General features: G+C 38.0%; 5 protein-coding genes across 5 annotated transcripts; 1 reads left to right on the forward strand and 4 right to left on the reverse strand.

The window, feature by feature from the left end:
* Nucleotides 1-5155: 5155 nt before the first annotated feature.
* Nucleotides 5156-51765, forward strand: LOC140152572 (N-acetylgalactosaminyltransferase 7-like). Its single transcript, XM_072174963.1, has 11 exons — nt 5156-5559; nt 8437-8711; nt 9728-9894; nt 14317-14539; nt 15033-15209; nt 15783-15900; nt 30005-30127; nt 48607-48831; nt 49668-49775; nt 50074-50208; nt 50857-51765. The coding sequence occupies exons 1-11, from the start codon at nt 5419-5421 to the stop codon at nt 50989-50991; spliced, it is 1827 nt and encodes a 608-aa protein (XP_072031064.1). The 5' UTR covers nt 5156-5418; the 3' UTR covers nt 50992-51765.
* On the reverse strand, nt 14990-20494 carry LOC140152575 (protein unc-93 homolog A-like). Its single transcript, XM_072174965.1, has 3 exons — nt 19356-20494; nt 16718-16991; nt 14990-16516 (listed from the first exon to the last, which is right to left on the reverse strand). The coding sequence occupies exons 1-3, from the start codon at nt 20223-20225 to the stop codon at nt 16176-16178; spliced, it is 1485 nt and encodes a 494-aa protein (XP_072031066.1). The 5' UTR covers nt 20226-20494; the 3' UTR covers nt 14990-16175.
* A 13682-nt stretch (nt 51766-65447) lies between the features above and the next one.
* LOC140151773 (uncharacterized) lies at nt 65448-96008 on the reverse strand. The gene is made up of 10 exons (XM_072174110.1): nt 95881-96008; nt 89178-89600; nt 86712-86801; nt 82203-82296; nt 80332-80441; nt 77359-77772; nt 75827-76081; nt 67365-67840; nt 66492-66726; nt 65448-66086 (listed from the first exon to the last, which is right to left on the reverse strand). The coding sequence occupies exons 1-10, from the start codon at nt 95926-95928 to the stop codon at nt 65448-65450; spliced, it is 2784 nt and encodes a 927-aa protein (XP_072030211.1). The 5' UTR covers nt 95929-96008.
* A 1523-nt stretch (nt 96009-97531) lies between these two features.
* Nucleotides 97532-120358, reverse strand: LOC140151774 (uncharacterized). The gene is made up of 9 exons (XM_072174111.1): nt 120247-120358; nt 117272-118527; nt 115964-116386; nt 110371-110460; nt 108700-108793; nt 107182-107291; nt 100278-100691; nt 97819-97960; nt 97532-97557 (listed from the first exon to the last, which is right to left on the reverse strand). Exons 1-9 carry the CDS (start codon nt 120356-120358, stop codon nt 97532-97534), a joined length of 2667 nt encoding a protein of 888 aa, XP_072030212.1.
* Nucleotides 120359-123023: 2665 nt separating this feature from the next.
* LOC140151776 (uncharacterized) lies at nt 123024-123479 on the reverse strand. Its single transcript, XM_072174112.1, has one exon. It carries the CDS (start codon nt 123477-123479, stop codon nt 123024-123026), a length of 456 nt encoding a protein of 151 aa, XP_072030213.1.
* Between the last annotated feature and the right edge of the window lie 7190 nt (nt 123480-130669).

The raw sequence follows: 130669 nt of genomic DNA on the forward strand, positions 1-130669 counted from the left end.
GATAAACAACAAAGGAAATATCGACTATTTCTGTTGGTTGCTCTCGAGATAAAAGTACTGAGTTAGACATTTTGGAGTATGAAGGGAAAAAGGGTAAAATAAAAACGGAAATTCTAACAAAACTATAATATATAGACCCACACGATGTGCTTTACTAACTATATTAGTTTGAGACGCTAAAAATGAATTCCGTAAAAAGCTCGCGTGCGAACTGAAGGCCTATAAAAATCAAAAATATCACACTAAAAGACACAATTTGATGCTTAATTTTAACACCAAGATTTGTAAAAAAAATGTATATCCAAGCACCAAGTTTTTAACTGACATTAAAAAAAAAAAAAAAAATATTGCTTTATATTTGACCGAGAAAATTAATTTCATAGCAAAAAGGTGTATCTCTGAACTGTGCTGATTTTAACATGTATCGATCGACTTTCAGCGCGACTAAGCATTTCTAAAGAATCGGTTGTCCAGGCTGCTAACGTCACAATCTGCAAGAATGTTTTTGTACATAAACATTATGTAGCCAGAGGTTTCCAGTGATATTAAAATCTCAACTTTTTTTGAGAAAAGTGGGGGATGATGCTGTGGATCACGAAAAGTACCTGGGATGGGATGAAAAGCCATGCATCAAATGAAAATGTTAACCTTTCGTATTGAAGAAATAGATTTTTTTCTCCAAAACACCAACAATATTTAGCTCTTTTTAGGAAAAAAAATGTATATCTTCAATATCAATTAATGTTCGACTTTTCATCCCAACTACGCATACTATAAGTGCATATCTGCCTATGCATGTTATGTTTTTATTTGTAAATTCATGTTTAAATGTGCTTGTGTGCGATGCGTAATTCTTCTTTCCCCTGTATATTGATATATTAAGAATAACGATTAAGCATCATTAATTTGATCTCGTGCACTAGTTGTAATGTTTGAATGTTTCCATGTTCCAGTGTATGATGCGTAAGCCTCTTCCTCTGTTTGTATGATTATATTAGGCTGGCGGGTAAGCATCATTAATTGATCTAGTACACTGGTATGTAATGTGTTGTTTGTACTGTTCACCCTTGACTGCTCATATCCATAAGTACCAGACTTGAGTCCTGTTTATCAGGGACAGTCTGTGTAGCTCAGTGGTAGAGCGCTCGCCCGACAAGCGAGAGGTCTGGGGTTCAAGTCCCCGCACAGGCAGGTATGTCCGGACTTTTTTCTCTGGTATATTTGCCTATGCATGTTATGTTTTTGTAAATTCATGTTTAAATGTGCTTGTGTGCGATGTGTAATAATATTCTTCTTTCCCCTGTATATTGATATATTAAGAATAACGATTAAGCATCATTAATTTGATCTCGTGCACTAGTTGTAATGTTTGAATGTTTCCATGTTCCAGTGTATGATGCGTAAGCCTCTTCCTCTGTTAATTGTATGATTATATTAGGCTGGCGGGTAAGCATCATTAATTGATCTCGTACACTGGTATGTAATGTGTTGTTTGTACTGTTCACCCTTGACTGCTCATATCCATAAGTACCAGACTTGAGTCCTGTTTATCAGGGACAGTCTGTGTAGCTCAGTGGTAGAGCGCTCGCCCGACAAGCGAGAGGTCTGGGGTTCAAGTCCCCGCACAGGCAGGTATGTCCGGACTTTTTTCTCTGGTATATCTGCCTATGCATGTTATGTTTTTATTTGTAAATTCATGTTTAAATGTGCTTGTGTGCGATGTGTAATTCTTCTTTCCCCTGTATATCATTAGATTTATAAAATTTACTTTGACATATTTTACTTGCCATAAAATTTGTATTGTATCCCGAATTTAAAAAAATTATTTGATATCAGAAGGACATTCCTCGTATTCAGAATGGAATTCGATATGTCTGATGTGCTCTCATGTCTCACAAAAAATACTGCGCAAACTTTGTTATCCGATTCCTATGTCAAAAATGTGCTGCTACTGAAAATGAAATGATCTGGGCCTACATTCATCATGTTCATGCATGGAAATGATTCATGCTTGGATGAATTTCATTGCAATCTGACAAAATTAAACCTGTGTGACATGATTGATAGGGTATGATATGTCACATACATTGGTAATTCGACATAATGTTTGCACAAGTTTCCATGGATAATATGAGGAATAACACTAATAATTTCCGTTGTACTTGTACATCTTTCAAAATATTATAGGCAGCAAATGAAATATACTTTCAGATCAGTAATACTGTAGTGTTGGTTTTGATACACGGTGTTAAGCAATAAAACTTGTTTCTGTAGTATAACATTTGACATTCAACTTCTAAATCAGACTGACCAGCTAGGGCAGGCATGGTAGGAGGCATACTGCGTGCCTGTTATGTTGCCTGATAGTAATTTAGTTATAGGGCCATCCACAGCAAAATTCACACTATGGTGCTTTGCGTGAATTCCGTTAGATCATATTACATATTATGTTAGAACCTTTCTATACATTGGTAATACTATATATTATGTCGGGTATTATGTGCACTGCTCATAGGGTCTCCCGCGCGAAGTAGAGACATTATATTGTCTTTAATTTTTGTCCAAATAAGTGCTGTCCTATAGCCCTATATTTGTTTACAGACCTACTTCGGATTTCTGGTTGTTGTTTCCCAATATCATTTTATATATATATATATATAACAAGTATACTTTACAAGTGACTAACTTTGGAATTTAGAGTGCTCAAACCCATTACAGGTGAGCTAGAGAAACAAATTCAAAGTATAGACCTCTGGCAAGGCAACCGTTACTTAAAGTTTCACGGAATACCCTCACTTACGATCATTGGGTAAACCGATCATCAGACGGATAATTTGTCATAATTTTGAGATATATTACATTGACCTCTCGGTCCTCTAGCAGACTTATTGCCGGGTTATGAAAAGTTTAACCTTACTTTTTGGATAAAGGTCTCATTGTCCAACAACTGTGAAGGGGACATTTCATGCACACGAGATTCGCCTCAGGGAATGGATCATCAGGGAGTTTTTAGGTATAAAAATCCGAAATAAACTTCCTTAGGTCAATCAAGACCCATTTCATCGTTTCAAATTCAAGAAATTGAAGAAGCCAGATTTATGTTGGTTTTTGCTATCTTCAGTAGATAGCAAGCATCGTAAATATGACATTTTCCCCATATCACTTACGAAAATACCAAAATATTTTTTTTTTTTGGTTCATCAAAACCAACTTTATCATCTCCTATTCAAACAATAGCGCAAAATATCAGAAAATAGAAAATATCTCCCAATTTGACCTCACAGATGAATTTATCATGTCTTTGCCATTCTAAATATGAATACTTATAAGTAGGTCTAAAGTATATACTTTAGACCAACAATTTAGCAGTTATGAGGCGCGAAAGTTTCCAAAAGGTTAAGACTAACCTTAGGGGTACTACACCCCTGCCGATTGTGCCTATTTTTGCATTTTTCTCAAAAATTATAGCACATTGGTGACAAGTAAGATATGTATATTATAGGGGCAAGGACTACAACTACTGTACTGAAAATTCAGCAACTCAAAGCAAGTAGTTATTGATTTATTGATCAAATATTGGTTTTCCCTCATTTTTGACTGTAACTCCACAACTGTTGTCTGTGCTGAAATAAAATTTCCATTGCAGCAGTTGTAGTCCTTGCCCCTATAATATACACATCTTACTTGTCCCCAATGCGCTATAATTTTTGAGAAAAATGCAAAAATAGGCACAAAATTGGGCAGGGGTGTAGTACCCCCTTAAATAGCATGAATAGGAAGCGCGTGTTTGTTGTTGTTGTTGTTGTTGTTTAGGTTTGGGTTTTTTGGGTTTTTTTTTTGGGGGGGGTCATTTTGGAGAATCTTGAATGACAAAAGACAAAAAAAAATGTTTTGTTAAATTATCGATATCTTGATATCGATATCTTGATTATTTTCATTCCAAATTATTTGTTCATTTCTTTCTTTCTTTTTTATTTTATTGATTCGCTGACTGCAGTAATTGATTGTTTTGTCACATTATACAATACATGTATAATTCAGAAAGTTGCATTGATTTATTTCACCAAAGATATCAAGGATGAGTTAACATCAACACATTTTGCAGACACGGTGGCCTAGTATAACGGTCTGTGCGCCCCCCCCCCGATGACTCACGAGCTATGCCAATTTTCATATATTCGAGGTCTTGTGCATGTGGATCGATATTTTATTATAAGGATGCATGGGGCCATTCTTTTCTGCATGTCTGTTTCTGTTATTAACTTCACAGCAAACACAAAACGTTTTACAGAAAACATCTGAATGCCGGTTATAAAAAGGTGCAAAAATGTGATGCAATGCATCCTAACAAAAGGGATCGGATAGTAACGTTGGCACAGTAATTTTGTGGGACTCGAGAGCACACTCAGACACATCCAATTACATTATGAATACGATCCGAGGCGAGGGATGTCCTTCTGAAATCATTTCGATTTTTAGAAATTCGCGATATAATGCAAATTTTATGGCAAATTATTAATAATCTATATTGACATTTTGTCCTTGAAGTAAACTTTTATAAATCTAATTGTATGTGCTTAAAGTTTATGTAGCTGGGAGGAAATCGCCAAAACGCGCTTGTAACACGTTTATAACGTTTTAAACGCATTCGTTTTGGTTACGCCTCTCTGGAATCAAGCAAACAAGCATCACAAGTAAAACCCATGAAATAACCTTATAAACATTAAACAACTAGCTTGCAGTGTATACAGTGTACCCTATATCTTCCAGACAACATTTGAACATGGAAAATGGTAAAGGAAGGGGAAATTAAGTATTTGCGTTTGATCTTGGATTGAATTGCAGCAAGCAAACCACCACGGTGCAGCGATCATTGGAGGGGGGGTATCTCATCAAAGTATTCTAGCGTGTTGGTAGAACCCATGTTGTATTTTACATGATTTCCCCTCTCAGATATTATTTGTCTATGCAGAAATTGTCAGCTATTGGCTGGAAAAAAAAAAAACACGCATTTTTTTTTTTCATTATAAATGTCGCGTCGGGTTGAAATCATACCGACCAACTGCTTTGAATTTAGAGGTCATGTATCGATTTTGATTGCATAATCAGGGCTATAATCGTTTTGCTGTCATTTCATGTATGTAAATAATGATTTGTTAGACCATGCCAGGTTATGGTTCGCGTACACAATGATATGAACGGGGGAAATATTAAAGCTTATATATTGTACCCACTATATTTCTGGAGATTCTGACGGGAAAATAATTGTACGGGCTATCCGAGGTTTTTGCCGACATTATCATGTCTTTATTGGAAACTAGAAGATTTGGTGGACGCCTATGATCAAAGTTACAAGCTTTGGAAATGGAGATGTACGAGTCATATATGTGACATGCACCGTATTATTACATCTTAAGAATGATGTATCTGACAAGACGTATGAGAAGCAGGTTCATCTTATTTGGAGTCATATGTTGCGGAGTTGTTTACTTGGGAAGGACTTTAGGGTATTACGTAGGTGATGACGGTGGATTACATCGACGCAAAAGAAATCACGAGGTAGGCCTTTATTTTGTCTAAATTTCTCTTTATTTGTAAGATCGCAGATCGCAGCTCAACCTGTGTATCAACCTGTGTATGGAGGTTTCAAACTGAAATGGCGTGGAAGTTTTATATTATAGTTGGATATTTCATTTGTTTTTATACAAACATTGTTGCCATGGTGACTCTTTGAGTGAACTAAATTGTGTAGATTCAAAACTCCAATCCAAATCAATGAGATAATATGATCTGCATGAGTGGTTATAGTTATTAAATTAGTAAGGGACGCAGCATTAGACTTCAAGGGGGGGGTTAAAAACTTTCCCCACTAACACTAAAAAAAACTTTCCCCACCTCTGTGTATAAATGCTTGAAATTAAAAAACCTTTCTCCCAACCCCAACTTCCTACCCCCCCCCCCCCCGTGATGTCTAATGGTGCGTCCCTAAATGAAACGGTCTGATGATTTTGTCACTGGTTCAGGGCTAAGCATTCCCTTGTCATCACTGGACATGCATGATCGTTGATAGGATATCTGGCCGAGTGCTTGTTTGTTTAAACCGTCGCTCCATGTGGAGAAGCTTGGAGACACACATCGGTCCTGATGGGACCAGGCTCAAACAAAATGCTATAAAGAAGAATGTCTTGTGTGTCTAGTTAAACCCATGAGTTTGAAACCATAACGTCAGCCTGCTACCCTAATTGCCCAAGTAATTTTTTGTAATTTTGAGAACAAAGTTCAAAATATGGTTCAAGCATAGCCTACATTTAAACATATTTATTCACCTATCTTTGCACAAGAACTAATGATAATGATACAAATGAAAGGGAATAATCCAAAATAATTAGGGTGATTACGTTTAAACTGATGCATGCTTGAACCATATAGACCCTGGATATGCTTGAACCACATTTTGTTCTTTGTTCTCAAAATTACAAAAAATGACTTAGGCAATTAGCGTAGCAGGCTGACGATAAGGGGCTTTGCAATAATTATGAGACCTGGTGCTGGGAGGGTAAAATTGGGCGCCTTTTAATAAAACGCTCTAAAAAGGCTTAGGAAAACAGTACAGAAACGCTTAAGGGATCTAAAATGAGCGTTTATTGCGTTTCGACAGTATTTTTTGTGAGACATGAGAGCACCTCAGACCTATCGAATTGCATTCTGAATACGAAGCATGTCTTTCTGATATCAAATAATTTTCATTTTTGAAAATCACAATATAATACAAATTTTATGACAAATTATAAAAATTTGATATTTTTCAAATTTTGATATATAACAGTCCTCGAAGTAAATTATATACATCTAATGACTTATTCTTAAAGTGTATGTAGCAGGGAGGAAAAGCCGACGGTCAATTGAAAATTTTGACCTTTCATATTGAAGATATGGATTTTTTCCCAAAAAGACCTAATTTTTTTTTGGTGTTTTGGGGAAAAATCCATATCTTCAATACGAAAGGTCAACATTTTAAATTGATCGTCGGCTTTTCATCCCACCTACATACACTTTAAGTATAAATCATCAGATTTATAAAGTTTACTTCAAGTACTGTTAAATATCAAAAATATCAATTTTAATGATTTGCCATAAAATGTGTATTAAATTGCGAATTTCAAAAAATCAAAATTATTTGATATCAGAATGACATTCTTTGTATTCAGAATGCAATTCGATATGTCTGATGTGCTCTAATGTCCCACAATAAATACTGTCCAAACGTTCATACCCCAGCCCTTAAATATGCAAATTTTCCTGCACGCTTCGCTCGCAACATGTATCCAGACCATTTAAAGCGCATTTTGTGATCCACAGCATCATCCCCCAGCGGCGTAGCTGGGATTTTTTCCAGTGGGGGCAAGCCTGTATTGGGCGGGGGCCCAAATCCACCAAACCTTTCTCTTTTCCCCCTGCACTAGGGGGGGGGGGCCGGAGGCCCAAATAGACCACTTTTGCCAGGCTTATTGATAATAATCGTATGGTATTGCATATCGTATGGATTCCCCATCTCTCTTCCCCTCCTCTCCCTCTCTCCCCTCCTTTTTCCTCTTTTTTCCTTGCACTAGGGGGCGGGGGCCCAAATAGGCAATTTTTGCCAGGGGGAAATTGCCCCCTGCCCCCCCCGGCAGCTACGCCACTGTCATCCCCCCCCCCACTTTTCTCAAAAAAGTTGAGATTTTTATATCACCGTAAACCTCTGGCTATATAATGTTTATGTACAAAAAAATTCTTGCAGATTCATTCGTTTAGCAAAAATATCGTGAAATTTGAATTTCGTTCTGTACCAGAACGAAATTACAACACATTGTCTATGGAGCAGTGTAATACACATAATCATGCATAACTCGCAAACGCAAAATCGGAATCAACTGAAATTTTGGGAATAGCCTAAGCTTTTTTCGTGGATATCTACTGAAAATGTCATAAAAAGAGGATACTAGGATCACGAAATACTCCTTATAGGTTTGCAATTGGGATCCCAAAAATTAGCATGTACAAAGGGGGGGGGGGAGGCGCAAAGATTTGTTGGCGGACCGAGAGGGGAAGCAGTTTTTGGCGGGCCGAGACGGGGGTGGGAAACGATTTTTGGCGAGTCGTTTGGGGCTCATGATTATATAGCACAGCCCCTGAGCAAATAGGCTATACAACATCCTCGTCATAATAAAGTTAAATACATTTTAACCTGGAAATGCGACGGGTTGCGTTGAGTTGCGGCAAAAGGTAATCGACATAATTTTGGCAACGCACCGCACCGCAAGTCATTCCGATCTTTAGTCTGGTGTGACACCACTACCTCCTCTGCCAGGTTGCTCGAGTTGTACGTAGGCCTACGCCTGGTGTCAATGAACATACAATCTCTTGAGAATGTTTTTTGTCTCCATTTCTTTTTAGTCCAGTGCTTTCCGTACATTTGTGGATTTTCTCATGCCTGACACCCACTCGGAATCTGCATTTGAAGCCGTGTTCAAAAGAGACATCATTGGCAACTATGAACCCTCGCTCAGTGAGCCTCGTGGAACGGGACCAGGCGCATATGGTGAGCCAGTAACATATGAAGAATGGGAGACACAGGCAGTACGAGGAGGCATAAAACAGTACTCATTTAACCAGTATGTCAGTGATAAAATACCCTTTGACAGGCCAATTCCTGACTTGAGACCAAATCAGTAAGTATTAAACGTGAAAATGATCTATCAAACATATAATCGGAGTAATCTTCCATTGTCACAGCAGTAAACATGGTAAAGGAAATGCATGGGCTTTACCTGTATATTTTACATAGCTATCTACTGAAGATAACATCTCATACATTGTTTCATAGGACAAGAGCGAATGTATAATTCATAATATTATTATGCTATTTTGAGATGTAGAAACGATTCACGGCGTGGCTTTATGGAAGAATAGAGGGATACTTAAGGGAAGGGGTATGAACATTTGGACAGTATTTATTGTGGGACATTAGAGCACATCAGATATATCGAATTGCATTCTAAATACGAAGAATGGCCTTCTGATATCAAATAATTTTGATTTTTGAAATTCGCAATGTAATACACATTTTATGGCAAATCATTAAAATCGATATTTTGATATTTAACAGTACTCGAAGTAAACTTTATAAATCTGATGATTTCTACCTAAAGTGTATGTAGGTGGGATGAAAAGCCGACGATCAATTGAAAATGTTGACCTTTCGTATTGAAGATACGGATTTTTTCCCAAAACACCAAAAAAAAAAATTAGGTCTTTGGGGAAAAAAGTCCATATCTTCAATAGGAAAGGTCAAAATTTTCAATTGATCGTCGGCCTTTCCTCCCAGCTACATACACTTTAAGAATATATCATTAAATTTATAAAAATTTACTTCGAGGACTGTTATATCTCCAAAATGTGAAAAATATATCAGAAAGACATTCTTCGTATTCAGAATGCAATTCGATAGGTCTGATGTGCTCTCATGTCCCACAAAAAATGCTGTCGAAACGCTCAAAACGCTCATTCCAGTTCCCTTAAATTTCCCTCTGAATATGGACCCAGGGTAAAGAAAAAACAAGTAAACAAACAAACGAAGACTGATTTTTTCAGTCATATCTTTCCTTCAAGCATTTTTTTAAATAAAATGCTCCATAAAATCAACCTGATTATTAATTACCACCATTTATTCACTTGTATGTTGCAGGTGCAGCAGTTGGCATTACTCCACATTCTTGCCTTCAGCATCCATTATCATCACCTTCCACAACGAAGGATGGTCGACATTACTCAGGACTGTTACTAGTGTAGTGAATAGGACTCCAACAGAACTACTTAAAGAAATCATCCTGGTAGATGACTTCAGTACAAAAAGTAACTTTAATCAGTCTTACTAGGTTATATTTATTTGTTTCAATAATCATTAAGGTTGGGCCTAAGAAAAGAGATGAAAGCAAATTCATGACCATGTGGTCATTGGAGTGAGACATAGTTATATTAAAGGCGTGATTAAATGCCGTAGAATTCCATGCACGTTTACTGATACAGGCGGCTTTACAAACAAGTATTATTGTCAGTGCCGCCGACCGAGGGGGGGTTAAGGGGTGCGTTACCCCGGGCCCGGGGTTCTAGGGGGCCCGTAAAAATAAAGGAAGCAAAGAAAAAGAGACCTCAGGGGCCCCGTAAAAAGGGGGGGGCCTGTGCGATCATTTTACCCCCGGGCCCGGAATGGCTCTCAGCGGCACTGATTATTGTAAGAACAATCTATTGTTATGTTTCTGTGGAGGGTGTCTGTCTTTTTCGTCAACAATAACACTCATTTAGAGGCATATATTATGTAGGCCTATGTTTGTAGACGGAATTCTATGGTATTCATTTAAAATAATATTACAGCAGATAATATTTTAAAAATTTAACGCCTCTTTCATATTTACTTGACCGCTCTTTACGAGGACATAATTATGTTCTTTTGTGGTATATTTAAAGGCGCCAGTCTCAGCGACGAAAGAGGAGACAATTTGCACCTGACATTCTATTTTACGCATAAAGGAAACACACAAATGACTTTAAAACGTATCGTCATAAATAAAAGTTCTTTAATGTTATTGTAAAAATTTTCTTTCTTTTTTTTACGACATGGCATACCTGGACATAACAGCAGAGACAAAAACAAATCATTCAGAAGTTGCAGACGAGGAAGCACCCAGAAAACGATTAACCTCCCTGCTGAAGCTGGTCCTTGATCTACTGGCTGGAATTTGGGCAGGAAGAGAATTCCATAATTGGACTGTAGATGGTAAAAATGATCTTTCATGGCTTGATGGTTTGATCTTGGGACTTCCACTGCTAGGTCATGAGATCTCACAGATCATCGCAACCTGGGGTCATGGACATGGATGTCTGGCATCAACTGACATAACAACTCAGGGGCCTCCTTGTACAACATACGATAGAAGAGGGTGGCTGCTCCAACTGCCCTGCGGTAGCTCAATGGCTGAATACGATGATCTTCATACTCATTCCTTGGCAGGCCAATGACACGCTTAGCTCTATTTTGAATGGAGTCAAGCTGAACTAGTGAGGTGGGGATTGCACCAATCCAAGCACTACTAGCATATTCCAATTTGACCGTATCATGGCCTTGTAGATGATGGCTCTCTGGGGAGGTAGAATATAAGGCGAAGCTCTTCTGTGGAGTTTCAGTCGCTGACCGACTGTCTCAGACATTTTGGTGACTACTTGTTTCCTGGACAAGTTGTTATTCAATGTAAGACATAGAAGGTCCACGCTGTCAGCTTCTTCAAGAGTAACACCGAAAAAGTGAAGTTGTGGATGGTTGCCACCAACATCTCTCCGGTTGAAGATGGTAGTGGTTTTACATTTGGCAGTACCAAACAGGACATTCCATGTCTTAACCCATGTCTCTATCTTGGCTAAATCCCGATTGAGAGATGCAGCAGCAGGAAGTCTATCCTCACTGGATTTGACGAAGGACATAATGGTGGCATCGTCTGCCTACAAGATGGACTGATTCTTCAGATCTTGTGAGAAGTCGTCAATGAAGATGATAAATAGGAGGGGACCTAGTATGGGGACTTGAGGAAGCCGGTACCCCTGCATTGATTCTTTTCAATCCAGACTCTCTCCCATTCAGGACGACCTTCAGTTATCTATCTTTGAGATAATCCGTCAGCCAAGCATGAAGAGTACCTGAAAACCCTAGCCCAGAACATTTCTCAAGCAGACCAGGGTGCCACACACAGTCAAAAGCTCTGATGATGTCAAGGCAGACGACCCGTGCTTCTTTTCTGTTGTTTAGTGAGTTGGCAAGACATTGCGAGACATACGTCAAAGCATCTGATGTATATAGAGTGCCCAACCTTGAAACCAAACTGCCGAGGGGAGATCATGTGATGTTGATCCACATTTTCTTGCTGACAAGCTTCTTCATCACTTTTGGCATAATACACAGCAGAGTGACGGGCATGTAGTTTCCAGGTGTGTGTTTATCACCCTTCTTTTATGACATGCGCCCATTTCCACTGGGCTGGCATGTAACCTTTGTCAAAACATAAGAAGCTTTGTTGATATCTTCTTCTCCTTCCTTATTAGTGCATCCCTCATATGTACGAGTATTATCGCTCTGCGTACAGACAAGCTGTACTTATTTTTACTCTGGAACCTAGAGTAGATGAATGTATTTTTGAAGTACAGTCAACAATACCGGGATGATCCCATGCTTTTTACGAATAGCCTGTGACGTCCTTTAACGTACACACTACATTAATGTCAGCAATACATGTGCACGGGACCGACGGCTTTAAGTGCCCTCCAAAGCACTAAGCAAGTAGAGTGAAGTGCCTTGCTCAAGGACACAAAGAGCCAGCCGAGCTCAAGCGGACCTACACAGATTTCGAACCCGCGACCCTTGGATTCACAGTCCAACGCCTTAACCGCTTGGCCACGCTCTCGGCCACGATCTAGCTTCAACAACTCTTTCTTACATGCTGGGCCAGAACACGACCTTCGAGCAGATGGAGGAAGCCCTATTGCCTAGACTTCTCGGTAGTCCACTTGCCAATTGTGCATACTCTGGCTATTGCATTTAAGCTTGAAACTCTGATTCAATTAATTTGTGCACAATTATTGATAGATTTTCACATCTGATCTTTTCAGTCACCGTACTCCCTCTTTTGTTAGCTTCCCAAGTGGACTACTGACTTTGGATCGCGGTTTGCATGCGTAACACGGCTGTCTATGGATGAGATTGTCGGATTTCTGGCCTACTAAAATTGGCCATGATGTAATGCATCTTTTTAAATGGATCTGACTTGTGATTGGTCGCCCAGATCTCGTTATGGTTTAAATCCTCCGGGCACATGCCATTACCATTAATAACTACATGGTACACAACTATACCCCCTTTGTGTTGGCGGGAACATTAAACTCTCTGTAGGTGCATGAGCGTCTTGTACTTGCTTGCGGTTTAATTTGATTGATAAACAAGTATGATTGACAGTGTGTGTTAGGGACTTTGCCCGTTCAAAGTCCCGTTTAAAATTCAAAGTACACAGTCGATTTTTAACTCGGGCTTTCGCGAATAATAAACTGGCAGATTCTAAAATTATAATTGTTCAGTATTGAAGTGCCATTATAGTTATGCCATTATGATATGTTGCATTCAATAATATAAGCCTATACGTATACTTTACTTTTACTGTCACAAATATAATTATATAAACTTTGTCATAACCATACTAGTATTTTGATTTAATAAATATCAGTATAATTTCGAGTTCAACTGAATGCGTTCATCATGATTAATAACATATTTTTATTTATCAAAAATCGACTATGGCATAGTCTACCTATTGCCCAGCTCTGGGACCCGTTTATTGTTGTCTACTTCAGGGATGGTATTTTTTTCACAGAAAAGAGATGATAAACATTTCTGCTTTGTCTTCTGAAGAGATGTGTGTATTTCCATTGACCTTCAGTACTGGTATTTCAGACTTTCCACCCTTCACAGCTAGTCTACGTGCTGTCCTCCACCATCTCTTTGACCCTGTTTTAAGTTTTGTGGTCATCTTTTCTCGCACCCGTATTTTATGGGAGGATATAGCCTTTCGGGAAATAGAGGTGTAGGTGTTTCGTGCCTGATTATATTCATGGCGAGACTCAGGTGTTTGAAGCGCCTTCCATCTTCTCCATTTGCTAGTTTTCTTCTTCAAAGCCTCATCATAGTTACTCCTCATTCCACCACTCAGGATGGTTGACAAAAGAACGGACAGTCTTTCGTGGGATGTTGCTGTGCATCGCTGTCTGGATGGCATTTGTATTTTAGAGCAAGTTGTCTTGGGGTCGTCCTTTGTCAAAAGCTCATTCCACGGGACGGCAGCCAGGTCGTTTCTTAAGTTGTTCCAATCAGCCTTTTTGTACATCCATACATGTCTTGGAGGGGATAGTTCAGAGAGAGAAGAAACCTCTAAGGCAGTTTTGACAAGGAAGTGGTCTGAAGTACCCATGTTGCACTCAATCTCAGTTGGTGTGAATAGGTTTGGTGCGTTGGTCATGATGAGGTCAAGACGATTACCCAGTTGGTGGGTTGGTCCATTGACAATTTGAGTCAGTCCATGAGAATTACACAGATTCAGTTCAATCCTGCCTACTTCATCTACTTTGGAAAATATTTTGTCAACACTTGATAACATTACATCAGAATATTTAATATAAAATATTCAAAAATATTTTCTGAATGTTATTAAAACGTTTTGTACCCATCTTAATCTCTTACAGGCCTAGCTCACCTTCACAAGGAACTCGGTAACTACATCGCAACTTCGACTAAATTCAAAGACATTGTTTACATTGTGCGTAATCGTCGTCGCCTGGGTGTAATGGCATCTCGAATGGAAGGTACCCATCATGCATCAGGGCAAGTCTTGGTATTTATGGATGCACATTGTGAGGTAGGCATCAATTGGTTACCGCCATTACTGACTGTTGTGGCACGGAACAGGTGAGGTCATATCGTCTTTCATTATGTCCAATAATTCAAACCTCAGGAAAATTTAGAATTAGCTTACTGATTCCATAGTTGAAGTTAGGTTTGTAGTTTTGAGGTTTGGGGTTATGCCTGTGTTGGTGATTTTACGTGCGCTCTACTTGAGACCCAACACACTTCAACAATTAGGATAGGTCAGAATCATTTCCGCTACACCAAGTCTGCAAATAATGCGCAGGTACCCTAAGTCGACTGTGATTTCCCCCTAACAGATCCCCATTTTGCATCTGGGTGGAATGAAGTAATTGGTGGTTAAGCCGTCTTGCCCAAGGACACAACACACTGGCAGTGGCGGGGCTCGAACCCGCAACCTTCTTTCTGAGACGGTTGGTTTATCTGAGTTGTTATATACAAAGTGTTAAAATGGCTTCTTTGATCAAAAAACACTGTGCTGTTTATTTAATGACTTTTCCATTCAACTTATTGTTTGTTTTTGTCTTTTAAACAGCTCCACAATAGCCATACCGATAATCGATATGATAGACAACATGAAATTTAGCGTTTACCCCCAAGATGGGGGTGAATTGACCCGTGGGTTATTTGATTGGAATTTAGATTTCAAACGTATCCCAAATTTACCCGAAAAGGAGATGCTATTGAGAAAACATTCAACGGAACCGTACCGGTAAGTGTATTTTGAGATTCACCAAGCGAGATGAGTTGAAGAATAATACATAGACTGTTTACAATGCGCATTCAACTTGCATGCAACAGTGCGTCAAAAACTCGCTAGATAACATGATAAATGGTTCATAAGTTCTTAGTCAAGGCGACCCCAACAGAATTGATGTCTTAGGATAACAAATTACGGTATTATGTGAGGTGTTATGCCGCAAAATAATCGGCATTTTGGCAAAACTGCTTGCCACAATATCGGCACTTGAGCAACAGACTCGGTTATAAACGTCAATTTGAAATTACATATTTCATAGATCACACATCAAGCACACCAGTCATGCGGTTTTAATATTTCCATGAATTAACTAAATTTCAGTTACATCGCAGACGGCGGAATGAAGGTCTTACATTAAGTGACCGTTCTAAATATGTAAATGGGATAAATAATGGTGTATGAAGTTAAGTAGCGAAGTGATACCAAAAATGGACGAAGCGGCAAGCATCCATGTCAGAGACATTTTTAAGAAAGAGTACGCTATAATAAGACGAAACTACCTTCTGACCCGTCTTTCTGTTTTAGGTCACCAGTGATGGCAGGAAATGTATTTGCAGTAAACAAGGCTTATTTCTTAGAGATCGGAAGTTACGATACAGGACTTCAAATGGGTGGAGCCGAAAACTTTGAGCTTTCTTTCAAGGTAAGGGAAAATGCACACCATTTGTTCGTCGCGTCAGTCTTTGTAAGCCTTTACCACTTTCATAGTTAAGGAGGTTAAGAACCAATTTGTTGTTTGTTTTTTCTATGACATCATTGACCTAGACATTGACTTATGAGGTAGAACATCAGATTAATCAATTCTCACAAGGTCCAATGTTCATAATATTCGTGATAGTTAGTAGATCTTGCTTTCACACTAGCTACATCATTTTGTGAGATTTGGTGAAACATTTCTTAGATACAAATTACGTTTTACTATAACCGAGCCTCGGCACTTTTACTGATGTAACCGCCATACTCTGGTATAGTCGTCATTAGATCTCCCTCCTTCATGTCCTTTATGTGTAAAATCTTTGTAGGCTTATATTCACTTTTCTCCCCTCTACGTTTAGCATGCTTTTTGACTCTCCACTCTAACAAATAATAGCCCAACGTGGCAAGTATGAGTAAAACTAGTTGAGTGAATAAAATGTGGCTAGTGCACACTTGGTTTGGTATACGTAATGCAGTTGGTAGTGCATAACAGAGGAAATGGAAAAATAACTGAGCACCATACGCAGCTTCTTGATCACGTGGGTAAAGTATACCAAGCAACGCTGTAGAGAAAAAGAGAAAAAAAGAGAAATAATTCAAATAATCAGTGCATCTCCCAAAATACCGTTTTCACTTTCAAATGGCCAATTAATAATGAAATTGCCATCAATTACTTGGCTAGACACTACCATAAACTCTCGATTAAACATGTGGCGTCGCTACGTAGACGACACAGTCAAGGTATCCATGAGTTCAGTACTAACCTGTTACATGGGTTGATCTTAGTATTGCTCCTCCACTCAACATAAATCCCATAACGAACAGATGCCACTTATTATCATAAGCTACAAATGGTTTCCATAGTAACATACATATAACGAGAACACCGTGACTCAGAAACCCGAAGGTAGCGATCGGAATCCAGCCAGTATATTTGGCGAGGGTGCCGCCGGATATAGAAAATAACGCGCCACCACATCCACTCACGGTCATCACTAAACCAATGGTTTGAACTCCAAGAGTACAGCTCACAAACGACTGCCAAACAAAAAGAAAGAAGTTAATGTCGAGATCGTATTACGTGCCACCAAAGTCGATTGAAAACTGAATTTTAAACTTAAAAACTTAGAAACATACAATAGTGTTATAATATAATTATGTGACCTGCTACCACGAAATGAGCATAAAGTCACAAGTTGGTAGTTTCGAGACATCCGGACTGGTGAGTTGATGTTCTTTGTGCCGCGCACATGTCCTTCGTGAATGGCCCATTGTGCCCCCCCCCCCTCATTCACAAAGGACATACAGACATGCTATTGGCTTGAACAGGACGGTGAGGCAAAGAACACCAATGCACCAGCCATGATGTCTCGAAACTACCCCTTGAGACTTGACGCTCATTTCATTACTCGGTGGTTACTCGATAGTGGGCCAAACAAATGACTTAGAAAATATTCTTGATCCTTAACACAGCTCAAAGAGTTATCCATGATTTGCTATCTCTTTATTGGGTGTATTATCGTACGTACGCCAACCAGTAATGGAATGTACGAAGTCAATTTCAAGTGTGTATTGTTAAAGTATGTACTATTGTACATAAGGATTTAGGGAGTGGCTTAGTGCAGTACAATAAAATTATGATACCTGAAAAAAAACACCATATTGATATCATTTCTGTTTCAAATTTGGTGTCAAGATGGAACATTTCGTACGAGAGGAGAGGCACATATGACCCGTGGCGTGGTAGAAAATTGACGTGAAATGTGACGCTAAACAGCTGCCTCAACGCGTTGACGTCACTGCCGTATCAGTGTGAAAATATTAGTAGTTGAGCCTTGCGGAGGTCTTGTGGGGGTCTATTTCCACTCCAATCACTACCTTTACCCTTCCTTAATTCTTTCTTAACCCCTTCTAAACCCTCAGCGATCCGAGAAGCAGCTTCGGCATCATACTTGCCAGTCACATCCCTCTCTTTTCCCCAAGACTCCCACGTGCCTACTACTTATGGCAATATAAAGACACTCGTACACCAGACACCTTAGCTCCAATTCTGATGCAAGTTTTAGCATATTATAGCCTATTGTTTATACACAAAATATCATTGCAAAAACTAAAATTGTTTTTGATCGACAGGTGACTTGGTTTGCTTGATCACGTCACAAATGATTTGTAAAGTTCATGATAATATCCGTACTTCTTTCCTACCCTGCTGGTATATTACTTAGTGGAACTTTAATGTCTCGTTGTGCTTCCTGTCAGGGCTTACTGCCAGAGCTTCCTCAAAGGGCTTCCTGCTACAGACTCACTGCCTCGCTTGCTATATATATTGTATGGTATTGTGTGCGCAGTTCACGGCTCAAAGCAGAAATAATGTATAATTCCCTAACATTTGACTAAAGTAACTCTTAAGCTGGAAAGTATTTTTGTTTGTAAAACTTGTCTAAAGCATTTTCCAGCGGCCCGAACAAAATGAAGGAGATATTGTTTTGCTATGAGGGACAATTAATTATGAAGCAAAATATTATTGATAAGCCTGAAATTCAATTCAGGTGGGGTAGAACGCCCCCCCCTCACAAAAAAATGAAAGAAAAAGTGCCCCTCTGACAACAAATGAAAGAGAAAATCAGGAGGGAAAAGGAAAAGAAAAGGGCAAGGAGCCCCTTTTCTAGCATAATTCAGGGCCAAAATAGTGTAAAAAGGTCAAAGGTTCGAATCCTGGGATGCCAAGTGACTTCTTTGTTCATCTTCTCTCTTTTTGACGTATCTTCTTTAACGTCCGATATCAAAAGGCAGGGTTAAGTGTTAGGGTTAAATGGTCTACCTACGTTTCAAGTTGGAAAATCCCGCACCTCCCTCCCACAGAACAATGTATTCTGGCTCCGGGCTGCATGGATGCCAGGAATTATTTTCCCTAAGTGTTGGGCAAGAAAAATTGAAATTACCCACCAAGTAAATTATTCTTGCTACTTCCCTAGAAAGAGCCAAGACTGGATCACCACTATCCCCAAGTGGGAAACTTTTGCCATTTTGAAGCTAAACTGATTAATTATTGTGCAAAAGCGGAATAAAATGGGCTTTGGGGGTTAAAATGGCCAAATATGAGGTTAATTTGGTCAGAAACCCACATACAGGCGTCAACATTGGTGGTTGTATGCACCATTCCCCTGGCAAAATATTGGGGATTTATCCCCCATCCCCCCCATCCCCCACCCTGATATACGTCTATGCTTTTATCCAGAAAAACACTGTGTTTGCCAGGTTGCGCCAAAATAGGGTAAAATTGCATTGAAATTTGTGGATTCTTTTGTGCGATTTGCGCACAAATGTCCCAGTAAAACCAACACAAAATATGCACCGCCCCCCTTAAATGCTTTCGCCACCACTTAGAGAACTTCGTCTTACCTTCGTAAACACTCCATAGAGAAAGCCAAGCTCGAAACCATTGAGTGCAATAAGAGGTAGTGCTAGAAGGAAGGTTGTTGAGGTCATGATTCTTGTGGTCATCTTAAAAGTAGCTTTGAAATCACTTTGTTGCGGTAAATCATCACAGTATGTTTGCAAGAAATCTGTGGTAACAATGACGACAAAGAGTCCAACTACGCAACATGTTAATAGGGAACAGAATAAAATCATCTCTGTCCTCGGATCTATATGATTTTGAGCTTCAATTGTGGAATTGTTACTTTCATCGTAGTGTTTAGAATTGCCGCAGTCTTGAGAAGCACAGAATTCAGTACTATGATTGGCAACAATGCTAGATGTTCCTTGGAATAGCACTAACGAGGAGACTAAATTTCCTGGAATTGTAGAAAATAATTGAGCCAAATAGTAAACACCAATAAAGCGACTGATGAGTGATTGAGTGGTGAACTCTGTTGATGATTTTGCCATCTGGATTGCAGAAGATGTCAAATGCGTTGCAGCTGCTATCCAAAGTGGAGTCGAACCTAGACCAACTAGTATCGAGACTGGTAACAATACATACCATTTTGGATACAGATGACAGCCGATATAAATGACCCAACATAGCATACCAACTACCAAAGAGTACTTGGTTCCGAATTTGGCGACCAGAACTGGTGCAAAGAGACACACTATGGCATGGCCAACGAAGAGTAAGCTAAATGATGCCAGACCAAGGCCATGTGCTGCATGAATGGTACTGGACAGGCTATATACTGCAGTCCATGCTCCACAAGAAAGGAACAGCGAGATTGAAACGCCAAAGAGATTTTTTAATTCGATCCGCATATTAATTGATTTTGGCCTCATTGAACGAAAAACATGTGTGGCAAGAAGATAAATATCGCATGGCTAAATGAATACATGTAGTATGTCATCTTTGACCAAAGGCCGATATAAGAGCATAGCAGCATGATATCGCGAATAGTACAGGGTGTCTCACATAACAACAATCACATTTGGCGGAGCACTATAGTTGCTCGTACCAGCTGACTTCTGCCAATGTTTCACATTTACGTTAAGTTACGATATCACATAAACTGTACCAAGAGGCTCTTTATAATCATGATAATAACTGTACCGTTTACATGAACGAAATTAAACTATTCTCATTTAGCAAATCATGTGATACTTTTACCTGAGACGAATTCGTCTCAGACTCTTACACAATAGGAATGGTTCAATCCGGTTCATTGACCCGTTCATTGAACGCCGTGTATAGAGTCTAGATACAAGTTTGCGTTGGAAGTGACAATGTGTATTATCTTATTGGTGGCAACATTTGACACATTAAAAATAAACAAACACGTGAAATATGCAAGCATTTGCAAAGCTACATTTTGCAGCAAAATCCCACTGAAATTGAACATTTAGTTCCAAAGATATGAACAGTTAAAGTGTTTCCAAAAACAATATGCTACAAAAGAAATTATTGTCTTTGTTTGGCTATATCTCAGTAAAAATCAATTTATCCGACTTGTGTTGGCAAAATATGTTTGCAAAATATATTTTACAATAACATTTTGAAAACATTTTAAAAACATTGTTGCAGTGTATTTTCATACAAAACGTTTTCAAACGTTTTCATGACCTTTATATAACCCGACATTTAATGTTATTAAAGGAAATCTCCGGCAATCACAACATTATTCCTTATATGTTAGAAAAATAATTATCAAGCACGAATCACGTGGTTTTATTTAAAACAAACTCATATAGTGACCATAAAAACGAATAAAAACATCCGTTTCTCAACACGCGATATTCAAAATTCCCGGGCGCCGAGTGCAATGACGTCACAGTAATACAATGAAGGCTGACGACAATTGAACACAAATAACCAATACGTCATTGTACTTAGACAATTTCGGCGCGGGAATTCATATCGCGTGTTGAGAGCCGACTGTTTTTATTCGTTTTATGGTCAATATGAGTTTGTTTTAAATAAAACAATGTGATTCGTGCTTGATAATTATTTTTCTAACATATAAGGCATAATGTTATGATTGCCGGAGTCCCCCTATAACATGTTTTAATATAAAACAAAACCCAAAATACAACCTGTTTAAAACGTTTTGAAAACGTTTCTGTGTATACTGGGAAGTTGGTATTCATTGGTATTCGGCTGACTCAGCAGAGTCCTGGGTCTACTGGTTGTTGCTCCGGGTTGCTGCTTCACGATACTGGTTCCCTTGGGAGTTCAGTGTGCGTTGATTGGTTGGTCGTTGAACAGGGTTTTTTTTTTTTTTTTTTCTTTTTTCTTTCCCACTGACTGAGGCGTGCATTCTAAGCACAAATCCAGTTAGTGTATAACCTTGCTTCATGATTATGATATTGGCCCTGTTATACTCCTTTAGTATGCTATTCAGGCTTCAAGACTCTTCACTCTTCATTTATCCATCAATTAGTGGAAGTCCTTTCCTGCATGTTTGTTGTAGTTTTGTTTCATCTTACTCCTTCCTTCAGCTTTTCGTTCGATCCATTTCCATCCTATCCTAATCTGATTAAGTCATGTGAAATGGAAGCTTAGTATTAACGCGATTGCAAGATTGTGTTCGGTGTTGTTGTGGGCAAGATGGCCGAGCGGTTAAGGCGTTGCGCGGCCGGCCGGGAGATACGATCGACGCGAGAGTTCGAGCCTTGGGCTTGACTTAGGTGAAAAATCTCTTCCCTCCCAAAAAGTTCCTATATGGTCGGGAATCCTCACAGAATTTAATTGTAGAATTTCTTCTCACCCTCATACATTGCTTAGCACGTACAGATAGGTAGTGTGTGTGTGCGACGTCCCGTGGTTCGGAAGTCACGTAAAGCCCGTCCGCAGTGTACAGGAGGATTCATCCCTGTGCACGTAAAATGTCAGAGCTATCCCCGGTTCTGATATCTGCAATCAATCCTCCAGGATCAGTACATAGGTAACTTTGCACAACAGTACGGTACTCTAGGGTGATGCAGAAGAATCTGCTTATTAAATTGGAGTATAAATTGATCCAGATCCAGAAGCTGATTCCCCTCTCTTGGTTCAAATAAAAAATTCAGACTCCCTTCAAGACTAACTCCCCGAAAAAAAATCGGACCCCCTCCGAACTCCCATCCTTCGGCGTATATTTAATGGTCCTTCAGGGATGGGGTATGAACGTTTGGCCAGTATTTATTGTGGGACATTAGAGCACATCAGACATGTCGAATTGCATTCTGAATACGAAGAATGTCCTTCTGATGTCAAATAATTTTGATTTTTTGAAATTCGCAATGTAATACATATTTTATGGCAAATGATTAAAAATTGATATTTAACAGTACTCGAAGTAAACTTTATAAATCTGATGATTTGTACTTAAAGTGTATGTTGGTGGGATGAAAAGCCGACGATCAACTGAAAATTTTGACCTTTCGTATTGAAGATATGGATTTTTTCCCAAAACACCAAAAAAAATTAGGTCTTTTGGGAAAAAAATCCATATCTTCAAAATGAAAGGTCAAAATTGTCCATTGCTCGTCGGCTTTTCCTCCCAGCTACATACACTTTAAGAATATCTCATTAGATTTATGAAACTTACTTCGAGGACTGTTATATATCAAAAATGTGAAAAATATCAAACTTTAATAATTTGTCATAAAATTTGTATTGTATCGTGAATTTCAAAAATGAAAATTATTTGATATCAGAAAGACATTCTTCGTATTCAGAATGCAATTCGATATGTCTGATGTGCTCTCATGTCCCACAAAAATACTGTCGAAACGCTCATCCTGGGGTACCGCTTAAAGTTTTTGACAATTAATTTCCATTGGTAGAGACACTTCATTACACATGTCATGTATTATGCTGTATTCGTAAGTAACATTTCAGTATTTGTAGGTAAGAATTAGACTTTTGGTGGATATCGCAATCAAAATTTCATTTGTGACCCGGCAGCACAAATGAGCCGTAAATTCCCTAAATTGTATTCTGAGCTACGGTGTAAAATGTGTACGAAGGTCATATTCATCGGTAACTTAAGCTGGCCCGACATCCGTCTCATTTCGATAGTCAAAAACTAATCAATAATCCTATTGTTGAAGTGGATAATAAGCTTCTATCTTAGATGGCTATAGAACTTTTAATAGCTCTGGTCTTTGTTTGCTTATATTGCTAAATCCTGTTCAAGTGGTGGGTTACCAGGCATTGTATTTTGTACAGGTATGCATAACCAACAATTAACAATGAGAGACCTTTTGATAAACCTCGTTGACTTGGGGATGATTTGAAATGACCGCCAATTATGACTGTTTGATATTTATTGCCAACAATGTGGAAAAAGAGACACATGTAAAAACGTAAAAAGTTATAATTTTGTTGAAGGAGCAAAGTTTAACAAACCATAACCCAGCTTCTATATCGTTTGAAGTCAAATGATATACCATTTTTAAGTTTATGATGTTTATTTTTTAAACACGAAATAAAACAAAATTGACCGGGGGAGGAATTTACGGCTCATTCGCCGTGGACGGTCACATTTATAAAGTACTGAATGTATTATTTTCTTTATGTGCGTTTATAGATACTTTAGACCCTATCATGTATGTCGGTTCACAGCGGTTGAAAGAGGATTGAAGTAAGAAACAAAGGCACTAAAGTGAATTTAATTTGCTTAATTGCACACAAATCGCTTAAAACCGTTATTGCAGACTTGTGAAGTCCATCTTGGAGTCAGTTACGTCTTGTGGCCTTTCGTTTGAGGGCAACTACAATTAGCTTTATACCAGGGTCCATCAATGTGTTGTCTAGATCATGAGACAATGAGAACAGTCATTTTTTCCATGGTATTCGTAGGTAACCTTAGCGAAAACGTCAAAAGTTACCTTCGAATAAATCAATTTGGACACAAATTACTCAGAAACCAGAAGGTCGGTAAACATTTAAAATGAAGCACACATGACAGTTGACAAATCCAAGTATTTATCCCTTCTAATCTTCTTTGAATCTGATTTTTCTTTCAAATGAGCAGACCGTCGTCTATTTCAGTACATATTTTTCACCAATTAAGCCGTATTCAGTTTTGCATGGTGGGCATGTATGTGAATTCGCAACTTTCATTGACATATGATTTGATAGCAAACATACAGGCCTTTGTTATGTACCAATATGGGCAATGGCATGAATGGAGGTGTTTCACAATACTGTCATGATGTCAAATTGTATTCGTAGGTAACATTCGGTTACCGGAAATTTACCTACGAATACTGGCTTTTATTGTTGACATCTCAGAATATTTAAACGCAGGCTATTGAAACTTGGTAGAAATAAAGAGTGTATTACCCTGCACCTATTGCTTAACTATTGTTTACTATTCTCTCACTTTGTGGAAATGGCACAGCTTTTAACATGTATTCGGAGGTAATGCATATTTGTTACCAAACCTACCTTTCTGCCATTTAGAATTTCTGGCAGCTAAACACAATAATAAAGATGTCCGAATGCAATGCATTTCAGTATTGGACAAATCAAAGCTTGTATCAATTGCGCGTTTATTAGTGATTTCCATTTTTGAAAGATATATCTAGTGCTATGAAAAATTGTATTCGTAGGTAATGTAAAAAATACCACTCAAAAAATTATCACAAAAAAATCATAATTATGTACAAATATGTGAAAAATTGAACAGGCAATCTTTGAATACACACCTTTCAGGAAATCAATTTAGATTCAATCCAATGACTTCTTTTCATAACTGGTTTAGATGTTTTTAAAAATACTTTAAGAAATATTTTGAAAAAATGGGTAAAAAAAGCATGTTTTGGGGTCTCTGTGTCTAAGTTGTTCACAGAAGGGGGTCTTATTATATATGGCGTGAAGCGTATGATCAAGGCGAATAAACACAATACAAAAACAAATGCCAATTGATTAATACTTTTAAGTTATGGCCCTGAACATGCCGTGTACACTTTTCGTTGGATTCGACCATATATCTATGTACGGGCTATATCCTCGAAATTTAAAATAAAGCTCGAGAGCTCTGTTGCTGATTTTAGTTTTGGGTCACCCTGTACTATCAAACAGCAAACAACAGCTTAACAGTCACGAAGTTGAAAAAGATAATGAACTTTGCATTGTTCTATTGTTTATGGCAATATTAACTGCGCACTATCTATCTATTTCGAGGTCATTTCGAGAAATCGGAGGGGTTTGTTTTGGGCCGAGGTAATTTTCCGAGGGAGCACTAACTATACATATATCTTTGCTTTAAAAAATCCAACAGCCTGGATAACCAAACTTTTTATCTATAGAGAGCAGTATTATTGTTTCTCACATAGGTTCATGCATGGAGTAAAAACTTAAAATTGATTTTCCTCAGTTTAGTGTCTGTGTGGGGCCACAGATTTGAAAAATGTATAATTGCGAATTAGAATTCAAAATTGCGCTAATTTCAAAACACAGGCGGGACACCCGTGCTTCGCGCGGGTCCCCGCTAGATGAGTAAATGGGAGTATGAACGTTTGGACAGTATTTATTGTGGGACATTGGAGAACATCAGACATATCGAATTGCATTCTGAATACGAAGAATGTCCTTCTGATATCAAATAATTTTGATTTTTTGAAATTCGCAAAGTAATACACATTTTATGGCAAATGAAAAATTGATATAACAGCACTCGAAGTAAACTTTATAAATCTGAAGATTCATACTTAAAGTGTATGTAGGTGGGATGAAAGCCGACGATCAATTGAAAATTTTGACCTTTCGTATTGAAGATATGGATGTTTTTCCCAAAACACCAGAAAAACATTAGGTCTTTTGGGGGAAAAAATCCATATCTTCAATATGAAAGGTAAAAATTTTCAATTGATCGTCGTCTTTTCCTCCCAGCTATACACACTTTAAGAATATATCATTAGATTTATAAAATTTACTTCGAGAACTGTTATATATCAAAAATGTGAAAAATATCAAATTTTAATAATTTGTCATAAAATTTGTATCATATCGTGAATTTCAAAAAATGAAAATTATTTGATATCAGAAAGATATTCTTCGTGCAATTCGATATGTCTGATGTGCTCTCATGTCCCACAAAAAATACTGTCGAAACGCTAATTCCAGATCCCTTAAGAAACATTTTAATACTTTCTTTTCCCCGTATTTTTATTTCCGTTTTCATTTAGTTGCTGTAACCTGGATCTACTATTTTCATGCTGTAACCATAACCCGTATTACCCGTACCCTTTTTGTCCTCCTTTTCTTTTCTTTTTTATTTATAGTACCCCTTCATGATGTTGCTTATAGACGCATTCCTACACCTCAATGGCAGCCATATTTGGGTCCCCGTCGGCTCCATCTCACCTAAAATGTGAAATGATGCGGCCTTGGAGGGTATTTTAAACTGTATTCTATCACCCGTGTTACACGTAGACAAAAGAATGATGACAGTTTAATACAACACAAAAGAATCTAACATCGAATTTTAAGCGGCTTTAATCCACCCAATTGGGCAGTCACAACACCATCTCACCTAAAATGTGAAATGATGCGGCCTTGGAGGGTATTTTAAACTGTATTCTATCACCCGTGTTACACGTAGACAAAAGAATGATGACAGTTTACAACACAAAAGAATCTAACATCGAATTTTAAGCGGCTTTAATCCACCCAATTGGGCAGTCACAACCCCAGTTAGGTGATGCGGGGACCCAAAAATGGCCGACCAAATCCTGACCATGACTTGGCTCGTTGGATTCGTCTATTGATAGATCTACTTTCTTTCCCGTATTTATTATGTCCTTTCATAGCGTGTCATGCCTGATGTGTTACCATGCGCGTCCTGCACTAGTCTCGGTACCAGCCGGTTTGTGCTCCTCCGACCGTCCATCATCATTCAGAAAGCACTCACTTACACACCCCTAACATAACCTAACCCCGTCATAAAAAAAAAACCGCACGCGTTTACGCCCAAATGACCTAAGCTAATCGTAGACATGGTAAATGCATCCTTTTTATTTCGTTCTTGTGAAATTATTTCAATTTCGCATTTTGAAGAAAGTTTTAGCCGAAAATCAATTTTGCGACATTATGTGGTGAATGTTTGTACTTATTTTGGAATCACTGGATAGAGAAGACCCCGGGGAGAAGACCCATAGCTATAGTACCAAATATAACGTTATATGGCGTTTATGGGGGGGGTGCAACAACAACCCTCTTCGTAGTTCGTGTTACAAAATGTGGCTCAATAGTTCTAGCCCGAGTTCTAGGGTTAACCATGTTAACGCATTCACCTTCCTTGTACTTTGCTAGACAACATGTACATGCGAGAGAAATTACGAGGTTCACAAGTTGTAGGTCCCCTCTAAAACATTTTGGTACAATCCAAAAACTACTTTTTAAAATTTGACCAACAGGCTGATCCAACTAAGAAATACAAGACCAAGTTGGTTAAGACTCTGCAATCCATCAAGCAAAGTGGTGCGATCACTGAGGTTCAATACAGAAAATCTATCCCACCAGTGAGGAGGTGCCTAAGTTCTATGGATTTCCGAAAATTCATAAGCCCAACCACCCTCTTCGTCCGATTGTTGCTTGTAGTGGCTCCATTACGTACGCATCTGCTAAATTTATGGCGGACATAATATCTCCTCTAATGGGTCAATCACAACATCATATCAAGAACAGTAAGGACCTAGTGACCAAACTTGAAGACTTTACTATTAGTGAGGATGAAGAATTGGTCAGTTATGATGTCACGGCTCTGTTCACATGTATACCCGTAAGTGAAACTATTGATATCATTGAGTCACGCCTTAAGAACGATCCTACTCTGGGTAACCGTACATGTTTGTCGGTTGATCAAATCACTGAACTGCTCCGGTTTCAGCTGACCACCACATATTTTCAGTACGGTGGTGAATTCTACAACCAGCTTGAAGGTGCGGCAATGGGTTCCCCCGTATCCCCTCTAACTGCAAATATCTTCATGGAGGACTTTGAAATCAAGGCCTTGTCTTCTTATCCCAACCCCCCACGGTTCTGGGGTCGTTATGTTGATGACACTATGGTCATCATCAAGAAGAGTGCTATTGAGAGCTTCACTGATCACTTAAACACCTGCCATCCATCCATAAAGTTCACCATGGAACGTGAATCCAATGGACAACTTCCCACGCTTGACGTCATGGTCAAACGCGAAGAGAACGGCTCATTGTCTTTTCAGATTTATCGCAAGCCTACCCACACAAATCAATACCTGAACGACGTTGCCTCCCATCACCCTTTGCAGCACAAACTGGGTGTGGTTCGTACCCTCGTTGATAGAGCTTCCTTGATTGTCACCAAGAAGGAGGACCTTGACCATGAACTCAACAGCATTCACAAATCTTTAGCGGTATGTGGGTACGATAAATGGACATTGGACACAGCTACCAACAAAACCAATGCCAAACGGCACGTTCGCAATAGTGACTCTGAACAACAAGTCAAAGGTTGGGTTACCATCCCATATCTGGCCGGTGTTTCGGAAAGTCTGAGGCGTGTATTAAGATCCCATGGCATTGTAACCCATGTTAAGCCCCAGAACACTATACGTTCCTTCTTGTAGCTCCCAAAGACAAGACCGACAAGCTGGACAAAATCGGGGCCGTCTATGGCCTCAAATGTCTAGACTGTTCTTCATCATATGTAGGGGAAAGTGCCAGACCATTAAGGACACGTATTAGCGAACATGAACGCCCCACTTCCCCAGTTGGTGAGCACATCACTAAGGATCACCATAGCATCGACTGGGATGGCGTACGCATTCTCGACCGTGAAGAAGACTGGTTTAGGAGAGGGGTCAGAGAAGCGATCCAAATAAGGAGAACTGGCAGCGACCTCAACAGAGACCGGGGCGCCATGATCTTCCAGTTGTTTACAACAAGATTTTGTCACTAGGCAAGTCAAGTGGAATAATCTCTTCAGTGGCTAAAGAAGACATGTAGATGCAGGTCGCAAGCTACCACAGCTCTGCAAATAGTAAGTCTTGTGACTGTTGTTTTAAATCAACTACTGTACTACAGGCTGATTATTTATGCTTAGTTGCTACCTTTGTCGTCTTCACTGAGAAATACTGCCATTTGTGAAATTTTCGGTATAAATTTTTCTACATAGCATTATTGCATCAATTCATGTCCCATTCAGTGATCCCAGCGAAAGTGTATAAAAATTAAAATTGTTTATGAATTGAATACATGAATTCAAAACCCACCAAAGTCCATGGGAAGCGATTTTGAGAAAAAAACCTGTGTATCATTTTAATTCCTTCAGTTAGATTTACCTGGTCAATATGGTCTATGGTCAGTTTTACCTGCAAATGAGTGGGTTAAACTGTATTAGGTATGACGATTATCATTTCAGGGACTTCGTGAGGGTTCCCGGGGGGGGGGGGTCATTTTAAATGCTGGACTTGAGTGTTTTTTTGAATCATATACAAAGACAACAATGTTGGAATGAGATTACCACTATAAGGTAATACAATATAAAGCACACAGGTATGTATAATGTTGATAAGCATACTACCATGTAATATATGGTACATATGACCACAGATTCTTTTATTTTTCTCTCATTTTTGTGTGTGCAGGTTTGGATGTGTGGCGGTTGTTTGCTTTGGGTACCATGTTCCCGTGTTGGTCATCTTGACAGAATCAACAACATACCACCGTATACCTTCCCCGGCGATACGCCTAATAACTACAGAGACAAGGTAAAGAAATAATATGAGACCAACAAAGCAGATAGAAAAAGAGTGAGAGAGACGAAGAATGTGAAATAGTGAACGCGAGAAAGACAGGGAGCGAGTAGGAGAGGGAAGAGAGTACAGGGAGAGATGAGACAGAGGCACAGAATTCTGTGGGAAGAGGGAGAGAGAAAAGAGAGAGGCCCGAGAGAGGGAGAAAGGGGAGCGTGTAATCTCATCATGGTAATGGTAAATACTGTGAGTTATATAACCCATGATCCAGATTTTCACGCAGAAGAAACCTATCAATTAAATCAGGGGCGGACAACCTACATCTCGCGGGCAACCGTGTTGCGCCGTGCGCGCGAATCTTGTGTGGCCAAAACTACTAAAGTTAAAATAAAAGAAGGAGATAAATTTTTGGCACTTCCAAAGAGGAGAGGGCAGACAATTTCGAGAATTCACCACCCCAGGGTACACATAATATTAAGACCGTGGGTGCATGCTTTGTCATGATGGAATAAGAAACATTTTAGACAAACCACACAAAAGAGTTGTTGTTCTGGGCAACATATTTCTACACCACTCGACCAACAACAAAATAAATGGGTTAAAATAAGTCAAAGAGCCCAGTCACTTATTACAGAAATATGTATTCCTTTATTTTTCTTAAAAAAGCAATGAACATAACCGTTACAAAACAGCTAACATCAAATGGGTACTGGTCCGTAATGTCTTAGTTCGAGATGATTTTGGAAAATTTCTCGAAGAACAGAAATATCCGCCATTTTGATCAAGAACGACGAAAATGGCGACCTCTGACATTGCGTTGTTAAAGACGCTATCAGGAACAGTAGCAGCAGTATAATTAAAAACAGTTTAATACAAACGCATATAAGGCTTCCAATACACCGTATGGATTTGTCGCAGCATGTTGCATTGTAAGCGTCGTATTTGTTTTCACTGCTCATTTGCTTACTTTGAAAAACATGTACGGAATCACTTTCATAGCTTTCATCATCGTCACTTTCTTTAGGTAAACCATTCAAATACTCCAAGCTTTCCGAAAATTGGTCTTCATCTTCACTACTAGAGTTTCTACCATGTTCATTTTCCTCAAAATTTGTTACAGTTTCGTTCTTTTCTTTGAGCACCCTGACAATCTCATTTGTGTCCTCAAATATACTGTCATTAGCCGAGTCGTCACTATCTGAACTAATATGGCTTGTAGCCATTTGATTTGAATCAATCTCCTCCGTCCCTGCCTCATGTCTTGTTTCTTGCACCTGTTGAACACTCACTCCCTCGTCTTCGTTACTGATTTGATCACGGGGAGAATCATCCACTTGCTCTTCAATGTCCACATATTTGCCGCTCATTATGCTGACGATTTTATCATCAGACTTGAGAGGAATCGCATAACTGTCATCAAGAGGTTCATTTTCTGTGTTTTTGTAATCTAGATCTTTTTTAGCATCAATTCTTTCAACTGCGTCATCATTGTTGATAATGTCAGTGTCAGATGATTGTTTTTGAGGTATTATTTGAGGTTTATTTGTAATATTGTTACCGTTTCCATGAAGCTGTGTATCGACACTATCATTTTGTTCGCTGTATTTATTTTCTAAGTTGACTTTGGCATCAACCTCTGGCAAGCATTCTGGTAGCCCAAAGGCTTCCCTGAAAGCAGTTTCTAGCAATGTTTGGTTTCCAACTGATGTATCGCTGAGTTTGTTATCATCATCCAATGTTTGGTCCCCAACTGGTGTATCACTGTGTTTGTTATTATCATCCAATGTTTGGTCCCCTACTGGAGTATCACTGTGTTTGTTATCATCATCCAATGTTTGGTCCTCAACTGGTGTATCACTGGGTTTGTTATCATCATCCAATGTTTGGTCCCCAACTGGAGTATCACTGTGTTTGTTATCATCATCCAATGTTTGGTCCCCAACTGGAGTATCACTGTGTTTGCTATCATCATCCAATGTTTGGTTCCCAACTGGTGTATCGCTGTGTTTGTTATCATCATCCAATGTTTGGTCCCCAACTGGAGTATCACTGTGTTTGTTATCATCATCCCATGTTTGGTCCCCAACTGGAGTATCACTGTGTTTGTTATCATCATCCCATGTTTGGTCCCCAACTGGAGTATCACTGTGTTTGTTATCATCATCCAATGTTTGGTCCCCAACTGGTGTATCACTGTGTTTGTTATCATCATCCAATGTTTGGTCCCCAACTGGAGTATCAATGTGTTTGTTATCATCATCCAATGTTTGGTCCCCAACTGGAGTATCAATGTGTTTGTTATCATCATCCAATGTTTGGTCCCCAACTGGAGTATCACTGTGTTTGTTATCATCATCCAATGTTTGGTCCCCAACTGGAGTATCACTGTGTTTGCTATCATCATCCAATGTTTGGTTCCCAACTGGTGTATCGCTGTGTTTGTTATCATCATCCAATGTTTGGTCCCCAACTGGAGTATCAATGTGTTTGTTATCATCATCCCATGTTTGGTCCCCAACTGGAGTATCACTGTGTTTGTTATCATCATCCAATGTTTGGTCCCCAACTGGTGTATCACTGTGTTTGTTATCATCATCCAATGTTTGGTCCCCAACTGGAGTATCAATGTGTTTGTTATCATCATCCAATGTTTGGTCCCCAACTGGAGTATCACTGTGTTTGTTATCATCATCCAATGTTTGGTCCCCAACTGGGATATCACTGTGTTTGTTATCATCATCCAATGTTTGGTCCCCAACTGGTGTATCGCTGTGTTTGTTATCATCATCCAATGTTTGGTCCCCAACTGGAGTATCACTGTGTTTGTTATCATCATCCAATGTTTGGTCCCCAGCTGGAGTATCACTGTGTTTGTTATCATCATCCAATGTTTGGCCCCCAACTCGAGTATCACTTTGTTTGTTATCATCATCCAATGTTTGGTCCCCAGCTGGAGTATCACTGTGTTTGTTATCATCATCCAATGTTTGGTCCCCAACAGGAGTATTACTGTGTTTGTTATCATCATCAAAACCTTGAGAGATTACACTATTTTCTCGTTTCTTTTCTTGCATTTTGACCATTTCATGTCCGTCAGTGATAACCACTTTGCTACTTTGTAGATCTTCTTGAACCTTCCCACGGGAGGCATGCTTGTCAACAAGAACATGCTGACATCGTGCGTCTTTCCTTCTTTGATCTTCTTTATACTGATCCAGCTCATCTCCGTTGAGGATATCGTGTTCTTTTCTATTTTCCATTTCATCCAAAATAGATATAGAAAACGTTGAAAGGGTATCTTTTTCGTCGTTCATATCCTTTTTATGCTGGAGGTTTTTCTGTGTCCATTTCTTTCCCTCTATTTCTCCTTGTTCAGCCATGGTTAACGCAATCCCTATGGTATCTTTTTCCGCTGATTCAGGTAATGCCAACTCATATCCGCTTCCAAGTGTAGTCTCAGGTGCAGTAAATCTGCGGTGTTCCATGTCATCTAGTGGTGCTTCATGAGACCCGGCCTCATCAGCTAAATCTGTCGAAGAAACTTTGTCACCCAAGTCAAAGCGTTGATTACCAAATAGAGATTCATCATCCGATTGTGCTAAATGCGTTGTATGGCTAACAGGTGGTGCAGTTTGTTTCCTTACGTGGTTCTTCTTCAAGGTTTGCACTCTTAAGTTATCTTCAGGATTAGGACAATGATGAACACGAAATGATTCAAACGTGTGGTCTTTCAACTTATTGTTTAATGTGCAAAACCTTTTGTCGCAGCCTCTGGCTAGTGGAGATAACCATTTGTCGAAGATCTTTCTTTGCAAGATGCCACTCTCCAGAAATGAAAGCTGGTCTGAGTTTGGATCTATTAGGTAATCATCAGGGTAAGGTTGATGCGAAGAAGGTGATTTGAAGTCAAATCTTGCACCAAGCCGGATAATGGATGAAAAATTATCAAAATCGACGGCGTCTGTTAAAACTGAGCATGAATCAACATCTCGTATGTCTATGACGCCTTCTATTTCTCTGTCACAGCATATGTTACCATCTATTAAATCTATGGAGATCTCACGACTCTCAGATCCTGGAACAATAAATAAAGAACGAAAACACATATATCTCGTCTTTTTTTCTAATACGATTAAGGACTTTCGAGATTGTCATTTTTAACTAGAGAGCAACATTTGAAAAGAACTTGATATTATAGTTCGTTAAATGTCACAATGCTTTCTCTATTTCGGGTCATTATTATGCATTATGCTTTCCATTTAATTAATCAGTTACTTAATTCAATGTTGTTGAACAATTCATGGCCTTAGAAAATGTGCCAAGTTCATGGTAAGCACATATACACGAATGTTTGTTTGCTTTAAATGTTAAATGATCTTCCCTTATGACTCGGCAACGACCCATATGAGAGGGTTTTGACCCGCACTGCCCCCATCCCTGGTCTACGCTAAGCTGACACAACTAGGCCAATTTCTACAAATTTTACGTTTTTCAGGAAATGCCATTTTGTAAGACCTGCATCTTGACCATCCTTTTTGGACGGTATTAGTTGCTCTAGCCTTTTGGGTAACGAGAAAATTAACTGATTCCAATCTGTAACACCACTAAGGCGTATGTTTTCATTCGATGACCGTGGCGATCATTCTAAATCTATTCTAAAATTGTGGTGTTTCCTTCCTCGAGTAAATGACGTCATTGACTCTCATTTGATGAGTCAACACACCTGCGCATACACGCATAGACAAAGGCGGCATATTGACATGCATAAATATCTATTAGAACTATGATATCATTGACTCGTGGAAGCCAAATGAAGTATAATTATTGAATACATACCGATGAAATCATCAAAACTTGCGGAAGTTGACAGTTGGTCTGTGGACTTCAGATTGTCCTCCGGTAATATGGCTGTAGAATTGGAAATAATAGAGCAAACGCTGGAGACGTGATCATGGCAGTCATTGAATATCTCACTAGCAGGTTGGCGCGTCTTTATATCGTCATCTCGTTCAGTAACAGGAATATCTTGAAGTTGCTGCTCCGCGTTCTGTTCTTCATGACCAAACCTCGAAACATTTATTTGTCTATCATCTCGAATTTCATCGACTACGTCCTTCTCGTCACTGGGCACTGTAGAATATGAAGCTTGACGTGCAATATCTTTGGTACAAGTGGAACTTTCAAACTCATCAGTTCCGACTAAAGCACCGTTAACATGACTGGAATCTTCAAACTCTTTAGTTGCGACTGACACATCTTTAGATGGAATGGAAAATTCCAACTCTTCAGTCCCCACTGAAAATTCTTTAACTGAAGCATCTTTAACTAGAGTAGAATTTCCAAACTGTTCAGTTTCGACTGCAGCATCTTTAACAGGAGTGGAACATTCTAACTCTTCAGTTCCAACTGAAGCATCTTTAACAGAAGCAGAGCATTTCAACTCTTCAGTTCCAACTAAAGCATCTTTAACAGGAGTAGAACCTTTCAACTCTTCAGTTCCAACTGAAGCATCTTTAACAGAAGTGGAAAATTCGAACTCTTCCGTTCCGACTGAAGCATTTTTAACAGAAGTGGAACATTCTAACTCGCAACATTCTAACTCGGAATATTCTAACTCGTCAGTTTCAACTGAAGCATCTTTTACAGGAGTAGAACCTTTCAACTCTTCAGTTCCAACTGAAGCATCTTTAACAGAAGTGGAAAATTCGAACTCTTCCGTTCCGACTGAAGCATTTTTAACAGAAGTGGAACATTCTAACTCGCAACATTCTACCTCGGAACATTCTAACGCGTCAGTTTCAACTGAAGCATCTTTTACAGGAGTAGAACCTTTACATTTTTCAGTTCCAACTGAAGCATCTTTAACAAGAGTGGAACATTCGAACTCTTCAGTTCCAACTGCCGCATCTTTAACAGGAGTAGAACATTCGAACTCTTCAGTTCCAACTGCAGCATCTTTAACAGCAGTGGAACATTCTAACTCCTCAGTTCCGACTGAAGCATCTTTAACAGGTGTGGAACATTCTAACTCTTCAGTTCCAACTGCAGCATCTTTAACAGGAGTGGAACATTCTAACTCTTCAGTTCCAACTGCAGCATCTTTAACAGCAGTGGAACATTCTAACTCTTCAGTTCCAACTGCAGCATCTTTAACAGGAGTGGAACATTCTAACTCTTCGGTTCCAACTGCAGCATCTTTAACAGAAGTGGAACATTCTATCTCTTCAGTGCCGATTGAAGCATCTTTAACAGGTGTGGAACATTCTAACTCGTCAGTTCCAACTGAAGCATCTTTAACAGGAGTAGAACATTGGAACTCTTCAGTTCCAACTGCCGCATCTTTAACAGGAGTTGAGCATTCTAACTCTTCGGTTCCAACTGCAGCATCTTTAACAGAAGTGGAACATTCTATCTCTTCAGTGCCGCCTGAAGCATCTTTAACAGGTGTGGAACATTCTAACTCGTCAGTTCCAACTGAAGCATCTTTAACAGGAGTAGAACATTCGAACTCTTCGGTTCCAACTACAGCATCTTTAACAGGAGTGGCATCTCGGTTCCAACTGCAGCATCTTTAACAGAAGTGGAACATTCTATCTCTTCAGTGCCGACTGAAGCATCTTTAACAGGTGTGGAACATTCTAACTCGTCAGTTCCAACTGAAGCATCTTTAACAGGAGTAGAACATTCGAACTCTTCAGTTCCAACTGCAGCATCTTTAACAGGAGTGGAACATTCTAACTCTTCAGTTCCAACTGCAGCATCTTTAACAGCAGTGGAACATTCTAACTCTTCAGTTCTGACTGAAGCATCTTTAACAGGTGTGGAACATTCTAACTCTTCAGTTCCAACTGCAGCATCTTTAACAGGAGTGGAATATTCTAACTCTTCGGTTCCAACTGCAGCATCTTTAACAGAAGTGGAATATTCTATCTCTTCAGTGCCGACTGAAGCATCTTTAACAGGTGTGGAACATTCTAACTCGCCAGTTCCAACTGAAGCATCTTTAACAGAAGTAGAACATTCTAACTCTTCAGTTCCAACTGCAGCATCTTTAACAGAAGTTGAACATTCTAATTCTTCAGTTCCAACTGCAGCATCTTTAACAGGAGTAGAACTTTCTAACTCTTCAGTTCCAACTGAAGCATCTTTAACAGAAGTAGAACATTCTAATTCTTCAGTTCCAACTGCAGCATCTTTAACAGAAGTGGAACATTCTAACTCTTCAGTTCCAACTGCAGCATCTTTAACAGGAGTACAACCTTTCAACTGTTTTGTTCCGACTGAAGCATCTTCAACTGAAGTAGAACATTCAAACTGTTCATTTCCAACTGCAGCATCTTTAACAAGAGTGGAACATTCTAACTCTTCAGTTTCGACTGCAGCATCTATAACAGGAGTTGAACCTTCAAACTCTTCAGTTCCAACTGAAGCATCTTTAACAGGAGTAGCACCGTTCAATTCTTCAGTTCCAACTGAAGCATCTTTAACAAGAGTGGAACATTCGAACTCTTCAGTTCGGAGTGAAGCATCTTTAATAGGAGTGGACCATTCCAACTTTTCAGTTCCGACTGAAGCATCTTTAACAGAAGTGGAACATTCGCACTCTTCAGCTTCGACTGCAGCATCGTTAACAGAAGTGGACCATTCCAACTCTTCAGTTCCAACTGCAGCATCGTTAACAGAAGTGGACCATTCCAACTCTTTAGTTCCGACTGAAGCATCTTTAACAGAAGTGGAACATTCGCACTCTTTAGTTCCGACTGAAGCATCGTTAACAGAAGTGGACCATTCCAACTCTTCAGTTCCGACTGAAGCATCTTTAACAGAAGTGGAACATTGTAACTCTTCAGTTCCATCTTTAACAGAAGTGGAACCTTCAAACTCTTCATTTCCAACCGAAGCATCTTTAACTGGATTTGAACATTCAAACTCTTCGGCTCCAATTGAAGCATCTTTAACAGAAGGGAAACATGTGTACTCTTCAGTTCCGACTGATACATCTTTAACAGGATTGGAACCTTCATATTCATCAGTTCCGGCTGAGGCATCTTTAATTGGAGAGAAACCTCCAAATTCTTTAGTTCCGACTGATGAATCATTAACTGGAATGTAACTTTTCAACTCTTCAGTTCTCACTAAAACATTTTTAAATGGAGTGGAATATTCCGTTCCATGTGAAGCATTTGCTGCTAAATACTCTGTTCCCATTCCAGTATCTGCCGTGGAATACGATGTTCCCATGGTGACATTTGTACCTTGAGTGCAATATTCTGGTCCAACTGAAGCATTTGCTGTTGAATATTCTGTTGCGATTGCAGTACTTGCCGTAGAATATGTTTTTCCGTTTGCAGCAACTCTCGTGGAATATTCTGCCGTGGAATATTCTATTCCTGTAGCGATATTTTTACCTCGAGTGCAATATTCTAGTCCAACTGAAGAATTTGCAGTCGAATACTCCGTTCCGATTGCAGCATCTGTCGTGGAATATTCTGTTCCTATAGCAACATCTTTACACTGCGTAGAAAATTCTGGTCCAATTGAAAAATTTGCTGTTGAATACTCTGTTCCCATTGCAGTATCTACCGTAGAGCACTCTGTTCCTATTGCTACATCTTTACCTTGAGTGCAATATTCCGGTCCAACTGAAGCATCTGCTGTAGAATACTTTGTTCCGATTGCAGCATTTGCTGTTGAATGCTCTGTTCCCATTTCAGCATCTTTTCCAATAGCCATATCTTTACCTTGAGTGCAATATTCCGGTCTGACTGAAGCATTTTCTGTTGAATACACTGTTTCGATTGCAGCATCTGCTGTGACATACTCTGATCCGGTTGCAGCATCTGCCGCGGAATACTCTTTTCCTGTAGCTTCATCTTTACCTTGAGTGCAATATTCCGGTCCAACTGAAGCATCTGCCGTTAAATACTTTGTTCCGATTGCAGCATCTGCTGTAGAAAACTCTGTTCCGATTGCAGCATTTGCTGTTGAATATTCTGTTCCCATTGCAGCATTTGCTGTAGAATACTCTGTTCTCATTGCAGCATTTGCCGTGGAATACTCTGTTCCTATTGCGGCATCTTTACCTTGAGAACAATATTCTGGTCCAACTGAAGCATCTGCCGTGGAATATTGTGTTCCTGTGGTGACATTTTTACCTCGAGTGCAATATTCTTGTCCAACTGAAGAATCTGCTGTTGAATATGCTGTTCCCATTGCAGCATCTACTGTGGAATTCTGTGTTTCTATAACAACATATTTATCTTGAGAAGAAAATTCTAGTCCAAATGAAAAATCTGCTGTTGAATACTCTGTTCCCATTGCAGCATCTACCGTGAAGTACTCTGTTCCTATAGCGATATCTTTACCTTTAGTGCAATATTCTAATCCAACTGAAGCATCTGCCTTGGAATACTCTGTTCCCATTCCAACATCTGCTGTGGAATACCCTGTTTCTATAGCGACATCTTTAGCTTGAGTGCAATACTCTGGTCCAACTGAAGCATTTGCTGTTAAATGCTCTGTTCCCATTGCAGTATCTGCCATGGAATACTCTGTTCCTATAGCTACATCTTTATCTTGAGTGCAATATTCTGGTCCAACTGAAGCATTTGCTATTGAATATGCTGTTCCGATTGCAGCATCTACTTTGGAATGATGTGTTCCTATAGCAACATCTTTACCTTGAGTAGAAAATTCTGGTTCAACATCTACCGTGAAGTACTCTGTTCCTATAGCGACATCTTTACCTTGAGCGCAATATTCCGGTCCAATTGAAGCATTTGCTGTTGAATACTCTGTTCCGATTCCAACATCTGCTGTGGAATACTCTGCTCCTATAGCGACATCTTTACCTTGAGTGCAATATTCTGGTTCAACTGAAGTATTTGCCGTGGAAATCTCTGTTTCCATTGCAGCATCTGCCGTGGAATATTCTGTTCCTGAAGCAACATCTTTACCTTGAGTACAATATTTTGGTCCAACTGAAGCATTCGCTGTTAATTGCTCTGTTCCTATAGCGATATCTTTACCTTGAGTGCAATATTCCGGTCCAACTGTAGCATCTCCCGTGGAATATTCTGTTCCGATTCCAACAGATGCTGTGGAATATTCTGTTCCTATAGCGACATCTTTACTTTGAGTGCAATATTCTGGTCCAACTGAGGCATTTGCTGTTAAATGCTCTGTTCCTATAGCGACATCTTTAACTTGAGTTGAAAATTCTGGTCCAACTGAAGCATTTGCTATTGAAAACGCTGTTCCGATTGCAGCATCTACTGTGGAAAGCTGTGTTCCTATAGCAACATCTTTACCTTGAGTAGAAAATTCTGGTTCAAATGAAAAATCTGCTGTTGAATACTCTGTTCCCATTGCAGTATCTACCGTGGAGTACTCTGTTCCTATAGCGACATTTTTACCTCGAGTGCAATATTTTGGTCCAACTGAAGCATTTGCTGTTGAATACTTTGTTCCTATTGCAGCATCTGCTGTGGAATACTCTGTTTCTATAGCGACATCTTTACCTTGAGTTGAATACTCCGGTCCAACTGAAGCATTTACTGTTGAATACTCTGTTCCTATTGCAGCATCTACCGTGTAATACTCTGTTCCTATAGCAACATCTTTACGTTGAGTGCAAAAATCCTTTCCATCTGAAGCATTTTCTATTGAAAATTCTGTTCCAATTGCAACATCTGCCGTAGAATACTCTGTTCCTATAGCGACATCTTTTCCTTGAGTGCAATATTTTGGTCCTACAGAAGCATTTGCTGTTGAATACTCTGTTCCGATTGCAGCATCAGCCGTGTAATACTCTGTTCCGATTGCAACATCTGCTGTGGAATACTCTGTTCCTATTGCAGCATCTACCGTGTAATACTCTGTTCCTATAGCAACATCTTTATTTTGAGTGCAAAAATCCTTTCCAACTGAAGCATTTGCTGTTGAATACTTTGTTCCTATTGCAGCATCTGTTGTGGAATACTCTGTTCCTATAGCGACATCTTTTCCTTGATTGCAATATTCTGGTCCTACAGAAGCATTTGCTGTTGAATACTCTTTTCCGATTGCAGCATCTGCCGTGTAATACTCTGTTCCAATTGCAACATCTGCCGTGGAATACTCTGTTCCTATAGCGACATCTTTACTTTGAGTGCAATATTCCTTTCCAACTGAAGCATTTACCGTTGAATATTCTGTTCCAATTGCAACATCTGCCGTGGAATTCTCTGTTCCTATAGCGACATCTTTTCCTTGAGTGCAACATTCTGGTCCAACTGAAGCATTTGCTGTTAAATACTCTGTTCCTATTGCAGCATCTACCGTGTAATACTCTGTTCCTATAGCAACATCTTTACTTTGAGTGCAAAAATCCTTTCCAACTGAAGCATTTGCTGTTGAATACTTTGTTCCTATTGCAGCATCTGTTGTGGAATACTCTGTTCCTATAGCGACATCGTTTCCTTGATTGCAATATTCTGGTCCTACAGAAGCATTTGCTGTTGAATACTCTGTTCTTATTGCAGCATCTACCGTGTAAAACTCTGTTCCTATAGCAACATCTTTACTTTGAGTGCAATATTCCTTTCCAACTGAAGCATTTACCGTTGAATATTCTGTTCCAATTGCAACATCTGCCGTAGAATACTCTGTTCCTATAGCGATATCTTTTCCTTGAGTGCAATATTCTGGTCCAACTGAAGCATTTGCTGTTGAATACTCTGTTCCGATTGCAGCATCTGCCGTGGAATTCTCTGTTCCTATAGCGACATCTTTTCCTTGAGTGCAACATTCTGGTCCAACTGAAGCATTTGCTGTTAAATACTCTGTTCCTATTGCAGCATCTACCGTGTAATACTCTGTTCCTATAGCAACATCTTTACTTTGAGTGCAAAAATCCTTTCCAACTGAAGCATTTGCTGTTGAATACTTTGTTCCTATTGCAGCATCTGTTGTGGAATACTCTGTTCCTATAGCGACATCGTTTCCTTGATTGCAATATTCTGGTCCTACAGAAGCATTTGCTGTTGAATACTCTGTTCTTATTGCAGCATCTACCGTGTAAAACTCTGTTCCTATAGCAACATCTTTACTTTGAGTGCAATATTCCTTTCCAACTGAAGCATTTACCGTTGAATATTCTGTTCCAATTGCAACATCTGCCGTAGAATACTCTGTTCCTATAGCGATATCTTTTCCTTGAGTGCAATATTCTGGTCCAACTGAAGCATTTGCTGTTGAATACTCTGTTCCGATTACAGCATCTGTCGTGAAAAAGCCTGTTTCTATAGCCACATCTTTACCGTGGGTGCAAAATTCCGGTCCAACTGAAGCATCTACCATGGAATACTCTGTTCCCATTGCAGCATCTGCCTTGGAATAGTCTGTTCCTATAGCGACATCTTTACCTTGGGTGCAATATTCCGGTCCAACTGAAGCATCTACCATGGAATACTCTGTTCCCATTGCAGTATCTGCCGTGGAATACTCTGTTCCTATAGCGACATCTTTACCTTGTTTGCAATATTCTGGTCCAACTGAAGCATTTGCTGTTGAAGATTTTGCTCCAATTGCAACATCTGCTGTAGAATACTCTGTTCCTATAGCGACATCTTTTCCTTGAGTGCAATATTCTGGTCCAATTGAAGCATTTGCTGTTAAGGACTCTGTTCCTATTGCAACATCATTACTTTGAGTGCAATATTCCGGTCCAACTGAAGCATTTGCTGTTGAATATTCTGTTCCAATTACAACATCTGCCGTAGAATACTCTGTCCCTATAGCGACATCTTTTCCTTGAGTGCAATATTCTGGTCCAATTGAAGCATTAGCTGTTGAATACTCTGTTCCGATTGCAACATCTGTCGTGAAAAAAACTGTTTCTATAGCCACATCTTTACCTTGGGTGCAAAATTCCGGTCCAACTGAAGCATCTACCATGGAATACTCTGTTCCCATTGCAGCATCTGCCGTGGAATAGTCTGTTCCTATAGCGACATCTTTACCTTGAGTGCAATATTCTGGTCCAACCGAAGCATTTGCTGTTGAATACTCTGTTCCCATTGCAGCATCTGCCGTGGAATAGTCTGTTCCTATAGCGACATCTTTACCTTGAGTGCAATATTCTGGTCCAACTGAAGCATTTGCTGTTGAATACTCTGTTCCCATTGCAGCATCTGCCGTGGAATAGTCTGGTCCTATAGCGACATCTTTACCTTGAGTGCAATATTCTGGTGCAACTGAAGCATTAGCTGTTGAATACTCTGTTCCGATTGCAGCATCTGTCGTGAAAAAGCCTGTTTCTATAGCCACATCTTTACCGTGGGTGCAAAATTCCGGTCCAACTGAAGCATCTACCATGGAATACTCTGTTCCCATTGCAGCATCTGCCTTGGAATAGTCTGTTCCTATAGCGACATCTTTACCTTGTGTGCAATATTCTGGTCCAACTGAAGCATTTGCTGTTGAAGATTTTGCTCCAATTGCAACATCTGCTGTAGAATACTCTGTTCCTATAGCGACATCTTTTCCTTGAGTGCAATATTCTGGTCCAATTGAAGCATTTGCTGTTAAGGACTCTGTTCCTATTGCAACATCATTACTTTGAGTGCAATATTCCGGTACAACTGAAGCATTTGCTGTTGAATATTCTGTTCCAATTACAACATCTGCCGTAGAATACTCTGTCCCTATAGCGACATCTTTTCCTTGAGTGCAATATTCTGGTCCAATTGAAGCATTAGCTGTTGAATACTCTGTTCCGATTGCAACATCTGTCGTGAAAAAACTGTTTCTATAGCCACATCTTTACCTTGGGTGCAAAATTCCGGTCCAACTGAAGCATCTACCATGGAATACTCTGTTCCCATTGCAGCATCTGCCGTGGAATAGTCTGTTCCTATAGCGACATCTTTACCTTGAGTGCAATATTCTGGTCCAACCGAAGCATTTGCTGTTGAATACTCTGTTCCCATTGCAACATCTGCCGTGGAATAGTCTGTTCCTATAGCGACATCTTTACCTTGAGTGCAATATTCTGGTCCAACTGAAGCATTTGCTGTTGAATACTCTGTTCCCATTGCAGCATCTGCCGTGGAATAGTCTGTTCCTATAGCGACATCTTTACCTTGAGTGCAATATTCTGGTCCAACTGAAGCATTAGCTGTTGAATACTCTGTTCCGATTGCAACATCTGTCGTGAAAAAAACTGTTTCTATAGCCATATCTTTACCTTGGGTGCAAAATTCCGGTCCAACTGAAGCATCTACCATGGAATACTCTGTTCCCATTGCAGCATCTGCCGTGGAATACTCTGTTCCTATAGCGACATCTTTACCTTGAGTGCAATATTCTGGCCCAACTGAAGCATTCGCTGTTGAGTACTCTGTTCCAATTGCATCATCTGCCGTAGAATACTCTGTCCCTATAGCGACATCTTTATCTTGAGTGCAATATTCTGGTCCAATTGAAGCATTTGCCATGGAATACTCTGTTCCCATTGCAGCATCTGCCGTGGAATTATCTGTTTCTATAGCCACATCTTTTCCTTGGGTGCAAAATTCCGGTCCAACTGAAGCATCTGCCGTGGAATACTCTCTCCTTATTACAGCATCTGCCGTGGAATACTCTGTTCCTATAGCGACATCCTTGCCTTGAGTGCAATATTCTGCCCCAACTGAAGCATTTGCTGTTGAATACTCTGTACCTATAGCGACATCTGTACCTTTAGTGCAATATTCCGGTCCAACTAAAGCATCTGCCGTGGAATACTCTGTGCCCATTGCAGCATCTGCCGTGGAATACTCTGTTCCTATAGCGACATCTTTACCTTGAGTGAAATATACCGGTCCAACTGAAGCATCTGTTACCATTGCAACATCTGCCGTGGAAAACTTTGTTCCTATAGCAACATCTATACCTTGAGTGGAACATTCCGGTCCAACTGCAGTGGAATATACTCTTCCTATCGCAGCATCTGCAGTAGAATACTCTTTGCCTATATTTGCTGTATGTGCGGTATAATTTTCTGTTTCCATTGCAACATCTGCTGTGGCATACTTGTTTCTTATTGTGGAATCTTTGCTTGTAGTGCAGTACTCTACTCCAATACTGGCAGCAATCTGTGCTTCACATGTTAACTTCTCAAGTGTATCACTCACAAAATACATGGCTGAGATATCTTCCATACTTTTCTCGGTTTCTGCTTTTTTTACTTCACTTGCAAAAAATATGTCCATGGCACTTAAATGTTCCTCAGAATGACGCTGGAGTGGACCAAACCCATCCGGGGACAAAGTGGGCCATTGGAATATTTCTTCACGATCGGGCACCTTGTCTGTTGTTAATATTAGCTGATCTTGAGTGGTATCATCATGATCATATTTCGGATCATGTCCAATACTTCTTTCACTCAACATTTTTTCGATTGTATCATTTACTAATGGCGTAATAGGCTCATCCTGCAAACGGTTTGATCGTTTTGTCTTCGTGCCAAAAATGGTCTCTTTACTATTGTTCATTACCTTTGAGATTGCACCGGCTTCTTCCAACTTCTCACTAATCGACGCCTTGTGTATTGGATCGGTGTGGTCTTTTTCGTCAGGAACATGTTCTCCAACTTGACACACAGTAGATGTTTGTCTTGATGACATTGTATGTGCGTTTGTTATCTGCTTAAAAGGTAATACACCTCTACCTACATTATCTCTACGATCTTGAAATGACTCAGAAACACTGGGGAACCTTTCAAGATGGTCTTGACTTCCATTTTCGTCAGCTGTCATCTCATTGGTTGTTTGTATGGCCGAAACCTGTTTTGCTTCATAGTCCAACTTCATAGCAACATCCGCATAACTTATTAGCTTCTCTAATGTATCATTAACTAAGGACATCACGGACAGATCTTCAGAACTTACTGGGCTTTTCACATTGTCATCGGCTTTAAATTCAGATCCAGCACTCTCAATATCATTTAGTTGCTCGGTCAGTTCGATGGCTTCTGAAGGCCACTGAACTGCAGCTGCGTCACTTGTAATATCTGCAAAACTAAGTAACTTTCCTAGTGTATCATTAACTACAGACATTGCAGAAAGATCGTCAGCACTCAATGCGGGGTTCTTGTGATCTTGGCAAACAGAATCATCCTGAATTTCCCTAATGCTACGTGTGGTGCTAAGGTCTGGAATTGGACTGACCTCTACTGCGTCAGCATCGTGCAGAGTCCTATTCATAGTGGGTGAAGTACTACCATCTGGAACTCCATTCATTTCTAATGAAGAGCTATTGTAGACAAGTCTGTACTTTTCTCGATCTGTTAATGTGATTTTAATCTCTGGGATATCGTAAGTCCTGGGACCCATTATAAAATCAGGGCAACTTGTCGACTTCTCTAGTGTGGAATCGACAAATGACCTACTATTTTCTTGACTAGCATACACCTTTGGAGTGCCTAAAGTCTTGAAACTTGCATCTTTCGAGTTTGCATCGACTTTACATTGCCTCGGCAGTTGATATTCTGGGGTTTCCTGACGCATGACGTTATCCCGGGAGATATCGTCAGTTTGGTTCACGTCACGCAAAATGATAGCTGGTTCTTCAGTGGCATTCAAGTCGAGTCTGTCTGTTAGATTGGAGATTTGTATATCGTGATCATAACTGATAGTTTGCAATTGTTTAATTATGTCTGTGGCATTTTCGTAGCTTGCTTGTTTTTCAATGAAACCTTTTTCCCAAGATTGATCTTGAAAGATACCTTCTCCAGATGTCAAAACACCATCAAAGTCTGCGATGCTTTCGGGTGAACTTTCAAATCTGTTTTTGCTTTCTTGATGTTCAATGAAAACGTTTTCCCACGATAGTTCTGTAGTTTGGTTTGTGTCACGCGATCCAGAATCTGCGTCATTCCCTGTCACGTTGTTAAGTTTATTTTGGTCAACGAAGTCTAGATCCGGATATTGATATTCTACATTAGTGACATTGTCAAATGTGTCCCTGCTTTCTTGGTGCTTGATAAAAAGGTGTTCCCAGGACATGTCGCGAGTTTCCTTTGCGTCATATGGGGCTGAATCATCTCTTTCTTTTATAATGTTTTCTTGAAAGCCGCCTTTCTCCTGTTTATCTGATGTTGGTGTAGATGTGTCCTTCACGCGCATTACAAAGTCATCGTATCCAAAGCGCTCTGAAGAAATGTTTACGTTCTCTATTTCACTGGTACTTTCGTCTGTAACAAACATACGAGAATGAAACAAAACAGAGATAGTAACCGTACACGGTTTGATAATGCTTAGCCTATGCCAAAGCAATTTGATTTGTGTAATGTTAGCTTTGAAAGGGAGACATTAATGGCTGAAACAGGATTTGAACAGCGGCGAACTCTGGTTTATGTGACAATTCTGTACTATCTGAGCAATCTAGCCCTTAACTATGATCATGATGAACGGTGATCCATTACCAATTTGTATCTTTGGCTGCTCGGGCGCTTGTTGCGGTGTTTTATGGCTCTGATCTTATTTCATTTAATATTGTTCATTAATACCTGATCAGTTTTTCTGTAGATTGTTCACTCTAATTTTCAAAATGTGACACAATAGGCCTATACTAGGCCTATAATGACTATAATCTACTCACCACTGCTTCGCAGACGATCAATTTGACGCTGAAGTAAATCAGCAAAAGGACGGAGTGAATTCTGAAATGTTGGTTTATAACACGTGCTGTAGTACGAAGACTTTTGATACGGCTCTGTGGTGTGATTGGTCTCCTCAAATTTCATTTTAATATTCCTATCATGATCGTCCTGGCTGTCGAATTGACTAGTTTCCACATCCGAATCTTCAGATAAGTCACCAGCAATATCTTCTCCTTCTTCATGTTCGTCCTCGTGCTCGATGTTGTATATTTGTCGACGAATAATTTTGCCAATCAAAGAAAAGGCATTGTGGATGCGAGGACCAGATGGTTCGTAGTTGTCGTCAACATCGTCATCGTCAAATTCATCGATTAAGCTTTCTGACAGGCTGGATCGTGAATATTTTGGGGATGATGATGAAAACCTCCTTTCATCATCAGTTTTCATTGTTGAATGCTGTGGTGATGATATTATCTGTAGTGTTGTTTAAAACATCATCTAATATCCCCCCTAAAAATAAGACCTTTTGAAGCAGGCTAATTTGCCATTGTTATCACCATTTTTTCGGGATCTTTTTGAAATTGTCCAGCCGGTCGAAGTTACAGCACTCAGATTTTTGTTTTGACAGGTGTTACTACGCAATGAAGCGCAGTGCGCGAACAATGCAACGCGTGATGCGGATTTTCCCACGCGACGTTAAGTGACACACGCAATGACGCACTGTGCGCACATCACTATACGCGTCATTGCCACTTTTCATTGAAATGCTGGTTTTTCACCAAGGTGGACCTATCATGTGAATTAGACCAGATTTCATTATTTAAATAAAATTGTGCAGTTTATTATGCCTGTATTTTTAATATTTCTTCAGAATCTTGCTCGTGTTGCTACCATCTGGATGGACGAATACAGGGATTATGTCTACATCAGTAGACCCCGTTTACAAGCAGATAATATTAATATTGGAGATATCAAGCCACAACTGATGTTTAGACAAGAAAAGCAATGCAAAGATTTCAACTGGTATATGCAGGAAATCGCCTATGATGTACAGCAGCATTTTCCTCTCCCGCCTTTGTCAGTTCAATTTGGTGAGGTATGCATAGACATAAATATTAGTTGACATTACAATGATATGCCTATCAAAATCAAATGACGGGCTTATTGCGACGATTTTGCTCATCTTTGCCTATAACAATCACATCATGATTATGATAAGATCATAGAACTTGACCAATTCAATTAAGTTATCACATCAAAAAAAGGATGTGCAATTTAAGCGTTGAGAGTTACTGCAACATTTAACCAACGTTGAGCCATAGACAATATACCCTGGAAGATATCTTCCAGGGTCTATGGTTGAGCAAAGTATTCACAGACCTATTACAGTTACCGAACTGAGTAGGCTTACAACTATAGCTAGACTTGAGTTCAATCATCGTTTACGGAGTTAAGGGTTAAAAAAAAGGTTTAGGGTTGGGATAGGGCAGTAATTGTATAGGGCCTAATGATACTAGTTGCGCCCTATTCGGTAATCGCCAGTTTTGCTGGCGTTTTCTCAACAACGTTACCTGTTGCGTCCATTGGTTACCCAACGTTGGCCGGTAAACATAGTATTTATGCAACGTGTTTGCACTGAATATCCTGTGAATTACACAAAGAAACCATCAGCATTCTCTCAATATAATACTATTTTAACCAACCAATGACAATGTATGATTTCATTGCCCGATAACCTTTAATTTAAAATGGCAATTGTGAGCTCATTTTAAGAATTAACCAACTTGGATCACATTAGAAACAATTGTCACTTATGACACATAAAAGGTTTCAGCTTGAGAAGTATCGAAAATTGAATTGTTTTAGCTAATAACCTTTACTATTTTACCAGCTTTATTTGTGTTTGTGTGCTTGTTTGTTCTCATTTATAAGATTCGAGTTTTGAGTCACGACGTTTGCCTAGATACAAAGGGTAAGGAACCAGCGAAAGAAGGAACACCGCTTAGTCTATTCAAATGCCATGGGCTTGGAGGAAACCAGGTACGAAGTAAATAGCTTCATAACTTGGCAGCAGTGGCGTGCGCATTTGCAATTTGCGCACAACGCATTTGCAATCAAAGAAGTATTAACTTTTTGAAGCGTTTTTAATGTTGCCTATAAAAACTATAATTATCATCACCCTTCTCACGTATACCACTTATGATTGGTAAAGCAACACTTGTATTTTATTTATGGCTTAAACTGAAAGTCCGAGAGAAGTTCGGTATAGAATCAATATTTCTTGTTGGCATTAGATCCAATGAGACGTCAACAATTATTTTCCTTCTTTTTTCCGTAGTTGTTTCGTTTGACGACTGCTGGTGATATTCGTGTTAATGGCTATTGTTTGGGTCAGCACATTAGTGGTGAACCTAGAGTGATGTTAACCAATTGTCGTGATAGGCAAGCCATCAAGGACTGGACATACGATGAGGTAATAAGTAGGCTTAGCCTACTTTAAATTGACATAAAAGGTTTATGCAGGGTATGGCCGGCAACGGAAAAATACATTTCAATATCAGATTTTGTTCGCCAAAAACACGCCACTAAGCATGCCCATAATTATTCGAAGGTATTTTCTGAAATAGTTTGATACGTTAGTAGGCCGCGCCGTTAAGCCCTATTATTTATAGGCCCCTTACATTCAAATTATGTGCAATGTTCTTTAAGGGGGTACTACACCCCTGGCCAATTTTGTGACTATTTTTGCATTTTTCTCAAATATTATAGCATATTGGTGACAGGTAAGATATGTATATTATAGGGGCAAGGACTACAACTATATGTACTGAAAATTCAGCAACTCAAAGCAAGTAGTTATTGCTTTATTGATCAAATATTGGTTTTCCCTCATTTTTGACTGTAACTCCACAACTGTTGTCAGTGCTGAAATAAAATTTCCAGTGCAGTACTTGCCCCTATAATAACTATACATATCTTACTTGTCCCCAATGCGCTATAATTTGTGAGACAAATGCAAAAATAGGCACAACATTGGGCACTAGTACCCCCTTAATGAAATTTAATAAACTCTCTTTCTCACCCCTTTCTCATTAACCATGTTAACTGTTGATGATTTCAGGATACCATGCATATCAGAAGAAAAGAAGCACACCGATGTCTACAACGATCTGGCTTGGAGGTTCAAGTCCAGTCATGTGCACAAGGAGTAGAAATACAACTATGGACGTTTGAAAACCCATATAAGAGAACATGAACACGTTGTTAGCCTTGTCGGAGAGAGTAGAGAACCGCCGTCCATAAGGGGAACGTTATTGATCTTGTCGGAAAGAGTAGGCCTAGTCCTTACGCGAATAGTGCGTATCTATTACGCTATGATGCGCATGGATGCTTGCAAATAGAGCGAAATACGATCCGAATCATTACAAGCACTGAGTTTCAGAATCATTGCGAGAGCGATATTGTTAGCCATTGGGGTCAAAAAAGAAACATTTATATCATGTTATAGGTTGTGCCAGATTGCAAGTTATGACATCATACGTAACGCAATACCAGTATGCCCCAACTGTTTGGAAGTAGGCCTATCAGCCCTTATTTAGTCATGATCATCCTTGCTTGAACTCCTTACAGCGTGCATTTGGAAAATATGATCAAATCTCTTTTCAATCAATATTTTTGTGATTCTAATTGAATTTGATTCCGTTTCCACGTATGTTATTATGTTATGATGAAAAACTATGGATTGCGATATTCTCTTTTGATAATTTTTTTTAATCAATAGGCCTACTAAGAAAACTTATTCTAAAAAATCCATTCATATAATGCGTATTCGGTACTTTCGTAAGCAAAATTTGTTCTTTTTTTACTTGCAGTCATATGTCGCTATGTTGTTTGAGAGCGGGGGCAGAGGGGGGAGGGAGAATGAGAGGGGGAGAGAGAAAAGGTGGGAGGGGAGAGAGATAACAAGTATACGGTATTATATTTGAAAGAGACAAAATAAATTTAGTAACCAAACACAATCCGATAATTTGTTTGTTTGTTTGTTTGTATGCTTGTTTAAAGGAACACTTACTCAACCAAGGGTCTTAAGTCCGAAAAGTAGTAGAATATGTAGATTGAGAAGAGAATTATGGTGACTCGCATTACACTTTGTCTTGAACAAAAAACATGCAATAAAATCTTAATGAAGATAAGTAAAGGAGATCCAAAATATAGATCACAAATTATACAAAAAAAAGGCATAAACTTGACTAATTATGTTGTTTTTTTGAAGAAAAATATCAGTTTTTATACCCAAAATGCCATAATGATCCATTCTAAATATTCCATGTAGTTTGTATTTTGATTAAAATTCATTTTAGTGCCATTGCAGCCTGAATTATTGACATACGGAAAAGTATTTTTATTTTTATTTAAAAAATTAATAGCAATTGCTATTTTCCAGACGCTGTTACCCACGAATCCGTCCGAGATCCTCATCCTGCGACGAGACACAAAAATCTAACTTTATATTTATATGAAACATTTATTCTAATCTTTCGAAATAATACAGTAATGTTAAATGACAGCCACTTTGGAAAGAGTTCGAAGAATTGACACAATCTTAACTGTACACCTGGTTCTTTCTTAAAATTTGTAATAACCAAAATATTTCTCTGTAGATGTAATAAATTCTATTTTACGTTCAAAGTCTTCACCGATTTCTAGTGTATATGAGTCACACATAAAATATTGAAAGATATTAAAGAAAGTGAAATTTTATGGCGTGCAACAAGTGAAAAAGGCTTGAATTCGTGGGTAACATGCATATGCGCATTTAACACTTTATTTGGTCTAGCAAGAAAAGTTATTTTTCAATCCGATGGCACTTCCACCTGATGATTCACTAGATATGATCGTCTCATTTGATAAGTCTAGAATTGAAAAGGAAAACATTTTCAAAATGGCCCCCAGAGAGAATTTTGTCCCGCTTTGGCTGGAATTGACCATATATTGAAAATAAAATGGAAATAAAAGTAAATAGGGCCATTACTCATCTAATCATTTATTTTTAATATTGTGGCCAATTTGACTTTCAAGCCTTCCGAATTCGGCACATTTACACTACATGCAATCATAAGAAAATGGTCAACTTTGGGCTTGTCATTTTATATGAAGTCAACCTATACAATTACTGGGACTTAACAAAGTTGTAATTTAAGACTAGTAGTTATATAAAAGTGATGTTTTATAAATGGACCACATGGACTTTGGGCCCCCTAAAAATGTTGAATTTGCAATAAATTTCATCTTCGTGAGGGCGCTGTTCCAAATGTAAATGAGTTGTGACCTCAATTTTTTGGATATGCATTGTATTTATCCTATATATAACATCAGTGATAACAAAAAATAATTACTCTGACAAAAAAATGTGAATTTAGGGGGTTCAACTTGCCAGTTTACAAAACATTACATTTTTTCTTGCATATTTAATGACCCCGTGACACAACGCGCAATTACAAAAAAAAAATATTTTTTATTTTTTGACAAATTGGGCATGCAGTTAGTGTGTATACAAAGTTTCAGACCTCTCTTTCTTTTTATAAAGAAGGCACAGACTCCCAAAGATGAAATTGATTTAAAGGGCAACTTTTGGGTCCAAATTTAGACCCCCCTACTCCAACTTTAAATGGCTGCCACAGAAAATTCGTAAGAGCTACAGACCTAAAATTTGCAGGTTTTTAATATTTTTACAGGTACAACATATGACTAAAATATAAAGCAAATCTGAGGGGGTCAGGTGGGGCGTCTCCTTGATTTCATATGGAGTGACCCCTATACATAAAAATGTTGTGTTTTTATCTTTGTACCGCCTATTATCTTTTTTTTTCTTCTTCTTTTTTTTTTTGCTCTTGCAAAAAGTTTTGGGTCAACAAATCACAAATATTTTCGTCGGTACATTTAGGCCCAAAAAATTATTGTTGTGTTGCCCTTAAGTGGGAAAATGGGAAAGTTTGGTCGGACGGTCGGATTTCTTTTTTGTTTTTGTTTTTATTAAACCTTCAGTTTTTAAAAATTCCCTCAAATATTAAATAATGCCAATTAGGGACATTTGTCCATTTTGACTTCTGGATACCTGTTAGACATCAATTAAAAACTAGACTATGCCATAGTCGAATTTTATTAAAAATATGTTATTATTAGTCATGATGAACCCATTTCGTTGAACTCAAAATTATACTGATGTTTATTAAAATTATTAAAAGTATTCAATAGTAAAATGGTCATAAAGAGTTAAAAATATCAGACGATTAGTGACAATAAAAGTAATTGAATGCAACATTATCTTGCATAATTATAACGGCTCACTTTAATACTGAAGATTCTGATTTTGGAATCTACCAGTTTATTGATAGCGAACCCCGAAATTTCGACTATGAACTTTGAATTGTAAGCAGAACTTTACCCCCTGGACTTTGCTCTCTAAAAATACACTGTCAAGCATACTTGTTTATCAGTCCATTAACCACAAGTACGCGCTAGATGTTTGATGAGAGATTAACTTTCGCGTCTACACAAAAGCGCCGCAATGGTAATGGCGCGGGCCCAGACGATTTAAACCATAGCAAGGTATGGGCGACCAATCACAAGGCAGATCCATTTAAAGGTGCATTACATCATGCCCAATTTTAGTTAGGCCAGAAATTGGCCTAACTCTCCATAGAGTCCCGTGTTAAAAATCTTAACCGCAAGGCAATGTCAGTAGTCCAATTGGGAAGCTAACAGAGGGAGTAGGGTGACTGATCAGATGTGAAAATCTATCAATTGTGCACACATTAATTAAATCAGAGTTTTAAGCTCAAATACAATATCCAGAGTATGCACAATGGGCAAGTGGACTACGGGGTAGTCTAATTAAAGACTAGTCTTTCAATAAAATATTTTTTGAACAAATCTGTAAAAATCATCATTCAATAAAAAAATTTGACCCTGATTTTTCAGGATTGAGGGCAGCACAAGTGACAATTTTTTGGCCTTACAAGTTGTGCCCCCCGGTTTCAAAATCCTAGCAACGCACTGCTTTACATAACCCGACTTTTAGAAATATATACAACATTGTGTTTAATACTGGGAAGCCCCTCCCTCTTCCTTTTTGAAAAAAAAGTTCAGTGCGATGAGCATTTTAAAGTGGCCTTTAATAAAAGTAGAGTGGCCAAATAGAATACATACAAACAAACGTTCTCAATTCAGACTATAATATCGTGTGAAATTTCACACCTCGGGTAAAATGGAGTTTTGAGCGACATCTTGTACATACATGGAAGTCATTAACATTAATTATTGTCAATTCTATTATGCCTATGCAACAAGTTAAATATATGGCATCATTAAGTTGCTAGGCACGTATTCACAAGCAAATATCAGTGATAGGCATGATCTGAATATTAATGGCATTGCCGTTCAAGATACGAGGGTCATTCAATAAGTTCTGCCTCCAGGCTCTTGGCTTGTAACTTAATATCTACAAATTTTGGCTTCGATAAGAAATGGCATGATTATACCGTTTGGAATATCGTCTATATACAAGTAAGGACAAGTGTGATCTGTTGTATACCTTTTCCACAATTTTCAGATACCGGTAGGCCTATTTGTAAACGACCTCATAACCAAAATAAGATCTGGCAAACTGGAAACGGTAACAATTCTTACATCATTTACAAAATGCAGGTCTTTATTTATTAAAAAAAATACAACCACACAGATAATTACCACCAATCAACCACATTATCAACACATATGCCTACAAAAGATATATGCATACAAGCAAAACAGATATAAACGTTGGGTCATGGAGGCTATGGACACTAGGAAGGGAAGGGCGCCACCATGAACAGAGATGAAGGTATATATCAACTTTCTCACACTTTTGATGAGCTGCTGTATCTTGTCACAGTTATTAAACCCAATGGGACACAATCAATTGTTAACACCACGTTAACACCATGCAGGAAATCAATAGGAACATAAGTGCACGGTTTATTTTATTGGATCAAAAATAAGAACCGTTTGTCTTTATTCTTCCAATCATGATGAATTTTTTAACCATATACATTTCACTGGAATATCTGACAACTTTTCAGCGTATGCTGAGCATGGGAGGGATCCGGGAATCAGCATGGCGGCATCAGCGTGTATGAAATGACCGTTTAGTTTCTGCATCAAAATTTTGGAATTGTTTTTTCAACAAGAACATCAATTTGATTTGCAGTCTTGTTCTGCTCTTCCTTGCTGAAGCACAGTTCTTTCTGTCTGCTATATCAATTTTGATCAATAAGCTATAAAACCCAAGGTTATATTATAACTTATAAATAATAGGGGTGTAATGAAGAGTTGCTGTTTGCAGAAATATGAGTATTGGGGCAGAATTTTTTGAATGACCCTCGTGTGCCCAAAGGTTTATACTTGTTTTCCAAGTCAAATAATGAAAACAGGCAAGTCATTTAATTACAGTCAACTCAACCTGTTAAAACAACAGTAGACTAACTGTCGTTGAAATAATAAGTCGATTCGATGAGACGTTCAACTAATAGTTATTCTTTAGTCCCACACGTTTTAAATACAAACTTTTTTAGCTACCTCTATATAATTCCGTGACTCACTAAGTTGATAGCTTTGATAGCTAACAAGTCTTCTTGATGTCTTCGAGTCATCGTTTATCACGGAACTCTGCGGAATTCCAGAACGCGACAGTGAAGTGCTAGTTTTGCACATCTGGTGACGACTTCAGCTGGGCCATAAAGAGGACCATCATAGCTTTATATGGTCAAGTTTTGAACTTGGAAAAAGTGATCCCTATCCAAAGTGCTGCGTTCTGCATGTGTATGTCGGCAAGAGCAAAATGTCTACAGCAGAACCCATTAATACAGGGGCTGCTGTCAAAAGGTTAAGAAGATCATTGATTTCAGGAGATATCAACGAGTTACTACGGGTAAGCATGGGATAGGTCTATAGGCTACATTTTAATAGACGACATTTCCAGGTGTCATGTATTATGTATAGCTTCATATTATTTGATCTCATCTCATTCAAACCAAACACTTGAATAAACATCATTAAGCTTTTTAATCTATCTTTGATTAAAAGTTAAAACGTTTTCATCATCATCATCATCCAGTGACACGATCATCACCATCCATCATTATGATCAGCATCATCATGATCACAAACATTGTGCCCTGTATTTTCAGTACTGTGAACACCACCACCACCATCATCATCATCATCATCATCATCATCATCATCATCATCATCATCACCAGCATCCAATGTCTATAGGCAGCTCAAGTGTAATCCTCCTGTAGTTCAACGAATCTGTTTTGTTTTTTGTTTGTTTTCTGCAGTTCCGGCAACGAAGAAGGCGTAAATCTCAAGTGTTACGACGAATCACTACGGATAACGAGTATCTCTCCCAGATACAAGACTTACAAGATGGACTCGATGATATGAAAGACAAAGTCGAACTTTTTAAAGCCAGACGTAGAAAGAAAAGAGGTAGGAACAGTGTGGTACCTAGTAACTGTGATGACGAACTCGATACTTTGACGGATTTACTTCTGTCTTGTTCTATGGATGGCATGATGATCGTTGTCTTCAGGTGTATTCTAAATCTAATAATGAATTATTGGCTTCGATGAAATGGCAGCGAGGGAGAGCATCAGGCTCATGTTTGCTCGCGATCAAAAGGGATTTGCGAGAGTGGCCAAGGTTTTATCAGTAGATAACTACACCCGAGTAAAACGTAATCTGCAACCATTGTGCAACCGGGAGGGGGGTTGCTTGGACATAGGGGTGCCTCCAAATATGTGTGACGGGGATGATCAGCCACATTGACCCCTATTTTGAACACACTGTCACTATGGGGGGAGGGAGTTATTTTCATCAGACATAGCCTATCATGATTATGCCAAAATAAAGAATTCGTGGGGTCGTCAGGTTTAGGGGATGAAACCAACTGACTTTACATTAAAATGTCCTTTAGGACCCACAACTTACTTAAATCGAAAAATATTTTACGAAATGTAAGTGTAAAAGGGTATGTGTACCCTCATTTGTTTTACGAATATGGACCAAATTATAGCGTCACATACACGTCATTGCGTTCAGTCACAATAGTTCATTATGTAAAAAGAGGCCCGTTTTAAACATTACACTTTGTTAAAAGTTGCATCTGAATAGTAGTCAGCTCTCAAACAATACTGTAGGCCAGGCCTATATGTTTGTTAAGGAAACCTGACCGCTATGGACTGTGTTTTTTACACAATAAACCACTGTGACAGAACGCAATGATGTAAATAAACGATGGAGAAGGTTGCTTACCACGTTTATCAAGTCCACTGAGGGATGTCTTAGCAGCGTTGCCCCACACAGTATCGCAATAATCAAGTTGCGGAATGATGAGCGTTTTATACAAATGAATGAGAGTTTCCTTGGGCAAGATGTTTCTCAGCCTTCTTAACAAACCATTACGTTTAGAAACGGAGCTTGAAATCTTCTCAATGTGAGAAGACCAAGTGAGGGACGGGTCCAGCCAAACACCTAAGTATTTGAACTTCTCAACATTCTCGATGACAGACTCATTGATATAAACCTCAAGCTCCATGTCTTTACGAGCAAGTATTTGGGCAGTACCTAAAATCATCCCTTTGGTTTTTTTAACATTGAGTGTGAGGAAGTTGTGGTTTAGCCACTCAGCAACATGGGTGAGTTCATAGTTCAGAATGTCATTAATGGCCCTGATAGTTTTAGCTCTGACAAAAATAGCAGTGTCATCAGCATAATATAATGCTACCTTGGAGTCAGGATGGGTAACAACACTTGATAAATTATTGATGTACATGGGTAAAGAGGAGGGGCCCCAGTATAGATCCCTGCGGGACTCCAAAGTTTACTGGAGCAGACTGGAAATCAGTGTGGACCACTGAGTTTGTTCCCCAGGCAAAATAAGATCTAATAAAATTTAATAATACAAAAAATACCCTCAAGTAGATTAAGAATTTGTGCCAGACATTTACTCATCAACCCAGTAGTATGAAGCAGGACTAAAACGAATCAACTATCAGACATAAAGAACTATGTAAGTAGTCAAACTATCCTCTTTTGCACTATATAGATCTTATATTTATTTAGTTTTGGTCATTTTCATAAAATGTGAAAAAATACTTACAAAGTTACAAAAAGTATTTAATAAAATACTTTTAGTCTACAAAAATGCAAATATTCAAATTGACAAGTATCATCCAAGCCCATCGTAATTGCATGTGTACACGAAATATAAAAATGGTATAAGTCTCAAGTTGCAGCATCCATAAGGGTTGTTAATTGTTAAGGCACTCCTTTACCAAGACACATTTGGCTTGGATGTTAAATATCATTAAAAAAAATGTTCTGCACAATGTAAAAATGCACATTTATTACACTCCTCAAAAGATTTAAAGGATCAGTTGAATAGAATCAGCATTTTTGAAAACATTGGATATGATGATAATATTATTGATAATTGTGCTTGATCTTTCATTACATCACTTGTTCACTAAGCTGCAGACAAAATTCACTCATTACAAATATCCGCTATCACCCACATCATGAGGGGGAGGGAGGAAAATGGAGGCCAAAATTTCGATTTTGAAGCCATTTTTCAAACGTCACCACGGTCAAGGTCAAGTCACATATTGGGGTGAGTTTGTGTATGTGACGAGTGTGTGGGTCTATACGTCAAATTAGTGGGAATAAGATACCCTCAATGTATCCCCAGGGGTGGGGAAAGTCATTAATGTAACCGTACAAAAGATGACCACCCGGCCCCCTCCTTGTTTCTCTTAAGGTAGGGGTCTTAATTATGATAAATGGTACAGAACGACAAAACATATATAGAGTATTCATTTATGAATTACGTTGCACTAGTATGGGAGCTCAATTATGACCCCTACCCTCAGATATGTGAGGAGGGGGCCGGGAGATCATCTTTATGCGGTTACATTAATGACTTTCCCCACCCCCCAGGATACATTGAGGACATCTTATACCCACAATTTGACCTATAGAACCAAACACACATCACATACACAAACCCATCTCAATATGTGACTTGACCTTGACCGTGGTGACGTTTGAAAAATGGCTTCAAAATCGAAATTTTAGCCTCCATTTTCCCCCCTCCCCTCAAGATGTGGGTGATAGCGGATATTTGTAATGAGTGAATTTTGTTTACAACTTAGGGATCAAGTTATGTCATGAAAGATCAAGCACAATTATCAATATATTATCATCATATCCAATGTTTTCAAAAATTCTGATTGTGTAATTCTTTTGAGGAGAGTGTATTTCTCTCTAGTAGGCATAGGCAACAGAAGCAGGGGGAAGACACATCTACCTAAATATAAATAAAAATCCCTTTAAAAAGGGATGTGCTGGGACATGGTTGTTCACAATGAGTAACTTCATATTTCTTTTTGTAAAAATAGTCAAAATAATTTGAAGTGGCAAGATTCGGTTGGTTCAAACCCCAAAATCAGGCACTTTTTCCCAGATACTGATGACTCAGTTGGATTCATTACATCATTCCAATTCTTATACTTCAATTCATATGCTCTTTACGTTGTTACTCCTCTTCAGGTTTACGTTCACCAACTTAAAGCCCAATATGAACAATTCCAAAATTTGACCCCTATGACCTCAAAACATTTTCACTCACCTGATGCTCCCTTACGCAGAGATTATCATCACTAGGTAATGTTTGACATTGAAATTTACCTTTACAAAGGAGAGCAATTCCCCCCATTGCTTAATATAAATCAACAATGACCTCATTTGACACCTAGATGACCTTTGACCTCAAATATCTCCACTCACGTATTGTCCTCCTACTCAAATATTATTATCACCAGGTTTGGATGGCATGAGTAGGAAGCAGACACTGTTAGGGTACAAACACCCCTACACATATACCCCACATACATGGATTGCTAAATGGTCTTGTGGCTTAAAAAACAACCGACGTTCGCACCTTATAGTATAGATTAATTCATTCATAGCTCTTTTTGTTTTTGGAGAATTTAAGCATACAAAGTAACAAGCAAAATTTCAAGAAATATTATTTATCAAAAGGTACCAGTACATATTACAGGCCTACACATACTGAACCCAAAAATAGCACCTTTAAAGCCAAGAATTGAATGTTTACTGATAATATTCTTGGTAACAAAATTCAATCATTACTTAGGACCTATGCCCTAAAGCTTCATTCTAGTTGTGACATATTTGTCATCATAAAAATAGACCCAAATATTTGAAGGTGATGTGTGCATCAATAGCTTTTGGTCATCATCGTGTTACCAGGAAATGTACATATTTCCAATATCCAGTGATCTTGCTTATTTATTATTAACACAGGTCTTCGATGTGAGGGATTCAACTTTTACCATGTTTACTGCATGTTACATGGTCAAACATGTTACATGTAGTTGAAAATTATCCAACACATATTAAGATAACAGACCACCACAGACAGACTAGGAACATGAATAGAGTAAGATGTGTAAATTAAATATGTCATCATAACTCAGCAGGTAGCTCTCACCAGAGATATTGGATCACATACCATACAACACACTGAGATACTGAACTCCAACAAAGCATGTGTGGTACCCGGTGTGTCTGCCCACATGATCCCATAGCCTGCCAAGATAAGTGTTCTAGTGAAGAGAACCAGCAAAACTTCCTAGTCAAGATTCAGAAAAATTATCTTCCTAAAACATATACCTATTTTACCTTAACATGCAAAATCAACACAATATTTCTGATATCTGCACAGGCCAATTTTAGTATTTCTGTTTGTCATAACCATTTTGATCAATTTTTTGCAACATTTTTACAAGTTTCCGTTTTCTTCATGAATTACTTATAGAAACAACAGAAAACAGAACCCAAGCAATAAGTGCTGGGTTGCCGTTGGCCACCCAGCACAAAAACAAATAATTTAAAAACAGGTCCCAGATATTTTTATCTACTTTTTAAAAATTGATAAAAAAATTTGACTCAAGAATTTTTTTGTTTCGTGGTCTGAAAAAATTTGGGCCAAAAAAAAACCAAACAGTTTTTTAAGATTTTCTCTAAAAATTAGCATTTTTATTTATCAAGTCATTGCCATTCTAAATATGTATACTTTTATATACTTTAGACCAACAATTTAGAAGTTATGAGCAGTGGTGTAGCCGGGGGGGCAAGGGGAAGCTGCCCCTCCCCCATGGGATTCTGGCCGCCCTGATATGTAAGATTCTTAGCCCTTTTTTGAACTTTTCCCCCTTAAAAGTTGGCTTTCCCCTTTTGCCCACCCTCTGAAAAAGTGTTGGCTACACCACTGGTTATGAGGCCCAAAAGTTTCTGAAATTCCAAGGTTAAGACCACCCTTAACAGAAGGCCCTCCCGATTCAGAAAAAGTATGCTTGCATGTTGTAAATAGCACACAAAATATTCTGTAAAATGTATAAAAGTATATCAGCTGAGAAGTGCATGGTGTGGTTTTTTAAAACTCACTTTTTTAAAATTCACTTTTTAAAATTCACTTTTTGTCAATCATGGCAAGTTACTTTGGTTGAATTAGAGCACACCATTACTACAATTTTGTGAGTGCATGCAAGTTTGGGCCGAGCAAATAAAATAGAAATAAAATATTTGCAGGAAATTATTTGTCAAAAAAATGGTATATTTGATATAATTTATAAAAATAGATAAGTGGTTTGCATAAATCAATAAACACACACATATAAATATACACTATATAAATTTAAGGTTACATAAATATTTTACATAGGAACTATATGTATATTGTTAAAATCCAAAATTAATCAATATATAAAGCTTAAAGGAGTATTTCGTGATCCTAGTATCCTCTATTTATGTCATTTTTCATTAGATATCCACGAAAAAAACCTATTCCCAAAATGTCAGTTGATTCCGATTTTGCGTTCGCGAGTTATGCATGATTATGTGTATTACACTGCTCCATAGACAATGCGTTGTAATTTTGTTCTGGTGCACCAGAACGAAATTCAAATTTCACGATATCTTTGCTAAACGAATTAATCTGCAAGAAATATTTTGTACATAAACATTATGTAGCCAGAGGTTTCCAGTGATATAAAAATCTCAACTTTTTTTGAGAAAAGTGGGGGATGAGGCTGTGGATCACGAAATGCCCTTTTAAAAGACATGTCTAATTACAAAAGAATTATAAAATTAGGCAGTTTGGCAAAATTGTAAGGTTAAAAACTTTTAAGCTCTAAATTAGTATAATTGCACTTATACCAGTGGTGCACCGACCTGGGAAGCAAGTTGCCCGCTTGGCTCGAAATACAATACCAGGGCGAAATTGACCAAAATTTGTGATGTGCATCTTCCGTTTAGCCTGTTTTAGGCCATAGTCATCCTATTTTGGCCCATTTTACAATGGCAAATCTTGTGTTGTGGAACCACATCACTGGGACGATTTCGCACATGTTGCCCACCTAGGACATTTTGTCCGGTACGTCACTGACTTACACTGCGACATATTTGTGGATGCAACCTTGGTCATATAACCCAACTCAACATCATAAATTGTGTTACTAATAATAGCTATATATAAATTTATACTGTATAATATGCACAATTGGATAGCTAAATATAAATTAAATTAAATATGCATCAAAATGACAAACATAATTATGTAAAATCTATGAAGATTATTAAACAAAATAACAACAGGACCCTGACAATATAATATATTGCACAAGATGCACAACTGAATACCTAAGTGGAAGAAGGGCCCAACTCCAATTTTTCACAAAAATAAGTTAGACCCAGCATTTTATTGCCCATAGACTGTGCTTCCTTGTGTGTTTAAGAAGGGCCCAAATTCACTCTCTAAATAGTCTTCCAAGTATATTTAATCATGGTTTTCATGGAAGAAAGGCCCAAATCCATGGAGTTGGGCCTTTCTTCCACAAATATTGGGTTAAAGTGGAATTTTGTTTATCCACGAAACCTGCTTTTCACTACAATAAACTTTCTTGTTAACATATTACACGCTTCTCCTTGTGCAATTAATCGAACAATTAACACATTTATGTAGCTATTTATATAACATCTGCTTACGGAACTAGTATTCGTAACATATTAGTGGAAGAAGGGCCCAACTCCAGCTCGTATTAAGACCTGTACCATTGCTATGGAAATTTACCATTTTCCATTGCTATATCATTCCACATATGTAATAATGAATGATCATGTATTAAAGGTTCCCTGTAGATAAAAACATTATGTCTCTAAAACTTGTCCAAATATGAAGTTTTTTCTCAATATCTCAAAATCAGTTTTGATGGAGTTGGGCCATTCTTCCACTCAGGTATTCAATTGGATCTGAACTGAAAGATACATCATTTTAGAAGTGGAATGATAAAATATGTAGACTACTGAAAAAAACCTTTATTTTGCATTTGAACAATAGCCAGCATTTTTGAAATGACTTTTTTAGCAATTCAGAAATTACATTTACTTTATTTTCAAATCTAAGCTCCTTGAAGTAATTGTATAGTATATAGAAGGACTATTGAACTAGAATTTGAACTTTTATATGTTCCAATTGATGTACAAAATTGGTGTCCAGCAATTAGAATGTTCTACTCTTAATTAATGCCATTATTAAACACATACAGGAATGGCAGAAATCTTAGTCTCTTTCTTTGTGTTTTGTTTTGTATTTCATTTTAGCTTTTGTGTGTGTGTGCTTGTTAGTTGCTACAGATTCTGGTCTTTCTTCTCCTTGCTGTGTTTCTTCTGCTTCTCTTTAATTGGATTCAGAGTGTGGCTTTTGCTGCTAACAGCACTACTGCAGTCACTGTCACTTTCTTCGGCAGAGCTTATATGTCAAAGAAACTTCCATGTCAAAGTCTTTGTTCTAATCAGGCTCAAAGGTTTCCTCATTGTTGATGTTGTCCAGTTCCAAGGCAAGACCTTTTGCAGGCTTGGGGGTGGGGCAAACATCAGTATTGTCCCTATTTTTCTCTCCCTCTCCTCCCTTTCCCTTTTCCCTCCCCTCTCCCTTCTCATTCCCCTCTCCTTCCCCTTTCCCTTGACTGTCCCCCTTTTAGGTATCAGGGGTGGGGGCAGTCTGCCCCCTGCCTACGCTACTGGTTCCATGGCAAGACCTATTGTCGGCTTGGGAGAAGCATGTACTGAAGTGGCTCTAGCTGGATTCGACTCATACTCATCGCGGTTCCCATGTTTGACAGGCGGTCCAAGCCTTTGTATCAGAAACAAACCTTTCTTGGCTCTGAGCATTAATGCTGTCACTGTCACTTTCTTTGGCAGAGCTTTGGCATTCCGAGCTTGGACTGCAACTTTTCTGCTTCCGGAGCAGCTGCTTCCTCCTTCATAGGTTCTTCCATATCAAAGTCTTTGTTCTAATCAGACTCAAAGGTTTCTTTGTTGTTGATGTTGTCCAGTTCCAAGCTATGACCTTTTGTCGGCTTGGGAGAAGCATGTGTTGAAGTGGCTCAAGCTGAGCTTGACTCATTGCGGTCCTTATGTTCATGACCATGTTCACATCCATGGCTGTGTCTACTATGTATTGAGCTGCTGTGCTTGTCATCCTTTTCCTTGTATTATCTTGTCTTATCTTTCTCATCATCTTTCTCCTTATCTGTTTCTATGCCTATTTTTACTTGATCTATGACCGTACCGTTTGCTGGGCGAATGTGACTGGCGGTGACCATGGGAAATCGATAGTAGAGATCCACCATAATTCCTGTCATCAGGAAGGTGTGGAGGTGGTGACCTGCCTTCCCAATCTTGTTGAGTGTAAGGCAGTGGTGGTGTTAGAGGTGGTTGTGGATAGTCATACCTTGGTTCACGGTCATTAGGTGTATCATATCTATCATCGTAAGGAGAACGATCATAGGTGTCATATGTGGGTGGAGGTTCTAGTGGACTAGTTGGGGCTGGAGGGTAATTTCTATTGTAATAATTTGGACGTTCATATCTAAGGTCAGGTGGTGGAAGGCCACTGTCATAGTGCGGATCATATGGTGGTGGAAGAGGCGATGGTGGCAACAGCTGTTCATATCTGGGTTTATAATGCGGTAGATGGTGATGTGGCGGCAAGGGCTCCCGAAATCGGGGAGGTGATCGTCCATATGAAGGGTAACGATAACCTGGTGACCTAGACCGTTCTCTTCTTGGCATGTATGGTCTAGGTCTAAATGGGGACCTTTCTCTTGATCTTGTGCGATTTCTCCTGGATTGCGGTGGTGACCAAGATCCTCTTCTCCCCTGTGGCTGCCTCAGTGGTGATTTCGATTTGAAGCGCACATGTCTTCTTGCTCTGTCTTGTTCGCTTGACCGTTTACTAGAGAGTGACCTTTTACGTGAATGCAACTTTGTTTTAACTTTTGTCCTTGACCTTGATCTTAACTTTGATCCGTTTTTCGACCTTGACTTGGATAGGGACCTAGACTTTGATCTGGATTTTGATCGCAAACCTGAGGAAGAACTTGAATGTGATCTAGAAATACTACTTGACCAAGAGCTTGAGGAAAAATGACTGTAACCAGATCTTGAACTACTTGACGATGATTGGAAAGGTCTTGTCTCAGGCACCGCAAAATCCTCCAAGGGATCACTCGCCTTTGTTGTTGTTGCTGCTGCTGCTGCTGGTGTTGCTGCTGCTGCTGCTGGTGTTGCTGCTGCTGCTGCTGGTGTTGCTGCTGCTGGTGTTGCTGCTGCTGTTGCTGCTGCTGGTGGTGTTGCTGCTGGTGTTGCTGCTGCTGCTGCTGCTGCTGGTGTTGCTGCTGGTGGTGTTGCTGCTGCTGCTGGTGGTGTTGCTGCTGCTGCTGGTGTTGCTGCTGCAGGTGTTGCTGCTGCAGGAGGTGGTGGAGTAACACAAAGTGCCTGAACAGACGGTACCTGAATATCTTTACTATTATAAAACAAAAAAAACAAAAAAAAACAATTTCTATCGATTATTTGAATTTCTAAGAAACTATCTATACTTATTTTACAACTAATAACAAAGACCACCCTGATTCAGATAAAAAAGATCACAAATCAGCCCAATTGGGCTGCTTGAGATGATCAGAAGTGCATGTGGCTTCAGTCTACCAACTGCAACTTGGACTTCAAAATGCAAGTAAATAATAAAACATGAGTTAGGATTAGGCACTAAAAACAAATTTGTTCGATCTCTGGATCGACCGTCGATACTGCTTCGATGCTTGTTATTAATGAACTATCAACTAATTAATCAGAATTAATGCTAAATTTATATTGGTCAATATCGCTACAGGCAAATATTACTATGTCATCACAATTAACAATAGTAAATGAATTGATTTCATAAATAATAACGATCGACCAAGCATCGATGGACGATCGAAAGATCAAACTTATTTGTTCCTATTACCTTAGAGGCAAATTTAAATTCTATTTATATTTTAACATTGATTCTTCTGAACAATTTAAGTATTTCTCCAGGGTTTTTATTTTTCATAACTATGTTATGTACCAGTAAATTTCTTGAACTGTCTGAAGGTCTAGTTTTTTTTATTTATTACTCACTAAAGTCTGTAGAATTCCTGGTCAGTCGGTGGGCTCCCATCAGGCTGGGTTGGCAAGTGTGTAGGCAATGGCGGAGCAGGAGCACTAGGCCGCGCTGCAGGCCCTGGACCATACGGTCCTGGCGGTGGTAGTCCTCCCTGGGGTGGCACTATTTGGCTTGGTGGAAATGGGCCTGATGGATAAGGTTCTCTTGGTGCAGGGCCTCTCATTCCTGATGGAGCACCTCTCAGAGGTGCTCCTCTCAAACTAGCTGGATGAGGACCTCTTGGTCTTGGTGGTGCTGGGCCTCTCATACCAGGAGGTGGGGGATATGGCATCTGTGAATTTGGTGGAGGCCCAATGTCTCTGTGTGGAGATGGTGGTCTTGGCCCTCTTGGATGTGGATATCTTGGTCTGGGACCGGGATGCCTGTACTGGTAATTGTCTGGTTGACCAGGATAAGGAGCAGTATATGATTGGACTGGCTGGGTATAAGTCTGTTTAGAACAAAACAAACCACATGCAGAATTAGTGAAATATATATTACATTACATCCAATTCATGTAAATGTTGTACTGTTCCAGTGATTGCATGCACTGTATTGGCTATTACTAAATGTACCATATTAATATCTACATGACCTTGCGAGTTCATTCATAAACTCGATCAATGAAGCGCACTGTTTTTTATTTCAAACACGAAATTGTGTGTGCTGGTATAACCGGTCCCTGGTATAACTTAACAAATAGTTGCACACTCAAAAATATTCGATCTTAAATAAATGAATGTTATATACAATGTCATCTTAATTAGTTGTGTAGGCTTATAATAAAATTGAAATATTTAGTAAAACAAGCAGGGGGTAGATAAACGTAAGCAGATCCAGGACTGTAGCATGGATTTTGTTTGGGGGGTGTCTGGGGTTAACCAGTGGACTTTGTGATTTTTTTCATTCAAAAAAGAACCGATATAAACGTTTTTACCGAAAAAGTGGACCTTTTGTAATTTTTCCTTCAAAAAATGGCTGAATTTCAACCTTTTTTACACATAAAGTGGACTTTTTAGATTGGCATTTTGGGGGTGGTGTCACACCGCCGCATCCCTCCCCCCACCTCAGGCAACGGCTTGGAGCAGGCCTGTTCAATAAAAATGAAATTGTGGAAATTACTAATTTCTGTGGTTAGATGGGGGGAATGATATTTATAATAAGTGCACATAATGATTGGAAACTATACTCTTTTTAATAGCCTGACACCTCTTGCATATTGAGATAGGGGTGACATAATTGTGATCAGATGGGGACAAGGATCCTCTCAGCAATAAGTGCTATTCCCTGCATGCATTGCAGTGGATCTGAAGAGGAAATGTTCAAAACTGAAAATAAATAAGACCACTCAGATATCGGGGCATGTGGATAGGTCCTGAAAACTTAATTAAAGCATTGAGCTTATTTTATTAAACAAAGCGAGTAATTAAATTATACTTTGAATGTGAAGTATTTTGTATGTATTTACTGCGGAAGAAGCAATTTTGTTGTTTTTACGGCAAGGAGTGTTGGGATATATCCCATAGCTGTTACCATTAATGATACAAACAGTATAAATCACATGAATGGGTTTCAATTGGTTTTATATGGTTCACAGGGCTTGAAAGAAGTGGATTAACATATTAAAAGTGGGAAGTTTCAAAAGGCCAATCAAAAGTATGATGTGTTATGCATGTTCTACTTTAACTGTAATAATTTCATCATGACAAAAATATAACTGTTTAATGCGATAGGCCTATAATAAATGTTCCAAACTGAGTGTATACGCTTGGAATGCAGGTAAATATAGTATAAATATATATCAGCAAAGGAACAAAGCACAAACATGTCTTTGTAATACTACTATCAATAATCTATATAATAATAGGCATCGTCTATCTGTCTGTGTATCTGTGTGTCTGTCTGCCTATTTTCTCGGAGACTAGGGGTCGCAAGTTCCTCAAACTTGGTGGGTGGGTGCAGCTTGACCCCATACAGAACAAGTTTGTATTGGTTAGTGGGTCAAGGTCACCCAAGGTCATCCAGGGTCAAATTAGTAAAAACTGTTTTTCTCGGAGACTGGGGTTCGCACGTTCATCAAACTTGACGGGTGGGTGCGTCTTGACCCGGGACAGAACAAGTTTGTATTGGTTAATGGGTCAAGGTCACCAGAGGTCATCTAGGGGTCAAAATAGTAAAAACTGTCATATGGGCATGCAACTTGGTGGGTAGGTGCATCTTGACCTAAGACGGAACAAGTTTGTATTGGTTAATGGGTCAAGGTCACCCAGGGGTCATCTGAGGTCAAATTAGTAAAAACTGTTTTCCGCCTATTTTCTCGGAGACTAGGGGTCATACGTTCCTCAAACTTGGTGGGTGGGTGCATCTGGACCTCAGACAGAACAAGTTTGTTTTGGTTAGTGGGCCAAGATCACCCAAGGTCATCCAGGGGTCATCTGAGGTCAAATTAGTAAAAACTGTCGTATAGGCATGAAACTTGGTGGGTACAGTCAACTTTTAGAGTCATATTTTTGGACGGTCATTTTGGGGTCATCCGGGGTCACCCAGGGGTCATCTAAGGTCAAATTAGTAAAAAATGTCGTATGGGCATGAAATTTGGTGGGTACAGTCAACTTTTAGGGTCAAATTTTGGACGGTCATTTTGGGGTCATCTGGGGTCATCCAAGGTCAAATTACTAAAAACTGTTGTATGGGCATGAAATGTGGTGGGTACAGTCAACATTTAGAGCCAAATTTTGGAAGGTCATTTCGAGGTCACAAGGGGTCATCTGAGGTCAAATTAGTAAAAACTGTCCTTTGGACATAAAACGGTGAGTAGTCACCATCAGCCAGGTAATCATGACAGCCGAGAACCGCCAAATACGGGTAACCGCCTAGTACACATATAATAGGCTTATTGAAAGTTTATAAGTTCAATTTGATAACGAAAACCATAATGTTTTGTTTTGTTATTATGGCCTGTCGCCGCCAAGTCGATTTCAATTGGTTCTATGAATGCAATTCCATTTACCTCTTACGGTGAATGGAATGACCGAAAACCGGTCGAAAACTTAAATGAGGTGTCAGGTCACTATAAAGGTACTATAACATCTAATTCTGAAACAAATTTGATCTCATTTTGGACAATCAACAAAATTGTGCCGTCTTATCGAATCATTTGGTTGTCGATCGTGTAAGTATTCGAGCATTCGAGCTAATAAATGAATGCTCACAAACAAACAATATCAACATTTGCATCACATAATCCATTTTATATGAGGCTAGATTCCACTGTGTTCTGTTTTATATAAGACAAATTTATTTAGTAAGTCCAGATGAACAGATTTAATATTCATTTTATTATGTTATCTACCTGGATGACTGAGAATATTCACAAATTTACAAATTTATTGCCATTATTATTTCCTCTTACTTAACAAAAGAAATTTATTAGAATTAAAAATTTAACAAGGTTTGAACCCACAACCTCTGGATCCATAGTCCAGAGGCTATACTACTATGCTATGAGTTGTTCTGCCAGAAACATGTTTGTTCATCATACTTATTGATTACAAGATACAAATGATATACTATTTCTAGTCTATTACTAATAAATGCGCATATAGTCTCCGATCAATAATGAACCTTGCCTTTGACTTTGGAAATGGACTATGGAAATGTTTATCAGTAAAAGAAATATCGCATCCGAACAAGGCCGTCCAGTGACTTCATTATAGAATGGCCTCGAGAATGGACTGTCTATAATATAGACTGGCACAAATCTCTCTTATTTGGGAAATATTCAACTGCTATGTCGTTCCTGTACTAATGTATGGAAGTGAAGCATGGTCAATAACAACAGACATTAAAAGAAGATTAGGGAGCTGTGAGCTGTGGTTCCTTAGAAGAATGATGTAGATCTCGTGGACTGATAAAGTGTCTAATGACGATGTCCTAAGTAGAGCAAATGTGAACAGGAAGCTGTTACGTGAAATCAAGAGTTAAGCAGCTCACATTCCTTGGTCATTCAAAGAAAAGGAAGGTTTTTGAATGTATACACTAAAAAACTTCTTGTTTCGGCTCTCATCCAGTGTCATTATGACTATGCTTGTAGTTCCTGGTATCCTGCTTTAACCAAACAAACAAAACAAAAACTCCAAATTGCCCAAAATAAAATCATCAGAAATGTGCTAAATCTGTCCCCTAGGTCTCACATTGGTGCTAGTGAATTCCAGGAGGTAAACTGGCTCCCGACCCAGTACAGGGTTTTCCAGATTATGACAAATCACATGTTTAGGATCCTGAATGGCAAAAGTCCTACTTATTTTCTTGAAGGTATTTCTAAGTCTAAAAACATACACAAACATTCAACCAGGTCAGGAACATATGCTTTATTCAAGCCTCGTATGGGCACCCATGGGCAAAAAACTTTTGTTTATAATGCAATAAATGTGTGGAACTCGCTTCCAAATTCTGTGCAATCCCAGCTATGTCAAGACATTTTCAGGAAAGAGGTCAAACATCACTTTTTTTAAAAAAAAAAAAAAAAATGAACGTGCAATAATATTTATCTTTTTAACTAAGGCTGGACCTGATGCATGTTTTTTTCAACATTAATATATTGTGTGTTTTTAATATTATTTTATTTTTGTTTTCAAAATTTGTAGGTAATGATAACAGTATATTTTATGTCTTATGCTTGCTGAACAGTTTAAATTTAGGGTGGTACTACACCCCTTGATGGGTGTGTGACTATTTTTTGTTGTTTTCTCGGGGGATAGTCATGCATGGGTGGGAGGAGTCGTGTGTGTTGTGGGGGCGGGAGTCCGGTTGCTGCGCTGGAATTTTTTGGTGGCTCAGGAGGGCGGTGCATTTGTTTTGTTTTAGGAAGGAGGTACCACTAGAATGTACCTCTTTTTCTTGACATATGAAATGGGCCGCTGGTCTTGAGTCGCTGGGTTTTCGGTGGGGAGATTGGGCTCCTTGCCCTTGTAGTGTGCATGGCTTTTTGTTGCCGGTGTGTGGTTGTTTCTTGGGAGGAGTGCGAAACTGGTCACAGGATTTGTCAGGGGGTGTGGTACCACCTTGATGTGTGTAATATCATATGTAAAGTGCAATCCAAATATTTCTTTATTTTTGTACCTTTAAGTCTTAGGCTCATCAAGGACCACAGTGGAAATAAGTGTGCTTTTAAATGTATTCTTTTCTGTGTTTTTTATCCTTGGTTTGAATCCTAAATAAAATGAAATTAAATGAAATGAAACATATCCTCCGAAAGGATGGTTTCGAGAACCTAGTTTTGACAGGACGGATAGAAGGCACAAGGAGCAGAGGCAAGAAATCAAGTGATGTGGTTATCAAATCTGAAAGACTGGCTAAAAGAAAGGGGAGCTGAACATAGCGACAGAGCTTCTGGAGATGGCCTATAACAGAGAATTGTGGCATGACATGATCGCCAACGTTCTAGGATATGGCACCTAGAGAGAGAGAGAGAGAGACAAATATTTACCATCCCTTTCCAAGTAAAAGCACTGTCAACCAAAATAATAGAAGGATGGACAAAATCATGAATCAGTTCAGTACACACTTACTTTGGTGTGGGTCAAAGGCAATAGTTTCATGGATCGTCACATATATCTTCACCGCTTAAACCATTAATACCAGTGCAGTTTTCAATTTTTTGTGAATTTGTTGTATTGAGCCATCATTTTTCCGCACTAGTATTCAGAGTACACCTCAATTAAATATGATCTGTCCCATATATATCTTTACTTTAAAGTCAAAGCTACAAAATAGCCTGAACTACATTTAAATTCATTGGGCAAAAATGTGATATTTTTGACCTTTTTCTGGTACCATTTTCATAGACCCTCCCTCGGGTCCATGGATAACGACTAGTACTGTAGACTATACATTAAAATCAACCCAATACACGGACCCTTCCAATCTGTAGGCAATACGCCTTCCAGTTCCCAGTACTTTGTGGGAATTCACTTTTACCGATTTGGGGTCACGCAATCTTTCTATATACCACGTCCATGTTTTCACTACATTAACGTTTGTGTAAGTGACTAAAACAACGATATTGTATCCGACCAATCAACGCAGCTTGGCATCGCGGGGATATTTGAAAAGGCTTTCCTAGCTAAATAATGTGCAAACATTTGCAAACCTTACGCGATAATATACGCAATATGGACAATAGGCCTAAGTCCGAGTCGATTGGTTGCCTTTTATTATTGCGCGTACCATGGGTCTATCAGACGCGTGCCACTTGAGCTCAATACCTCTCAGTTGTTGACAAGTGTCCCATCCGATATTGCGTCACATCCCGCGGCATAGATTTGTGCTACCATATTTGAATTGAAACTTGGGCGGGGCTTTTGTAATTGACATCGGAATCACCGGGCTTCGTTGAACAATTATTTGGAAGGGAGATCTCAAACAGATTGGACCAGTCGAGGAATCAGCGCTCAATGGATGTAATCAGTGGCATCGATTTGTGGATGAAGAGGAATGGGTTTTTGGCATTGAGAAAACTAAGGGGGGGGGGGTTACATGACTTTGGTATTTTTTTCATAGGGCATTATGTAATTATTTATTGTTACATTATCCACAGATGGAACCGAACAGAGACTGGTGCCTGTCTACTATTTTCATGACAACAAAAAAATTACAACAAACCTTGGTAAAACTAACAATCTACAAGGAATTTCAATACTCAAAAGAATGGGTTTTAGCCTATTTTGCACAAAAATCAGATCCTGTCTCAAAAAGCAAAACAGAAGAATGCATTTTATCTGAAATTTTAAACTCCAGGTGCGGATGCATTTTTTTATGATTTTGTACCACGACAAAATAAGTACAGTACAAGCGGAGCAATTTTGAAATTTTACCCCTAGTTGATTTTTGACCTTAAAAGACGGATTGATTTCTAACATGTTTCCCTCCTCAGGTTTATATCCGCCAACTTTTAGCCCAATCAGAGCAATTTTAAAATTTGACCTTGTAGGTTAACATTGACCCCTAGATGACCTTTCACCTCTTCACTCACCTGATTCCCCCTACCCAGAGATCAAATAAGATTGTCATTGAAGTCTGCCTTATCAAAGGAGAGTTATTTCCCCTTTACTCAATCTATTGATCTTTGACATCAAATTCTCCACTCATCTGTCCCCCTACCCAAAGAATATCATTACCAGGTTTGGCTGGCATAAGTATTTCTGAAACAGAGATATGACCATTAACACTTTTTACACAGACACACACCTATTTTAAAGCTTACAAATACAGAATTATACTGAAAATCCCAACAATATCAGACATCCAAAATATTTTCATACTGCTGAAAAGGACATTTTATTTATAGGTTAATGAACGCGTATTACTTGTTGGGAGATAAATTAGACAAAATAATGCACACGCGCTGATGTTGATGCATCTAATGTAAAGCCATGATATCTCCGTGTTACAAAATGTAAAATCTGTGTTACAAATTGGGACGATTTCCGTGATTTTCTGTTTTTCACTATAAGTGCTGAAAAGTTCAAACAAACATGCTTTAAAGGCGTATTTTGTCTTACCTTTTACTGTAGTATGGCCAGACTCTTGCATCGTAGGCCTAGAATTAATGCTATAATGGATTTTTAATGGTGGATTACTGCTAAATAATCATTTTTCTTTGTTTTATTTTGCAAATCAACACAAAAGTTTGACATTTAACACAGTTTTTCACTATTTTGTGGCATTTTCAAATTTCTGTGAGCAAACCCCGAAATCCGTGAATTTGTCCGTTTTTCCGTATCACGGAGAAATCATGGCTTTAGTCTAATGCACGAGCCCCGATATACACGAGAAGAAAAAAACACATGATTTATGTTGTTTTTATAACAAAATTATCCCTAAAAATATTAGAAAACAAAACCAAATATGAATGCATCAACCCGCCCAAAAATGACTCAAGCCTACGCGACGCGAATGCGTGTGCAAGCACTGCGCGTAGTATGCGGAGTGCACAATATGCACAATCAATGCATGGTTTGGATTTTTCTAACAATTGCTCTGATTGGTTCGCACTATCTAAGAGTGAATGAATAAGTAATAACACATGATTTTGGTCCAATTTTAATTTGTTATTCTTTGCCAAAATGTATTAAATAATATTTAGTTACAACTGTCCAGGTTTTCTAGTCATTTTAAGCTGAAATAATGAGGTAAAATGAAAGAAACATCACTTGTCGCTTAACTGTGGATTTTAGTATGAATTAAATGCACTTGCTTGACATTGGCATTGTCGAGCCCTCTACCAAGTCAATGCATAATCTAAATACCATGCCGTAATGGTAATTAGATCAAGTAGTTGGGTTCGCCGTAATTGTAATTAGACCAAGTAATTGGGTTCAATATGGATGCTAATCTGCCAAAGACTGGTAATTAGGTTAGCTTGTTTTCTACCTACCTTCAGACCAGGTATGTTCTTATTTAGTGGGGATGCCTGTTGACTCATTCTGGATATAGAGGGCTGTGTTGGTGACAGCTGAATGTGTGTAGTGACCAGCTGATTGCTGTTTGACCCACTAGTTTGTTTGATTAGGGTACTGGTCTTGTTGGTGGGTTGCAGGATCATACCCCCTGATGGTCTTGACACTGCTACCGATTGCTGCGTTGCTGGTGTAATGGACGCATTTGATGTGACACTCTGTGCGGCAGCAAGCTGTGAAGTGAGGGGTCAAGGCACAGGAAAGATATCATTATCAGAAAGTTCAAGATCGATGAGCAGAAATTTTGTTAGATGAAGATGAGCAGAAATTTTCCCCACACATATTGGTAAAGATTGAAGTAGCCTGCTATTTTCACTTTAAAATGTATCCCCTCCCCTGAATTATCTTATTCCAAATCTATCCTAGCATTTTTTTTTAATCAGTCGTAAAATACAGAATGGCATTTCCAGTCTTTTAAAGATAAAATATATAAATTTATGAAGATAAACAATGCTTTATTTAACAACTGTACTAGTGCATGTTGGTTTGTTGTAAAAAGTAATGCTCTGAAGTATTTTTATGACAGCCCTACTCTAATGGATAGATTGCATGTTCAGTTCAACAATGATAATGGTTAATGTAAAAAAGCCAGTTCAGGTAAAGGGGCAGTCTTTAGGAGAACTTTTCTCTAAGGCGACCAAAAAACAAAAACAGACAAACTTGTTCTAAGGGTGGAAAGACTTGCAAAGTAGGGTAAGTTGGTCAGGATTTTCTTTTTTTAAATTTTTTTATAAAGAGGCTAAAAAAGCTCCAAAGACTCTAAAAAGCTCTGGAATATTGACAAAGTTGACAATTTTTGCAAACATATTTTTTTTTAAATTTCAGTCAATATCCATCTACTTCCACCAAAAGTACAGGTAAAAGAAAACAATCACCACAATGCAAAATATGGGTCTGTTAGGCCCATAGAACCAGGGTTTTTGTCATCCCCTAAATATATTAGACAAAACAAAAATTATGTCTCACCGCTACTACACACATTTGTTTTGCAGTGTGCATTTCTGAGATCTGGTACCTGGAACTCGTTCTGTCTTGGAGAAATTGGCCAATTAAATTTTATACAAAAATATCTGCAAAAATGTGTTATTGGAAAAACTGCTTAATTAAATTCAAATTTGGGAAAATATTTCATAATGTATATAAGAATGTAATTTTTGAAAGTTTCAAGCTTATTTTGACTGAGTTCGAGTCAGGTAAAAAAACGAAGAAAAAAATAAGGAAAACAGCTCATTCAGCATTGAGACATACTTTTTTTGGCCTAGTAAGCAAGCGTAACAGCACCTCAACAACATGGTCCAATATTGGCATATCACAATGGTGATTTTGAAAATGAGAGATGCTGGTAAACTTTGATCAGCAACTTTTTGTCTCTTGAAATATCGTATTTTGATTCTAGTCACATCTACATGTACTTGAAAATCAAACAAGCAAGCACGGGTTTGTCACTTACTTGTGTGTTACTGTGCATGATGAGTGCATGTAATCTGTGGATGACTTTATTCTTATCCTGCATGTACTGCTGCAGCTGATTCTTCTGCACCTCATTGCAGTTTGCCATACTTGATAACCTATGAATGTTTTCATGCAGCATCTGCAAGTTACGTGATCCCTGGACGACTTTATTCTCAATCTGCAGGTACTGCTGCAGCTGCTGCTTCTGCTCCTCATTGGGGTTTGGCATGCTGGATAACCTATGAATGTTTTTATGCAGCATCTCCAAGTTACGTGATCCCTGGACGACTTTATTCTTAATCTGCAGGTACTGCTGCAGCTGTTGCTTCTGCTCCTCATTGGGGTTTGGCACGCTGGATAACCTATGAATGTTTTTATCCAGCATCAGCAAAAAGTGCTGTGTTTGTAATAACTGTTGAAGGAAAAATAATGTTACACTGTTATGGTGGTTAATACACATTAAACGTAAAAGTGGTATGACTTGGGAAACATTTGCAAGACATTTTATGTAAATTTTCTATTTTGTGTGTGACTACTTGGACACAAACAAATTATACAATGTGCAATCCCTATGCACAAAATACTCATCTTTTGTTCTTTTGCGAAGAATAGATACATGTACAAGGAGATTCTCGAACCACCCGTCTCACCTGCTTTCGCAACTGACTGCTTTTGCGCTGACCTTGGGTCAGCGCAAAAGCACGCTGGATAACCTATGAACCTTGGGCAGATCTTGACATTTTGGGTCTCGCCTCAGTGGAAATTCCCACCAAATTTTATAAACCTGCAACAATTTGTGGCAATTTGGCCCTGGATGACCCCGAATGACCCCAAAATGACCGTGACATATTTTGTCTCACTTAGGTGGTAACTCCCACCAAATTTCATGAAAATGTAAAAATCTATGGCGATTTGACCCGAATGACCCCGAATGACTTTGACATTTTTAGTATCGCCTCAGTGGTAGTTCCTACCAAAATTTCATAAACCTGCAACAATTCATGGCAATTTGGCCCTGGATGACATCATTAGACCATGTTAGTTTTGAAAGTTAGCAGCAAGATCTTGAACAGTGCACGATGTTTAACTACTAACCAATGTAGCTTCCGGAGGACAGGTGTAATGTGGTCACGGCGATTGGTGAGAGTAACAAGTCTTGCTGCTGCATTTTGGATATGTTGAAGAGGTGCAATGTCACAAGATGGTAAACCATAATGGAGACTATTGTTGCAGTCCAAGCGGGAGGATATGAAGGCATGAACCAGGCGCTCGGTGGAGCTCTGATCCAGGTATTTCCTGAGCTTGCCAATTTTATATACACCATAAGAGGCAGACCGACAGACATTGCGAATGTGTTGTTTCATTTGTAAGGTACTATTTATGATGACACCAAGGTCTTTTAGCAGAAGAGGAAGACTGCATTCAGTCGCACATGGTATGATACAGAGACCGTAAAAAATTCCGGCTTTCCACCTATGACCTGCCCGGGTTAGTCGAAATCATCCAATTGGAGGCACCCTTATAGTCTTTCTTCCCAGATGGTGATTGCGAGATTTTGTATTTATTAAATTACAGAAAAATATGAAAATTACAGAAAAATATGGAAGCTTTGGCAAATCTGGAAAAAAATGCGGAATTCCGTATAAATATAGAAAATGGTAGCTTCCCCGTAGGTCTTGCGGATCCCCAGTAACAGCTCCAGATGGACGGACACACACACCCACACCCCAACAGAAAGAAAAGTGATTATTCTCATTCTGAACACACAGTGCTTATCAATGGAAGCACAGCGCTAGTTCTCTTGTTTGAGAATGCTTTGTGTACAAATCAATATGGTATGCAATTGAGCAAACTACAACTTTGAATTTGCATCTTCCTTGAGTTTTTGGATTGTTGTGTCTTTATTTCTTGAACGATTTCAACAAATGAGGTCTTAATTTCGAGCTAATTATGACATATTTGTCTTTGTTTAGGATATACAGTGGGTGAACATAACTGGTACTATAATTCTTTTTAGCACTGTAGTTCAGGCGGAACAAAAAATGGGCAAAATATTAGTAAAAAGATAATTGGCACCCGAGACAAATATAACTCAAGAGATAGGAATAACCCACTCATCAAAGAAGCTCCTACTCAGGATTGATATGCAAATACAACTTGCTATGTCTGTTGGGCCAGAGCATTCAGTTTAATTTAGCACATAACCTTGATGAGAGAGTTTAGTCAGGGTATTTGTAAAGGAGTATAGTTCACATGTGTACAATGTCATTTTTCAAAATAAGTGAAGAGAAGTTAAGACCTACAAAATAAACCAATTTTGTATGCTGATACTGGGTTTTTACATTTCAGAAGAATTTGTGCAAATTTAAATCTACTAATAACATTCTTGGACATGTATAAAATGTAATGGGGTTTGCTTCCTATCTCATCATACCTATAGGTATATTTGTCTCAGGTTGGCACTGCATTTTGTTGCAAGTACCGTACTGACGTGAGTATAGTCCCACCTTCAAGTAAAGTCCCACCAACAAATTGTCTAAAAAATTTCAGAAAGTTAAAAAAAATATATATATTTTTTTGGCTTTGGAGTGTCCCTGGACCTAGAGCTAAATGCTAGGATCATTCATGGTTGATTAAAAAAAAATTGTAGGCCTATGTGTTTTGAATAAATTTGTACTCGTGTCATACTCTATTAATGATTTCAAAATGCATTGAATTTGTATGTCCCACCCCCTAATTTTGAAAAAATGTTCACCCAAAAACAAGGTGGGTACGGTACATTGAAAATCAGTGGCAGTGAAAATAAGTTCATTTTTCACAGTTACCACTGAGTATTTTCTGTGTAACTTACTTTCATATGGCATGACGGGCCATGCTCTGGGACACGCCCATTGCACACTAAATTTCACCCTTGCTCTCAAGAGCACATAAAGTGCAAAATTAGTATTTCCAGAACTATCTAAGTACTTACCGTAAATGATTCTCTTATGCCACGAAATTGTGATTTTAATTCTGTTTGTGCAGCAAATGATATAAGATCTATCACTTCAGTAGAGGCATTTTGTAGACCATGTGTTTGACCTAGGAACAATAATTATGAAAAATGATAATTACAAAAACAATACTGCCATGATCTCTTTCACACTTCCTGAACCTTAAGATGTTTTATACTAACACAAAAACAGTTCAAACTTTTGGTCAACATTCTTTTCTCAAGTCAAAGATGTTTGTAGTTAAGATGAAGGCATTGCCACAAGACAATTTCAAATTTAGAGCAACTGACAGGGCATACATTGCAGTTTATGTGCCCTATCCAAATTGGAGAGGTGAGTCAAACATGTATGCAACATATGTAAAGTACAGACTCCCCTTCCCCATCTTTCAATGTTGGAGAGTCTCACAGACCTGTTGATAACATGATTTTTGATTTGTGAAATCTTTATTGAGGGATTTAAACTACTTCAGTGGCAAGCACTGCTTTCCAAGCAGGCCCTCATACAATATAAATATTTACAACATTATTACAGAATATTTACAAAATAACATGATATTTAAAATGTATACAAAAACATCAATAATAAGTATGAAAAAAAATAAATGCATCCCAAGTACATGAACGATATAAATCTAAAAAATACATACAAAATAAAATAAATGATTATGATTTAGCAGAAGTAATGATGCATGTCTTGAATTGATGCAAAGACAGAGTTTCAAGGTTTACACGATATGATGGTGATAAGTTATTCCATAAGTTTGCAGCTCTTACAATAAATGTACGTTTACCACTATTAGAATTGTATTTAGGCACGATCAATGTGTTAGAAGAATGACTCCTTGTATTGTGATCATGAGCATTATGAACAAATTCAAATTGATTACATAAATATTCAGGACAAATATTTTTGATACATTTAAAGGTAAGAATAATCATGTGATTAGACCATCTATCACAAAGTTTAATCCAATTTAAAGAATTTAACATATCATCTACTGGTGTTCTGATATCAGCAAAGAGAATTGTTCTAGCTAATCTGTTGTGAAGTACTTGAAGCTGATATTGATTGGTTGCAGAACAGTTAGACCAAACACTGCTGGCATAGTCGAAATGTGGAATTACAAGTGCATTAGAGAGCATAACTAATAACTAGCATGGCTTTGTCCAACATTGAATTGGGGAGCGGCGGCAGAGATATACCAAAAGAAAGACAAAGTGTGCCAACATTTTTCCATGTTTGTAGTCAGAGGGCCTTTGAATATTTAATGCTTAAGTTTCCAGGAACTTCCTTTCAGACATCTTGATGTTCATGTCACACATGGTCAATATCACATTGCTTCAACCAAATGTTCAGTAACCACATATTTTAGTTGCAATAATAATAATAAACAAGGGCTTTATAAAGTGCTATTATTGCCATAGGATGCAAAGTGCTAAGAAGAGGAAGCAAAGTACAAAGAAGAGACAACAAGAAACCATAGACTAGATATTTGGGAAGAGGTGGGTTTTCAGGAGATTCTTGAAAGAATTGATACGAAGATGATTCAAAGTTGGGGGGGTAGATATGGCCCTCACACCCAGCATACTTACTTACAAGTTCTAACGATGACAAGGGAGTTGCCAGCAGCTGAATGGAGAGAGTAGATGGATTTCTGTGTGTGAAGCAGAGAGGAAAGGTAGCCAGGGGTAGAGAACTTGGGCATTTGTAGGTGTAAACAAAAATACTGAACTTGATTTGTTCAATTACCAGGAGCTAGCAAAAAACTCAGCAAGAAAGGGGGAGGTGAAGTAAGTGAACTCAGTAATGATCTCAGTATCTTGATGGTGTTCACCTCGTAACTTACATGATCTGTTAACACGTTCCTTTAAGGCATCTTGATTGAGAAATATCCTTTCCTCAATATACGGTAAGGTCTGACGCAGTAATGGCAAGCTTTTCTGTGAAGTATAAAGTATAAAATATTGGTAAAACAGTGAAGTTAACTTCTTGAGGTTCTTGACCCTCATCCCCCATTTTTCTTCATCAAAATTGAGAATTTGGTATCAAAAGAAAGCTCACATTTTTCTCATTACCCCAATAAAATTTAACGCAGGATACATGTTTTGTTTGTGAACATTACATGGTGAATTGCGCTAACCACACCAGAAGTGTAAGTACTATCCTATGGGGCATTAACATAAATGTTTTTGCTTTTCATATCACAACCGCTGGAGCAATACAACTTTGGAAATATATCTTAATGGTAGGCCTCAATGTAAGTGAGAAAACAGAACATGAAAAAATTGGACCACGCCCCTTTAATGGATACAGACTCTTGATAATAAAATATGATTGCCGTGTTACAAATGCCCACTTTTCACCATGATAAAGACCACATGGCAGGCAAAAGCCCATTATTTTACCTTGTTTGTAATTATGTAAATTAAAGTTATGGCAATTATATTTTTTGGACCCGTGGATAACATTTGCATTTGTGGGCAATGTCCAATTTGATTTTGTGGAATTTTATGGGTAAAATGTACTTGTATTAAATAGTCACTTGGACCTGAGAATTATACAGGGTGTCCCAAAACGTTGGATACCATTTTAAACGTTCATATCTCTAGTATACAGCAACCGACCATAAACATGAAGCTACCTTTTCACAGAAAAAACTTGTGCAATTATTTTGACACCAAATTTGATATATATAATAAATCCACAGACATAATAAATAATCTACGATGAAACAGGTGGGCATATCACACACAAAACTATACAATAAGTTTACAGTACATGTCCGGATCCCAAGTATCCAATACCTCCTCTCAACATTGAGACCAATTTCCCCCATTCAGTTCAGCTGCAATATCAAAATTCTCATATTATAATAACAGACTATCAAGATGATAATTATACAACACCACAGAATGTGTACTTAAGCTCTGATTTTATTCTGAAATCAAGCCTGTATCTTCTAAAGTTGTGTAATATTCCATCCATCAAGTCTATGCTCTGTCACAAGACTCCTTCACCAGGACTATCAACACATAACTCTCAATATAAGTCACAGTGGATGAGGAAAGACAGGGAGGTCATTGAATACAAGCGTTGTTTCTTTTTATAAACTGCAAAGTGCAAGCCCAAGGAAAACAATCGGTTGTTTTCCATTAAAAGTGTTCCAAAGTCTAGGCATATGCTAGGTGCTTCATCATCAGTATGACCGACACCGGGGGTGAAAACGCTCTTTGCATATATAACCCTTGTTAGGTTAGATTGGATATAAGAAATGATTTCAATCTACCATCATCAACTATATCACAACAGAATAAGATAATGATTTACCTTGAAATTTCACAAGTAAAGAAGGTCAAGAGAGAAGTTTAAAATTCAATTTCAGAATTCTCAAAGAGAAACACATGTTTCTTCTTACTACAATTGACATGTTGCATTTGAGGTGTACTTTTGATTGGTCTTGTATGTTGAAGTAGAGAAGGAAAATGTAATATGTTTGGTATCAAAATAATTGCAAAAACTTACTCTTTCCAAATATGTATTTTTATTTCCCCTCGGGCAATCCTTGTAAAAGATATGACGGTTCAAAATGGAATTGAGACTTTTGGGACACCCTGTAGTACTTGGGTAGTATATAGACTGCATGAAGCGCAACTTCAACCTCTCTCTACCTATACTTTGCTTCTTCTCATTTCCATCCTTTTTCTCTTGCACGCTTTCGTCTGCATGCCCCCTTCACTCTCTTGCTTTGCTATTCTAAATGGTTGTAGGTACAGGTGGCAATTCCATCAGCCACCCTAGTTCCCTAGTTTGCCTATCTGCAGTTATCCAAGTCCCATGTCCTCGAAGACTGACATGCATTAAAATAAATCGCGTACTGCCTGGATGTACTTAGCTTTGCGGCCGAGTAAAACAGAGATGGGGCAATGGGGCAACACTATATGGCCACAGGGGCTATAGGAAATTAGGCATAACATGTACTTTCTCCCTATAAAATGCCTCCAGTCTCAAACATTGGGGGTTTTGAGTAAATGGTCATCAAAATTCTATATTTTCCTGGTCTTAATCAATCGTGAATAAGACAGGGTTCAAGATCTGACTTTGGTTTGATTGGCATAAGTAGAAAAAATAAAGTTGCATAAAATATGAAATAAAATATTTCTAGACCAAAATTTGTCAGAAATACAAAATGTGACACTTTTTTTGTATGGAGATGACTTGGATGATGGGAGAGGCCAAAACTAGCTTGAAGGACCGCCTGATTAAAAAGTACTTATCTAAATAAAATAAACCTATTATATAATTTTCAAGTATCATATATCATTTTCTTTCATCTTATAAATAGTTCAATATGTTTTAAACAAATACTGCCGTCAAATCCCGATGTTGGTTTTGGCTATAGGCCTCGGTACTGCGTGCGCGGCGCTTATTTTAAATAGGCCTATTTGAAATCGATCCACTACATTGTCAACTTTTTTTTTTTTTTTGGTTTTTGACTGGTACTGCATTGTATTATCCCTGTCCTGATTGATCCTTTCCTGCCCTGCCCTGTCTCGTCTTGTCCTGTCTTGTACTGTTCTGTCTTGTCATGTTCGCCCCCTCCCTATTCTAATATTTCACTTCCAAATTTGCTAAGGTGGGACTAGCCTTAAAGCCCTTTGGGCTTATTTGGCCTCTCCTTCACATGTTTTTTTTTTTCACCCTTTCATATTATTCTCTTTCGCTTTCAAAATCTACTGAGTTACTGGTACTTTAATTAACTTTTGTACAAATTAAATTTGTATCATTAATTGAATTGCTATTTAATCATAATCTTGCTGTGTAAATATTTTTATATAAATTTGTCCTACTATATATAATTTAGAAAATTGCGATTGTGATTTGCAATATAACCATTTAATTCTGTATTATCCTTCAGATACATTTCATTATGTTACCAACTTAATTAAATTTGTTTTTGTTATTGATGCTTAAATTTTGTATATAATACATATTATATATATATATATGATTTTGGAAATATTGTTATCTATATATATGTGAAATCATGTGTGAATAAATTGAATGAATGAATGAATGAATGAAAGAGGCTCAATCGACTTGATTGTGCCTGTGTGCATGCATGTACCCCATGGCTGTTTTGAGGTCATCAAATTTCCTGTGCTTCTTGGTCTATGGTTGCATCAACTTGCACTGCTGCAAATCTACGCTCAAATTGGTTCATACACAGTAGATGTTGGTCATATGATTGGGCAATAGCAGTGGACCGAAAACTAACAATTTTGCTTTAAAATGGATCTGCAACTTACTTTGAAAAAAAAAATTCTAATATGTTATGCAGTTTGACCTAATTTAATTTTAATGCCATATAGTTGTTGGAATATATCTTGGGCATAATATATCAACTTTTCAAACCTATTGCTCTCTTCAGGTTTTTTTTTTCCCAGTTTCTGAAAAAGACTGAAAATACATGAAATTTGAAAGGCTTAAATTGAAGAAGAAAAAAAATGTCTAAAGATTTTTGAAGTTTGACCAAAAATGAACACAGTTTTAAACAAATAAATAAACAAATACTCAGTGGTTTCACCTATCTGGGATGAGCTATTCTTGAATTTTGGCTCTATGAAGGTCAAAAAAATATAATAAACCTGCAACAATTTTTGGCGATTTAACTCCAAATGACCCCAAAATGACCTTGATATTTTTTATCTCGCTACGGTGGTCGTTTCCACCAAATTTCATGAACCTGCAACAATCTATGGCAATTTGACCCTGGATGACCCTGAATAACCCTAAAATGACCTTGTCATTGTTTAAATTTGAGCTTTATTGAACCACTTTGTGACCCGCTCGTAAAACCCAAAACAGTGCCACCAATGTCAAGCTCCAACAGGAAGCAGACGAGGAGGACTGGGAGAATTGGTCAGTCGATTTGAGAAAATAATTCTTTGTTTTACTGGTAACCAGTGGAGAGACAGCAAGACACCATTAGAGGACTAATCTGTCCGCAAGCAAAGACTAGCCGTACGTGCAGCCTTATTTTGTAATCGCTGCAAGTGGTTGCTTGAACATCAAGAGTTATTTAACATGTTAGGGGCGCCGGTCTTTTGAGGGTGCCTGTGTGATTGCACCTACCCCATCACATGCCTAAAGTGATCATGAAGAGCGCGATTTACAAAACAGCTAAATGTTTATGCAGTACATTTTACTTCCCAAGATTGTGATTCAAATCACACACCTTTGCACACCTCAACATCTTGAAGAATGTGATTTGCAGCACACCTGGAATGTTTAAAAAAAAGACCTGAAGTTTTCATTAGACATTCCTTGATAGATAATGTACACAGTGATTACTAACCTTAAGAAATGGTACCAGGTATGGTTGGGGTGAGGAGTGCAACTCCTTTTGAAGCTTCTGAGTAAATTCCTCTGGTTCTGTTCTACCATCCTAAAAAGATATCATTTTATACTGTGAGTGTAACATTAAATCTAGTATATTATTTTAAAATCAAGTCTACATTTATAACCATATTGTCAAAAACAATAAGGAAGTATTAGATCTATCCCAATACTACTAAAAGTACAGATCTCATATATTTCATTTAATGAAGTCATCAATCCTTTCTCTAGCCCTTTCTGCATATAGAGTCAATAGAAAGTTTCAACTGCAATTGGAGGTCCCTGATTCAACCATCTCAAAATTCCACTGATTGCTCTTTCGAACTTTTATTACTTCCATCACATCTTTACTTAACCCATGAAGACAAATGAGTCACTTCTATAGAAATACTTCCCTTGTTTTTGACAATATAGTTATATATGATCTTTTTGTGAATTGGTAATAAAGGTCTATAATAGCCTGATGTGGACTGATGTAAGTGTAAACAAACCAGATAACACTGCCCGGATGTTGAACACATAATACTTTTTTCCCTGAGGTGCATTTTTGACTTTTATTCACACCCATGCTGACAAAATACATAAACTATAATATTACCTAGTAGAATATATACTTTCACATGAAAAATTTTTTAAATGGAATTTCTTACCAGACTTCTTAGCCCGTCCTTGATTAGTAATAAAATTTTAAGTACCGGGTGTCCCCCAAAAAAAGCTAGATGTAGATTTCTGAAAATAATCTAAGTTAATGTTAACAAATACAAATGAACTTTTCATGACAAAATCTATGTACCCTCTACTAGTACCCCTGTGATTGTCAAGTTACATATACTAAATCTGCATTCCATGCATTCCTGAGTAAGCTGTTTACATGACATAATGCAACACAAGGTTCATTTACCACCGTGCATTTGGTGGGGCACTTGAGTAGGCCCAACCATAGCATGGCAGATGCAGTTCATTCTGATCAATAGAGAATAAAACTTGTTCAGTTTTACGTCAAGTGTTCAGTCAGAAAATGAACAAATATTCTTACAGTATAGAACTCGGCTGCGATTTGCAAAAGGTTGTTATTAATTGCATTATGTTGATGACAGGAGAAACAGCATGCAGAAATGCTTTTACCAAAAATGTGTTACTCTCTATCATGGAAATTATTTCCATGTCTCTATATGACCATCTCCCTTTATTTGTTACCACCAAGAGTCAAGAAGCTCTAAAACTGATTTGTTTTTAGATGTGCAATATTAAATTTGTCAATATGGTTCTTTAGTGCAATTAGTTCAACCATGAAAACAATAAGAGAAAAATAAAGAGTAATAAGAAAACATATGAAAACAAAGATGTGCTTGCGTTCAACTTTCAATGTACGTTATTTTGACACCCCTGTCATCGTGCAGTCATAATTGCTTTTAAAATACAGAGTTGAAACTTAGCAGGAAATTTCAAGGATGAATAAATAATATCTGAAAAAATTACAGTGTTTTGTTTTACCATCTCAAAATTTTCAACATGTAACCTTTTTATGGGACATCTTTTATACATATAAAATATTGTAGCTGTGTGCAAAGAGAGTGAAAACATACTTTATACTCTATACCTTTTTGTAACTATTTGTCATAGTTTGGTGTGTGCTAGAATAATTGATTTATACAGCTATTTTGATTATATTTTGGTTACAATAGGCTTGTTCAGACGGTCGCTTGTAAAGTCGCTTGTAACTGCATTCGAATGTAAACTTGCATGTAGTGCCCATCTAAACGCACTCGCATGTAGCTACATGCAAGTTACAAGTGACGATTTTACATGTAAGATATCTTACATGTAGCGAGCTACATTCGAATGTAAGGTCAGTGTGAACAAGACTTGCATGTAAACTCGCTTGTAAGCGTGACCTTGATGACCCAATCCTATTCTGATTGTGCATAATCATGGCATAATTTACCAGTGAAGGTCACTCTTACTTTTGAGTTGGCTTACAAGTAAGTCCTGTGTGGACACACACTCGCTTGTAGCATAATTTAATTGCTGGCTCGCTTGTAAGTAACATTCAAAAGTAGGCTACCGTCTAAACACACCTAATGTATTCCTCAAGTCATAAGAATTCAGAAAATGCTAAGGTGGTGAAAAGTGTTTGTGTATCGCGCAAACATTTGCATTATAATGCTAAGATTCTAAGGGGGTGAAAAGTTCATCTGTTTTTTTGGGTTTTTTTCATTTTTTGATCATGCTTTGGGTCTACTGTTGCCCAACCATAACTTATTAGTTAACCTAATAAAGGTCCTGCTATTCAGATTCAGTAAAAATGCCCTTTTGACATATATTTGCATATTTTAGAAATTGAGATGCATTATTTGGCCTCCAAAATTGCAAATTGGTGAGCCCTAGAGTACAAATATTAACTGTAACCTTGTGCTTTACTTACAAGTAGATTCTGCACCAAATGTTTGACATTTTGCACAGTTTCTGGAGCATGGATAGCATTGGATGCCAACTTAATCACAGTCATCAGGAAGTTCTTGCACTTCTTTGCCTTCTCAATTTCAGACTGAGACAATGGAATTTGCACTGGGGCTGTTTCTGATGAGGATGTACTCGGCTGTTGCAGTACATGTGCCACTGGCTGTGACATTTGTGCTTGGGGTGGCACACTTATAGTAACCTGATGGGTTCTTGGACCCCTTGGTGTAGTCCTCTGCTTGCTCTCAATTGTCATATTAGGTTGTCTAGGTTTGCTGACATTGACAGGTGTGTCTGCTTTCCCTGCCTCTTGTGTGATGGTTTGCTGATGAGGATGAATAATGGCAGGTGTTGGACTTCTAGTTGCTATAAGCTGATGAGTGCTGGGCTGAAAAAATAATAGATTGAAAGTTAACAAAAGTGTTGATGACTGCATTTATTAATCAACTTTGAACGTTAATTGAACAAAAACTGCCTATAGAAGCAGGAAATTATAAGTGGACAAGTGAAAACAAACAACAATAACAGGCCCAACATAAAAAGAAAAGTCTAAAAATGGGGTCGGGAAGACTGTGTGGACATACGCAACTGTGTAGGGAATTTCTACGAACATAAATTATCTGTCGTATCCAAATAAGGTAGATAATTATCCAAATAAGGCAAGTCATAATAAACAGCGCCGCTCATTATGACATCATTGATCAAGTGATGTTTCGGGAAATACAGAGCGCTGGGCATATCAATCGATATCCCGATTAGCAAACACTGACTTCCCATTGCAAACTAATGATGATACCCTTCCGGTGTCGTCTTATCTTGTACATGTGATCCCAGCACTCTATGTTTTGATCAAGGTTGTTTTTACCCCAGCGCATTTGGACAAATATTACCAAAGTTACAGCAATTTTTTCATCGCTGTTTTGCAGCTGTTGTTGTTGTGTTTGCAGCTGTTGTACGTGTTGTTGAGATTGTAACTGTTGTTGTTGCTGAGATTGCAACTGTTGATGTTGCTGTGTTTACAGCTGTTGTTGTTGTGTTTGCAGCTGTTGTACGTGTTGTTGAGATTGTAACTGATGTTGTTGCTGAGATTGCAACTGTTGATGTTGTTGTGTTTACAGCTGTTGTTGTTGTGTTTGCAGCTGTTGTACGTGTTGTTGAGATTGTAACTGATGTTGTTGCTGAGATGGCAACTGTTGATGTTGCTGTGTTTACAGCTTTTGTTGTTGCTGTTTGCAGCTGTTGTACGTGTTGTTGAGATTGTAACTGATGTTGTTGCTGAGATTGCAACTGTTGATGTTGCTGTGTTTACAGCTGTTGTTGCTGTGTTTGCAGCTGTTGTACGTGTTGTTGAGATTGTAACTGATGTTGTTGCTGAGATTGCAACTGTTGATGTTGCTGTGTTTACAGCTGTTGTTGTTGTGTTTGCAGCTGTTGTATGTGTTGTTGAGATTGTAATTGATGTTGTTGCTGAGATTGCAACTGTTGATGTTGCTGTGTTTACAGCTTTTGTTGTTGCTGTTTGCAGCTGTTGTACGTGTTGTTGAGATTGTAACTGATGTTGTTGCTGAGATTGCAACTGTTGATGTTGCTGTGTTTACAGCTGTTGTTGCTGTGTTTGCAGCTGTTGTAACGTGTTGTTGAGATTGTAACTGATGTTGTTGCTGAGATGGCAACTGTTGATGTTGCTGTGTTTACAGCTGTTGTTGTTGTGTTTTGTTGTACGTGTTGTTGAGATTGTAACTGATGTTGTTGCTGAGATTGCAACTGTTGATGTTGCTGTGTTTACAGCTGTTGTTGTTGTGTTTGTAGCTGTTGTATGTGTTGTTGAGATTGTAACTGTTGTTGTTGCTGAGATTGCAACTGTTGATGTTGCTGTGTTTACAGCTGTTGTTGTTGCTGTTTGCAGCTGTTGTACGTGTTGTTGAGATTGTAACTGATGTTGTTGCTGAGATTGCAACTGTTGATGTTGCGGTGTTTACAGCTGTTGTTGTTGTTGTGTTTGCAGCTGTTGTATGTGTTGTTGAGATTGTAATTGATGTTGTTGCTGAGATTGCAACTGTTGATGTTGCTGAATTTGCAGCTTTTGTTGTTGCTGTGTTTGCAGCTGTTGTACGTGTTGTTGAGATTGTAATTGATGTTGTTGCTGAGATTGCAACTGTTGATGTTGCTGAATTTGCAGCTGTTGTTGTTGCTGAGATTGCAAATGTTGTTGCTGCTGGCATTGCAGCTGTTGACATTGCTGAGATTGCAGCTGACTTAGTGACTGTTGTGTTGTGACTGCTGTATCTGCAGCAATGACACCTGTTGTTGAGACTGCTGCATTAGCTATTGTTGGTTTAGTTGCTGTAATTTTTGTGGCTGTTGCCGGACTGTAGTTTAGGATGGACCGATGATATGCTGTCCTGGTGCAGCTGTTGGCTTCTGAACCTAAATTTGAGGTTGCCTAACCTGTTGCTGGGAGCCTGGGATGTCTGCTGCTGCACTTGCGACTGTGCTGTAGACTGGTTGATAAGTAAATGAATAAGCGGATTTGAGTTGACAAATACTGTTTCAGCATGAACAACTTGAGTCTTTTAAAATAGGGACAGTGGTCCAAAACAGGTTGTCTGAAGATATGGGTAGTGAACACCACGCATGGTAAATATTAAGGTAATAAACCTTATGCTTGTAGTCGAGGTTCTACGGTATACAGTTTCCAAAAAGGTTTTAGAAAATGAACCCCAATTTGTGATGGTACAACAAAAGTGTACTAACTATCAAAATATCACACACAAAAATGTTGGACACAAGCACACCTTTATACGAGAGGATATTCATAAGTAGTGGTGGATACAATGAATAATGAGGTACACTTTAACACTACATTATTTTTGCTCACCTGGACGTTTTTACTAGATATTGAAAGTTATATCCCACTGTGTGTGATGTACCAAAATTTTATGGCCTGGGGACGGGGCTGTTGAAGAATTCCTCCTGCGTAATCTCTGCGTGTCGTAAAAGCCGACCTGAGCAAATCAATCTTTATTGCTCTTCCCAAGAAACCTGGCGCTGTGGATTGTGAACAACACCATACAATTGGCCTCATGAGTCATGTTACAAAGATAATTCTAAGAATCCTGTTACTCCGTGCAAGAAGTAGAATAAAACCTGAGATTGGTAAAGAGCAGTTCGGCTTTGTAGAAGATGCTGGTACCAGGAATGCAATTTATGTCTTGAGAATGATAACAGAGAGGGCGGTAGAGATGTAGAAGGATGTTTTCATGTGTTTCATTGACTACTCAAAAGCCTTTGACAAGATGAGACATGATCAGCTTTTTGAAAATCTTGATAAGCTAGACCTGCATGGAAAGGATCTACGACTGTTGCAGAACCTTTATTGGAACCAAACAGCATACATAAGGGTGGATGGAGATTGTAGTGGATATACAAGCATTAAGAGAGGAGTCAGACAAGGATGTATGATGTCACCAGATTACAGTGAGCTGATTCTAAGAGAGCTAGAAAAGGAAAAATGGTCTCAGTATAGGTGGACATAACATCATGAATATAAGATATGCAGATGACACTGTCCTATTAGCTGAGTCTGAGGAGGATCTGCAAAGGTTTCCTGATGTGGTGGTTCAGGAAAATGAGAGGAAAGGTTTATCGTTAAATTGCAAGAAGACAAAACGTATGGTGGACTTCGTGGTATCAAAGACTGAAAGCCCAACATGCATATTGAAGGTAAAAGATCAAAGTATTAAGAAAGTTTCCTCCTTCAATTACCTTGGCAGTCTAATCACAGAAGATGCAAGATGTATTAAGAGATCAGATATTAACGTTTAGTGATGTTTTCACATATTTTTTGTGGGAGCTGAGAGTACACCAGACATATCAAATTGCATTCCGAATATGAGGAATGTTCCTCTGATATCAAATAATTTAGATTTTTTGAAATTTGCGATGTAATACAAATTTTGTGACAAATTAATAAAATTTGATATTTTAAAATTTTTTGATATTTAACAGTCCTCGAAGTAAACTTTATAAATCTAATGATTAGCATATTCTGACGAGTGTAGGTCGGCTTCGGCTGGACTGCATAACACAATATTGTAAATAATGCTTTAATAAATCACCAAGTCTATTTTAAATGTATTCCAGCTCCCTTCTTGGTTGAGCACTTTACTGTGGATGATTTACCTTACTTGGATTTATCTAAATCTAATGATATGTACTTAAAGTGTACATGTAGCTGGGATGAAAAGCCGACAATCAATTGAAAATTGTGACCTTTCATTTTGAAGATATAGGTTTTTTCCCAAAATTTTGTTGGTGTTTTGGGAAAAAAATCCATATCTTCAATACGAAAGGTCCAAATTTTCAATTGATCGTCGGCTTTTCATCCCAGCTACATACACTCTATGTACATATCATTAGATTTATAAAGTTTACTTCGAGGACTGTTAAATACCAAAAATATCAATTTTTAATCATTTGCCATAAAATATGTATTATATCACGAATTTAAAAAATCAAAATTATTTGATATCAGAATGACATTCTTCATTTTCAGAATGCAATTCGATACGTACGATGTGCTCTCATGTCCCACAAAAAAATACTGCCCAAACGTTCATACCCCACCCCTTAAGGAGGTAAAGAGAAGAATTGCACTGGCTAAGTCTACATTCTCAAAATTAGACAAGATCTTAAAAAACAGTGCCCTTAGTATAGACACCAGAATTCGGGTGCTCAACTGCTATGTCGTTCCTGTACTAATGTATGGAAGTGAAGCATGGTCAATAACAACAGACATTAAAAGAAGATTGGAGAGCTGTGAGATGTGGTTCCTTAGAAGAATGATGAAGATCCTGTGGACTGATAAAGTGTCTAATGACGATGTCCTAAGTAGAGCAAATGTGAACAGGAAGCTGTTACGTGAAATTAGAGTTAAGCAGCTCAAATTCCTTGGTCATATCCTCCGAAAAAGGATGGTTTTGAGAACCTAGTATTGACAGGAAGGATAGAAGGCACAAGGAGCCGAGGCAGGAAGAGAGTGATGTGGTTATCAAATCTGAAAGACTGGCTAAAAGAAAGGGGAGCTGAACATAGAGCAACAGAGCTTCTGGAGATGGCCTATAACAGAGAATTGTGGCATGACATGATAGCCAACGTCCTAGGATATGGCACCTAGAGAGAGAGAGAGATAAAAATCCATAAAGCTGGTGCCCTGCTTAGACCGATTATTTCAAGCATCGGATCAGTCGCTTACGTACTTGCGTGGTTTGTGTCAGGGATCATTTCTTCTCTCATTGGCAACACTGATCATCATCAAAAAACATTTCAGAACAATTAGTTGGAATTCAAAATAGTTTTTAGTTGGGCTTACTTTTACCTTCTTATGTTGGAGAATATAGGCAGATTGCATCCTTTGCCCGGTTCCCCTGTTTTGCTTGTCAGTGTTCCTGTGGGAACCAATTAGGTTTAGCCACTTAGAAAGTGACTTTGTCACTATCGGGCTATCCCTGCCAGGGGTTCTCTTGTTCTTTGTTTTTGTTCTAGTTTCTCCAACATGGGTTGATTCAATGTCTTGCTATATCACCTTCCATGGTTTGCATGTATATTTTTTGCATTGCGTAATTTATTAAATTATATGTAAGTGTGTAATTTTGATATTGTGCAATATTTTAAATGTATATATATGTACATTTTACTGGCAAATAAAATGATGATATTACTAAAGTTGGAATCGGATGAATCACTTGTATCACTTAATGTGTCTGCGCTTTTCACTTCCATCCCTGATGGCAAAAACACTCGAGGTGGTCGGTAACTTTAAAGAGTGATTATTAATTTATTTTTCTTTTATTATTTAACATCTGCCCTCCACCCACTGCTTGTTTGCAAGAGATAGGTGGATGATACATTTGTGGTCACAAAAACTGTGCATATCGAGAAATTTACCGATCACATCAATAACATTGATCCTAACATCAAATTTACGCTGGAGGAAGAGGAAGACAGTAAACTTCCCTTCCTTGACACTTTGGTTTGTCGCCAAACGGATGGAAATCTTAAGGTCAAAGTGTATAGAAAACCAACTCACACTGAGCAATATATGAACTTTTCCTCCCATCATCCACTTGAGCTCAAGCTCATTGTTAGAACGCTACTCCATTGCGCAAAAACTGTCATCACAGACCCGACAGATAAAGCAGAGGAAGTAGCTCATGTGAAGAATGTGTTAAGGAACTGCTGTTACAATGACTGGACTCTCTTTCACGGCCAGCCCAAGGAAAAAGATGGTGCTTCTTAGAAATTACGCAGAGTGTTCAGGACCGCGCTATCATCCACCACCACAAAATATGCTTAGGAGTGTGCTTGCAGCCCCTAAAGGCAACACTACATCATAACACCTTATGATGTCACACTGTCAATCACATGACGTTATCAGAAAGGTATATCCCAATTGTAGACAAGAGATCATCACAGCATCACCATCTGCTGAAGACACTAGTCGATCTAGTGAAAACATTCCAGGTGAGCGAAAAACAATGTAGTGTTGAAATGTAACTCTTTATTCAAGCACACCTGTGTTTTTAAATTGTTTTCTTTATTACTTTTCTCTTTACTTTTTTCATGGTTGAACTTAATGTACAAAAGTAAAGTACTTGTTTTCTACCTACCTTCAGACCAGGTATGTTCTTATTTAGTGGGGATGCTTGTTGGCTCATTCTGGATATAGAGGGCTGTGTTGGTGACAGTTGAATGTGTGTAGTGACCAGCTGATTGCTGTCTGACCCACTAGTTTGTTTGATTATACCCGTATGCGAAGCATGAACGGGTATATTGCCATTCTATGGTTTCTTCTCCTTCTCCTTCTCCTTTTCCTCCATCAAACACAACATTCTGTCAAGGCTAGCGCTAAAACTACAGTAGCCACAGGGCCCATATGTGGTACACTTATGGGCCCTACCTCGAGATTTATCCTTTGCCCATCTTGGCCCCAGAGGTCAAAGGTCACAGGCCCCAGGGGCCCAAATGTAAAAATACAAAGCATGCCGTTTCTCATCAAATGAAGCAGCCTCGGGGGCCTGAGTTGGTACACTGATAGCCCCAGGGTACTCTATATATACAAGTATACATGAACCCCATATGTCATATATTATGGGCCCCAGGGCCCCAAATGTTAAAACAAGGGGTAACAGATTGACAAAGCTAGCGCTAAAACTACAAGGGCCCCAGGGCCCATATGTAGTACACTTATGGGCCCTACCCCGTAGATTTATCCTTTGCACATCTGGGCCCCAGAGGTCAAAGGTTACGGGCCCCAGGGGCCCAAATGTAAAAATACAAAGCATGCGGTTTCTCATTAAATGAAGCAGCCTCGGGCCCTGAGTTGGTACACTGATAGAGCCAGGGTACTCTATATATACAAGTATACATGAGTCCCATATGTCATATATTATGGGCCCCAGGGCCCCAAATGTTAAAATAAGGGGCAACAGGTTAACAAGGCTAGCTATAAAACTACAAGGGCACTAGGGCTCATATGTGGCACATGTATGGGCCCTAAGTTGTAATGTGTCTTCTGCCCATTTTGGCCCCAGATGTTTAAGGCTAGGGGCCCCAGAGGCCCAAATGTTAAAACAAAGGGCCGGTCGTTTCTCAACAAATAAAGTAGCGACAGGGTTTAGATTTGGTACACTAATAGGTCTTCAGCATTATATTGTTTTATGTATATATGAACCCTATGTGTCACATAATATGGGCCCCAGGGCCCCAAACGCTAAAACATAGGGCCGGCCGTTACTCAGTAAATAAAGCAGCTACAATGTCCAGCTTGAGTCTGCTGATAGCACTTGAGAAGTATATTTCAACATATGCACAGAGCCCCATAAGTCAAATATTATGGGCCCCAGGCCCCAAATGTTAAATCAAAGGGCCGGCCATTTTTCACCAAAGCTCAAAGTTTGTACACAGACTGCACCTGAGAATTATATTGTTATATGTACATATGAGCCCCATATGTCACATAATATGGGCCCAGGGCCCTAAACGCTAAAACATAGGGCCAGCCGTTACTCAGTAAATAAAGCAGCTACAGTGCCCAGCTTAAGTCTACTGATAGCACTTGAGAATTATACTTCAACATGTGTACATGAGCCTCATAAGTCAAATATTATGGGCCAGGGCCCCAAATGTTAAAAAGGGCTGTCCGTTTATCATCAAATAAAGCAACTTCAGGGCTCGGAGTTTGTACACAGATTGCACCTCTGAATTATATTGTTAATAACACCCACCCCATCCCATTCACAGACAATTGCGTAATTATAATCATCTAGATGACAGAAACGTCCAGGCTGTTCCAGTTAAATTACATACCCAATGGCTGATCTATTTAATTTACATACTCCCTCTGAAATGGCTGTTCCATTTAATTTACATACTCCCTCTGGAATAGCTTTCCCTAATCAAATTGCACATTGTGAATTTCAATCTATCAAATTGCATAGCTTCACTGTGAATTAGAGAGACTGACAACAGCAACCTAAGTCCTCAGCAAATAAGGACTGTAAGTTTGTGTAAACCGATAACATGCGGGTATAGCCGTATTTGTGTACAAATATATAGCCTTCTAGTTAGGGTACTGGTCTTGTTGGTCGGTTGCAGGATCATACCCCCTGATGGTCCTGACACTGCTACCGATTGCTGTGTTGCTGGTGTAATGGACGCATTTGATGTGACACTCTGTGCGGCAGCAAGCTGTAAAGTGAGGGGTCAAGGCACAGGAAAGATATCATTGTCAGAAAGTTCAAGATCGATGAGCAGAAATTTTGTTAGAAGAAGATGAGCAGAAATTTTCCCCGCACATATTGGTAAAGATTGTATTCCACCTAAGTATCCTGCTATTTTCACTTTAAAATGTATCCCCTGCCCTGAATTATCTTATTCCAAATCCATCCTACCATTAAAAAAAACAGTCGTAAAATACAGAATGGCATTTCCAGTCTTTTAAAGATAAAATATAAAATTTATGAAAATTCATGCTGTACTCATCAGAATACAACAATGCTTTATTTAACAACTGTACTAGTGCATGTCAGTTTGTTGTAAAAAGTAATGCTCTTTGATGTGTTTTCTGTCCTCATCCGTTGGATTCACCATTACCCACTTTTTCTGATTTTGCTGGGGATCCCCTGCAGCCGTCATGGTTCCGGACCTAGGACTCCCCTTATTTGTCTCCCGTCTATATCGCCAAAAACCGTCTTATCTTAACCATGTTGAATCCGCCTCGTTTTTTCTCTTCTGAAGCGCCTCAGGAGAGGAACTGATGATGCGGTTTCTTATTATATTTTTGAGTGACACTTTTTTCCAATTTAGTCCAATATCCTCTTTTCAATCCATTTCTCTTCTATTGATTATGACCCCTCTTGACATTTACATCCTGTCAATTAGGACAATACCCTATTGTCCTCTGGTGTTGTCTATTCGCATATTGCTTCTCAGCACTTAGTAGTGAACATGCTTTCTTACAGTATAGACATAGCTTATAGTTGCTCTGGGCCTGTCTTGTTTGCTACCTTTTAACTTGCCTTCAGTTTTTGTCTTGTATTTGTTTTTAAACTACAGCATGTAGTTTTCGTTGTTTAATTTGATATTTTGTCGTCTGTCCCTGAAGAAGTCCAGTTTATCTGCTCGAAACGTCGGTTGATTTTTTGTCTGTTAAGTTTTGTTTGTCTACTATATGTGCACAGTGATTTTCATCACTCCAGTGTACTTTTGTACTGTTTTCCTGACCCTTCCGTGGGTTCTGGAATTGACAATTTTTGACCATCGAACTTTGGTACTCGGCACCGAACTTTGCCTGTTTTAGGCCTACATTGGTTGTTTGGTTTTTCATGTCCGTTCATGTGCACAGTGATTTTCATCACTTGTTCTAGTACACTTTTTCTTCTAATGCCTATTGTGTCCCCCACTTCGCCCTGCCCTGTCTAGTCTGTATTTTACTTGTTCCCACACGTCAAGTTGGTGTACCTTGCCTTTTTTTTCTTTCCAGTTGTTCATATATTCAAGGTTTCCTCTTGTATCATTTATTGATCCTTGATGTGTTTTGTGTCCTCGTCCGTTGGATTCACCATTACCCACTTTTAATGCTCTGAAGTATTTTTATGACAGCCATACTCTAATGGATAGATTGCATGTTCAGTTCAACAATGATAATGGTTAATGTAAAAAAAGCCAGTTCAGGTAAAGGGGCAGTCTTTAGGAGAACTTTTCTCTAAGGCGACCAAAAAACAAAATCAGACAAACTTGTTCTAAGGGCGGAAAGACTTGCAAAGTAGGGTAAGTTGGTAAGGATTTTCTTTCTTTTTTTTTGAAGAAGCTAATGACTCTAAAAAGCTCTGGAATATTGACAAAGTTGAAAATTCAGTCAATATCCATCTACTTCCACCAAAAGTACAGCTAAAAGAAAACAATCACCACAATGCAAAATATGGGTCTGTTAGGTCCATAGAACCAGGGTTTTTGTCATCTCCTAAATATATAAGACAAAACAAAAAATATGTCTAACCGCTACTACACACATTTGTTTTGCAGTGTGCATTTCTGGGATCTAGATTGGTACCTGGAACTCAACAGAGTTCTGTCTTGGAAAAATTGGCCAATTGAATTTTATACAAAAATATCTGTAAAAATGTGTTATAAATGCATTGTTGGAAAAACTGCTTAACTAAATTCAAATTTCAGAAAATATTTCATTATGTATATAAGAATATAATTTTTAAAAGTTCCAAGCTTATTTTGACTGAGTTCGTGTCAGGTAAAAAAAAAGGAGAAAAAAATAATGAAAACAGCTCATTCAGCATTGAGACATACTTTTTTTTGCCTAGCAAGCAAACGTAACAGCACCTCAACAACATGGTCCAATATTGGCATATCACAATGGTGATTTTGAAAACGAGAGATGCTGGTAAACTTTGATCTGCAACTTTTTGTCTCTTGAAATATCGTATTTTGATTCTAGTTACATCTAAATGTACTTGAAAATCAAACAAGCAAGCACAGGTTTGTTACTTACTTGTGTGTTACTGTGCATGATGAGTGCATGTAATCTGTGGATGACTTTATTCTTAACCTGCATGTACTGCTGCAGCTGATTCTTCTGCACCTCATTGCAGTTTGCCATACTTGATAACCTATGAATGTTTTCATGCAGCATCTGCAAGTTACGTGATCCCTGGACGACTTTATTCTCAATCTGCAGGTACTGCTGCAGCTGCTGCTTCTGCTCCTCATTGGGGTTTGGCATGCTGGATAACCTATGAATGTTTTTATGCAGCATCTCCAAGTTACGTGATCCCTGGACGACTTTATTCTTAACCTGCAGGTACTGCTGCAGCTGCTGCTTCTGCTCCTCATTGGGGTTTGGCATGCTGGATAACCAATGAATGTTTTTATCCATCATCAGCAAAAAGTGTTGTGTTTGTAATAACTGTTGAAGGAAAAATAATGTTACATTGTTATGGTGGTGTTAATACACATTAAACGTAAAAGTGGTATGACTTGGGAAAATTTTGCAAGACATTTTATGTAAATTTTCTATTTTGTGTGTGACTACTTGGACACAAACAATACAATACAATGTGCAATCCCTATGCACAAAATACTCATCTTGTGTTCTCTTGCGAAGTATAGATACATGTACAAATTGTTACTTCATACATATTATAGGGTAAAGTGGGGCATTAGGGACCACCATCATTAGTTTTTATCATACCTGACTTTTATTTAATACTTGTCTCTGTTTTTAATGGTTTCACTTGATAGACCTGTTATTCAGCTATGTACCGCAGGAAAAAACTCTGCCAAAAATGCGTTCATTTTCCAACACCATGCATTTATTTACAGTGATGTCAAGTGGTCCTTATTGCCCCGATGGTGGGGCATTAGGTACCACCAACTAGTACCATGTTTGTTGACCATTTTGAGACCTTTGATCGTTCTTAAGAGTTTCTCTTTAAAAGTCTTATATCAGTATGGTGTTTATTTTATGTGAGGAACAACTGACACATGCAGTCCTGGTCTTTCCAGTCCTCTCCCGAGCCCACAACTTCTCCATATGCAAAATGCCAGAAAAGTTACAAAACATGCACTGGAGTCAACCACAACCAACATGACCAATGTCCTCCAGTCCACAATCAGGACATATTTTGTCAGGATCATCTTCATTGTCCACTTTTTGTTTTCTTTGCCATCTTTTACTGGCTTGGTTTTAGGGTTCTTGTTATTTTTGTTGGTTGGTTTTGACTTCTTGTTCGGCTGCTACTTCTTCTCACAGTGCTTTTTCTGTAGTACACCAGCATATTGTACATACATGTACAGGGCATTAAGGACCACTTCTAACTTCATTATATGGCTATGATTTGACCCTAACATGTCATAGTTGGATAATTTAACTTACTACAAACCCATTATGACATAAAATAAGCACAAACTTTAAACATCGGCCTGATGATGCATCATGGATATGACGTGATACCGTAGCCATCATAAATAGTAAGTCCAGTTGAATAGAATTATAATTTAGTACAACAAACTTTAAAAGTTGTTGGACAACTGATTTATACATGGGGAACAGATATTTCACTGAAAACGTAGTATGTGGCGTTAGGGACCACCAGATATCGCAAAAATCATAAAATTGCAAAATTGTCTTTAAAAGTACATATATAGGGTATATTCTGTTAATTACCTATTTTTACACTACTAATAAGCAAACTAAATGTAATTCATAATACAATTGTGGTCTTAGTGCAATCTATAAAGAAGCACACCATAATCTGTAATTTACTAAGAGGCCTGGCGAAAGTGGTAACATCAGTCAGAAGTCCACTTTCAACATGACATTTTTCTCTTCAAATCTTTTAATGAGACAAATAAATCTTTTTTTTTAATTTTATATTTGAATAGAGAGGGTGGCCTATCTGCTGTGCCCTAGCAGGACATCATTCAATATGAAACATTAAATATTAAATGCGAGGATCCAGAGGATGCATGCCTGAGAAATATATAATAATTAAGAAATGAAGCTCAGACAAACGATTACATGTCGTTGAGTTCACCACCACACGCCATAACAGCTCATGGCGGATCTCCCGGCGAATTGAACATGTAATGATTTTATTCTCTCGAAAATGTCTCACGGCCAATGAGATTTACTCTTTTCGAGAGAATAAAATCATTACATGTTCAATTCGCCGGCAGATCCACCATGAGCTGTTATGGGTGTGGTGGTGAACTCAACGACATGTAATCGTGGTGCTCGCTGGTTCGAATCCAAGCGGTTCTGATTTTTTCTCTCCTTTATTATAATACCAGTTTGTCTGAGCTTCATTTCTTTAACAAATAAATCTTGATATATGCTTGTTAGTGAGTCCTCTTTCAGATGAAACTATCAAAAGTTGTTGATCTATACCTCATGTGGAAAGAAAGGATGTTAAATGATGTATTTTATCTAGTCCGAGATACTAAAAAGTTCAGGGTGTACAGTGTACTTTGAAGATGTCTGCCAAGATGATGTTTGGGTCAAACTGTGATGAGCAACTAACATGAGTCTTACATAAGCACTGATCATTTTTAATGAGTAGCTATTATAAAACCACTCTTGCAAGGCATATTTAAAATAATGGTCAGTATTCCCTAATATGCATAATAATTACTTGTTTATTGGGCAGTACCTAATGCCCCATGGTACAGGGTGTCCCAGAATGATTTGTACCGTGTTTGCAAAAATAACTAAAAATAGAAGACGGGCAGTGTATCTATTTTTGATACATGCATTATAATGCTGGACATGTCTCCTACTTATTCTGTTAATTTCAGCACGCTACCTTTATTTGTTTTGGCGTGGCATGCAATAATGTAAAATCGATGAAAAACTGCTTTTCATTTTCAGCATAAACGACTCGCATACCCTTGAAAATGGCACAATACGATTAAATAAAGAACGTGGGATGTTTGGCACAGCATTTCGACGACAACTACTGTTGGAGTCGGACCTTAAAGCTTGCCGGACAGCTGCAATGTTCGCTCTAGTTCTTACAGTCTTACGAGCACCTGAAGCTTCACTCTGCCGATTCCTGACAGTTCTGTGCTCGTCAAACTTCTTTACGTTATACACTATCGCTCCTTTGACTGGAACGCGTGCTCGCGGAAATCGTCTAATGAATCTTCTTTGCGTCTCAACATAGCTGCCGGTTTTTGCCAGTAAGTTTTTGAAAGAAATCTACGCTGCTGTACAATAAATTGAGGAGCCATCTTTTCTGTACCACAACCAGTTCGAACTCTGCAAGCATTTCAAATGACATGGACCTCACACCACAATAACTAAAACTACCGCCAAAGAGAGAATGGGATTAGGCCGCAAATCCTTAATTCCATGTAATGATTGCTTCGTAACGTCATAAATAATAGATAGATATCGGCTATTTAGTGGAAATATGAACAGGGCACAACTAAAATACCTGCATAACTTTTTCCAAATAACTTTGTGCTGAACAGTTAGTAATGTTACAGGTTTTCAAAATAGGTTGCGTTGTCAAAACTTAGAATTCACCATTTTTACGCAATCTTCTGTAACTTCTACTAGAAACGTCCAATTTTTAAAATCTAAAAAATCTGAGAAATCTAAATATATGTAAAACTTAAAATGTAAAACAATATGAACATTTAACATGCCCTTCATACCTAAAAAATTCCATCTTTTCCGGTATAGATCATTCTGGGACACCCTGTACCTAATGCCCCTCTTTGCCTTATACATTAACATTGACTTTACTTAATATACTACAAATGCATGCAACATTACAATAAACAGATAAACATTCAACTAGAAACGGTGGGATGCCTCTACCATGGGGCGATTTAAATTCGGAAAGATTATAACAGCTATAAAATGTCAAACTGTATGAGTGGTTAACAAACAAACATAACCTCAAATGACCTCTGTTTTTTGACCTCCATATGTGACCTTGAATACCACCAATACATGAAGGTATCCATAATACAGGTACGACCCAAATTTGGGTGCCTTAGGATTTCAACTGTTCATATGAGACCAAATTTTACCCAAAAGTCTCAAATAATGGTATTTTACAAATTGACCTTTGATAATCAGTATATGACCTTGAACACTGCCAATAGATGAGGGTTCCCACAATGCAGCTATGACCCAAATTTGGTTGCAATAGGATTTAAACTGTTCATATGAGAACTTAAAGCCTTAAATAATGGTATTTTACACATAATCTCAAATGACCTTTGACCTCCATATATAACCTTGAACACCACCAATAGATGAGGGTTTCCACAGTGCAGCAATGACCCAAGTTTGATATAAAATTGGATCGATTGAGCCCATATTTATGGGGGGTACTCACATAGAGCTATGAGTTTTAAAATATTGGATGAGACGTAGTCGAGTCCAATATTTTAAAACTCATAGCGAAACCAATAAAAATTGGGCGTAAAGCATCCAATTTTATCATTATTATGTGTTGGATCCAATATTTTCATACACTTGGATTCATCAAAAACATAATAATGGTTGCAATAGGATTTGAATTGTTCATATGAGAGAACCAAAAGTCTTAAATAATGGTATTTTACTATTTGACCTCAAATGACATTTGACCTCAGTATATGACCTTGAACACCACCCAAGAAAAGTAGCCACAGTTTCTAACCATGATCCACCTATCCTGAAAATCTGAAGTCAATCCGCCTGTCTATTCAAAATATACAGCATCCGGAGGTACGGAAGCTCGGAAGCCCGGGGGTACTCACTTTGCAATTATTCACACAAGACATATAAAAGTATATATTTTTATAAAGGCAAGACATCAATGAATCTCAATATAAATACAGATTTGGTGTAAAAACAACAATTATGAAGAAAATCACAAAAAAGTGAATTGTTGGCAATTTTTGTTTGGTACATCATAACAAAAAAACACTCTTTCCAAAAATTTTTGTTTTGTTTTTCATAGTCTTCAGGCACCATTCCAAGAATGTTTTTTTTTTAGTTTTTGATATTGGCCTTATTTTTAGAGATATTGACCATATAAGGCATCAAAATGAACATTTTAAAATTCACAAACGCCTATTTGCACAAAATGATGCCTAAAATCGGAAATAGACCAAAATATAAAAAAATGAGAAAACAGTTTCTTAAGTCGATCATGCTTTTTATGATGATCATAATTGCTTACCTATAGATGCTGTATTTATTGAGTTATCGTGTACCTAAATCGTCATTTTACCGAGAAAATGAACATTGAAATAAAGGCCGTTGAAGTTTAAAGTGGTCACATTTTGCACTTTGATCGAAGCTCACAGGAGAATGCGGCATTTCTTGTTTTTCTACCTTACATTACGTAAACATCGGGTAAATCCACAGCCCCTTGAGAAGTTTGGGCGAAATCTATTTATATCTTGATGTTTAAATCGGGGGAAAGAACTTGAAAAAATTCACATTTTATCAGCTAAAACGGAGCCATTTGACCGCTAGTTTTTTGTGAAATCAGTGCTTCCGTGGTGCTTCCATAAGATGCGCCGTGCATGCAGATAAGCGTTGTGTATGCGTAGCGTATCTGTGTGTTAACAAATTGCGCGACTACAAAACGCGATGCGTTGTTGAGCGTGTGTACCCCGATGGAACAACAAAGATTTTCTTTCCCTTAAAATTGCGGAAACAAGTGAAATAGAATCCATAAAATAGAGCAGTTAGAGTTAACAAATCTGGATTTTCTTTCCTTGTATAATTTATAAAAAACATAACGAAGTAAATGCATTTCAAAAAAGCTCAATTTCGCGAAAGAAACAATGTCTAGAGTACACAGCCACGTAAATGAATTAAATAAATGTTTGGCAAACAATTAATAAATATGTTTTGTTAAAATTTGTAGAAATTGTTTGATAGTAACTTTTTTAAACATTTATCTTATGTTTTGTTAAGAAAATCATCAAATTGATGTTTGTAAATTTTCATCATATAAACATTTTGATCAAAATTCACATTTTGAGTTTGACTAAAAAACACATTTTGAGTTTGACTAAAAATCACATTTTAATCACCAAGAATCATATTTTTGATCAAAAATGACTAAAAATCAATGTTTTGACCAAAAATCACATCTTCAAAAAAAAAATTACATTTTCACTAAATATTACATTTTCACCAAAAAAATCAAATTTTTTACCAAGAATCATATTTTTTAACAAAAATTTTTTTAAATCATATTTTTGGCCAAAAATCATGAATTAAACGTAAATTTCAAAACTTTTGGCAAACATTTGTAAAACAAATAAAAGATGATTAAAATAAAATGTTTGACAAACATTTTGCTCCATAAACATTTGACAAATTAAATTAGTGCGTGGCTCCTTATACGTTTATAAACCGTTTGACTATAAATGTTTGATAACAAATATTTGTTCAAATGTTTGGTGAAAACAGCTGTATACAAGGCAAAATACAGCCAACTTATGATCCTTGAAAGCATATAACAAGACAATGAGATTCTCGAGCCACAAGTCTCGCCTGCTTTCACGACCGCTTGCTTTTGCACTGACAGCAGGATTAGTGGACAGAATCCTGGATGACCCCGAATAACCCCAAAATGATCTTGACATTTTTGGTCTCGCCTCAGTGTTGATTCCCACCAAATTTCACAAACCTGCACAATCCATGGCAAATGTCACCCAAAAACGGGTTGGGTATGGTACATTGGAAATCAGTGGCAGTGAAAATAAGCTTCATTTTTCACAGTTATTTTCTGTGCAACTTACTTTCGTATGGCATGACGGGCCATGCTCTGGGACATGCCCATTGCCTGCTAAATTTCACCCTTGCTCTCACAAGCAAATAATAGTAAAATATAATTGTAAAAAAATAGTATTTCCAGAACTATCTAAGTACTTACCGTAAATGATTCTCTTATGCCACGAAATTGTGTTTTTAATTCTGTTTGTGCAGCGAATGATATAAGATCTATCACTTCAGTAGAAGCATTTTGTAGACCATGTGTTTGACCTAGGAACAATAATTACGAAAAATGATAATTACAAAAACAATACTGCCATGATCTCTTTCACACTTCCTGAACCAAACATGTTTTCTACTAACACCAAACCATTCTTTTGGTCAACATTCTTTTCTCAAGTCAAAGATGTTTGTAGTTAAGATGAAGGCATTGAAAGCAACTGACAGGGCATACATTGCAGTTTGTGTGCCCTATCCAAATTGGAGAGGTGAGTCAAACATGTATGCAAAATATGTAAAGTACAGACTCCCCTTCCCCATCTTTCAATGTTGGAGAGTCTCACAGACCTGTTGATAACATGGCTTTGTCCAACATTGAATTGGGGAGCGGTGGCAGAGATATACCAAAAGAAAGACAAAGTGTGCCAACATTTTTCCATGTTTGTAGTCAGAGGGCCTTTGAATATTTAATGTTTAAGTTTCCAGGAACTTCCTTTCAGACAACTTGATGTTTATGTCACACATGGTCAATATCATACCAAATGTTCAGTAAGCACATATTTTAGTTACAATAATAATAAATCAGGGATTTATGAAGTGATATAATTGCCATAGGATGCATGTGCTAAGAAAAAGAGGAAGCAACTTGAGAAAAAGGGGACAACAGAAACCAGAGACTATATGTGACGTGTCATGTCAAAAGGAAACACTTTTGGGCAATTTATCAATTTTAAGGTTTTTACATATCATAAATATAGAGATATTTTACTCCACAATGCCGGTTTCCGTAATGAAATTGGACATTCCAAAGCGGAGATATTGAGTTCCTAAGTTATGGTATTATAAAATTGGAAATTGAGATATCGGCCTTTAAAAATATTATTGACAATGTTGAGAGTACGAATTACCTTCAAAAATGTCTCAAAAAATACAAGATGCCAGTTATATTCTGGTCTGAAACTATCAGTCAATGTTTTTAACATTAATAACATCACAAATTCACAACAAACCCCATATGTGAAAAACTCACCCCGGCAGATTTTTGGCTATTTCTCCATTTACGATCCTGCCCAAAACTGCCTCCTTTTGACATGACACGTCACATATATTTGGGAAGAGCTGGGTTTTCAGGAGATTCTTGAAAGAATTGATACGAAGATGATTCAAAGTGGGGGGGGGGGGGGGGTAGATATGGCCCTCACACCCAGCATACTTACTTACAAGTTCTAACGATGACAAGGGAGTTGCCAGCAGCTGAATGGAGAGAGTAGATGGATTTCTGTGTGTGAAGCAGAGAGGAAAGGTAGCCAGGGGTAGAGAACTTGGGCATTTGTAGGTGTAAACAAGAATACAGAACTTGATTTGTTCAGCTACCAGTGAAACTCAGCAAGAAAGGGGGAAGTGGAAGTGATTTCAGTTATGATCTCAGTATCTTGATGGTGTTCACCTCGTAACTTACATGATCTGTTAACACGTTCCTTTAAGGCATCTTGATTGAGAAATATCCTTTCCTCAATATACGGTAAGGTCTGACGCAGTAATGGCAAGCTTTTCTGTGAAGTATAAAGTATAAAAGTATTGGTAAAACAGTCTTGACCCTTATCCCCCATTTTTCTTCATCAAAATTGTGATTTTGGCATCAGAAGATAGCTCATATGTATCTTTTTACAACCGACAATTTAATGCCTGAGACATGTTTTGTTTTGTTTTCACAGTGAATTATGGTAACCGCACCGGAAGTGTATACTATGCTATGGGGCATTGAAATGTACATTTTTGCTTCTCATATCAAAACCGCCGGAGCAATACAACTCAAATTTTGGAAACATATTTTTTAATGGTAGGCCTTAATGTAAGTTAGAAAACAGAAGATGGAAAAATTGGAACATGCCCCTTTAATGGATATACTCTTGAATAATAACATTTCTCTAGTTGCCGTGTCAAAACCGATAAATCGGCAGATCTTGGAAAAAATTGTGTCGCACACATTGAATTATAATTTTCACGAATGCTTTAACTTCCATTGTTAATTTCTTTTGTATAATCAAACAACCTGACTTCACTCAGAAAAATGGTAATGGTTTTTTAATCTTACATCAATTCCTTTTATAAACCGAAGTAGGTTGTTTGAGGGATTTATAGTCAAAACACAGTGTTGCAGGTGAAATATTTTTTATCTAATACTAAGGGCAGGACACCCTGCAGAGGAAGCTTTCCCCCTTGAATTCACAGGTACAACCAGAAGTGAACTCAAATGAAATTTATCAATGTACAGTTGCTGTGAAGAATGATGAAATCCTTGATACTCAACAGCAGCAAAATGGTCATTCAAGGTCAAGGATGGAATGAGCATCCTTGCAGATCATAGAAGGTCCAAAAAACTTTACAATTTGTTACCTGCACAATGCATCAAAACTGAGAGTACTAATTTAAGGGAGGCACCACTCTGATTGCAAAACTGAAGACAATGTGAGCTCGGGACCTTGTGTAAGAGCTGGATAGTGTATGTGAGTCTGTCATTAGCAGACAAAAAGGTGACTATGAATGTGTCAAATGAGCTGGATCTAATCCTCATATAAATAAAGCAGACAACGCTGCAAGAGAAAAATCTTTCGGTATAGGCAGCTTGTACAGAATACAGTGGGCCTGATCAAAATAGGTCATGGTCATAGGCCTCAATGTATTGGTACTTGACCTATTTTGCTGTGTTACGAATATTGTACTACTCATAAAATGTAAAGGATCAAAAACGATCAATTCTTTCTTTGTCTTTTCTCATGGTGCTGTTTTTAGTGTCATGAGACTTCAGTACTCAGGAGTGCAAGTAGTTGCTTGAACATCAAGAGTTATTTTTAAAACATGTTAGGGGCGCCGGTCTTTTGAGGGTGCGTGTGTGATTGCATCTACCCCATCACATGCCTAAAATGATCATGAAGAGCGCGATTTACAAAACAGCTAAATGTTTATGCAGTACATTTTACTTCCCAAGATTGTGATTCAAACCACACACCTTAGCACACCTCAACATCTTGAAGAATGTGATTTGCAGCACACCTGGAATGTTTAAAAAAAAGACCTGAAGTTTTCATTAGACATTCCTTGATAGATAATGTACACAGTGATTACTAACCTTAAGAAATGGTACCAGGTATGGTTGGGGTGAGGAGTGCAACTCCTTTTGAAGCTTCTGAGTAAATTCCTCTGGTTCTGTTCTACCATCCTAAAAAGATATCATTTTATACTGTGAGTGTAACATTAAATCTAGTATATTATTAATCAAGTCTACATTTATAACCATATTGTCAAAAACAATAAGGAAGTATTAGATCTATCCCAATACTACTAAAAGTACAGATCTCATATATTTCATTTAATGAAGTCATCTACCCTTTCTCTAGCCCTTTCTGCATATACAGTCAATAGAAAGTTTCAACTGCAATTGGAGGTCCCTGGTTCAACCATCTCAAAATTCCACTGATTGCTCTTTCAAACTTTTATTACTTCCATCACATCTTTACTTAACCCATGAAGACAAATGAGTCACTTCTATAGAAATACTTCCCTTGTTTTTGACAATATGGTATACAAATATGGATAATGTTTATGAGTACAATGGTAAGAATATTTTCATGAGGTGAAATATGGACTGTTCCATTCAAAGAGACTTTGCCGAGTTGAATGGAACAGATCATATATCATCAAATGGAAATATTCTTTCCATTGAACGTATAAAAATATATTTTTTTAGTTTTATGTAACTCATACATACCGGGTGTCCCAAAAAAAGGTTACATGTAGATTTTTGAAAATAATCTGGCTTAATGTTGACAAATATAAATATCCTTTTCAAGACATAATCTATGTACCCTCTACTAGTACCACTGTGAATGTCAAGTTCACAACCTACGTACTTAGCCTGCATTCCAGACATTCCTGACCAAGCTCTTTACGCGACATAATGCAACACAAGGTTCAATACCGTATATCACCGTCACAGCCACCGTGCATTTGGCGGGGTACTTGAGTAGGCACAGCCATAGCATGACAGATGCAGTATTTTAATCTAATAAACATAGAATAAAACTTGTTCAGTTTTATTCCAAGAGTTCAATCAGAAATGTAAAAACAAAGAGCAGTGATTTCAAGTCAACAAAATCCAAGCAAGGCCTATATGTAAAAGATTGTTATTCATTTCACTATGTGTTTGATGATAGGAGATACAGCGTGCAGATCTGTTTTCACCAAAAACATGTTAATCTCTAAAGACAAAATCTCAAAACAAACATGTGCTTGTGTTCAGCATGCGTTGTGCGATATTTTGATGGTTAGCCACTCGACACCCCTGTCATCTTGCGCTCATAAGTTAAGTTGCTTTTAAGATACAGAATTGAAACTTAGCAAACACATATCTGAAAAAATAACATTGTTTTGTTGTATCATCTAAAAAGGTGGTTCATTTTCTACATGTAACCTTTTATGGGACACCTTTTTTTTTACTTAATTTTATAAATCACAAGCAAAACAAAATAAATTACAAAAATACATAAACTATATTTATTTTTGAAGCGACACCCACACCTTTAGTTGGCGAGTCGAGGTGGTCGCGTTACTCGCGTATGTCAGTGTTGGCATGGTAGCTGCATGTGAGTGCAATGGAAAATAAAATTGAATATTACACTTGATCGTGCAGAGTGCAATAATCTTTTTCTAAGAATAGCAAAAATAATCAACAGTAATTGACCAATCAAATGACAAGAATCTTTGTATGGGTTAATATTACATCTGATCTTTTTGTGAATTGGTAAAGGTCTATAATAGCCTGATGTACACTGACGTAAGTGTAAACACACCAGATAACATTCCCTGGATATTGAACAATATTTTTTTCTCCTAGGTACATATTTGACTTTTATTCACACCCATGCTGAACCATTCTAGAAAAAAATGCATCAATGCAAAAATCCATATATTACATATAGCGTGTTTCTATTGAGTCCCCTGTATTTTACCGGTAAAACTGTTCGCCAGCAAATAGCGGCGAAAGGCGGATAACGGTCAGTTTCCATTGCATGTTGTTTACCGGTAAACACTCGATGGACAGCATCAATTAACACACCTTAAAAGTTTGCCGGCGAAAGGTCGTGCACTGGGGTCAATCGCAAAGCATTGTGGATTTTAATATTGTAGTATTTTCTTAATTGTTTGGCTAAAAATGAGGTAGCAAACACGAGAAAAGAAGACTGAAGAATAATGTTTTTTATTAGCGTTTTCATTCGTTCGCGTACATCAATTTACGCCATTGGGGAATCCCCCTCAGTGATATTGACGTGAGTACTCAGTATTGTTGCGCACAAAAAAAATAGGTCTTAGAATTCAATCTTTCAGTTTAATTTCAGTTCTTTTTAGTGAATAGTAATTTAACATCAACAACATAATATTAAATTCATGAAAACTTTCTAATCTTCTGAAGCACACACCGCCGCGGATCCGAGTTGATTTCTATTTATTTCGCATGCACAGCTGGATTCATCCGCTGTTGTTGTTGTTGTTTTATTTCATGGCTTTTACTAGGGTCATAAATCTTAACTCATGTTAAATATTTAGCACATGTATAATGCAGGGATAATGCATTATGAACATTTCTCCCATTTACTTTATTTATAGCAAGTGAGTCAAATATTTGTATAGGCCTAAGAATTTTTGCGAACGGAATGGTAGCCTATATAATACATAAACAAGCTAGCTCATTGATGATGCAGAGGTCAATTCGCGACTCAACTTCCGTTTTCTTCCCTGTATGCGCATTCAATCGGAACGGAGTGAGTTTCTATTGACGTTCACCGGTAAGCGGCCCCGCTATTTTCCTTCCTCAAGAAGGAAAACGTTACCGGATAAAAACTCGCCTCTGTTTACCGGTAAATAGCGGGGAAGGTCAGTTTATATTGAGCAGAATTAATCCCTTTACCGTCTTTTTACCGGAAAATGGTCCGAATAGAAACACGCTAATAGTGGAATATATACTTTCATATGAAAATAAAAAATTGGGTTAAAAATGGATATAAAAAAAACCAAATCTCTTCCAGGATTCGAATCTGGGAATCATGCGTGAGAGGCACGGCATTTCCTACCAGACTACCTAGCCCGTCTTTGCTTAGTGATTAAATTTTACGTATCAAAAAAAGGCAACATGTAGATTTTTGAAAATAATCTATGTAAGTTAATGTTAACAAATATAAATGTCCTTTTCATGACATAATTTATCTACCCTCTACTTAGTCTTATAATTATATCTTGAATTGGTATATCAAATAAGGTGGCTTTGTTATGAATTGTTATTTTCTGTGTTCAGACATCAATTTAAGTTGCATGAAGTAAGTAAGGTATCATTTGTATTGCTAATACTGTGTATAAAAGAAAATCCAGTTCATTTGGATGAAAAATAAAAAAGCTAGACCTTTAAATGTCTAAGTAGTCAGGGGTGGACTCAGAGGGGGAGCAGCAATAGAGTTTATCACAAATTGGTCAAAATGATGCCTTTTTTAAAGAGTCATATCTGGAAAAGAATCAACACATTTAACTAATGAAATATCTGAGTGAATGTTCATACGTGTTGGTTATTCAAACAGCAAAGTAAGTTTAAACAGTCATTCAACACAAAATTAATGAGAACGACCTCAATATTTTGACGTGTAACACACATCCTCATCAGGAAAACTCCATTTCAGGTCACCTCAGGTCAATCGTGAAGTCAACTCCTTCACAACATCTTTAGAGTTCTCCTGATGAGGATGTGTGTTACACGTCGAAATATTGAGGTTAGTTCTCAATAATTTTGAGTTGAATGACTGTTTAAACTTACTTTGCTGCTAATGAAATATCATTTCTAACCAAAGATATCCAAATTCAAGTGCTAATTAGTGCTAATCATCCATAGAGTTTACACACAAAGCAGAGCTCTATAGAGTTTAAACACAAATCGGTCAAAATGATCAAAAAGGCAATATTTCATTTGCTTTTTTAAATGCTAAAATTCTACGGGGTTGACTGTGTGCTATAATATTCCAACAAGCTTTTTTTTAACATGAATCTTGAAATATTTTTTTATTATTTTATTAATTTTTTTCCGCCCCAAATCGTGGCCCCTGAGCATGTGTCCTGTGGTAAATCTGGCCCTGGACAAGAATCTCTGGCCCCTGCTTCCCTCTACCAAGTTTCAAATTTCAAACCCATATGAATATGATTACATATAATTGTAAAATTCAACATATTCATTTATCTTCCTACATGCAGGCAGTGTCATTATAAGAGAAACAACAAAGGGTAGTAAAAGGGACTTTTAAATTACTAAATTGTTTTTAATAATATGTGACCCGGCAGCACAAAGGAGCCGTAAATTCCCTAAATTGTATTCTGAGTTACGGTATAAAATGTGTACGAAGGTCATATTCATCGGTAACTTAAGCTGGCCCGACATCCGTCTCATTTTGATAGTAAAAAACTAATCAATAATCCTATTGTTGAAGTGGATAATAAGCTTCTACCTTAGATGGCTATAGAACCTTTAATAGCTCTGGTCTTTGTTTGCTTTTGCTAAATCCTGTTCAAGTGGTGGGTTACCAGGCATTGTATTTTGTACAGGTATGCATAACCAACAATTAACAATGAGAGAACTTTCTTAAACCTCGTTGACTTGGGGATGATTTGAAATGACCGTCAATCATGACTGTTTGATATTTATTGCCAGCAATGTGGAAAAAGAGACATATGTAAAAACGTAAAAAGCTATAATTTTGTTGAAGGAGCAAAGTTTAACAAACCATAACCCCGCTTCTGGATATCGTTTGAAGTCAAATGATATACCATTTTTAAGTTTATGATGTTTATTTTTTAAGGGGGTACTACACCCCTCGATAAATTTGTGTCTATTTTTGCATTTTTCTCAAAAACTAATAACACAATGGTAACAAAAGTTATGTATATTATAGGGGCAAGGAATCCAATTACTACACTGGAATTTCAGTGACCCAAGACAAGCGGTTCGTTATTTATGATAAGAAATAAGGTACCACTAGGATGTACCTCATTTCCTATCATATATACTGAACCGCTTGTCTTGAGTCACTGAAATTTCAGTGTAGTAATTGGATTCCTTGCCCCAATAATATACATAACTTTTGTTACCAATTTTATATTTTTGAGAAAAATGCAAAAATAGTCACAAATTTACCACAGGGGTGTAGTACCCCTTAAACACAAAATAAAACAAAATTGACCGGGGGAGGAATTTACGGCTCATTCGCCGTGAACGGTCACATATAATTTGTTCTATCAGACCTGCCACCCTCTGGGATCACAAAAATGTATTCTGAAACCCCATACATGTAAGCTGAATTTTTCATTAAAAACTGTATTTTGTATGACGGCATGAAAACACACTGGCGATCTTGCTATCTGGAAACATCTATTGGTTTTCATTGTTTTGGTTTTCTTTTCTTTTTTTCCTTTTTTGATCATGCTTTGGGTCTACTGTTGTCCAACCATAGCTTATTGGTTAACCTAATAAAGGTCCTGCTATTCAGATTCAGTAAAAAATGCCCTTTTGACAGGAAATCACATATATTTGCATATTTTAGAAATTGAGATGCATTATTTGGCCTCCAAAATTGCAAATTGGTCAGAGCCCTAGAGTACAAATATTAACTGTAACCTTGTGCTTTACTTACAAGTAGATTCTGCAACAAATGTTTGACATTTTGCACAGTTTCTGGAGCATGGATAGCATTGGATGCCAACTTAATCACAGTCATCAGGAAGTTCTTGCACTTCTTTGCCTTCTCAATTTCAGACTGAGACAATGGAATTTGCACTGGGGCTGTTTCTGATGAGGATGTACTCGGCTGTTGCAGTACATGTGCCACTGGCTGTGACATTTGTGCTTGGGGTGGCACACTTATAGTAACCCGATGGGTTCTTGGACCCCTTGGTGTAGTCCTCTGCTTGCTCTCAATTGTCATATTAGGTTGTCTAGGTTTGCTGACATTGACAGGTGTGTCTGCTTTCCCTGCCTCTTGTGTGATCGTTTGCTGATGAGGCTGAATAATGGCAGGTGTTGGACCTCTAGGTGCTATAAGTTGATGTGCGCTGGGCTGAAAAAATAATAGATTGAAAGTTAACAAAAGTATTGATGATAGGATTTATTAATCAACTTGAATACAGACTGCAAAAGAAAAATAGGTTCACAAATAAATAATACAAGCCCTATTATACCCTATCTAGTTGTACACATGATTGGGCGTGAGCCGGTCCTATATGTAAAACAACATTAATACCCGGCTGCTATGATATTTCAAGAATGTTCATAGTTTTTTAAATTCTGGTATACATCTATGACCAGGGATCATCTTAGCTCTGCCTCAGACATAAACAATCAATCATGCCCTCAATTCTATAGGGTCCACAACTTATAAGTTCCCCCTAATACTTTTTTAGATAAGTCGAAAAATATTTTATGAAATGTAAAAATATAAAAAGGTATGTATAGCCCTGTTTGTTTTACACATGTGGACCAATTTATAGCGTCACACATCATTGCGTACAGTCACAATGGTTAATTGAGTAAGAAAATAGGCTGTTTTAAAAGTTTCACCTGAGTCCATAGCAGTCAGGTTTTCTTTAACAAACACTATGAATAGACCTGCCTACTGTATTGTTTGAGAGTTGATTCCTATGGACTCAGATGCAACTTTTAACACTGTTTAAAGCGGTTTCTTTTTTTACATAATGAACCATTGTGACTGAACGCAATGACGTGTGAGGCTATAATTTAGTCCATATGTGTAAAACAAATAAGGCTTCCCATACATTTTTACACCTTTGCGTTTCGTCAAATATTTTACGACTTATTCAAAAAAGTATTTAGGGGGAACTTATAAGTTGTGGACCCTATATTAATGAACCCCTAAATTCAATGTTTTTAAGCCAGTGACTTTCCAATTTACGAGCATAACATAATATATTAAAAACAAACTTACATTGTTTTTCTTTCTCTGATTATTGTCTCTTGTTGTTCTTCCATCAGGATTTTGACTGGCTGATGAAGTTGAAGGTCCATAATGGAAACACTGTTTTGTTGGTTTCTTATTTTCACTGTCATTCAATTCTTGACTATATTTCTGTTTGACAGGTATGTGTACATTTACTGATGCTTCTTCGTTCGAGGAATTCTCTGTTACTTGTAAGATGGATTGCTTTGGCAAACTCTCATCTTCTAGCTCATGTACATACATGGGAGAACCAATCTGATCATCTGAAACCGCAATGGAAACTCTTTTCTTTACCATAGAGTCTACATGTAAACCATCCATTACATGATCTTCTGATGTTCCAACAGTGTCTTTGTTTCTTTGTGTATGGTCAATTGTCTCATTATCTAAGTGGTTTAAATGCCCTAAACGTTCAGATGCATACTCAACTGTATGATATGGAGTAAGCTGCCTTGAGTGAATTTTTGCCGATATAGATTTAGAACCTTCAGCTCGTTTTTTAATAGGAATGGATGGTATCATGAATGGTGAGTCTTCCTCGCTATATTGGTCACTGCATGACATAACATCTAGATCTTCATCATCTCCCAGATTTGATTGAGATGCATCATCATTGTCTTCTACATCTGCTTCCTGACTATTTACTTTATCCCTCAGCTTATATGCAACATATACGATACCTGCATATGGTGGATTTTTAGAATCACAAAGATTACCAGGATGGCAACTTTTATTTTCACATCTTGTATCCTGCACCGCGTAGTGGTGAATAAGTTGCTGTTCCAGTCTAATGGCGTACTGTTCAACATTAGCAAAGTTTCCCTTTTTAACCGGATTGACCTTTTCGGTGATGGCAACTAATGCAATAAGCCCACTGTATCCATTTTTGGCATATTCTTTCCATCTGCCGTTTATACCATCATCCAATGCCCATGTTTCAGGATCATTTTCATCAAATATTACATTCAATCGTTTTCTCGCATGGCTCTTTCCTATAGTATAAGCATGAATCTCTTTGTTTGTTTGTTTTACTGCAATGGTCTCAAAAATATTGTCCACTTGTTTAATTAAAGTGTTTCTAATTTTACGACTAATTCCACGACATGATAAATGTTGATAGTCATTTACTATGTTAGTTAAGTCGACAAGATTGTAGCTGTAAGACTTGGCGAGTCCTCTGCAGAGTAAATCGTAAGATGTGTCGCCTCTTTTCCTTGCACTGCTTACAGCTGACATCCTGTAATCTGTATTAAAAATGAAAAAAAGGTTTTGTAATTTTGTGGCTATCTTATTTGCATTATCAGGGGGGCACTCCAACTTTGGAGGTGACGCATATGTAGGGCTGTTTTAGACCCCCTTTTTCAACATCGCTGTCACCCAAAGACCCCATATTTTTTATGAGAACATGCTTTGTCACCCAAAGACCCTTAAATTTCCATTTGAACAGCAACACGTCATCTATCACTGATTTTGTTACGTCTTTGGGAAATAACAAGCCATTTGAAGCCATTTAGAATGTTAAAAAATCAATTTTCGAGGCTTCTTTTGGCTCTCACCCAACGACCCCATTTAAAAAAAGGTCATATTCTCACCCAACACCTCCTTAATTTAGATCGAAATGGACCGTCTCTCACCAAATAAAAAAAACACACTCTCACCCAATGGCCCCATATTTTTGATATTTTGCTCTCACCGTGCCAGCCCTACACCTATATCCATTCACAGATAGAGAATTCACTATACATTTCATATTAAAGTGCCCTCTGGGTCTACCTTATCTGCATCATTGTGAAAGGCCCACCTTGATCTTTCAGTTTCTGAAGATCCTTATTTCTTAAATCTATCCACCCTAACATTTTGCGATTTCTTTGACAGTTAGACCTTCCTTGGTAAGAGCTTCCTGATAAGGATCTTCAGAAACTGAAAGATCTAGGTGGGCCTTTCACAACTGCAGATGAGATAGACCAGTGAAATAGAAGAAGAGGAAAAGGTGTCAAGACTTTATCTTGAAGTCCGGTACGCCCGGATACTGCTCTGTCAATACCAAAAAGTAGTGACATAATTTTATGTAGACTGAAAAAGGATTACAAGGGGGAGGGAGGGGGTAGGAACAACAAATTATTCATGAATATGCGTGAGATTTTACTCATTTTCCAGCTTTTTGCGCGAGATTTACTACCTAGTCGTGAAATTATACTACCTTGGCGTGAGACAGTGAGAAAGTGACCCAATGCGTGAGACTCACGGCCAATGCGTGAGAGTTGACAGCCCTGCTTTACTTTTGTACAGTGCAAGTCTTCCGAATTTGGCAACCTTAATTTCAAATCTTCAGGGGATATGTACAGGGGGGTTAGCTTTATTGATTTGATTTTTTTCTTTTTGATTTATTATCTAGGGTCTGTACATATTTAAGCACTGCAGAAAACAATACCTGTTATTTTGTAAAAATAATTCCACCCCTAATAGTAACCTCATAATTTAATTAATTTTCCATTATGATAATGTACTAAAAACTATATAATCAACTAGAAATAAACAAGAAGATTAGTACCGGCAATTCAAATTATTTGCAAAAAGACTTCAATTGCTAACATTTTCTGCACATGATTCCGATTTTGCATTTGCGAGTTATGCATGATTATTTTTTTTTTCATTTTGAATACACCTTGTTTGTTCCCCCTTTTCTCAAACATTATTTAGCACCTGGTCTGCTCAGTGCATTTTCTTCCATGATTAATTAATATGATGATAGTTAATTTTGCTGTATGTATTATCACCATGATCATGTTATGTTAAATTTTTTGATCGCATTATTATTTCATGATTTGTAGCAGCTGAACCAGGAAACCAACCGAATATATGGCTTCAATTGAGTGATAGTGATACTGCCGATTTTCTTTTTTCACTGAAAATTTGCCTCCAAATAAACACCTCCTGCAATTATACTCCAGGTGTGGTCTTACCAGGCCAAAATATGCTTGCTCCCGTATCCTCTGTGAACTTGATCTTAGATTCCAGCGCAGCATGCCTAGCAGCCTTGTTGGTAATATTGGCAATGTGCTTTTGCCATGACATATCGGAAGAACACACTATAGGCCAAAATACAGGTAGCACTGACTGATGCACACCGTCGACGTCCTATACGATAAATATAAATTTAATACTCCGTTGGTGAGCGACGGGCGAGTGGTAGTGAGCGACAGGCGAGTGGTATTTCACTGAACGCAAGAAAAGGAGTTATATCTGATTGGCTAGCAATCGATCGCTTAGGTCGCTCAGTAGTCAACTACAAACTCATGCATTCAATTCGATTGAAATCGATTATTCTATTATTGACGAAGATAAAGAGCGTGATAGTGTGTCAATAATGTACATTGTATTGCACCTGGTTTTACCAGCATTCCTTTATAAAATAATTTTCTCAAAGAGTTGAATATTGTCAAAATTTTTACCCAGGATTTCAAATTTTTTACCCGCAAATTGCAGTTAAACATATCCACAGCAAAATACGGGTCCTCACTAATTAGTACATTTAATTTCCAGTTAGTAGGCCTACATTTAAACGAAACCTGTGATTTATGTGACAACAAATAAAATTTTCTTACAATAGAAATATCATATGGGATACTGATATGGTAGGCCGCAACCGCCACAACGTGGAGCTGCTACGCGTAGCTGACTTTTTGTTCCGTGGAGCCAAATTGACCAATCATGTTAGAGTTTTTCATTACTCGGAGGTAAAACTGACCAATCAAGTACGACTTACTCATTACGTGAAGCTTAATTTAGTCATTAAGAATTTGCCAGACGAGCTTCACGTAGTTGCAAGATATCCTCGGTCACGATAGTTATGATTCAAAAAGTAATTTATGAAAAGTACGAACCGACTTATTATTAAGATGAACATGCACTCACAAGAAACTCATACAGTATTGTACACAACTATATAGCTAGGCAGAGTGGTGGTAAACCATGCACACAATTCTGCGATCTGCAGTGTATCGCCGGGAGCTGATTTGTACATCTTGCGCTTGGCGTGGCTCTGCGGAATTCGACCTTCAGCAAACCAGTTCGGATTTACTTTATATACTAGTAGTAGGCCATATATACTGTAGTTACGGTACTGCCCGCTTTTCCTATACACAATACTCAGTGCGCTCACCATTGACGTGTGACCTAGTGTATGTTAGAAGTATTATGCCATTGCCTATATGACGTCACTGTGTAAAAAATAACCAGTCAATATTTAAAGTATTCTCTGAAATTCTAGAAAATATAGTTTTGTAACATTTCCTAAATTTTTAGCTAATTTAGGTGTTTGGAAATATTGGTACTTTTGTGTTTTAGGAAGGATATGTAAACGACAGATAACACCAAAAAATATGAACAAATTATTTCTAAACCGTGTTAAGTCTGCAAACCATTATGCTTCTCATTTTCAAGAACGCTGGTTAACAATAAGCAGACTATTGTCTCATTAAGTAAACAAAAGCCCAGACAGTATTGTTACCTTGCGTTCGCTTTATAATCATTCACCCAACTGAAACTATAATACCAGCTCATTGTTCATTGCACAGGTAAAACAGACACAAGTGCAGTGTGTATTTAACCAGAGAAGATCTGATGTAACATAGTTGAGCTGTTTTCATTGAGTGTTATCTTGGTTTAATAGCTTTTAATGGGGTTTAAGTCCTTCAAAGGTCGTGGTGAATTCTACTGTAGACATGACTGCATCATGATTATTTTAAAGTCAACAACATTCAACAATATGATCACCGTGATAGTATGACAGTATCAGTACCGTGGCCGTCAGTGATCCTGGCCTGACACAGTAGACAAACAAACAAACACGCCACACACATGGCACATGCATGCAAGGTAACATTGACTATACACTAATCAAACAATGGTATTGATCCTGTACAACTGTTTGTGGTTTATTTACATTCGATTCATTTAAAATCCACATAGTAAACATTAATTTTGGCAAGAGTTTTTCTCTCTGGAGCGATGATGCATCAACTGGCTCCGCGTAATGAAAAGATCTAACATGATTGGTCAATTTAGCTCCATGGCGAAAAAAAGTAAGCTACGGCGTAGCAGCTCCACGCCAGGCGGTTCTGCCAGCCATATACTGATCATGCGTAAAATCGTAAAACATAGAATAGAAACAGTGTGGCCGGCTCTCAAAATCTCAAATTGTATGCATAGCCTGAGTCGCACGGCCTATCTCGAACAAAATAGCTCAAAATCACCATGCGTAGTTGTTGAAAAACGTGAGGATTTATCGTACTACCACGGCAATTTTTAACACGAAGATATAGGGATGATGACGGTGTGTGATGCCTCCCAGGTGGTAATAAGCATTGGTGATCTTATCTGTGTTGAACCACATAGATCTGCCAATTAACGGACCACAAGTGAAGATGGTCCAGGTCCTTCTGGAGATCCATGCTGTCACTGATGTTGGATATTGACTTGTATAGAAGGCAGCCACCAGCAAACAGACACAGATTGGAAGTAAAGTCAGTTGGTATGTCATTTATATATGTAAGAAACAGAAAAGGTCCCAGCACGGTGCCTTGTGGTACCCCGGATGCTTGTCCATCGATGACCACATGCTGGCTATGTTGGGTCAAGAAGTGATTAGCCCACTGAAGGAGAGAGCCGCTGACGCCATAGTGTTGTAATTTCCGTAGTAGTCTTTGGTGGGGGACCCGGTCAAAAGCCTTTGAAAAGTCTAAGACAATGGTGTCGACCTGTTTAGGTTCATCAATGGATTTGGCAAGGTCCTTAGCTGTAATATTAGCTGGGTCTCACAAGAACGGCCAGATCGGAAACCGTGCTGAGCTTCAGTGAGAATGTCGTGCTGGTTGTAGTGCTTCATGATGTTACTGAATATTATATGTTCCAAGAGGTTGTTACATATTGAAGTTATGGACACCGGGCGTAAGTTAGATGGTGCGCTCTTATCGCCCATCCAGTGAGATATTAGCAGCACAACAATCTGATGGAGTGATGGAATGTCTCCAGTGTCCAAGGATTCCTGGGAAATGTAGGTGAGGATTGGAGCAATTTCAACGGCAAATTCTTTCAACACCCAGACTAGTAGAGTATCTGGTCCTGTAGCTTTCCTGATGTTTAAGGAGCACAGCAGTCTTAGAACACCATCACATGTGACGACAATGCGATTCATGGTGGGGATGGTAGAGTTGCCAAGATCTGGTATGCTAGCTGGATCCTCATGGGTAAATACAGAGCTGAACTGGTTGTTAAATGCTGTAGCTTTGCCTTCAAGCTATCAAAGATGACTCGGTTGCCAGACTTCAGGGAAGTGACATTGGTAGGCTCCTGTTTTTTGGAGTTGACAAATTTCCAGAAGGACTTGTGGGAGCTGTCCAATGAGTCATTGAACATACTCTTCTGAAATTCCCAGTAGGTACATGACTTCTGCTATGATATGATATGATATGATTTAAAAGCTACCCAGTCACAATCTTTTGGGTGGATTTAGCTTTGTTGTTTAGCTTTGTTAGAAAGCTATTTAATTCAACCGTCCAGTCTACATGTGCTTCATTGACTATTCAAAAGCATTCATACTGTTCAACATCAAAAACTGTGGGACACCTTGGTATCAATGGGCTTCCCAAAAAATGTGGTAGAATTGCTTAGGACACTCTATGACGATCAGGAATCAACTGTAAGAACAACATGTGGTGACAGCTAGCCCGGGGTGACAGTACCTGGTTCAAAATCGAGCAAGGGGTGAGACAAGAAAAAAATACATATATGCAGAGTATATCATGCGAATGGCCCTCGAGAGTTGCAGCATTGTAATATCTGTCGGGAGGCTGAATCATCAACAACTTACGGTATGCGGACGACACCCTACTAGCAGACAGTGCTTGTGAACTTGAGGAGCTGATTGAAAGAGTGAGAACGGAGAGTGAAAAGTTTGGCCTTTTTCTAAATGTAAGCAAAACAAAGGTGATGGTCATCAACCAAACAGAAGAGAACACCACTATTCATGCAGGAAACCAGGCAATTGAGGTTATCAAACAGTTTAACTTCCTTGGATCCATGATTTCAAATCAAGGCGGATGCTCTACTGAGATCAGATGTCGCATAGCAATGGCAAAAACATCAATGTGCACAATGCACAAGTTATGGAAGGACAGAAGCATCAGTAAGTCAACAAAGATTAGACTCGTCTCCACTTTGATTTTCCCGATCGCAACATATGCTGAGAAAGCTTTGACGAGTAACCAAGTAGAGCCGAATTGGTCAAGCTGGGAGATTCAGCGCTTGTTGATCGAAAAGACAGCTTACATGTAGGCTAATAGAAATTGGCACTCCATTCGTGGTGGTGGTTGTTGTTGTGGACAAATAATAAAGTATAAAACATGTATGCCTATGTCCGGCACATAGGCAGGGTGATTCTTTGTTGGATTATTTGATCAGGCATGATGTGACCTCTTCTCATAATTTATTACTTTCTTTTTCTCACAAGTATGAAACAGAGCGCTGTATGTCTGACGAGTCGTACCGTCAATTGCGAACTTGGATGTAAGCTTAAATTTGCCTCTCTATTTTGTATTTGTAAACTAAAACAAGAATACTTTAATAAATCCGAATATGAAAGTAGACCTATGTGAATTAATTAAGATGCCAAGACAAACTGATATCGTAAAAGCCTCACCGGCGCTTGCAAAAGTTATAAATGAACGCTGTACAATGGTTTATAAAATATATAGGTATGCTAGGTGAATTCAAATTTGCCATCAAACTGCATCATTTTATATATCAAATTAAAGCCCTTGAGTAAAGAAAGCCAAAACAGAAAACCTTTTGTCATACTCATAGCACTTTCCGTAGCAAAGTTACATCTTGTCAAAGATTGACTTTCATCAAAAAAGATTCTGCTAGCAAAATTCCCCCAAAACAGCATTTCAATTGTAATTCTCAAAATTAAATATATCACAATTTTTACATTGGATTTCAAAATCTTTACGTATAAAATGCAGTAAAAGATATCCCCAGCAAGCTGCAATGCCCCGCTAATTAGTGTACTGCTTTTCGAGTGAGTGTACTGGAAACAAAACCCTGGTTTTACCTGAAAACAAATAGATTTTCTTGTAATAGAAACATCATATGGGGTACTAGAGCACAAATCGTAATAATGTGTAGAATATAGAAACTCTGTGTATCTCATATTCTCATATGATAGTCATGGTATGCTTTAGTCCTGCCAGCAAGACTTCAGTCTTTATCATAAACATAATGACATCTACTGACCTAGGTACGACGAGTTACAGTTACTGTAACTAGGTATGCTTAGCCTGAGTCGCTCGGCCTATCTCAAACAAAATGCGTAGCTGTTGAAAAACGAGAGGAGTCGCTGTACTATCACAGCAATTTTTGACACGAAGATATAGGGATGATGACGATGTGCAAGGTATTCTTCCCTGACTATTTCACTTACCATAGTCACTGTTGCCCTAAACATCTTTGAAGTAAGCTTCCTTGGTTGTATTTAGTCTCTCGAAATTTATTGGTCCAAATTTGTAGTCAAGTAAGCTTCATTGGTTGTATTTTGTCTCTGGAAATTTATTGGTCCAAATTTGTAGTCAACATCTTGAAATTAAGGTCGTGTTCTCACTACAGACATGGGGTCTCGTACCTAGGTCCGAGTCCACATACAAGTGGACTCAGTCCACATTGATTTCGCGTTCTCACTAACACCAAAATGCTGATGTAGGATCGACTCCACTTACCCGGATGTTATATAATATCAATGCATGACGTCACAAATTCTGTTGCAATGCATGTTTTGAGCCGAACTCACAGCACAAATCAAACTATCTATTTTGAAAGATCATTTTTTATTTCCAGGCCCCCTGATATATTTCTGCAATCTATGGATATGTTATTTTGTGATATGTAGAATTTGGAAAGATCTGAAATAAAACGCTCTAAAAACTATTATTTTATATTAGGCCTATACGTGTAAAATGAGAGAAATACATCGGGTTGTTATTTCTGATTTTTGTCAAGCACGCCGATTTACACGCAACACAACCTCTAAATCACCATCAAAAATACTATTTTTGATTGGTAATTTTGACTCAGTCTAGCAAAATGTACACTTCAAAAACGAATATATTACACCTGAATAATATCCTTTTGAAGTTCAAAGTCATTTTGTTTAATTCTGAAACTGGATAAAATCTGTATCTTGCCGCGATGCAGTTGTTTTCACACTGCACGAGAAGCATGCTGCTCATCAAACCACGGCAAGCATCTCAAACGAACTTCCGTGTATAGTCACTTTCCCCGAGCTTTTTCCACATAAAAAATAAATTTTGTAAATTACTACATGAAATAAAGCCTGTAGAAATTTGTTCAATAATACCAGCTATGAATTTTTGAAAATGCATATGTTTAAATTTTATAATGGAAAATTATAAAATGTAGACTGTATATTGTATAGGCCTATAGTACAACGCCGGCCATCAAGGTCGTGCATAGAGCATTTCGGTATAAGTGGATCGAGTCCACTTGTAAACGCGTTCTCACTATGCTGTTTGATACCACGTCCTAGGTGCGAGACTACCTCAATGAGGTGGTCTCGATGCTACATCCTGGATGTAGGATCGAGACCACTTATTTCGCGTTCTCACTATGCTTGGAAGTGGACTCGATGTAGGATCGAGTCCACGTCCTGGTATCAAACAGGCATAGTGAGAACGCGCCCTAAGTGTCCTGGTTGTAAGCTACACCATGCTTCAAATGGTGTTGATCAAATATGGCTCTCAAAATGTCTGACAAAACAATCCCTTCTTTTGACCTTTCATAGAGAAATGTGTTATTCTACCAATACCCAACAGAACAGAGACTGTGACTATGAGGTCATATCATGACATCACTAAAATACCACATCATCATGTCAGCCATTTGCAGGTCAAGGGTACATGCCACAAAATAGCTTTCCATAGACTTTACGTGCAAAATAGGGGTCACGTTTTAGGCTATAAGTCGAGTTACGTCTTACTTTGAAATATATATTTGATATCATCTTATTAAATCAGAACAAAATTCTGCATAACATATCTGAAAATGACACCATACTTTAGGTCTATATCTGGTTCCATACAGCAATACGCAGTATTGCTGTCTGGTAAGCAGGTACTGAATTGAGACGTCGTGAATTGAGGCGTCGGAGCCGGTCAAACACAGAGGACTAGCCTACACCCGTATCCTACTATCACTCAAACAAGCAAATCTCTTCACGAATTCACTCACCTTGCGATCCTACATCATCAGTTGAAACAAACATATAAGTTTCCAAAAACAACTTTGTCATTCCTCAAAACTACAAGTAACTTCATTAATAAAAAATTGAAATCATACTATTACCCGTTATTGAAAATTTTGTCGATTTTATGAACCAAAAGAACGCACGAGTCGAGTTCAGTTTACCAAAATGGTAGCTCCTGCCTCCTGGTCACCTCAGATATGACGTCAGTATCAAGCTGCTTTATTAAGCGGTGGATCGGATTGGTTGAAATCAACGCCACGCTTTTTGACCTTACAGGGTCAGAGATATGCATATTCATGTCAGCGATGCGGATATAGTATCATCACCGGAACTGAGAATTGCGACATTTTCGATGTTTGTACCGGGAATTTCAGACACGGAGACTCACGAGATTTGAAAAAATTCGTCCAAAGGTAACCAAAGGGTTGGGGATCGCATTTTTAACTATCACTAAATGTTTCGGAATTGAGGTCGGCTAAAAAGTAGACACTTTCGGGGACTGTAATTGGTGTAGATGTCACATTTTGAACAGTGAGCGATAAGTGGCCAACCCGGGGGGGCCACTGGTCATTGACAAGGGGGTATCATGCGTGGCCATGGAGTTTGAAAAAGCACCCTAAACAAGTATGTGCAACGACTGAAAATACACCCCTAAATAAGTATAACAAGTGTAATATCCTACCCTAAACAAGTATTGGCGTTTTTTACCCCTTAGCAAGTAAAACATATATTTTCGACACCCTAAGCAAGTAATAGGCCTACTACTTGAAGCTCCATTTTCATTGATTTCTTTAATAGTAGGCCTAACTCAGAATGGCCGCGCTACCAGGGCAGAATATGAGCTATTTTAAAATTACAAAATAAACGTTACATTATTTTAAGCTGATTTATAGTATCAGAGAGCCTAAGAGGTAATTAAATGAAAAGAAAATTTACAAAACTCTAACTAAGAAAAAACAACACGAAGAAAAGAAAATAGAGAAAAAGAAGTCAAGAAATGTGAAATTATATCATTTTTGTAGGCCCTATTAAAGTTTCGACAATTTATTCTCCATCCTCCAAATACTGATTATTATAGACCTACAAATCATGTTTCAAAATGAGACAAAAATCATAAAATAGTGGTCAGATTTTTTTTTATGACCTAGGGCTAGCCTTATTGCGAAAAGATGAAAAGTGCATAATATTAATAATTTATTTTAAAAGCTTAAAATTACAACAATTAAGGCCTACTTCTGGAAGGAATCGGATGAATAATAGTGGTATTATTTCATAAGTTGAATAAAGTATTAGGATGAAAATAAGTCGGTAAATAGCGACTGAGATGCATGGTGCTCAATCAGTTCAGCCAAGACTTGCAGGATTCGTGTATGACTGCAGAATTTGATACCAATCCAAAAACGTATTTTAATTCTGCACCATATCCATCTTACCTTTTAATATTCATTTGATGTTTTCACAATTTATTCAAAAGTTTAAAATTTGTTTTTAAATAAAATCAAGATCACTTATTGTGACAAAATTCTGACAAAAATATGATGCTTTTGACGATTAATAACATGCATGTTTTTATTTATTTATTTTGTGGATAGGTCACAGGTCAACTCAATCAATCCTCTACCGTAGATATTTGTGGTTAAATAATTGTATACAACATGAAAATTAGCTTGAAAATCTTTATTTTTATCCATAATACAAGATCGAAAATTCAAATAATAGTAAAAATATTTTAAAATGAAATGAGAAACTTTGGACTTTATAAAGGAGAATTGAAACTCTTAAAATCAGAGTATACACGTGCTGTGCATGTACAATGTACTGCATGTGTACATCACCATTGAATGTTGTAGGGTTGTGCATGTAGCATTGAATGGGTTAATGGAAAAATATTAACAGGCCATGGGCGAAGTCGGCAATCTTTATGGACTAAACAGAGAACTACACAGTCAAGTCTAGGGATAAACATGAAGGACATGAAACTTATGAAGGACTGGTGTCTGGACGGACCCTAAATACGTAAATCTGTTGTGAAAAAGATACCCTTTTTCTCTAATCTCCATGTTTTTGACACCCTATTCACGATACGTACGTACAGTGCCTGATCGTGAAAAAAGACCCTTTTTACGTGATTTTTTGGCCACGCATGATACCCCCTTGTCAATGACCAGTGGCCCCCCCGGGGTGGCCAATTTCATGCTCAGCACAAGTGACTATCTTTACTCAGGGTACTTTAGGTCTACTTTTTGAGAAAAATAGCGCTGTATAAAAAGGCCCGATTTTCCTGTGTTTACGTCCGACTGCTAACCGCGTTTTGACCTTGTGTGTTCATGTGCTCATCATCGTAAACATCAGTCAAATTTTCGCGTTTTCTGTTGACTGTTCAAATTAGTCACATTCACAAGTTCTAGCAAAACACGATTTGCAACACTAAAATTGTTAATATTGTACCGATTTTGCACAATTTGTATGCAAAGTTGGGACTATAGTCGTGATAAACTGCTTCACAGGCGGATTTATAGTCCGAATAATCAGACCCAGAACAAAATATTAATTTCTGACATGATGATGATCATTCATCAATTTCATGATCCTGTTCTGGGTCTGAATTCAAAATTGTTTCCATATGAAATCTTGATGGCAAATTGGACAATAGAAGCACATGGTTCTACGTGACAGCTTTTTAATCCCTATTCATGTTACCTGACATAAATCTTCCACAAATAACATAACAATTATTAAATTATTAAGCTTACCTGACTTACCTGACACAAACCTAAATGGTAAGCGCTGATTTCCAATGGCCGGAAGCAGGTATGAATAAGTAATTCTCTGACGTCATCACGAGTTTTCAGAGATTATAGAGGCTTGTCAAGCACTACGTATGATCAGATCAGAGAAGATCTTCTCTGGTATGATCATTATTTATTTATTTATTTATTTATTTATTTATTTATTTATATTGCTATGTGCTAATTTCACTAGTATAATAATAATATATTTCGCTCCTATATTTTATAGTTGAGCACTGTATCTAGTGATGGTTTCATTATATTTATTTATTTATTTAT

The sequence above is a fragment of the Amphiura filiformis genome, chromosome 5 (genome assembly GCF_039555335.1).
Source record: "Amphiura filiformis chromosome 5, Afil_fr2py, whole genome shotgun sequence".
NCBI classification, from domain to species: domain Eukaryota; kingdom Metazoa; phylum Echinodermata; class Ophiuroidea; order Amphilepidida; family Amphiuridae; genus Amphiura; species Amphiura filiformis.

Coding starts and splice junctions, on each gene's coding strand:
- LOC140152572 (XM_072174963.1), top strand. CDS start 5,419: ATGATGTATCTGACAAGACGTATGAGAAGCAGGTTCATCTTATTTGGA. Junction 14,540..15,032: donor ACTGTTGTGGCACGGAACAG/GTGAGGTCATAT, acceptor TCTTTTAAACAG/CTCCACAATAGCCATACCGA. Junction 30,128..48,606: donor CTAATAACTACAGAGACAAG/GTAAAGAAATAA, acceptor ATATTTCTTCAG/AATCTTGCTCGTGTTGCTAC.
- LOC140152575 (XM_072174965.1), bottom strand. CDS start 20,225: ATGAGGCCAAAATCAATTAATATGCGGATCGAATTAAAAAATCTCTTT. Junction 16,992..19,355: donor TCTATGGAGTGTTTACGAAG/GTAAGACGAAGT, acceptor TTTGTTTGGCAG/TCGTTTGTGAGCTGTACTCT. Junction 16,517..16,717: donor AAGATCAACCCATGTAACAG/GTTAGTACTGAA, acceptor TTTTCTCTACAG/CGTTGCTTGGTATACTTTAC.
- LOC140151776 (XM_072174112.1), bottom strand. CDS start 123,479: ATGAATCGCATTGTCGTCACATGTGATGGTGTTCTAAGACTGCTGTGC.
- LOC140151774 (XM_072174111.1), bottom strand. CDS start 120,358: ATGTCATGGCAAAAGCACATTGCCAATATTACCAACAAGGCTGCTAGG. Junction 116,387..117,271: donor ATCAGAGAAAGAAAAACAAT/GTAAGTTTGTTT, acceptor TTATTTTTTCAG/CCCAGCGCACATCAACTTAT. Junction 108,794..110,370: donor ACCTGGTACCATTTCTTAAG/GTTAGTAATCAC, acceptor TATACTTCACAG/AAAAGCTTGCCATTACTGCG.
- LOC140151773 (XM_072174110.1), bottom strand. CDS start 95,928: ATGAGCCAACAAGCATCCCCACTAAATAAGAACATACCTGGTCTGAAG. Junction 89,601..95,880: donor AGAACATACCTGGTCTGAAG/GTAGGTAGAAAA, acceptor TTATTTTTTCAG/CCCAGCACTCATCAGCTTAT. Junction 66,087..66,491: donor CAACACCAGCAGCAGCAGCA/GCAACACCAGCA, acceptor CCACTGAGGCAG/CCACAGGGGAGAAGAGGATC.